Here is a 144,179-nt window from a genome sequence, read left to right on the forward strand (position 1 = left end):
ACCTCGAACCAGTGGGCCTCTCAAACGAAAACGCTATACTCCCCGATGGCATATCTCTCATTCCCTGGACCAATGGTCTCCCACTAGTTTGGGGCTATACCTGTGTCGATTTTGCCGTCAAGTCCAACCTTTCATTTTCTACCATCGAAAAAACCGAAATCCTAAAAAAAACAAATATGCTTGCCTCACTAACACCGTGTTTATCTTAATCGTTTCCAATACCCTAGTCATGTTCGGAAGTGATGCTCTCAATTTCATCAAAACTATAGGAAAAAAAATGAGGCAGATCTCAGGGGACCCCAATGAAGGATTTTACCTTCGTCAGCCGATTTCCTGGAAATCTGCTGATCCAATTTTTTAAGCATTCACTCTTCCCTAGGGTGGTTATTATTTAAAAAATTTTATAATAATTAAAACTTTGGGTGATCCTTTCTATTTTAATAAAAAATACTTTTAAAATACTATAAATCTATTTCAAAAAAAGAATAAAATTTAGAGGGTGTTGTGCATTTGCATTGTTTAAAAAAAAATTATATAGAAAATATTATAATAATGTAAAATAAATATACATAACATAAAATAACAAAAAAAAAGTAAAGATCGGATCGGTTTATTCAGGCATCGGCTCGATCCGATATTTTTGGAAAACGCTAAATATCTGTATTGATCCGATATTTAATATCGATACAGCCCTACTTATATTTTAATTCCATGATTAAGCTTTTCAAAATATTATGAAAGAATATTATTCTTTTATTAAGGTAATGTTTAAAATAATATTAATTTATCTTTTTACCTTAAAATGCTTTTTTAAGTTTGAACTGCTGGACATTGGTTGAAATATTTTTGTTGGGATATAATTTAAATTTACAAAGTGTAGACTTGGTACCATTAATTTTCTTTATTGATTTAAAATATTTCAAATTAAGGCCAGGGAAGGGTTAAATCATCTTCATCTGAAGAAGTAAATACTATGGACATAATATTCTTTAAAAATTTTTTAAGAATAATAATATCATTAACATTTACTTTGAATTTTGATTGAATATTAATTTCGACAGAAAATTTAACAACGAGAATTTAAAATAAAAATGAAGGAAGTGGTTGATATGAATTAAAACTCGGCTTAAATTATTTATATTAAGAATTAAAAAAATAAAAGAAATTTTATAATACAATAAAATATGTTTTTCTTTTTTTTGATATTTTTTAAGAAAAAAGTAAAGAGTAACGTTTTGCGTTACCGTTACTCAAAAAAAAAGAAACGCGTTACCTAGCGTTCCTTTTCTTCAAAAAAAGTAACGTCGTTATTTGACCCACCACTATTTAATTAAAAAATTAAACATAAAAATGAATTTCGATTTTATTTATAAAAATAAATGGTTTTTTAGATATAACTTTAAAAAAATTTTTTTTTTTGTTAAAAACGCCATTTTTATCGGATTGGATCAGCAAATATTATATTTGCCGATAACCGATATTTTAAAATGGGCGAAATATCGGCCCGATCCGATAAAAATATCGGTACATCCCTAATTTTCAAATAATTTGTTTTTATTAATTCTTCAAATCATGAGTTCATGAACTTATACAAAATAAGAATGATATATAATTCATTTTTGTATATAAATTATGAATAGAAATAAAAAATTTATTTATGTAATAAAATAAGATGTTACCTTTATTTGTTTATTTGGCACTATATGTTTTATTTGCATAGTGTTGGATAATGTCTTCTTGGGATTTTTGAATATTGTGAATAGTTCCTATGGTATTATATCTTTCAACACATTCTCTTAGAGTATGACAATATATAAATTTAATAGTCTAAAATCTTATAATTAGTGATATTTGTTTTCTATATTAATTTGTCATTTATGAAAAGTTTTAAAAAGATGACAAAATTTTATAAATGAATGAATGCAACAAAAAAAAATAAATGTCAACAGATGTCTAACACAAGTGGACAAATAAATTATAAATCTGTTAAATTTATCAAGACATTTTCTAATAGTAGTTAATAGAAAAATTTGATAGACTCAAAAATTTGGTCAAAAAATGAGTTGCCCAAGTTAGACAGGTTTTACTGTATATTCTATAAATTTAATTTAATAAACACATTAATTTTTATTTATAAATGTATTCGCAAAACATCATAATTAATAAAAGAAAATTCTAAAAATTTAAATTGAATTTTATAAAATATTGAGTCTTTATAAAATATTAATGATTCGGAACCGGTTATTCGATCCAGTCATTAGTACGTGCCAGGCCATTTTGTGATTTTGCTAAATTGAATTATCTCCTTCTATACTTAATCAATATGCTTTCCCCTGTAGTTTGTATGGAAAATAAATATAGCTAGATATTTTATAAGTCAATGAGAAATTCATCTAACCTTGAGCCTAATTATAGACAGTAAAAAATTTTTAGAAACAAATTTATGAATATAATAATATTGAGGTAAACATGTTTATAATTGCTAAGTTCAACCCATATTTTCTCTATTTTAATGGAAGGTCAAACAAATCAATTTCAGAAATGCTTATGAAACCAAACTCGAAAGGTAAAAAAATTAGGATCCATATATAATGAGTAACTATAATTATTTATGGACTGTCTATCAAAGATATGCAAAAACTTTATGGTAATATGTTCTATTTTGTAGTACTTTTTTGTCTTCACTATATATAATGAGTAACTATAATTATTTATGGACTGTCTATCAAAGATATGCAAAAACTTTATGGTAATATGTTCTATTTTGTAGTACTTTTTTGTCTTCACTATATATAATGAGTAACTATAATTATTTATGGACTGTCTATCAAAGATATGCAAAAACTTTATGGTAATATGTTCTATTTTGTAGTACTTTTTTGTCTTCACTAGATTCAAGCAGATGTAGGCACGGTTTAAGATATGGTAAAATGTCTGTAGGTTTTATATATTATATTTTAATATGATGAAAGAGAATAATAAAAATATGTGATTTACCATCAGTAATCATAATAATATTGGGTATTTTCGGATCGGGTTGGCCCATGGAACTATTGTAAAAACTTTATGCCCAGGCCCGCCCCCTCAATTTTATTACAAATGGAATTGAAAAATATACAAAGTGGGAAGGGAGGCCTAGAGAAATTCATGCCCCCCAAAATAAAATACATACAATATTTTAATTAAAATTTTAAAAAAAATTTTATGAATATTTTACTTGTCTCATTTGAAGTTAATATGATAGTTTAGTAAAGTTTTGTTTTGAGCCCTATATTTTCCTTTATTCTGTGAACAACCAACGTCCTCGAGCAGATAGCCCAAGGTTACGGGTAGTTTAGGCATAGGGTTAGAAAAGACACAGATATAAAATTGGGAAAAAACTATGAAATTATTTTAAAAACTGCAATCAATTAATTTAAAAAATGTGATTCTTTCTAACTATTAATTAAAAATATTACCATATCATTGCTCGAGCGTTTACTTTTTTAAACCAGATATTCAGAAAATTAAATGTTAAATTTTTAAAACGTACAGTTTCAGGTTAATAAAAACATTAAGGTCAAGTAGGATTCAGATATATCATGTGATTGTAATATCTTTACCTTAGTTTTGAAATCGAATTCAACCTTATACATCAAAACGTTCTCATTGCTTCTTTCATCCTTTATTGATTAAAATGGTAAAAATTCTACAAGTTTTCGAAGCACACATTGTTGGACATGATAAAGAAAACACTATTTATTTATTTAATATCTTCAACAAAATTTTACAATAAATTTTTTTATTCCTAAAAGGAAAAAAATATTAAAATAATATAACAACGTGCATTTTTCGAATAAAATTTTATATTTAAAAAGAGACGAAATTAACAATTAGTCCTGGTATTCATGCATCAAAATATATTGTATATAAGATCGCAATAAGTGAGTTATGTATGTATTATACTAAAATATAAATGAATGAATGCTAAAAATATATTAAATAATTTTTTAACGCGATTTTTACATAATAAATTGGGTTCAAATTAGTATAATAAGTAGCAAAAAAAACATAGAATAAAATGTGATAAAAGAGATTCAATTTAATCGAAAGGGGGAAAGAGAATTTTTTTTATTGTAAACATTTTAAGAAAAAATGATTAGACTTTAAATTTTGAAGAATAATAACTGATTTTTTTAAAAATATGCTAAAATATGTATTATATCAAAATTAAATAATTTTCTATATAAATTTTAAACTGATAACAACCACAATTAAACATATACAATAATTAGAATATTTTGCTTAAAAACCTAGTTAATTTAAATGTTATTTATTTTTTAAGCTCAATACAAGATATAGAAATTGAGAAATGAAGAAAAACCTATGATAAAAAAAATTGAATCAATAGTTGAATAGGTAAAAAGTTTTGATTATCCATAAAATTATAAATAAAATAAATTTTATAAAAATAAAGACCCTATTTTAAATAAGGGGGGGGGGGGGTTGAGTTTGATTGAAATATGAATATTCATTTTAAAAAAAATAGAACAAATTTTATGTATAATAAAAAAGTAAATATAAAGGTCCCCGATACAATATAATTTATAACTTAATTTTTTAAAAAAATTTTTGAAGCATTACACGAAAATGATAAATAGTTAATTATTGCTGGACTTAACTTCAAACTTTATTTAAATTTATAAGTTACCGTTAATAAGTTATAAATGAAATCGCTCAACAAATAATTGCACAAAATTTATTAAACCATGTGATAAAATATTTTTATATAATCATAATTATAAAGGATATTTTTATAATGCTTGTTTTTTTCAAAAATATTTGCAATTAATTTTTGAAATATACATGATGAGTGGATTATTTTTTTAAAAAAATATCAACTTTCGATTTGCTTAGAGACGATATAAAATTGGTGCTTCTTACCTATAAGACCCCATATCACCGCTATGACCTCAATAACGACATTAAAAGGTATGACCGCGATGGATCCGATCACACAAAATGCAAAAAAAGCAAATTGGTAGATCGAATGCCTTATCGAATGTGAACCGCTTGAATCGCCTGAAATGTTCACTGTTGGATTATATAATTTAAGTATAAGGTTTTATATCACTTTTCTTATTTTTTTGGCGTTAATCCTTATTCGTATAATTTCTGTTATTTACGTTTTTTATGTAATAATTAAATCTTTGTTTTATATCATACATTAAAATTTCATAATTTAAATCTTGGTTCCCAAAAATAATTCTTTTAAATACTATATTAAAATTAGAAAATGAAATTTTATATAAATACTATTCGTTATGAAAAAATAACTGTTAAGTCCACGAAAAGATCTGTAATATATTACATCGCGTTCTGGTATGATATATTTTTGATGCTTATCTGTTTAGCCTAGTCTAAACCTGGGGAATCACTAGCCTTTAAAATAGCAGGGGGTTCAAAAAATTATTAAATTTTTTTTAAGATATCCAAAATTACCTTCTTTTGCTTAGACTAACATTATCAAAATATAAAAAAAAATTCGAAATTTTGAGGGGGCTCTTCCAATTTTTCCGACTCCCCCCCCCCCCCCTTAGTGATGCTACTGATCTAAATAGCCTTTGATCTAGGACACCCTATTTTAGTTTGTTTTAAGTGTTTGGTAGCATTGTTATTTTTCGTATTTTGCCCCTCTCATTTTTTTACGTTGTTAAGTCGAAAATTTTGTGAGCTTGGGTTTTCGGGAGAATCTCAATAGAAGGATGGAATGATTAGATAATATTTGCTGTTGAATATTAAGAGGTACTGTGAAATAAAATTGATTATAGGAATCCACCAAATGAATGTTTTATTCATAAACGGAGATATATTAATTGTAACTCTTTGTCGAAGGTTAAAAAAAGTCTTCGTTTAGATTTTCAGTCTTAATAATACGATGCCCTAGACCCTTGAAAAAGGTTAGGGCGTGAGTGACAAAGGAAATTAGCTTTTAGTATGATTATTAATAATATATGGTTGGAAGGCAACGCAGAAAGATTTGGAAGATTTGCCCCGTTCTGCGTCGGCTATAGTTTCATGGTTTATATTGGGATGCAAGTAAATCTACACAGGAAAAGTTCTATGTTAGAAACTCACTAGTCTTACATGGGATCTTAGATGAGTGATTAGGACGCTTACAATCTGTGTTGCAAAGTCTAGTCGGCTAAAAGTTAGAAGGAATTCTAACAGATTTCAAGGCTAGAGGTATAGTGTCAATGTATCTGGCATTTTCTCGAAATCTACCTCAGCATCGATTGTAATGCAGGGATGCGATCTTTTGAGCCAACAGGAACATATTGGACATGTATAATTACCATATTGCAATTAAGTCTGAATCCGATAGCGTGATAAAGCTCATCATTTGTGTAAGTAATAAATCACGTGTTTCTATTCCTCATATGTTTAGGATTTTATCGTAACTATAGAAATTCTCGATGAAAGGCAAAATAGTATATAAAATAAAAATGTACAGTAAATCAAATATTTAGTTTTTTTGATTGAACAATAATTGGGAGCTAGATTAAAGTTAACCTTACCTTACCGAGTATATTGATTTAGTTAACCCAAATTCAAACTAAATGAATAAGCAGCTCCAGAACCCTTGGTAAATTATATTCAACGTCTCCAAATAATAGCCAAAGACAGTGACATTTTTCATTTAAAGCTAATAAATTCTTGTCTCAATGTGGACCACATCTTTTTGTCGAAGTAAAATCTAACTCCAAACCTGGAGGAAAATGTTTTCAGTTAAATTTCAGTAGCTGTACTTTCAATGACTGAACCTACAACACAAGTCAACTTCCGACCAAGATAAAGGTATCAATGCCAAGGAGAAAACGTTCGTGGAGATTGCACAACTAAGCGACTTAGGAGAAAGTTTTGATATTGCTATTTCCACACATTATATTGCGGGAATAATTTTCCCAGTCTAAGGGGAAAATTAATGATCTCAGAGCCCCTGTATTTCGATTATATCAAATTAGCAGTAGCAACAGAAATGGCAAATATCCTCACAAAGTTATATCAATATCTTCAAATAGAAAAATACCTATTAATCAAAATGTCAATAATTCACAACAATGCCTAAATAAAAAATCTATCAAAATTTTGGTGAAAACCAAACCACCTTAACAACAATAACTATCAAAATCTCGACAGTATGTATTAATCTTTTTATCAAAACCAGACTTCGATAGTTCTAGACCCAAACAAGCACAAGGATATGGGTGAAAATAAATGCGCAGCTCCCCAGTTATATAATGCCACAATATTACCAACAAAATTTAACACAAGGTGTTATTAATTTAGTATTTTAGACCATATTTATGCCGCTATCTCAACAATAATAATTATCAATATTTCTGGCCACATGGGGATTATGTATCTAATAATAAACATCCAATAGAATTTTCTCTACCAAATTCTATATAAATACTCACTATTAAACCCTCGATACCCAATATAGAAAAAAGGAGGTAATAAATAATACTACACATACTGCTAGAGTAGCAGTAATCAGCAAAACAATTTATGATAAAAAATTGTACAACTCACTGATTCTCCCGAACAGAAATCACCATAAAATCCCTATCTGAATACGAATAAAAACCTATAGGAATTTTTGAAATATAGGCATCGTTTAATAATATAAATTTTACTATATTAAATTACTTATAAGGGACAAAGATTTTTCAATATTAAGTCGTGAAATGTTTCCAGACTTTTTGCACACAATATTCAGAGATCCACGAATGAATTTTTATTCGTTCCCTGTGAATCTACGTAAGGAAAAAGAGCCAATAAATTATATTTCTTTTACTAACTTCTTTCCCCTATGTAATTTAAGGATAAAGGGTGTTATAGTTTTCAGAGACTTTCATGAGTCGGACCGGCCTTCTGGCCAAGTATGGGCCTATTATTATATTTCATAGCGGGCCTCGGTTTTTAAAATTTTTTCAATGTGATAGGGCTTAAATTTTTAAATTTAAATTTATCTTATTTGAAAACGAAATGATTGCCAAGATAAACTATTTGTTTATTTTCATTAAATACAATAATTCAAATTTTTGAGTATGGGCTTGGCAAAAATTTCAAAGCTTGGGCTTTTTTTAAAATATTAAATATGGGAGCTGGGTATAAAAATATTTTCTACTGTGGGCCTAGGCCGGGCTTGACCAAAAAATTAAGGCCCATGAAGGTCTCTAATAATCACTTTTCTCATTTTTAGCCATTATTCTAATTTTTTATTTATTTATATATTTTCCCTCATTCATACAATATTGGTTATTTACATTTTTTTAATCAACTATTTAGGTTTTCTTATTTTTTATAATCAATTTATTTTTACATAATTCTTAAATATTACATTCAAATTGGAAGAAAAAATTTTGTATAAATACTCTTGGTTATTTTATATGAAAAGATTATTGTATTATTAATTTTAAAATCTTATATATAAACGTTTATTTTAAATTTAACTATATAATTGGTATTGATTGATTGAATAAAATGACTTGCTATAAAAATAAATATTTAAGTACTGTTTTACATTAACCATTAACGCAAGATGACGAAAAAAAGTAAATGACACAGGTAAAAGGTATTTTGAATCTGATTCTCTACATTAAAAACGCAAACCTTGAATGGTGTTTCTAGCCAACTAACTCAATCACAATTTAAATCTATAAAATAGTATAAGAAAAGGAAACTAAAAAGTAGGCTCCTACGTTTAAACGCGCGTTTAGGGATCGTCTGGCCCCTTATGCAGCGAAGAAAGATGTTTAGTATAGTTGAGCGGCGCCGAAACAATGTGATAAAACGTCTAACTAAATTATTCGAGCGGCTCTCTTTGAGTTCAGTTTGGACCAAATTGGGGCGTGATTCAAGGTCATGCAAATTAGGGCGGTAATCAGAGTCGTAATTCGAATGATTGGGTGCATACTTCATAAAATTTAAATTATTCGAAATGACAGAATCCGTTTTCGAACCGGATGGGCAAAAGACAGAGGCGTCAAACTGACCGTTAGGTATCGACTTCGTATAATTAGGGAGAACGATTTCTAGATGAAATTTTTCGAATTTACTGATATTTATTGAAAATGTGCTATAACATAATTAAAATAATAAATGTTTTTCATATAACTGAGTGCACTTGGCCCGGAATCCGAGGCAATGATACCCGGAGCCATTATACATAAATGTAGCGAAAATATCGAATTTTTTTACGAACGTTAATCTCCTCTCACTATACATTTAAATTTAACCAAAGTGAAAAAATAGTAACGAAAATATATATTAAAAAAAGACTACTCAATTCAAAGTAGAGGTGGGCTCGGGCCTAATCTTTTATTCACAGCCCGCCAGCTCCCGGTGGCAATAAAAAATTAACGCCCTTTCACGCTTAATACTAATTGAGCCCCGCCAGCTCAAAAAAGACAATATTTTGATCACGTTCGAAAATTCTTCAAAACTTTATTGCTATACTTGTACGCTTTTTTGAATTTATTTATCATAGTTTTTATTTCCCTAATTCCATATTAATAATACAAAATAATTACAATTTATAAATAGTAAATAAAATAAGATATTAGTAATTTATGTAATACTAAATATAAAAATAAAATCATAAATTCAATATTAATTAATGAATAAAATTTAGATATAAATTGTAAGTAATTAGGGGGTATCAGTCATTGAGAATATGAAGCTGAGGTAATTGGATTTTATTATATTGAGGGCTAATCTTTGGCGTAGGTAGTAACCCTCGTTGGGATCTTCGGTCCTAGTAGAGATCCGTTTCCCCAGCTCTTTAAAGAAGGCAAGGGCATGATAGCCGAACGATGTTAGAGTCGTGGCGATTAGTGGTAGGAATGTGTAATTGGCCGGAAGCGATGGCGAATATTTAGCGAGTTTATTCATCTCGGTGTCTACTAGAGCATCTTTATTTATATTGGAAGGGGCAAGGGGATCGATGCATGAGAAATCCCAGGTTAGAAATTCCCCCTCTTCCAAGGGATCATGGTAGAGCCATCGGGACGCTTACCATCAGAATTGTAGAGTCCAGTGGGTTCTAGGGTTGATGGTATACCGGCAGATTTTAGGGCCCTGGCAATAGTATCATTGCATTTTGAATGTCTAATGAATCTGCCTCTACAGCGCTTGCAGTGTAAAGAGTGACGGCCTTTGGAGTTGACCGGCGTTTGACAAAGGATGCAGTGATAGGGTATTACCATATCACAATTAAGTCTTAAACCGATGGCGTGACGTAGCTCATCATTGCTTAGGAGCTGGTCAAGGTTTCGCGATGGAAAAGCTTCGAGAAATTTTTATTTATAAAATGAAGAATGTCCATGTTATTTTATTTCAATTGTGTTAACTTATCTAATAAGAAACTGATTATAGAAAATAACCTTTCTCTTGAAGCCGAACTTGCCGGAACTGACAGGATTTTACTAGCTAATTTTCTCAAAACTGCTTCCAAAACTTGTTGTTTTATACATATCTTCTTTTTTTTCGTCTATTAAAAACTTAAGACTTTTGAGATTTAGAATTAAGCTTATGTGGTGGCTGCACGATAAATCTTTACTTTAAAAAAATGTTGTCAGGGCATTGATATCATTGTATCACCTTTAGAAATTGACAAAATTTTACTAATTTTTGCTTTCATAGATAAGCTTCATTTATTGTGGGAAAGAAGCTCGGATTATCAGAGCATTCTTTGAATATAGATAAAAATTTTATTAATGATAAATGAAAATAAATTTATTTATTACCAAATTTCCATTGCTGAACGAGAGTTGAGAGATTTATTATTTTTCATTCAATTGAAATTTAATAAGACGAGGAAAAAAATGTATTAAAAATACAGAATTTCAAAAATTATTCTTTTTTCAAGAACTAAATTAAATTAGAAATATATATTATAATTATAAAATTGCAAATTTTTAGGAAGGCTCATCATGCTTAATAATTTAAAATTTATTCTCACTCACGCCGTGGCCCATCGTGTCATGAGTAATTTCACGGCCCGACCCATCTCTTATTAAAAGTATATTATACTCTATATACTAAGTAATAAAAAATTGTGTAGTATAGCTTCAAAATGAGTAGTCTAATGTTCGAAATCCGGCTTCACTAAAAGTAATTTTTAAGTGTATTTGTGAAATATTTTCTTGTACTCGAGCTGGCTATATTAATTTTTGTGATCTAGGCTAGCCATAGTTCACAATCTTTTATAGTCTATACCTAGTTTAGGTTTAAGTTATCAAATATTAGGTCTAGAAAATAAAAACGAATCAAATGTGCTTATTCGTATCTAATCGGAATAGAAAATTTACAATCGTATTTGATTAGAATAATTCGTTTTTTTTAAAATATTATAAAATAATTCATAAATATATTGACAGAGATTTTATTCCATTATATTATATAATTTAGTTTAAAATTCTCATTAGAATGGGCTAACAAGTTGACAGGTTAGGGTGTATTTAAATTATTGATTTCTTTTTTTAAAAAAGTCAAAAAATGATTTTTTCAAATTTAAAACGGATTTTTTAAAAGAAGTTGGATTTTATAACTTGGAATTTTATGAATAAAATTTTTATACGATCTTCATGTAATATTTTTATTTAAATAAAATCAAACTTTAAACATTTTATAAATAAATAAAAAAATAGAACTGGCTGCAAGATAGGTCTAAATATCAATAACAATTTTTTTTAATTGCTGGTTACAAACATAATTATAGATAATTCATAAAATATTTTACTATAATGATTTAGAGCTAAAAGGTGTAAAGGAAGAATATTTAGCAATAAACATTTTGCTACTGATCTCACATAGACTGCTCAACGCCCTATTTAATAATATTATAAAAACATCATTCATTTGGCAGCCATTTGCAATGATACAACATTCATTTTAATAAACCTATAATAATTTTAACGTTAAATATTTTATTGTATTTATGAAATTGTTTTATATTTTATTCAAATCGCATATAAATTGCAAGATAACATTTTCAAAAAGATATAATATAAAAATAATTAATTATTTTTTAATAATTCATATTTTAATGGATGTAGAAAATAAATATATATATATTAAACAATTTTTATAATAATATATAATAAATAAGAAAATAAAGTAACAAAAAATTTTACCAAGATAATGCATTCTTAAAAATTTGGTTTGTATATCTTTTTACATAACAAAAATAGCGGCTTAATTTAACAGAATATGAATATACATTTTATAATATAAAATAACATAAATTTAAAATTCATGTAAAAGTTTTTTTGATCAGGAAAAATGTATCTTTTCCATATGTATAAGCATTAATTATATATATTTTTTTACTATTTTTTAACTTACAGATATAATGTTAATATATCCGACTTTTTTTTTCTATTATTTTTATTCCTGATCACTTTATCAGCATATAAAAATAGGTAGCTTTGAATTATATATTTTTTAAATTACCTATGTTATTAATTAATAAAAAAAAAAGTAAGTGGACCCATACAGTAAAAAGATAATTTTTTAAATAGCATATGCTCTTAGTGATTTACAAATATTAATTAAACTATAGTTCCTAGATAGAAAAACATTTTATTTTACCATTTTGAGAGAAAAGAAAGCTTAAATTTAAAAATAAATATGATAATAAGTTGATATATAATAGTTTTAGGCCATAATTTTTTTTCATTATATAAAACATAATTTCTTATTTTTATATAAACTTTTATGTATTCATGAATTATAGGGGTTATTTTTATTTTTTTTAAATTTTGTAATTTATCAATTCTTTCAAAAATATTAAAAAACTTTTATAAAAATTTTAAATTGATATCATTTTATGAATCCCGGAAAAAAACCCCGAAATTTTTTCGAATTTACTTAAGATCTAATAATATCGGTAATTTGGATTTAATAAGGTATAGACAAATTAGTATTTTAGAAAAAAATATTATAAAATAATGATTTATCAATAAAATAAACAGATCTTATTGCAAATTTTGTCTACTTAAGGATGGATATTGTATTTATTACTATAGCAAAAATTTTTACGAAAATAAGTAATACATGGGTTATTTTATTTCCCAGTACCAATTTGAACATCAGCATTTTTTCTTGTTTAAGCACTGCGATTTTGTTTTCAGTGTCCAACTACCTACACGCCATCGTTCAAGTTTGGTTTCATCGGCAGCCACCTCGCATTTAATTTTTTTAATCAATACCCAGATTGATGGGTGTTTATTCCCAACCAGATTAGAAAAACGATGATTCAAACCTTCGCATTGATTATTTATGAGTTATTATTTGGATAGAGTGCTCTGATTCAAGTTTTCGGAGGAAATCGAGGCCTCGACCTGTCTGGGATTGTGAATTGCTTCTTGTGACCTCCCTTGATACTCCATTGATGTAATTTTTATCGAAATATTCAAGAATATTCTTACCATTGCTTGGAGTAACCGATCTAAGGAATGACATTGCATTGCCCATATCACATAAAGGAACAAATGCTAAGCCGTCCATCATGCCACAAAAGAAGCTTAGGGCTTCATCGGTTCTGTATTGGCTTTCCAGACCTAGCTTTTGAATTTTTCTGCGGGTACTTTGACACAAATGGTAAAAGCATCCTCTGATTATGATGTGATCCCCTAATTGAAAAAATAAATATAAATAATTATACATATTAATAATCATACCAATGACAGTTTTAACCGCGCTCATAGCAGACTTTTCGAAATCCATGTATATATATAATGGATCCGGAAATAAATCCCGTTCTTGACATTTAGACATTATTACTTCGAATATTTTTTCGTAATTAGTTTGTGTTTTTTTGGAGTTTAATAGCTGTTAATGATTGTGGCATTCGCTTATAAAATTATTTATCAATATGAATTATTGCTAGGTTATACTAAAAAAATTAAGTGAAAATTGAGAAGAAAAAATTGAGAAAAGGTCAGAAAAATAAAGATTAACAATGACTTAAAGCAAAAATAGGAAGAAAATAATAAATTGAGAAAAAATTTAAGAAAAATTGACAAGAAAAAATTTTTAAAATAACGATTTTCTTTTTTTTAAATTTTTTTTCCTATTACCTCATTTTATATTATAAAATATTATACTCATATTCTGTTATAAATTAAACCGCTATTTTTGTTGTATAAAAATATACAAATAAAATATTTAAAAATGTTCCATCCATCTTATTACTTTATTTTCTTATTATATGTTATTATTATAAAAATTGTTTAATAAATATAATTTATTTTTTATATTCATTTATATATGGATTTTTAAACAATAGTAAATTATTTGTATATTATATCTTTTTGAAAAATTTTATACCTTGCAATTTATAGTTAAATACAATGAAATTGAATGATTTTTGCAAATGGCGATTGTTTTAATGACGTTTTTTGTAATATAAGTCTATGACTGATCTATTTAAATTTTTTTATTAGTAGACAGAACACACTACCAGCTAAGTCAATAGCCATAAATTTTGTTAAGAAACCTAAAAAAATTAACAAAACTTATAAATATCAGCTTCAAAACATCTTATAAAAATATAATTTAAATCACAAGATCCTTGAATGTATGGCAAAAAAATTCATGGAATATATTAATTTCGATAATGACTGACAGTATTCTCATAATGTAAATAATTTCTCTTAACAGATGTATTAACTTTAGTGTTGTTAATTTGCTTGGTAGTAAAATTTACGACCCAATTTGGTGCTCAGGCTTGTTCTGAGCACGAACCCGGAGCACAGACCCGTAGTTTAGACCCAGAGTTCCAACCCGTGGTTTAGACTCGGGGTTCTGGTTAATAATGTTATTCCATATAGTTCAAATAAAAATTATTTACCAAAAGTATAGAAACAGCAAAATGCAATGGCATTTTCTGGGGTTAGATAGTAAAGCCCTACAAGCAACTCAGCTTAGGGTTAAAAAAATTTTAAACGAGGACACCTAGGGCTTTGAAATACTTAGTGTGTTAAACGGCTCGTATTGAGCCAATTTTTAAAAATAAATAACTCAATATTTTATCCAGAAAAATATTACCTAAGTCTGAAGATTCAGCTCATAGAAAGAACAAAGGTCTAGACATATATTATCGAAATCTCGAGACTTAGGCAATATTTTTTCTGGCTAAAATATTGAGTTAGCCGTTTTTAAAAATCGTCTCAAAACGAGCCGTTTAAGAACACTAGAAATACCAAAAAATAGGATTAAAATGAGTTATTATGTTGGTTAGCTGAGCGATTATTTCCAGCTATACCATCCTAGTTCAGAATTAGATATGATTTTCTGTTTTTTAAACATGTATTGATTTTTTTTCTAACTTTAGAAATGTATCTTAGACACGTGCATTTGATAACATTATTTCCTAAATTCGGCAAGATTGAGCTTGAATGGGATATTTAGAATACTTTTGAATTTTTATTTATTAGGAAGGGTGGTTATACAAGCGTCTTTTTGTTTTGCCTATTCTGAAGTCAAAATATACAATATCTTAAATTTACACTTTTTATATAGTTTGAGTAATTATTATAATTGGGTATGGCTAAATACATACTAACTCGGCTAAATCTAGGCGCTTACCAAAGAAAATCCGTTAACATTAAGGCATTTTAATTTATATTAATTTCTTCCAAATTTGAGCCTCTAACTTTTTAAGATTAATCCCGAAAAGTCAGAGTGATAGTTTTCGGCTAAAAAACATAGTCAAGCCGATTTTTTAGCTTGCTAAAAATATATTTGGTTTGAAGAAGTTTAAAATTAAAATTGTTGTAAAATTAAAAAATAATTATTATAAGTTTTAATTTAAGCTAAAAATTTTTTTTCTCAACATTTTCTTTAAAGATTTTAAAAGTAAATTTGTTAATATTTTTATCTGATGGAGTTTTATTTTTAATTTAATCGCCAACATGTTTCATTAAATCATCACAACAACTGAAAAATAATAATTAATAAACTTAACTTCTAAAATATAAAAAAAACGGAAATTTTATTTTTAATAATTCATTTTTAAATTATAGTGAAAGTTAAATTTAATAATAAAAATTTCTATATAAATAACTAAAAAAAATAATAATTAATTATAAAAAAACGCATGCTGATTGTTGAGGATAATTATGGCAAAGTTTTAAAAATAACGAGTTCAAGAGATTTGTCGATATCTTAAACAAAGTGATAGAAAAATAGACATTGAAAGACAAATTATGGACCTGCTAATGGCTAACAATACCTTCACGGTTAAGGAAATAATTGCTGGTTCACCAAAAAATATTGGAACCATAAGGAATCAAAAATCTTCGATGGTCCAAAAAAAGAGCTGGCAAAGAATCGGATAGCAGATTGAAAAACATCTCCAGAGAAAGACTTTATTGACGAAACAGGCATCAATTTACATGTTGTAACTGTCTATTGTCTATGCCTGGGCACCACTCAATGTGAGACAATCAATAAAGGTTCCACCCTCAAAAGGGCGTGGAGTTATACATTATAAAATCATCGAAGGATCATATAATGGTATATTATTCCGTGAGTCCTTAATGGAGATTATTAGCATGTTACCACCTGATGCCATTATAGTTATGGATAATGATTCAATACATTAAAGTAATCTAATTGATGCCCATGGGGTCTTCAAAACCAAATAAAGGTTATTAATTCCCAGACCAAGCAGAAGGGAGCATGTAATAATAATCAATATAAATCAATTTATTCCATATGATTTTATAAATTTTTATAATCATATGCAACAGTATTTGGAGCTGGGCTATCGTGGACAACCAATTGACTAAAGTAATCTAATTATATAATAAATTAAGATTAACTTTTAATTTTTTAATTAAATAGGTACTACATAGCAAGCAATTTCGTATGACTATAAACTACCATTTAAATATTTTATATAATCAATATTCATGTATTAGTGTAATTATAAATATATTTCTTATTATATTATGTTTATATGTTATATATGAATTGAATAAAATATTAAATTAAATTTATATCTCAAATATGATAAAATAAATTGGGAGAAAAAAAAATTAAATTTTTAAGAAACAATAATAAAAGTTCAACCAACCATTAACAACACTAATTAACTTCGAAAGAGGTATTTTGATCATTATTACATTGAAAAAGAAATTGTAAAAATCTGGAGAATTCACATTACAATGAAATGTTGTTTATTCTTTATATTCGACTTAAGAAAGTATTAATGATTAAATATCAAACCAACTAATATTTAGCTTTCCATACAAATCTTGAGTAGTGGAGATCCTAATATCGCATTTACTTTTTTTAGTGATAATTCATATCCTAATCTTCAATTAACTTGTTGATGTAATCAGTTACTATCGAATGAACGTTTTCCTTTTTTTGGCAGTTCAATTCAAAATTAGAAATAAGTTTGGACTAAAAAACAAAATAAATATTTTAATGATAAAATTTTAAATTTAATTTTTTATTGTTGAAATTTATATTTAAAAAAAAACTAGTTATATATTTGAGTATTGTTTGTTAGTGTTACAAATATAAAATATAAGTTGATGAAAAAAATTTATAATTAAATTATAAAGTTTAGGAAAGATATTAAATTTTACTTATAAAATTGCTAGAATAACTTTAAATAATATTCAAAAGGTATAAATCCCTAGTAGAATGTCAATGAGCATTCTCAAAAAAAAAATTTCATAAATCTCAAGATTTTTTATTTTTAAATGTATCAAACTCTGAACGACACTTTATTGTATTCGTTTCTATTCAATTTAAATAAGCCTAGTTCATTTGCTAAGACAAAATTAAACGTGAAATTATTATAAGAGTGACATAGGTCTTCATAGTATATTCAGATAAAAATATCGTAATATAAAATACTCTCAGGGCAATCAATGTTGCTGAAAACGCGATCACGATCACTTAACGTCATAGCAGAAGCATTAGTAGGGACAGTTGGCCCCGCACAGCAAAAAGATGTGATGGCCCCAAAGGCATACATATACACAGTGGTGCCAGATATAAAGGCAGTGAGGACGCGGAGCAGACGTGGAACTTTTAGAGGCCATAGCTGATTGATGAGCACTTCATTAAGCAGGATAACAGGCATGAGTATCCAAGCGTACACAAAAAGGGCAAGGCATAACTTGCTGCTCCAGATCGGGATCTCGGGGCACTTATGAACAACGAGGTAGATACCCTGAAGCCAACGCTTGCGTTGCTTCAGAAAGTCGCCTACGGTAAAGGGCGATTTCTCCCACATCTCCCCATCTACAAAATCGAACCAGAAATTAAGGGTTCTGTCTGTACGATCTGCGCTCACTCCCGTTTTCGATATCAGGTGGCGGCGATGTTCAGCAGAGGTAGACTGGAGACGGATGGCAGTCATTGCGAAATAGCAATCCTCTGCGATGCTACCATGCGGTCCTACGTCAAAGGTAACACATCTTTCGGCGGCAGCTCTAGTGACTACAAAGCTCCCTTTCCAGTTAAAAAGCGGCTTAGAGAAGAATTTTAGTTGGAAACGGTTCTTACCCATATCGTCAGCTACGCGAAACGTGTCGGCCAGCGTGGTGAGCCAATTCACGACGCCATCGCGAGAATAAGTTATGAGGCCTTTGTCGAGTGGTAATTTTTTTTTAAAAAAAGGATAAATAAAATGCATCTGGGCTCAAATTAATCTAAATTAAGCATACATACCAATAATAAACTGAAAATTGTTTGAGGTTGAAAATAAGACTGAATTAATAAATACATTCAGACATTACGATGGAAATATGTCGAATTTAAGCAACAATATTTGTTTAGAAAAGTTGAACTTATAATATTTTATCGCTAAAGCTGAAAATGAAAAGATGTATTAAAATAAAATAAACATTTTTTTTTCATATTCGGCAAAAATTGAGGAACTAATTTGTTTTTTAACAATGCCAAAACTAAAAGTCAAAAAGTGAAATAACTTCCATAAAGTTGAGAATAATAAATTGAATCAAATATAGAGCGCGATAGAAACCATAAACAACTTCCGCCAACAACATTTTGTAAATTCCGATAAATATAATGTCTCCAGGTCAAAATAATTTGGTAAAATAAATTTAGTGTAATAATAAAATAATCAATGATGTCGTTTATAGTAGGTGGTTATGCAAAATAGCTCCATTTAAGCCGATTTTTAAAATAACTCAATATTTAAACCAGAAAAGTATTGTCTAATCCTCGAAGGGAATAGATGTCCAAACCTTTGGAGTATGTGAGAGGAGTACAGTTTTTTTTAAAAAAAAATGCTCTAAGAGGCGTTCAAAACAAAAGCTTATATAATAACATAGGGAACGTTCTCTTAAACTAAAAACGAGGAACGCGAATACTTTTTGAAGACTTTAAAGGCGCAGTTATTTTTAATTAACAATTTTTTCTAATATATTTTTTTTTGAAAAAATAAACGATTAAATATTAAAAATAAACAAATTAAATTTACCGATGATAAAAATTAAATAAGCCAAGGTGAACCATGCCACCATCTTATTATAAATATAAAAAAAAATTTTGAACGTAAATTATTCGTCTTAACTTATAATTTTTTTTTTTTAATTTATTTATAAATTTAGCCTCCTAACATTTATATTTTTGGAGATATAGGGTTTAAAGTTGATAAAATGACGAATTAAACCATACTATTCTTAAAAACGAAATAATTATAAATAACAAAAAAAAATTTGATTTCAGTGACCATTTTATTTAATATATATGAATTAAAAACGATTTTTGAAAATAATCATTGGGGGTATCAATCTTGCTGGATATATTTAAATAGGTAAAAAAAATGAGAAATCCGATTATTTTAGCTCGCTAAGACACATCTCAAGATACAGAGCCTCAAAAGTGCGAAAAATAATTATTTTCATTTCGCGCCTGTTAAAAATAAATTGACAATCTATCAAAAATTATTTAAGGCAAAAATAATAAATACAACATTTTCAGGTAAAAAAAATCTTTAAAGGTCAATCGAAAGAGAGAAAAAATTTGGGTCATTTTGAGTCTTTAATCTTCAGTTTACGTTTATGTCTTGACGCATGTTTTTAAGCATTTCTTTTCATACGAAGTTAAAACCCTACCGACGCATCAGCTTTTCTAGAAGATGCATTTTTATCAAAAAATCAAATTATTTGCATAAAATAGATGACGCTATATGAAATTATAGATTGTGGTTAAAATTTTGTTGCTAACATACCAATAACAGAATATTTTCATTTTATTACTAAAATATTTCAAATTTCTATTAAAATGTACCAATTAAATAGAGGGGCAGTGTGCCCCTTGACCATCTTAATAATGTATTGAAAATAATAAATTTCTTTCGTATAATTTTTTTATTAATCATTTTTATCAATAATATGGTAATATAGATAATCGAATTCATTTCACTATTTAAAATATATTTGAAGCAAAATAGAGTTAGAAATATAAATAATTATATATTTAAGCAAATAAATTTAAACGATGAATAGTTTTAATTGTCTCACCTTTATGTAAAGTATATGTTCGTTCGGTAGCAGTTGTGCTTTATGTATCCACAATTTGTCAACTAATACCGTTTTTCGGAATTTTTTCTAAAAAGGCCCATCTAACATTGATTGTCATAGATAAATGTCATATATCTATTTATTCTTTCATATATTAGATTAGTATTAATATTCAAATGAAGTGTTTTGTTTAATATTTGCGATTCTTATGAATTTGAATAAAATTTAGCTCCAATTTTATCTCGAGAAATTGAATAAATTAAATAGAGGATTAAATATTTTTGGAATAAGTGAAGGGCAATTGCATTATGCGTGAGGGATTGCGATATTATTACGTAACATAAATGATTTAAATTATTAAGTATCTTCGAAATCACAAAATGAATGGTAACTTACGCTTTTCAAAAATCGTCATTTTTCACACTTTTGAGACTCTGTATCTTGGAAAGCAGGTGTGCTAGCGAGCTAAAATAACGAATTCCTTATTTTTTTACTGATTTTGATAATTCCAGCAATTATTAAAATATCTCCAAAAATATCAATGCTAGGAGGTTAAATTTTTGCCTATTTTTTATTACGTTAACCTTTTTGCTTACCAAATTTTAAAAAAATCGAAGGGGGTTGGGCCGAATCGTAATTGATTTGTCATGGAATGACCCAACAATATAATCAATGTACCCTTGAAATTTTTAGCCCCCCCTCAGCTGATAAAAAAATGTCTAAGCTGCCCGGCCCGTAATTATTATTTCTTTGTGAAGGGAAAAAATCATAAATTTGCATTATTTTAAGAGTTAATTTTTTTGCTAGATTCCGAGCCCGTCGCATAAGTTGATCGGCCTGAAAAATTATTTTAAAGTTTTTCGGGCCGGTCTTTTTTGCGGGATCTCTAATACAATATAATCCTGTAGTAAATTTCTCCTTAAGAATTTTGAGATAATAATAACTTAATTGGCAAATTGTAAATGGGAATCTCGTATAAACGGTCTGTCCAAACAACAATTTTATATTGATGAATAATATATTACTTTTGCCCTCCAAAATTTAATTTTATTCCAACATATTTAAAAAAATTATACTATATCATTCATTCACTTAGGTCATTACAATTTCATTTATTAACAGAATATTAAAGTCGGACGCGGCCCGCAGAAACTTTTGAAAGGGTGTTCGGTCAAGCCCGTGAAATAATTTTGAACAAGTTGCCCGGCTCAGCGGGTAATAATTTTCTATGAAGGAAAAAGACATAAATTTGCTTGATTCTAAGCTTAAAAAATTAGCGAACTTCCTGCTCATAAAAGTATTTAGCACAAGTTGTTCTGCCCGGGATTAGTTTTACAGCTGGTGGAGGTTTAATAAATTTCATCCCATTCTATTCTTGCATATAAAAAAATCCAAAATCTTTGCGATATTTTCCCTTGAAACTTTAGACAATATTATTCAAATAAATTTTCAGGAATAATTGAAATGATTGTTTTTACAGGTTTGCGTGGTCATGAATATTCTGTTATTCAAAATGAACTTGCAACTTTGAATTAGATTTCTTAATTAATCCTTAAAACAATGGAAAATGACAAGCATCTTTCGTTTTAAAAAGAATGCAGCGTATAAAAACAACGTTATTATTTTGTTAGGCAGCGCTGCGGTTATTTTTTTGAGTAAGTCTACAGCACTATTTTTCTTAAACTGAAGTTTCTAAGATATCGTATATTTGGAATATACTTTAGTGCATACAAATGTGAAACACATTATATTTATTAAAACCATTTATGATGTACTTTATTTAAATATTTTTTGACCATTTTTTTACATTATTTATGATGTGCTTATTTTTAGCCTAAAGCAAACTAAAGAGTCAGTTACAAAAAATCATTAATTATTTCTGATAAAATTTAGTTTACTGACAAATATTACTTAAAATTTTTAAATACAAATTATACTGAAAAATAATTTAAATCCTAGCTATTTAACTAGAAATTGACAAAATTATGCTAAGAAATACTGATCACTTTTAATAAAATATTGATAAATAGCAGGGATGTGAACCCGACCCTCGTATTTTGCTGAACCCGAACCCTTTTTAAAAGTGGAGGGTCCAAGGGTTCTAGGCGTCATAAAAAATTTAAAAATAAAATATTTTTTGAAAAATAATTTAAATTTTTTAAAATTTTATTAACTTTTTTTTGTGGAATCATTGAATTTATCTTCGCGTTTTTCTTTCAATTTTCTTCCTGGACTTCCATTTTATTTAGAAATTGATATCATTAGTGTAAGTAATAATATTTTATTATGTAAATTTTTTAATAGGCCATGTTATAGTTGATTATTTTTATAGTGAATTGTGTAATAATATTTTAATTTAAATGATAAAGCACAACACTTTGGTCCTCAATTTGTATGATGCTAAAACGATTATTAAGTTTGAAAGATTTGTAATGATTTTATTATAGGAGCATATGCAGTTATTTTGTCAGAAGATGATCGAATAAAGGACCTTACTAGTGTATTAGTTCCTTTAAAAATAACAATATTAAGATTACAATCAAAACAATTATATTTATTTGATTTTTATGGCATATGGATTAGATGCTGATTAGATTTAGAAAAATTTACATTCCTTTTTATACGAAATATTAGAAAACATGAAAATTCGAGGCAACAAAATTTGCAAAATAGTGTTGTATACCCTTCTATATATTTAGTAACTTGATATCAAGTTTTATTGTGTATTGAGCAAAAACAAATGGCTAAAGACCATCTTAAGGATTTATGGCATACGCAACTATTATTTACAATATATTAGAGGCTACGACAATACTTACTGGTTGTAGTGATAATAATAATAATGATAGCAACATTGATGATCTTGAAATTTTACTTTTGAGAAAAATATCAAATTATCATCAGATAGAAAGGAGGATCAAAAAATGCCTATTGCATCTTTAATAGTAAAGTCCTCAGAAGTTAAGAGATAAGGATATAAATATTTTAAAATTCTGGGAAGAAAATTCTTCAATATATCCAGAATTATATATCTTATCTAGAATTTTCATGACTGTACCGGCAACATAAGTACAATAATTTTATAAAGATAACTATCTATTTTAAGTAAGGGTAGAACGTGAATTTTCATCTATAAAATATATATTGTCTACTTTAAGTGAAAATCTCAAGGATGATATTTTAGAAGATATTATGATTGTGCGATTGAATAAAACATTTAAAATATAAATTATTTCATTTTTAAATTTTCATTTGTAAATTATGAATATATATATTGAAGTATAATAATAATGAAAAAAAAATCTTATTTTAAGTTATTATTTTTATGTTCCCTGAACCCGGACCCGGGTCCTTTTCAAATTTATTCCTGTACCCGAACCCGGACACTTTTTTTGCCTAAGGGTTCACATCCCTGATAGTCGCCATTATTTTTCGAATAGAAATAATCTTCGTAATAAACACTATTAGATCATATTTCCACCACGAACAAAAAAAATTTTTTATTACATCAAAATAGGCTTATTGATATTTACCTTGTCCAAAATCGTTTTTACCGTCGCAGATGAAATTTAAGATACCAATGAGCGAATCAGTAGTGAGGAGTGTCTCTTCATCCAGATGTACTATCCAATCATCGTCATTCAAAAAATGATTGACATCCTCAAGTGCAAATTGTAAGGCACGGGCTTTGAACAGGCTCCCCCGAGGGGTGCGGTAAGAATCTGGTACCACTAACTCAAATATTCGGTCTCCGACCTTCCTTTCATTCTAAATAAACAATTACATATATTCGTTTTTTCGTAAAGATCCTTGTACAAACCAAAAGTTGGACTTCGACTAAAATTAATTACTTTGCTTCCCTCCCTAATTTCTTTATTGAAATTATTTTTTCAAAAATTACAGCAAAATTTTTTTCCATTGAAGGCGAAAATTTTAAAAAAAGCATCTGTTTGGTCATTTATGTAGCCTCCTCTAAGCATCTTAAAAAAGAAGAGACTATTATGATTTATCACCTCTTTGTTTTATTTGTTCCGAAAAATATATAAATAACAAGTAATAATTTACTTAATGTACAACTAAAACAAACCAGAATAGAGTGTCATAGCTCAAAGACTGAATAGCCTAAGCTAAACAGAAATAAGTTTCAAAAATAATCTGAGCGTTGACAAAGCCTTAGTAAACATTTTTTTTATCTTTCGTTGAAATATTTTTCTAACTGCCCTAATAAAAAAAATGAACTTATTTCAAAAATAAAATTTTGGATCAACTTGAATCTTTGAACAAAATAACTAGGATAGGTCAGGCATTCTCTGATTGTTAAATTCAGGTCTCTAGCTATTAAGTTTAAATTTTAAGCGAAATTGGCAAAATTTTCAAGAAAGTTTCAAGGCGAGGAAACGACAAAAATAATAAATTGTTTCACAATAAAGAAGACTAAATTATTTTCAAACATTTTGAAATGAGATTGTGCAATGTGCAGCAATAGCGATTCGCGTTTACTATACCATCATGATAAATTTATAGATCTATGACTGGTAAGCTGCTAAGAGTGTTTAACAAATGAATATCTTCATACATTGTCGCTCGATTGATCATATAATTATGCTAGTCCTATGCAGATCAATTCGACAGAACTCGGGATTCGGTTAGATTGGGCCTCGAAAAATAAAATAATTCTCGGATCGGTTGGACATAAATTTTTTTTAACCGTATTTGACCATGTCAAATACTCCTTCGGTCAATTGACTCAAATTTGACCGATTTACCAACTGTGATTTTTATACCAAGTATATTGTGTTCAACTTCAAAGAGCAAAAATGTTGGAAATTGAAATATAAATATATTTTATTCCACGCTATATCAAAATTAATATAAATATGGACAGGAATTTATAAAATTCTATATAATTTGCATATAACAGTAAAGTTGGTATGCCAAAATATGTAATAATGAATATTACTTTAAAATTTAAAGATAGAAAATGAATTATTGTTAAAAGTCAATTTGAATTTTTTAAACAAAAATATAAAAAGCAACTTGTATCTGTTGTCAAGAAAATGAAATAAGTATTTTTACAAATATAAGAATCTTATTAAAATGTCCAAAAGATATAGAATACCTTGTATCTCAGATAGAGGTTCGCAAAGTGATTTTTTCTCAACACGAGCCCAAATTAAAAATTTTGCCAGAGCCCGACCCGAGCCTGAATTCTAAAAATTTTTTTCAACCCGACCTGAACTAGACTATTTTTTTAAAAAATTTGAGTGGGAATATTATAATATCCTAAAACAATTAAAAATTATGTGTATTACCTTAAATAAAAGTTTATTTGACCACCATAATATAATCAATATTTATTAAGTTGAATTTTATAAATCGAAAACATACCTTTTATTCAGTTTAAATATTAAAAAAAGTTGAAATACATACAATCGAATTTAAAAATTATTAAGATTATATAAAAATAATGTGCATGATATAATGAACGTATTATAAAGATATATCAATATCATAATCAATAGTATCATATAGTGAATAATTGCGATATATAAATAATGAGGAGTCAAATTTGTTAGGCTTTAAAAACAAGTTCTCCCATCTACAAAGGCCCTACCAGCCGCTGAAAGCGCTCTTTCACTGCTAGCCAGGAATTTAAGAACCAAAACACTTAAATTGGAAAGGTTGTTTTGATAGGTCTTCCACCAATTAAAGATTTGGTAAACGATTTTGAATATCAAAAATTTACTGCCATTTATTTAAATTGATATTAGATAAAAATAAGCATGATCGTTTTCGTTGTATTTAAAATTTAAGGAGGCTATATAGTGTAATGTTATTTTTTTGCTCTCTACGAGAGTCGAACATAAACCTCCCGTTTCAAAGTCGTATGTTTTAAGCATGCACCAACTTGAATATAATTAAATTTAAAATATTAATTATATATATACTAGTTCATAACCCGTCAAGAATGACGGGAATGATAAAATCTTGAACTATTATATGAATTTTTTTTTAAATAAATGACAAATTTTATAATTTATTTTATTAAATTTAGCCTAAAATATATGAAATTGTAATAAAAAATGTAGGGTAGATATAGATAAATTGGTATTGTATGTCATTTCCAGAGTTCAAATATTGTTGAGATTAAATTTTTATATTGGCATATTTTGGGGTGTTAATATGAGATAAATGTTTATTTTTCAATTTGGCTAAATATAATTTAATTTATTTGTTAAATCATGTTTCTAAATTGTAATATTAGGATCACTGAGAGAAGTTAATTTTCTGGCATGGAAGATATTGATAAATAGGTATTTTATACTATTTGCAGAGATCCCATATTGTGGTTGAGATAAATAATTTAAATTTATTTGTTATATCTAAATTGTAATATAAAAATAATTTTATAAAAATTAATAAATTTAACTTTGATGGAATATAAATATTATGCTAAAATTAATATGAGATAAATGTTTATTTTTCAATTGGCTAAATAAAATTTAATCTGCTATTTTAAATTTAATAATATTCATTCTTACCATAATTTGAGGTGAGATTCGTATTCCTTTTAATATAAAACAATAAGATCTAAATTATATAAATTAATTGAAAAATAAATGTTAATAGCAAAATAATAACATATATAAGAAAGATTATATTACAAAATTATAGAAGGTGGTTGAGTGGGAAGAACGTTTGCCTCTAAAACGTTAAGTCGTGATGTACAAAAAATTTCCTTAAAATTTAATATTAGAGATATATAGTCTCCATCGATTTATTTAACATTAAGAAGATAGGAAAGTTGATAGAAAAAATAAAAGATGATAGGAAAAATAAAAATTAACATTAAGATTATACGAAAACGTTCATTTCTTGATTACGGTGATTATATATATACTAGTTGATAACCCATCAAGAATGACGGGAATAAAAAAATCATGAACTATTACAGGAAATTTTTTTATATTAAATAAAGGAGAACATTCAGTGAATTTTCTAAAATTTGGAGGTAAATTCCATTAAATAAGGAGATTGAAAGTGTTTCTTTTTTCCATTAAATAAGGAGATTGAAAGTATTTCTTTTTAACATTATCTATATAGAAATAGCTGGTAGTAATTGAGGTATCGTTAATAGCCTGGATAACCTGATCAAACGCATGTCGCTGTAAAACATTTAAATTGGCTAACATTACCATTGCGATATCTGCTTCTATTATTAGGTCATATAAATTAGATTGAGTGATAGAGTCAGGAGATGGAAGATTAAAATCGTTGCAATTGAACCCAGGACAATCTACACAGGTTAGAAGTATGGAGGATATTCCTGTGGTAACAAAGGGTAAGACATTTTTTGTTGTCCTCTAAGATAGTGTAGTAGAGTATTATAAAGATATGTCGTCTTACCTGATCCACCAGGAGCATCTATATAGAAAAATCTGGTAGTAATTGAGATATCGGCAATAGCCTGGATAACCTGATCAAATGCATGTCGCTGTAAAACATTAACAGGATTCCTTACATAAAGATTTTATGAAAAATATACGTTTACGACCACAAAATATGGTAGTAAATTTATTTTTTATCTCAACCACAATATGGGAACTTTGCAAATAGTTTAAAATACCTATTTATCAATATCTTCCCATGCCAGAAAATTAACCTCCGTCACTAATCCTAAGTACTTATTATAAATTAGATTTAACAAACAAATATAAATTATATTTAGCCACATTTATCTCATATTACCACCCCAAAATATGCCAGTATAAAAATTTTATCTCAACAACAATATTTGAACTCTGGAAATGACATACAATACCAATTTATCAATATCTAGGAAAATTCTATTAAATAAATTTGACTTAAATGATAAAATAATATTAAATTTTAAAAATATTTCACTCATCCTACTGTTTTTTTACATTAATTGATTTTTAATTTAATAATACTCATTCTTACCATATTATTAGATTTTTAACTTGTTCAAATTCAAATATTTGATTCATCCTACTGTTTCTTCCTGAAATATGGAGGAAAATTCTATTAAATAAATTATAATTTGATTAAAAATTGGTAAATTTAAAAAGGTTGTGATCTTCTAAAAATCATTAATTAAAAATGGTTGATTAATTAATTAATAAAACAAAGATAATAAATTTAGACCAATGAAATAGAAAGAAAATAAATTTAAACCAATGAAATAAGACCTTAATAAGCCAATAAAAATAAAGATTAATAAGCCAATAAAAATAAAAAATAAAGCAAAATAATAACGTATATAAGAAAGATTATATTATAAAATTTAATATACGTTAAGCCATGGGTTCGAATCCCGTTATGTATAAAAAATTTTCTTAAAATTTAACATTAAAGAGATATAGTCTCCATCGATTTATTTAACATTAAGAAGAGAGGAAAGTTGATAGGATAAATAAAAATTAACATTAAGAAGATAGGAAAGTTGATGAGAAAAATAAAAATTAACATTAAGGATATACGAAAACGTTCATTTCTTGATTACGGTGATTATATTATATAGATATATTAATTAACAGCTGTTATTAGCTGACGCGGTTGAAGGGTAATTATTTAGTTTGCGTGTATGGTACTAAATATACTTTATTAATAAATTTTAATTAAAATTTAGGAGAAAAATAGGTAAAATTGTTGCAATGTATACCGCGAGCATGTATTAGAAATATCAAAATTTAAATTTGTGATGGAAATCATATTGGATAAAATTTAAAATAGACATGCTTTAAGATTTTTAATTTTAAATATGGGTTATACATTGGCCTGAAAATTTTTTTTTGCAGACATAGCTAGGTCTGATCAAAAAACCAAGTCCCATGCAACTTTCATAAAATTTTGCCATTTATTTTTATTGTAATTTAATAAAAATGTCTTAAATTTAATTTTATATTTAGAATAAAATTTAGATTTGTGATAGAAATCATATTGTGAAAAATATTAAATAGAAATGCTTGAAAATTTTTTAATTTTAAATATGGGCTAGACATTGACCTGAAATTTTTTTTTGCAGAAATCGCCAGTCCTGATTAAAAAACCAAGCCCATGCAACTTTCATATTCTGATTTTATTTTTAAATGAATTATGACTTTTATATATTTTATTTCAGTTCTCAACTAACAAAATTATTATGGACTTTGGCGAGCTTGAGAAAATCTTCCCAACAATATAGTTTTCAGAGATTTACCTATCTCCAGGCTTGGGAAAAAATTACAAAATTATAATGGTTGGGTGAGAAAAAAAATTCAGACCAATGTCTGGTCCATATTTAAAATTAAAAAATTTTCAAGCATATCTATTTTAAATACCCAATATGATTTCTATCACAAATTTAAATTTTATTCTAAATGTAAAATTAAATTTAAGATATTGTTATTAAATTACAATAGAAATAAATGGAATATAAAATTAAATTTAAGATGTTGTTATTAAATTACAATAGAAATAAATGGCAAAATTTTATAAAAGTTGCATGGGATTTGGTTTTTTGATCGGGCCTGGCTATGTCTCCCAAAGCCAATGTCTACCCCATATTTAAAATTAAAAAATTTCCAAGCATCTCTATTTTAAATTTTATTCAATATGATTTCTATCACAAATTTAAATTTTATTCTAAATATAAAATTAAATTTAAGAATGGCAAAATTTTGGGAAAGCATAAGACGTGGTTTTTGATCAGGCCTAGCTGTGTCTGCAAAACAAAATTTTGAGGCCAATGTCTAGCCCATATTTAAAATTCAAAAATTTTGAAGAAACTCTATTTTTAATTTTACCTAATATAATTCCTATAACAAATTTAAATTTTGATATTTCTAATACCCTTAATGCTCACGGGTTACATTGAAACAATTTTACCTCTTTTTCTCCTAAATTTTAATATAAAGCATATTTAGTACCATATACTTAAACTAACTAATTACCCCTCAACCCCGTCATTCTTGCCGGGCTATTAGCTAGTAAAAATATAATAATAAATAGTTTAATAAACGGATGTTACCTAAAATAATAATTGAAAATGACATGATATTCTATTGATATTTTAATGTTGAGTGTTAGATAAAAAAAAATGACATGCTATGTTATGTATTAAAATTGTTATTTTTGTAAAATGATTATTTTCGTTATTATTTTTATTATATTAATTTGAATAGAAAAAGAAATGCGATTCAAGAATTACTTCTGATAATACATTACAAGAATGGCGCAGTCAATAAAAAGTCTAAAGGATTCAAACTGTGTTACAAAGATTGGTACAATTTATTTAAAGAATTTAAAAACACACAACCAAGTTTAACATCACAAGAAAAATCACTGTTATTAACAACAATAGGATGTGATACTTACAAAATACTGGTAAATTTATGTGTACATGATAGTCAAAGAGGTATTGGAAATAAATAATATTTTAATCAATTTTTTTCATCCCAAACCTAATATAATTGAGATATAATTTTTATCAATATAATGAAAAAATGAGGAAAAATTAATAATATATATAAAATCTTAGAAAATTAGCAAAGACTTGTGAATTTGGTGAATATTTAAATACTGCATTAAGAAATAAATTCATATTCGGGATAAAAAATCCTAAAATTTTACAAAGATTATTATCCGAGAATGATTAGACATAAATAAAGCTATTCAAATAGCTATTGCAGTAGAAACAGCTATAAAGAATACAAAATAATGAAACTAAATTTGATCAGTTAGAAGAGGAACATGATAATATAAATATAATTAAAAAAGTTAATAATGATGATGGACAACCAAAATTATATAATAATTATAATATGGGCTACAAAAAACCAAATCGCTGCCACTCCTCTAGCGGAAGCCATAGAAGGGAAAATTGTCTTTTCAAGAAGCCACTTGTTATAAATGTACAAAATTGGGCCTATTGCTCGAGTCTGTAGAAAATAAATATGAATTTTATTAATAATACAACAAATGAATATAATCCTGAATTTTGAGTGGATATCAAAATAAACAACAGCAATATCAATGAAATTAGATACTGGAGCTGGGGTAAGCATAATAAACGAAATGGATACAATCCAGAATTTTGAGTGGATATTAAAATAAACAACAGCAATATCAGAATGAAATTAGATACTGGAGCTGGGGTAAGTATAATAAACGAAATAGATTGGAAAAATAAACTTAATCGTCCGGATAAACAAATTGCATGCTAAAACTTAAAAGCTATGCAGAAACTAATATTCCATTATTAGGTCAGACTGTAGTATAAGTACAATATAAAGGACGAACATTAGAATTACACTCATAATTACAAAAGGATATAAATCTTATTGGAAGAAACAGGGTAATTAATTTCCCAAAATGACTGAAAGGAGCATACAAATCAATAACATTAATATACAAAATATTTCCTCAATTATTTACCAAAGAATTGGGCTGCTTGAAAGATTTTAAGGCATAAATATATATGAAAAACGAGAAATCACTTATGCATCGTCCCTAGTAATTGTTTAAAAGAAAGATGAAACATTACGAATTTGAGGGATTTTAAAAGAACTATAAATCAAAATATTAACATTGATTCGTACCCAATACCAAGAATCCAAGAGTGATTAGCCAGTTTTAGAAAAGGAGAGGAATCTTCAATATTTATCTTTAAGATGTCTATTTTCAAATTAAAGTGGGGGAAGAATCTCAAAAATATCTTGTAATCAATACGCAGATGGATCATTTTAATATACAACTCCAGAAATATTTCAACGAGCCATAGAGAATTTATTAAGGTTTGGAAGGAATAGCTTGTTATTTATATGATATTATAATAACTGGGAAAAATAGAAACACGAAGCAAATTTAAAAAAGGTACTAAAATGTCTAGACAAAAATGGAATCAAGCTAAAGATAGAAAAATGTAAATTTTTCAAAGAAAATGTCGAGTACCTAGGACACAATATTTCAAAAAAAGGGATTACAACTCTAGAAATAGTGAGGCAGTAAAATAAGCACCAGAACCAACAAACTTAAAACAATTACAGTCATTTCTAGGGTCAGCAACATACTATTCAAAATTTATTCAAAGCCAAACCATTATACAAATTATTAGAAAAGGCATTAGTTTGGAGATGAACAAATGAATGCAAAGACGGGTATAAAAAATAAAGCAAGAAATAAGTAGTACTCCAATATTACAACATTATGATCCGAAATTACCCATTATATTAGCAACAGATGCGTCAGCCATAGGAATTTGGGCAGTTATCACATATAGAAGAGGATAAGGAGAGAACAATTACATTCGCCTAAAGAACGCTAAATGCAGCAGAGAAAAATTATAGCCAAATAGAAAGAGAAGCTCACGCCATCATATTTGGTGTTACAAAATTCAAAAAATTTATATAAGGAATAACCTCACACAACAAACAAAAAGCCATTAATGGGTTTATTTCATCTAAGAAAAGATTTACCAACAACATCTACTGCCAGAATACAAAGATGGGCTTTATTATTAGCATGTTGCCAATATGAAATTTCAAAAGTAATCGACAACTAGCCAATGCTGTCATGCTATCTTGATACAGGGAACCACAATATCAAAAGAAGAAACACTAAATCAAATAATAGGAGAAGAAACACCTTTAGATGCAAGCGAAATTGAAAGAAAAACAATGAAACAATGTACACTCTAAAATATATAGGTACAAATGACGGATGACCAATTATCTATGATACATGTTTAAAGGAGTATAACCAACGGAGTATAGCCAAAGAAGAGAGGAAATCACAAAAAAGAGAAGTTTTTTACTTTGGAGAACTAAAATGATAATACCACAATACCGAAACAACGTGTTAGACGATACATCAAGGACAAATTGGAATGGTAAAAATGAAGATGAGATCAAGACAATACGTGTGGTGGCCTAATATAAACCTATAGAAACATGGGTCGAAAAATGTAGAGAATGCCAGGAACACGATATGCTCTGAAAGGCATCAATTCAAAATTGGCCAAAACCATCAAAAGCATGGCATACATGCTGGACCATTCCAAAATTATCACTGTTGGTAGTGATAGATGCTAGCAGTTGCTGGTTAGAAATAGTTACCTTGACTAGTACTACAACCGAAAGCCTATAAAAATGTTAAGAAATATCTTTGCCAGATTCGGATTTCCCAGGGTGCATTCACAGTAGAGAGCGAGAGCGACACGACAAAATACAAATATATGTAATTACCAATGACAATTCATAGTGGGTCATTCCATGCCAAATGAGCAAAAAAATGAGATTTTCGGCAGACCCCCTTCGATTTTTTTAAAATTTAGTAAGCAAAGAAAGGTTAGTGTAGTTAAGAAATAGCCAAAATTTTAGCCTCTTAACATTTATATTTTTGGAGATATTAGAGTTCAAAGTGGCAAAAATGACGTATTTTTAGCATTATCTGCCTTCATTCAATTAAGCATATCTTAAAAACTATCTAATTGTAAATAACAAATTTAATATCAAAATTACGTACAAAGATTCTACTTTTAGATAAAAAAAAATTTTTTTTTTCAATTTCCGGCCATTTTATTAAATATATAAGGACTAAAAACGATTTTTTAGAAATAATACGACCTTCAATTTTTTAAAAAATTTTAGTAGACAACACTGAACTCTTCCTTTATATTTATAAAAAAAAATTGGTCTGGGACGAGTCTCTTCATTCTCAAAATCGATAAAAATGTTTAGAAAAGTGTATATATATTTTCTGGAAAGGGGGCGTCTTTGCATAAATTTATATTTAAATCAGTTTTTAATGATTTTTCTTGAACAATTTGATATAATTTAAAGGATTATTCATCTTGTAAATATAAATTATAATATTTTCTTCACTTATGGGGCTTTCATTCAAGTATAGAAATTATCTATCGATAAAAGAAACTCAATTTATTACATTATTATTTATAATTATTATATATTTGCCCATATAACATATATTTAACGAATATTAATAAAATATGATCGACCAAATATCGATCAATTTTTTAAAATAATGTAATTGTCGCAAAAAAAATAAATTTTTTCAAAGTCAAGATATATTATATTCTTTTTGTGTCTCCATATTATGTATATTGTATTTATTGTTTTGTTTTTACCAAAAAAAAATAATATATGAAGAATTATAATTCTTCCATTGACGTGGAAAAGATAGTAAAATATTACAAATATTAATTTATTATTATTATAAAATTATATACAAAATAAAAGTATTATCATCAATAACCAAAACAAAATAAATATTGGATCGGATTTTCTAAAATCGGCATAGCTTTACTTGTAAATAAGAATAAATGAGTGTTTCAATCAATAAAATAAAGAAAAATTTAAAATTGATTAATCATTCAATAACACATGCTCACTATATTAATTCATTTTTTAATTAATTTCTTGGTATTTTAAAAAACTATAATAAATTCTAATTATTCTTATAATAAATTCTAATTATTCTTATAATAAATTCTAATTATTCTTATAAGAAATTCTAATTATTCTTATAAAAGGTAAAAAAATTATTAGTAAGAATTTACCGATATTTGAATCGGATAGGGTCAATTTTTTTTATTTTTTTCGATATATTTTTTTTGATTTTTTGATATTTAAGAAAATAGATATTGTAAAAAATATTCTTATATAATTGAAGTGATAAATTTTATAAAAAACTAAATGAATAATAATTAATAATGTCTTATAAGGATATTTTTGGTTTTAAAACTAAAAATAATTTTTTCAAAAATTAACCAGTTACATTGATCATAATAGTAGATGGGATACTACTTTCTACATTAAAATAGGGTTTTTGGAACAAAAAATGATTATACCATATTTTTACTAAATTTTATATAGAATTTTACATGAATAAATAGTCCTGAAATACTAGGTTAATTTAAATTTATAATTATTTGTTTAAAGTTATGATAAAATATATAATATGTAGAGCGAGCAAAATCAGATTAGTGATATCGGTTATTTGGCCGATATCAATATAATACCTGCAATATCGTATCGGATTAACCCCCTAATCGGTACACCTGTAATTATTAGATATTCGGTGATATTTTTATAAATTAATTTGTTTTATCATATAGAATTTCAATAAAATGAACAAAAATCAAATTCGAAGAACTAGATGCTGTAACCCTTTTAAAATATACTAAAACATAATAATGTAACTACAAATCTTAGAAATGCACAATCTTGGATGTCACTTCACTCAGATGATAAGATATGTGATAAATGTCGAAGAAAACACGGAACAGCTAGTAAGTCAAATGACGCATTTAAAGACCCTGATATTCATCATATCGAAGAGAACCTGGCTATTGAATCAATTAATACATCATTGATAGAAATTGGAGAATCTCCAATAAAAAAGAAAAGGTTGAGAGAAAAAAGATATCCAATTAAAAAAATTACCAAAATAAAAAAGGCTATAGAATCTCATTTAGATATAAATGCGATTGAGCCAGCTACTATCGATAAAGATGATGGTATTCTAAGCAATATTAAAAAAAAAATTCCACTCTTATCTAAAACTGATAAATATAAAATTTTGACGATATTACCAAAGAATTGGACAGTGTCCAAAATAATGAATGAATTTAATACAACAAAATACATGGCAAGACAAGCTAAATTATTGATAGCGGAAAAGGGATTTTTATCAACCCCTAACCCCAAGCCTAGAAATACTATAGACGAATGTACAGTTAAAATTGTACAAGAATTTTATTGTACGGACGAAATAAGCAGAATCATGCCAGGCAAGAAAGATTGCCTTTCAATTTTGACCGAAGACGGAAAAAAGAATACAATACAAAAGAGATTAATTTTAGATAATTTGAAAGAAATTTATATATTTTTTAAAGAAATGAGGCCTGATGTTAAAATCGGTTTTTCGAAATTTGCAAGCATTCGCCCAAAAAATTGTATACTCGTAGGAGGTAGTGGTACACAATCAAATTTACCCAAAGATGATATGTTGCCCATTAAAACATACAAACATATTTTACCCTTAATAATTTGTAATCCGCCTCAACCATCCTGTTATTTGGGCAAATGTGATAATTGTCCAGGGTCAACAAATTTACGCGACCAAATAGAAATATTGTTTCGTTCTAAGGACATCGAATTTATAACATACAAACAATGGCTATCCGCAGATAGAACCACTCTTGAAACAATAACCAAGCCAGTAGATGAATTTATCAATGCCTTTTTTGAAAAAATGGAATCTTTACCCCATTCTTTAATTTCAACGCAACAATCATTGTATCAAAACAATCTAAAATTGAACTTAGACAAAGGCCAATATATAATTTTATGTGATTTTTCAGAAAATAGCTTTATACTTCAGGATGAAGTACAAAGTTATCATTGGAATAGAGCTCAATTCACTGTTCACCCTTTTGTTATATATTATAAAGATAATTTAGCCAATATTTGTTGCCTAAATTATGTAATGAAATCCGAATCTTTGCAACACAATACAATAGCAGTACATTATTTCCAAAAAACATTGGTAAATTTTTTAATTAATAAAATTTGTATGCCAAATAAAAATTTTTATTTTTCCGATGGATCTGCTGCACAGTATAAAAATCGTAAAAATTTTATTAATATTTGCCATCATGAGATGGATTTCGGGATACAGACGGAATGGCATTTTTCTGCTACAGCACATGGGAAAAGTGTTTGTGATGGGATTGGTGGCACTGTTAAAAGATTAGCCGCTAGAGTTAGTTTACAAAGACCTTACTCAAAGCAAATAACCACATCATATGAATTGTACGAGTTCGCTAAAGAAAATATTAATGGCATATATTTTGAATATATGACCCAAGAAAATTATGATCACGAAGAAATATTACTCAGGGAAAGGTTTTCAAAAACGAAACCTATACCTGGAACACAGAAAATTCACACGGTGATTCCGACAGGTCTAAATCAATTTAAAAGTAAAATATATTCCAATTCAATAGAAAGTAATATAGAATATTTATCATATAATGATGAAAGTATCATTTTTGGAGAAATATCAGGGTATATAACATGTGTTTATGATTCTAATTGGTGGTTAGCCTTAGTTTTAGGGAAAAATCAAAAGGAGGAAGAAATATATATAAAGTTTTTACACCCATCCGGACCTTCTAATTCCTTTACATTTACAAGTATAGACGACACTCTTTACTTGCCAAAATGTCATATCTTAACATTAGTTTCACCGTTAACTGCTACTGGCCGTAGTTACACATTGTCGTCACAAGAAAGTAAATGCGCTACCGAAAAATTAGAATCTTTTAAAAGTGAGTTATATATTAGATTTTTAAATTTATATTATATCAATTATTTTTAATATTTAGGGCGCCATATATGAAATGCACAAGATTCTGATTCATATATTCAAGAAGTATAAATTTGGTTGAATATATTTTATAATATTAATATATGTTATATTAGCAAAAAATTTTATAATAAATTATAAAGTAATAAATTGATTTTCTTTTATCGATAGGCAATTTCTATAATTGAATGAAAGCCCCATTTATTGTTATTTTCACTTACAAGATGAATACTTCTTTAAATTATATCAAATAGTCCAAGAAAAACCATTAAAAACTGATTAATATATAATTTTATACAAAGACCCCCCCTTTCGGGACAATATTTATACACTTTTCTAAACATTTTTATCGATTTTGAGAATGAAGATGGCCTCGTCCCAAACCAATTTTTTTTTATAAATATAAAGGAAGAGTTCAGTGTTGTCTACTAAATTTTTTAAAAAAATTGAAGGTCGTATTATTTTTAAAAAATCGTTTTTAGTCCTTATATATTTAATAAAATGGCCAGGAAATTGAAAAAAAAATTTTTTTTTTTTATCTAAAAGTAGAATCTTTGTACGTAATTTTGATATTAAATTTGTTATTTACAATTAGATAGTTTTTAAGATATGCTTAATTAAATGAAGGCAGATAATGGTAAAAATACGTCCTTTTTGCCACTTTGAACCCTAATATCTCCAAAAATATAAATGTTAAGAGGCTAAAATTTTGGCTATTTCTTAACTACACTAACCTTTCTTTGCTTACTAAATTTTAAAAAAATCGAAGGGGGTCGGCCGAATCATGGTTGATTTGTCATGGAATGACCCAGTAGCTTTTGTGACGCGACACGACATTCCCGCCACATTTGTCGCATTAAACATAGAAATCAAATTACAAAACATTTTGTTATTTTCAAAGCGACATAACTACAGTATGGCCGAAATAGAAAATTTGCAAACGAGTTTTTGAAATGGTATTAAAATAATGTTATATATATATATTTTTTAGAATATAAATAAATATTGTTTTATATGAAAATCAATATCAGCTGAAAACAATATTGAAATAGGTAATTAAAGAGTATATTAATTTGAAATATTTTACATTGCAGTAGAGATGGCCAAATCGGCATGGAAAAATATAAGATATTGCTTTATGAGGGAGCATAAAAAATTAAGATCTTTAAAGAATGGGTCAGGGGCTAATCACACTCCCACTTGGCAATTGTACCATAACTTAGCTTTTCTAATTCCAACCATATAACCAGGGAAAGAATATATAAACTTGAAAAAAATAAATCCTGTTATATTTAATATTGATGAAGCAAATATTGCTAAAGCAATGTTTGAGCAGATGAGTGGAAATGAAAATTATTAATATGAAGATGGTAATAATTTTTGTTAAGATTTTATTATTACATAGCTGTTGAAATCCCATGCATAGAGACTAATCAAAGTGAATCCACAATTTTAAGTAATGATTGTAATTATATTTTATATAAACAATATATATATTTAGCATCAACATCAACTAGTATAGGATTATATGTATCTTGCAAAAAATAAAATGATCAAGATAATTTGCATTTGTAAATATATTTATTATTTTAAACTAGATTTATTTGAGTAAATTCTTAAAATAGGAAAAATAAAAGAAAGAATATTATCAACAAACTCTTGGATCAATGTTATGCTTGAGCAAATCCTTGCAAAAAGATCAGAGGGAAAGAAGAAACTAATTAAAATCATTTTTGATATATTTAATTATGAAAGTGTTATAAAAAATATTATATTGCATTGTTATTATTTCATTGAAAGGCCTTTATATTATTTTAATCAAAATATAAATATATCTTGTTTAGGATCTTGAGTATCCTTGGGGTGGAGATTTATGTTTTCTTTATCAATCACCAAGTTGTGTAACAGTGCACAAGTTTTTATAATTCATTCATTATTGGTAACATTAACTTACCTTTATAAGGTTTCATAATATAATACTTGAGTACACACCTCCATCTGATTCACTGCCATAACTGCCTACAGCAAATACTATAAATCTACCTTTACCATCAACTAATGCTTGTAATATCATGGAGAAATATTTATAATTGTAACATATGCTCCCAGATTTAGAAGGATTTTTAATCTCAATGTGCTTGTCATCAATGACTCCAAAACAATTTGGAAAGTTTTCTCTCAAATTGATCAGTAATTATTTTGAAGTCATTTAAATTAGGTGGTTTCAAATGGATATTTTCATATTAACATTTTTTTAAATAAAAATATGCTTGTCGCAATTACTATGAATGCTATGTCGCTTACGACACATCAGCTGCTCTGTCGTTTAATGTCATGTTTAGTGAAGGTCAACGGTCCAGTCCTATCGATCTTAGACCGGGACCGGTTGTCGGACCGATCTTTTTATTGAGGACCGTGGTCCGGACCGGTCTCTATTAATATTTAAGTTTACTTCACTATTCAATTAATATAATTTTTTTGTATATTTTATTTTATGATATTTTTCTAGAGGAGTTATTTTAGATTTTGTTAATTTTTTTTTTTACAATATGAAAACCATAAGTTTGTCCAAGAAACATTTTACTTATAGTCCTAATAAAAAACATAGAATATGTGTTCACTGTAATACCAAATTTAACATATCGTCAGCAACAAGTAACAAAATAATTGTTTATAATTTTTTAAGCAATAAATTAATCAAAATAAGCAGTATTATTATTAAAATATTCTGGTTATTATTTATATATCTATTTTTTCTTAAGAAACTGTCTGAATAATTCATTGTCAAAATAACTTAACCTTATTCTTAATAAAATAATTAGGTACCTTAAGCAGACATCTGATAAAACATAAAATATATACTTCCAATGATGAAAATGAAAATATCTCAAAAACACAATCTACTCTTAATTTTAATATGCCCTCCACAAGCACAAAATCACTTTCTTCAATACCATTGGATAAATTCCAAACAGATCATATGAACCATCTCATTATAAAATGGGTAATAATGGACTCTCTGCCAATGAAGACTTTTGAAAGTTCAGGTCTTCATAATTTAATCAAATATTTAAACTCAACTGCTACAATTTGGTCAAAAAACAAAGTTAAAAATTTTTATACAGCTAATTTTGAGAAACTAAGAAATTCTCTAAAAGATATTTTAAATAAAAATAATTCTTTAATAAGCTTTACCACAGATATGTGGAGCAATATAAATAAAATTTCATTTATAGCCATTACTGCACACTATATTGATTCTTCTTTTACATTAAAAAATATTTTACTTGATATAAATCATATCCCATTTCCTCATACTTCTGAAGAAATATCCCTAGCTATAAAAGAAGTAATTGATGTATATCAATTGGAGGAGAATATACTGGCCTGTACTACAGATAATGCCAATAACATCCTAAAAAGCATAGATATTTTACAGAATATTTATAAGGAACAAAAATTTAAAGGCTTTAGATGCTGTGCCCATATTCTAAACCTAATATCTCAGGAAGGTTTATCACATATTACAACTATCCTAGAAAAGTGTAGAGACATAGCCTTTTCTATAAATAAATCACCCAAAATAAATCAAACATATGTACAAATATGTGAAAATAAGGATATTACAAAATTTAAAATCCCTTCTGATATCCCTATTAGATGGAATAGCTCCTATTTAATGATGAATACAATTTATGAGGTATTTACATTTTTATCCATATTTTTAAAAAATATTTAATTTTTAGAACATGGATGCTATAGAAGAAGTACTTTTTTTGAATTACAAACAATTTAAAGGGGTTTTCTTTACTGGTGTGAAAAAGAAGACCTTAAAGAGGCTGTAGATTTTCTAAGGCCCTTCTATAAAACCACACTTGATTTATCAGGATCCAAATATCCTACAGTTGGGATTTCCATATTATATATGGAGAATATAAATAATAAAATTTTAAATAATATAAAAAAGATAATAACAATACAAGAAAAGAAATTCTTAATAACATGCTGGTTAAAATGCAGAAATATCTCAAAGAATTATTTTGCTATGAATCATATGTCTCAACATTATTGGATCTGAGATTAAAACAAGTTTACATGCCTAATACTCTTAATAGAATTGAGTATATGACCAAATTTTCAAAATATTTAAGGAAAATAGAAAATAAAAAAAATACAGGAATAACGGATTCTCAGGTATATTTTAAATATTTATTTATTAAATCCTAATTTTCAAACATTTGTGCCAGGAGGAAATCAATGAATTTAGTTTTTTAGAAAGAATTTTATCCCAAAAAAAGAAATTCAGAAGGGGATTATATATCGGCAGAAATCATTGAAGAAAATATATCAGAACTTCATACCTATTTGAATGAACCTCTTGTTCCATTAAAGGATGACATATTAGTATGGTGGAAAGCCAATAGTGAAAGGTCTTTTATATTTTTTAAATAGTCAATATAGTTTATTATATAGATTTCCAGTCCTCTCATTAGCAGCTAGAAATTTTTTAGCAATTCAAGCAACATCTGTCCCCTGTGAACAAATATTTTCGAAAGCAGGAGATCTTGTCACTAAAAAAAGGAATAGACTTTCAAACAAAACAATACAAGCTTTGATGTGTATGGGCTCTTGGTTAATGAATGGAATAGATCTACCGCCTCCATTAAGTCCCTCTTCTAATTCCTTCCAAGGAAGTTCTACAAACAAAGACCTTATTAAATTAAATATTTGTATTAATTATTATATTATTCATAATTAATTTTATATTGTTTATATAATACTCTTATATTTAATAAAATGATAAAACAAATTAAATTAGGTTAAAAAAATATGTTTTTTAAACAAATAAAAAGACCGGTACCACGGTCTGGATTGATCTTTTTTTAAGGACCGTGGTCCGGTCCGAGGGTATCGGTCCAGTCCGGACCAAAGACCGGACCGTGATCTTCAGGTCGTGTGGCTGTCGCTCTCTACTGTGAATGCACCCTAAGATAATCGTTTCTGATAACGGGTCACAATTCAGCAGTATTAAATGATTTTTGCGAAAAAAACGAAATTTAATTAGTGCAGGGAAGTCCATACCATCCTTAGATTAAGAGCATGGCCGCACGTTTAAACAGAGCATGAATAAAAGAAAAGATGGGGTTTTAGAAAACCAGTTTAGCTATTTTTCTCTACAATTATCGAAGTGTACCAGGGGCAGAAAATGAACAAAATCCAGCCGAAATACTACTAAAAATTAAACCTAGAAGATTGTTAGACGAAATATTCGAACTAGGGAACAAAAAGGAGAAGTTAAAATACTATACTCAAAAATTCGAGATAAATAAAAAAAGTGTGGTGCATTTACAATAATAATGAAAAAAAATGGGAAAAGGTCATTATTAAAAGCATACTCGGATCACCTCGATATGAAGTATCGAGCGTAAAACGATTATACGTCATACTGATCGAACCGAAAATATATTAACTGAAGAGTACTAAGTAGAAGAGAGAACCGAAGAGATAGTAAACAAAGAGGACGTATTAAACAATAACGATGAAATAAACCGAAAGGAGAGGGAGGAAAACAAATCAAGAATCTAAAGGAAATATTACACAAAGTTAGAAACTACAAGTCAAGATCAATATCGGAAAAGAATATGAACGAAATCAATTAGATTGGGGATATGTATTAAAATTGTTTATTTTGTAATTTTTTGTAAAATGTTTATTTTCATTATTTTTATTATATGAATTTGAATAGAAAAAGAGATTTGATAATGAATAAAAAAAAATATTTCAAGAATTACTTTTAATTACACTATTTACATTATGGATTATAATGATAATTTAGGATATTTATTTATCGGGTCGGGTCAGACACCTCTAACAACCTGACCCAAAAATTAGGTATTTTATGTCTGAACCCGACCCAAGCTTGGGTCAGGCTACAGACAACCCGTGCAGACCTCTAATCTCAGATACAAATGGATATTGCATCTAAGATGCAAGTATTCGCGGTACTGTTCAATTCTGTAAATATGTTTCAATAATTTACCAATTTTAACATCAATATTACTCAGAACCGTATTTAAAAAAATTATTATTCATCTTTATATTTTTTTAATTTGGCATAATTGAATATATAAAATTTTTCAAAATTTACCCTTCTAATTCACAGTTAGTGCGAACGCGAAAACTAGGCCAAAAAAACACAGCAGATAACATATCGCATTCAAAGTTACTCAGTTGATATTATAGTATAATATATAACATAAGCTGATTACAGCGAATTTTGACGCGAATTGGAATATTTTATAGATAAAACGAAAGCAAAATATTAAAAAAAAATTTCAAAGAAATCAAAATAGTTATCACATATAATAACATAATTTACAGCAAAAAAATGGGTAACAGCAAAAAAATGGGAAAATTACCCTAGTGCTTTGCATCGGGCCAAATTTTTCAAGTCCGGCCCGGCCCGAAATTTTTTTAAAAAAGTTTTGCCGGCACGGCACGAACCCGATTTTTTTTTAAAAAATTTAACGGCCCGGCCCGATTTTATTTAAATGTAGAAATTAATTTTATAATTACTCAAAATAAAAGACATATGTTGTATAGCGTCTAGTTGTATAAATAAAATCAAATATTTGTATTTTACATAAAAAATTCAATATAAAATTGATAAATCTAAATATATTTTAAAAAATTTCCAAAGCCCGACCCGAATTTTATTTTAAAATATTAGGCCCGACACGGCCCGAACCCAATTTATTTTAAAAAATTAGGCCCGAGCCCGGTTTGAAGACCTTTTGGGTCGGACAGGGGCCTACTTTTGCAGATCTCTAAATTACCCTACTATAAATCTGCTAGTTTTGGAAACATTAGAACCTTGACTTCAAACATTTTCTAGAAGGATTTGCAGGAACATCATAACCTAATTCTTTATTGCCAGTATTCTCGATAAAATGACAATCTTCAACTTTAAACTATCTCCAATATTTTTTTGCAAAACACGAAAGCCAGTCCTTGGCCGGCTTGAAATGACCTTTCAGTCAATTATACAGTTGTAATATGATTTATAATTCCCTCAGAGCAAAGTAATATTTAGGCAAAGCAAAAGCATTTACAGTTCGTTGGAATGATTAGGTGGTGGCGGTAGCATTGACCTGGCAAACCATTTCCCTCACAAATGTTTTAAGGTATTCCAATAAAATATCTTCTAATATAAAAATCCACAACCTAATATTATCACTGCTCATAACATACGCATGGGTGGCGATCGGTGAAAAATAAGAGGGAAGAAAATGGTGGTGGCCAATATTCACCAATTTTATCGATGTTTAGGGTCTTCATATCAAATCAATCATTTTACAGCCGACCATCTCAGATTTTGTTAAAATTGGTATATAAGTTAATTAAGTGTTGTAATTGATGAATCCAAAATGTTAGCCCCATTAACTTTGTTAGAACTGTAGTATAGGATCTCAAAATGGCTCTACTTGGTCATTTTTCGAAAAAAAGACTTTTTAAAATTGGTATAACTTTAATATTAGATGGACTATGTAACTATTATGGTTCGTTTTATAGCCCTAAGTAAACTCTTGCACGCATTCTATATAAAATTAATTTTTATTTAATATTTTTTTTATTGTGGTTAAACATTTATATTTAAATTTTTAAAATACAAGTATTTTCCCAAATCTCATATATTTTGTAAAGAATACCAAGAACTGTTTATATAAATAATTTCAGAGATAAAAAAGAAGTGAAGCAGAAAAAACGCTTAAAATAAAAATACCGCTATATAGTGCTAATAATTTTAATCGCTTAAAACTTAATTTTTATAAATATAATTCAATTTACATTATTTTATATTCCATAATATAATATTTATCAAATAAATTGCCACAATAGCTAAATATTATGATTTAGATTATAAGTTATGTCGCCATATCCGAGTCGCTGGAACAATGCGTGCTTATTTTATTTCCAAAAAAAATTAATAAATTTTCTTAAAATTTACTTTTTATCGAAGCCTAAATACATTTATTATTATTCCGTTGGGCCAGCGGCCCAATATAAAAACAAGAGAAAGACTTCGCTATTCCAACAGAATGACATTTCTTTGCTACTGCGTCTGGGAAAGGTGCCTGCGATAGAATAGGGGGACTTTAACATTCGGCTGCGCGGGCCAGTTTAAAAAATCTCCTTGCGATTTTCAAATTCGCCGAAGAAAATATAAAAAATATTCATTCTTCCTCTACATCCCATGAAAAATACGAGCAAGAACTTTAAAAGACCGTTTCTAAAGCTCTTTCCATTCCTGGAACTCAAAAAATTCATGCAGTTATTAGCTTATCATAAATAATTACAAAAAAATATTCTAGTACTGCTCAAATCACACCACAAATTATTCAAAATCGAATAGACTAAATATCAACCAATGATATTAAAGGGTATGTAACATGATTTATGATAATGAATGATGGGTGGCATATATTCTATCGATATGCTCATGAAGTAAAGGTAATATTTTTACTCCTAATGGATCTTCTAAGTTCTTTTATTATCCCCCAATACCTGATATGCTTATACTTCCGAAAAATGATATTCTAACAGTCGTCAACCTTTTAACCACTAAAGTAAGAACTTATAATTTACCTGATGAAGAATCCGAAATTTCCATAAACAAATATTTAACTAAACATCTATCCTATAAAAGTAATTTTACTATGAATTAATTCAATAAATATTAACCAATAAATAAAAACTTCGACTGACATATTTTACAAAAATTAAGTTTTTGGTATCTAACGAATATTTAATTTTTGTGCCAAAATGATATTTAATTCAATAAATATTATATTATGGAATGCAAAAAAATGTGGCTTTCGATCCACAGATCCGATATTGCTTCAAAACCGATGCGTTACCGATATTTATACTGACTTTTAATCACCCCCATTTGAACCAAATGTAATTAAGAAATCAATATTTTTTATGCAAAAAATAGAATTATGAATTTAATTTAATATTTTTATTTCTACAATTAAGACTATAATTAAAAAAGTATATATTTAATAATATATACTTTTTATGTTGGTATGAATTATAAAATTGTAATATTTAATATATAAAATTATATTAGATTTTTTTAATAAATATGAGAGCCTCTAGATTTTCTGGGAATAAGCTTCTACGATATGAACTATCTATATCTACTGCCGTACTGAAGGCAGACTCAGATGATTCCGCAGATAACGCATTTTGCAAAATTATCTTTGTCTTTTGTAAAATATATCCATAACTCAGATACCATATTTAAAAAAATTCTTTTATTTAAAGTATAAATAAAATAATTGGCGTTAATTAAAAAGATTTAAAATAAATAAAACTTTGGATGTTCCTTTCTATTTTTATAAAAAAAACTTTTAAAATACTATAAATCTATTTTGAAAAAGAAATAAAATTTAAAAAAATTATTTAGAAAATGTTATAATAATGTAAAATAAATATACATAAAATAAAATAACAAAAAAAGAAAAGTAAAAAGATCGGATAGAATCGGTTTTTTACAGGTATCGATCCGATATTTTCGGAAAATGCTAAATATCGGTACCGATCTTATATTTAATATCGGCACAGCCCTATATATTTTTAAAAATTGTTTTAAGCCATAAAATATTACCGCCATCTAGCGGTAATTTTATTTTAACTTTTTACCACTCTGAAAACTTTTATAGAACAGTTCTTAGTAGTATTCCTTATAAAATATCTAAAATTTGGAAAAAAAACTTTATATTAACATTTAAAAAAATCAAATACAAATTAACGGGCAATTTAAAAAATATATATAAATTAAAAATTAAACTTATTCAAAATTCGTTCAAGAGTTTACTTAGGTTAGGACTATAGAATGAATCATAATAGATATATATAGTGCATCTAATATTAAAGTTATTCCTTGTTCGGAAAAGGACCAATCAGAGTCGTTTTGAGACCCTATCTATATCTCCGGTTCTAATAGGGTTAAGAGGCTAATATTACTTATATACCAAATTTTAACAAAATCTAAGATGGTCGGGTGTATAAAGTGATTTTACATGGAACCCCTTGGTAAATTCGTAATCTGGAATTCAATGAGCCGAAATGATAAGAAGAGCTTGCTTGCTTTTAGGATAGAAATTAACTACCTCCATCGAACACCAGTAAAAATTGGAAAAAAAATTAAGTAAAGGGAACGCAAGCTAGTTTGTATTACAGAATGAAAAACGTGTTAATTAATCTGGATATAATTTATCCAAAATTAGATGGGAAAATATGTAGATGCAGATATTGTCCGCCTAGCGACATTTTAACAAGCGACACTTTATTACGACGACACTTTATCACTCAGTCATTTGATAACGCGACACTTTATTATGCAACATTTGAACACGCGATACTTTATCATGCGAGACTTTATCATGATAACTTAAAACTTTTAATATATTTAAAAAGTTAAATTTTGTTAATATCTCATTTTTTGACTTTTCTGTTTAAATCCGATATTTTAAAAAATTAAATTATTTTTTTTTATAGAGAAAAACTCTTATTTTAATTTTCATAAGTATAATTTTTTTAACTTAATTATCAAATCGAGTCGTTTAACAACACTAAGTTCCATCATTTTTTTTCATAAAAGTTTGAATTTTTGAAATTCAACTATTTGGACAAAAAAAATGAAAAACCTTTTATAATCTATTATTTTACGAAGATTTATTTTATAATTTTATATAAAAAAGCACCATTCCCTTTATTTTATATTTAAAATCCAATTTTCTATTTTTCTTCCCAAAATTTTTATCAAAATTTTATGTCCTTTAAAAATAATGAAACAGGAGACATGAGCAATAAGATTGATTTCAATTTATATTTATTTAATAAGTATATATCAATATATCACGAGTAAAAAATATAAATTATCTATAAAAATTTAATTGAATAAAATATGGGCAACAGCTTTTAAAAATGTTAATGAATCAGATAGTCCATAATTCGAAACACATATATGAAATCGTTTTTTTTATATCTTTATATTTATTTGAGAGGTACAGTGTTGTTCCCATTATGGCTTGAAGATATAGGGCCTTATGTTTTAGCATATTTGAATCCCATCTAAAAATTCCCAAAGCGTTGAGTGAGAACATTGGTATAGGGTTTAAATTCCATAATCCACCCTTCAAACAATTTGTTGTTAGGGCGAATTTTCTATCGTTGAATTGTGTTTGTTCCATAACTTTACATTATAGAGAGGTGTTGCAAAATTATTTCGTTATCCTATAAATATATAAATTCACAACAAAAAACATTTTTTTTTAATTTTTAAGTGGTCCGTGATAAAGTGTCGCAAGATAAAATGATGCGTGATAACGTGCCGCCGTGATAAAGTGTCACATGATAGTGACGCGTGATAAAGTGACTCCAAATCGATATTGTCATAAGCACAAAAGATATTAATGCCAAACATGTCGATCAAATCGCAATTCATATAAATGTTTCAAAGATTTTCACAATATATAAATATTTTTACATTTTTATTATGAATAACAAAAATATAATAAAGATTTCTATTGTTTTTTGATCTTACAGTATAAACATAATTTTTATGTTATTTTATATCTTAATGGCTAACGGTGCAGATACACCTAGATAAGCTATAAAACATTTTCTAGCTGATTTTTTTTAGAATATCATTTTTGGGCCTTAATCAATATAATTTGAGCAATTTTATACAACGAAAAAATCATAACCATAATGCAAAATGAAAATACAACAAAATCCTTAGAAAAATATGGCTGCTAAATGAAACCACTAAAGTCCGTTTAAATTCAATATGGTTTGATAATGATGTATAAGTATCGACAATTTTATCAAGTTGAGTGTAATCGATATTATTTGAAATCAATATTTATTTGGGTACAATTTTTCAGCATGCAAGAGCTCCTTTTTAGTAAATGGTCCCACTTCAATAACTGATACTGTAGATGAAAATATAATCTACTTTTTGGGAGTTTTTATTGCAATTACACCTGCCAAAAAGATAAAATATTAAAAAAGTTTATAAAATCAATATTAAAAAATGTCCAATACAAACATCACCTCAAAATCAAATCTTATCTATTATGGCAGAAATGGTGTTTAAATCTCTCACAAATTACAATAAAAGTGAAATGCCATCCTTTTTGTCGGTGATAAGACAAAAGATGCAGCACATTGTAAAAATCTGAATTTAATTATTCAGCATATTTTTATAAGAATAATGGATTTAGAAAATCTTTCTGCTGAAAGCATTACAAATTGTATTTAAAACAACTTAATGATTTATAGATTAATTCATAATATAATAAGTAGGCCTATTCAAAAACGAATTCGAATCGAATAGTGCATTATTCATATTCGATTCTATTTGAATTCGTACGAATAATAAAATCTACTATTTGTATTCGATTCGAATTATTCGAATAATTCGAATTAATTTTTTTAATAAAATAAATCATACTCAAATATATTGACAAATTTTTTCATTACAAATTTGATTTTAAACAGAAAAAATTATAATAATATGTAAATAATCTGATAATATATAATCAAGTTATAAACAAAATTAAAATGTATATTATTATTAATTTATTTTATAATTTAAGCCAATTTTTAAGGCAAAGAGTTTTTCTTTTATTTTCTTCCTTATATATGACATGCGGTTTTTTGACAATAAATTAGTTCCAACTGAGAAAAGCCTTTCACAAGCAGTTGATGTTCCTTGTATAGATAGATAATCCCTTGCCATTTTCGAGGGCATGGGGATCCGATATGCATTTGCCTTCCACCACATACGAATCATTCTAATAATGTTTCTTAGTTTTAGAATTGAAGGATCTAAAATTTTTAAAATTACTTTGGATATTAAATTAATTACATGGGCAAAGTATCGGATGTGCCCTATTTTTATTAATGGATATTTTAAAGAAAATCTATCAATAAATGTTTTATTATTAGTTGCATTATCTAAAAGTTATATAAAAAATTTTATTCTCTAAATTATAAATTTTAATTATTTTAACAAAGGCTTTAAATATATTTTCACCTGAATGTGTTTCATTAATTGGACTGACATCCAAAATTATGTTATTTATTTTAAAATTATCATCAATAAAATGGGCTGTTAGCCTTAAAAAGGAACTTGTGTTGCTAGTCCAAATGTCAGATGAAAAATTAAACTGACTTTTATTTTTATATATTTTTCCTTTACCAGTTCTTTATCTGCAAATATATTATACATGTGCAATTTAAAAGTATTGGAGCATAATAATTTTACAGAACAATCAAGATCACTTATAGAATTTTTAAAATCATTTGAATTAATAATTTTAAAAGGTATATTATTATTTATCAATAATTTTAATAAATTATCCTTAAAATTAATTTTATTTTGAAGAATTTGGTGTAGACTTTAAAAAAATGTCAATTTCATTATATTTTTTACTAAGGTGTGAATGAAACCTATTATAATGATTAATAAGAGGAGAGGTTGTTTTGCCTTTACATTTTATAATACTCCTGCAGATTGCAAGAAGCCTTTTCACCTTCTTTAAGGATTTGATATTGATCCCATATGATTGCTCTCTTTTGTGAGGAAATTTTCTCATCTTCAACATCAAGCATAATTTCATCAGAAGCATTCTCCTCTAACATAATTAGGTTAGTTAACAATAATTATTGTTAGAGATGTAATATATTTTTATATACCTCTGGTTTGTTAAATTTTTAATATAATTTATTATGAGATTCAAAAAATAAACTTTTCGTGAGATTCAAAAAATGTGGCAAATAAAAATTTAAATTTTCACTTCAGAAATTTTTAAATTTGTGCTAGAATCTTTATAAACACAAACACATCACCTGTCAGATTGGCAGATCAACAAATAGAAATGACAAATGTTAGATTTATTAAACAATTTATTAAATTTTACGAATAATTCGTTTTATTCGAATCGAATAAATGATTATTCGTATTCAGATAAAACAAGTAATTTATTATTCGTATTCGTAATTATTCGATTAGATTCGAATCGAATAATTTTTAAATAGACCTAATAATAAGTAAGGTGTGCGATCGGCAAATTGTCGAAATGGAGGAGTACAAACTTTGATCCAAAAAAATTAATAAAAAGATGCCTTATATATAGTGTTGTAAAGGAAAGCGTTCATCTTTTTTGGAAAAAATGATGAGAATTATCATTACTATGGCCAAATATGATAAATGTTTTACAGTAATATCCTATAGTGAAGGAACAAATTCAATGCTTACCAAGTGTAAAATGTGGCCAAAAAGTATTATATTGTCAAAATTTTCAGGTTCCAACTTAAAACGACATTTGATTGTAATATTAATTATTTTATATAATATAATATAATATAACTAAGTAAAATCATTAAATTTGAAGAAATAATGCATTTGGGATATTTGACCCCAACAATAACGATAGTAATTTTAAAATTAAAAAAAATTAGTTGCCTTAAATATTATCAACAATTGATATACGCCGTATTGAATGGGATTAATAAAAGGTATTAAACCTATCACTCTCAATTAATTACATGTATTTTATTTTTTTAAAGATTTGAATATGTATATAAAGATCAATATGTTCTTTCTGCAATTATACATACAGCATTCAAACTTCAATGGCCATGGATAAAACTTCCACAGAACGAACCTATTAAAAATAAACTTATAGCGTTATTGAAAAAAATGCTTTGAAAACCCTAGAGAACTGTTAATTTCGAGATATCCTTTTTTTGTCGAGGAAGTAGAGAATGAGTTGGAGGATAACTTATCTCAATTTTTTGAAGCAAAGGACAGAACAATAAATGTTTTCAATAAATTCCCAATGTTAAAAGAGTTGTTTATTAAGTATAATTAGCAATCCCCTCATCTACCCCTGTACCCGTTTTTAGTATGGCTAATCCCGTATTAACTGCCAAGTGTTCCTGTCTATCAGAATATTTTGAAAAATATTGTTATTAAAATTTAATAAGAAAAATTTTTTATAAATAAAATAATCTTTTTATTCGCTATATTATATTTTATTTATAATTATATTATCAAAATAAAACTATATTATTTTTTAACATGGCTAATATATTGTATTAAAAAATATTAGTTTATTTATATTAAATTAAATTTTAAAAAAAATTTATCATAAAATTTTGAACGGTTCATGAACGCGTTCGTGAACGTGAACGCGTTCCTTTTTTTAAAAGTGAACTTGAACGTGAACGCGTTCGATTTTTGTCAATGAACGTTGAACGGTTCGATTTTTTTTAGAAATGTTTACAGCACACATACAATATTTCAATTATAAATGAATCTTATTAATAATTTGTATAACAATATACCTCTAGTGTTGTTAAAGGCAGTTTTGTTAAAATAGCGCGCTACTTTTTTCAGTAGCGGTAGCTATAGCGCGCTACTTTTTTAAAAAAATAGCGATAGCGGTAGCTCGCTACTAATTTAGAAAAAGTAATTTTACATAATAAATACATCTAAATATTATTAAAATATATTTTTTATAAAATCTAAAATTATAATCCTTTTATACATTATTGTTATATATTAGATATAAACAGTTGTTAAATAGCAATCTGTATTTAATTTATATTTCGCGTATTCATTAAATTATATATTTTTGAAATTCCGTTATTGGTATGTTCTTGCTTTTATCTTATTTTATATTTCATTTTACATTTTAAATTAAGCATTATAAATCTTGTTATGTGTGAGATTGTTGAAGATATTGTAATTTCTTTGGAAAATGAGCAAAATATAGATGATCCAAAATTCAAGAAATACTTTAACCTTGAAGAAAAAATTAATACTGGATATCGGTTTCGGTGCAAGATGTGCCGCAAAATTATCTCTTCAAATCATACGAGCAGCTTTAATTTGGAAAAACATTTAAAGTTAATATATTAAACAAATTTAATATCAATGTGTAGGCTAATCTTTAATTTTTAAAATAAATTAAAATCAAAAACCAATCATTTTTTTTTATATATTCATAAATTTTATCTAAATTATTTAAAACATTTTAAAATAGTTATTTCAATCATTTTTATGTACTTATCTCCTACATAATTTTTATTCCAAGTATTTTATAATTTTAGACTATGCACACTTCAAATTATAAAGAGATTGAAAAATATCTCAAAAGTTTTGGGGTAATGGAAGAAGATAAACCCACTTCCAAATCAAATTTAATACAAACAAAATTAACCAATTTGGATTCATCAACACCTGGTGTATCCCAAAAATTGGCTGACAAAGTCATTATGAACTTTATAATAAATACAGTTCAACCATTATCCTTGGTGGATAATGATTCTTTTATAAAGATGATAAACACTTTTTCTCCACGGACCAAGATATTTTGCCGGCAGACATTGATGGCAAGAATTTTGGAGAGCTTTAAGGAAATGAAAGAATATTTGATATTAAATCTATCAGATGTCTCCTACGTCTGTACAACGGCAGATTGCTGGACTCACAATAGAAGGTAAAAATGTTTATTTTCTTATTTATAATATGTCATATTTTTAGAGCTTATTTAGGAGTAACTGCACATTAGATTGATCCTAAAAATCTAAAACAAAAATCTGTAGCGTTAGCTCTAAAGAGAATAATTGGCTGTCAGACTTATGACATTCTAGCCAATATTATTGCAGAAATCTATAGGTCTTACAAAATTCAAAACAAGGTTTGTAAGATGATAACGGATAATGATAAATAATATTATATTATATTTAACCATTTTAATTTTTTAGGTTATGCAATATGTTGCTGCCTCACTTAAAATCTTAGAAGGGCAAGATAATATGAGCATGGGATATTATGTGCCCACACTGAGTATATTAATTACCAAGCTCAAAAGAATCAATAATCTAACATTTTGCCAACCACTGGTAGAGTCTGTGCTAAAAGGCATTGAGAAAAGGTCAAAACTTTATTTTTATTTACTATTATTCAATTATATAAAATGAATGATTTATTGCTTGATTAGCCATAATTTAAATTGGCTTAATTTAAAACACAATCTATAATATTAATATATAGTAATTATTAATTAATATAAAATTCAAAATTAATATATTATTAATTACCTTGTGTATAATAATTATATTTTTAAAATTTTTATTTACCATAATTATTGCTATTTTAATATTTTATTTATAAATGAATCTAAATCTCAGATAAATTTAAATTTTAAAAATTAAAATGGTATTCTTCTTTTTTTTATAATAAATACAGTCACTTTATATAAATTAGATTTCCAGATCTGTATGATGATGATAATGTAATAGCTGCTATCGTTCATCCTAGTTTCAAGTTAAATTGGCCATACATTAATTTGACTGAATCTAAATGGCAACTTGATAGGCTGATGGTAACGTTAAAAAATGGCATGCCTAACCACGATACTATAGCACGATCGAAACCGCAGCCTTCCATAGACGATTTTTTTGAAATAAATAATAATAATATTGAACCTCTAGATGCTTTTTTTAAATCTAAAAATACTAATTTAAATATTTTTGATGTTTTTTTTTATATAAAAAGTTTGTTTATTAAATTTAATACTGCGTTGCCCTCAAGTGCTAGTGCTGAACGATTATTTAGTATGGCAAAGCTTATACTTTCTGATCGTCGCTCTAGACTTGGGGATGACAGTACCGAAATGTTATTATTATTAAAGTGCAATAATAAATAAAGTATATATATATATGTAACAAATTATTGTCATGTTTTTATATCAATATTTTATTTGTGGAAATAAAGTTACGTAAAAAAAAATATTTAAAAAAAAATCAAAGTAGCGTAAAAAGTAGCTAATAGCGCGCTACTCATTTGAAAGCGGTAGCGATAGCGCGCTACTTTTAAAAGTAGCGTTTAACAACACTGTTAATAACATTATACTTTATGAATTATTACTTCTATGAAATATTAGATATATATTTTTAAAAAAATTTGCCTAGTCTGGACTGTTTATTTTCGATATGGCCAGACCCATTTTTTTCAGACGTTACCCTGCCAAGGCTGAGTATTGCAGACCACTGGTTCAAAATTTTCTGCCATCTCTGAGCAAGATCTTCAGGCATAATATTTTTCGGCTAAAATATTGGTTAGCCCTTTTTAAAAATCGAGCCCTTTAACCAGTGTTGTTAAACGCTACTTTTAAAAGTAGCGCTTTATAAAAAAAGTAGCGCGCTATCGCTACCGCTATCGTTTTTAAATGAGTAGCGCGCTATTAGCTACTTTAATTTTTTTTTTAAATATTTTTTTTTACGTAACTTTATTTCCACAAATAAAATATTGATATAAAAACATGACAATAATTTGTTACATATATATATATACTTTATTTATTATTGCACTTTAATAATATTAACATTTCGGTACTGTCATCCCCAAGTCTAGAGCGACGATCAGAAAGTATAAGCTTTGCCATACTAAATAATCGTTCAGCACTAGCACTTGAGGGCAACGCAGTATTAAATTTAATAAACAAACTTTTTATATGAAAAAAATCATCAAAAGTATTTAAATTAGTATTTTTAGATTTAAAAAATGCATCTAGAGGTTAATTAAAAATACTTCAGTATATTCTTTAATAAAAGTATGCTCCTCCACATTAAAATACTGTATTCCCATTTGATCCAATATATAATTCATTTACATTTTTTTCTCATCTAGAAACAATGCTAAAAGTTTCATAGCATTGTAAACACTATTCCATCTTGTAGTGTTTGGTGTCAATACATAACGTCCTAATTTTTTTTTGAAAATATCAGACGTTTTTGATGACTTATTTTGTTTATTACAAAGAGCTTGGCATTTAGAAAATAATCCTCATTTAATAATGCTTCTTCAGCATCCACTGTCGCAACTAAATTTAGGTTGTGGCAGGAACAACGATGATGGTAGGTAACATAGAAGACTTTATTGAAGATCCTAAATATTATAAATTTATTTTATATTGGTGAAAAATTAAATATAAAATAATTTAAAACCGAGGATGTCATGAACATCAATTATCTCAAACTCCATTTCATCATCCTCTACTTGTTCTCCATCTTCAATATTTTTGTCAGGAATATTACTAGTATTGTTATTATTATTATCTTCCCCAAATACTCTATATTATTTATATCATATTATAAAAAAATTATAATAAATTTAAAACCTGAAGGCCTTCAGGAAATTAGACCCATTATCCGTAATCATCTTACAAACCTTGTTTTGAATTTTGTAAGACCTATGGATTTCTGCAATAATATTGGCTAGAATGTCATAAGTTTGACAGTCAATTATATTCTTTAGCTAACGCTACAGATTTTCGTTTAAGATTTTTAGGATCAATCCAAATGTGCAGTTACTCCTAAATAAGCTCTAAAAATATGACATATTATAAATCAAAAAATAAACATTTTTACCTTCTATTGTGAGTCCATCAATCTGCCGTTGTACAGAAGTAGGAGACATCTGATAGATTTAATATCAAAGATTCTTTCATTTCCTTAAAGCTTTCCAAAATTCTTGCCATCAATGTCTGCCGGCAAAATATCTTGGTCCGTGGAAAAAAAGTGTTTATCATCTTTATAAAAGAATCATCCACCAAGGATAATGGTTGAACTATATTTATTATAAAGTTCATAATGACTTTGTCAGCCAATTTTTGGGATACACCAGGTGTTGATGAATCCAAATTGGTTAATTTTGTTTGTATTAAATTTGATTTAGAAGTGGGTTTATCTTCTTCCATTACCCCAAAACTTTTGAGATATTTTTCAATCTCTTTATAATTTGAAGTGTGCACAGTCTAAAATTATAAAATACTTGGAATAAAAATTATGTAGAAGATAAGTACATAAAAATGATGGAAATAACTATTTTATGTTTTAAATAATTTAGATAAAATTTATGAATATATAAAAAAAATGATTGGTTTTTGATTTTAATTATTTTAAAAATTAAAGATTAGCCTACACATTGATATTAAATTTGTTTAATATACTATCTTAAAATGTTTTTTCAAATTAAAGCTGCTCGTATGATTTGAAGAGATAATTTTGCGGCACATCTTGCACCGAAACCGATATCCAGTATTAATTTTTTCTTCAAGGTTAAAGTATTTCTTGAATTTTGGGAAAGGATCATCTATATTTTGCTCATTTTCCAAAGAAATTACTATATCTTCAACAATCTCACACATAACAAGATTTATAATGCTTAATATAAAATGTAAAATGAAATATAAAATAAGATAAAAGCAAGAACATACCAATAACGGAATTTCAAAAATATATAATTTAATGAATGCGCGAAATATAATATAAATACAGATTGCTATTTAACAACTGTTTATATCTAATATATAACAATAATGTATATTTTTAAATATAAATTTCAATATTAAATTAAAGGATTATAATTTTAGATTTTATAAAAAATATATTTTAATAATTTTTAGATGTATTTATTATGTAAAATTGAAAGTAGCGAGTAGCGCGCTACTTTCTAAATTAGTAGCGAGCTACCGCTATCGCTATTTTCTAAATTAGTAGCGAGCTATCGCTGATTTTTTAAAAAAGTAGCGCACTATAGCTACCGCTACTGAAAAAAGTAGAGCGCTATTTTAACAACACTGGTTATTAATTAGATTATAAATAGTTATTTATTTTAATGTTGAACAACATATATTTTGATGTAGGCCTTGTTAAGAAAAAATTAAAAACTGGGCAGATCCAAGCAACCTGAATGAAAAATTCAAATGGGGTTGTTTGGGAAAAAACTAAATTCCCACCAGGCCAGGCCTGAGAATTTTCCCATTTGCAGGCCAATAGTTTGGGTATTTATTAACAAAATCTCGAGGCTGCCATAATATTAATTTAAAATCGGCTAAACCGAGCCACCTAATAACACAAATTCCTAATTTTAAATTTTTTCAATTTATCAAACACATTATACAATTTTTTTAGACGTTTTAATGTGTCCTGTAATTATAGAGGCCATACTATTAAGAGGCTTTTATAGCCGCTAGGTAACTTGTCATTTAGAAGTATTTAGTATTATTTATGAGAATTTTGAGACTATTGATGAAGTATTGTTTTACTTTTCTAATAGAATTCAACTAAGTTTCTACTCATGATCAGTTGAAGCCAAGGGTCTTTTGTCTCAATACATAAATATAGATTATATTATTTTGATTGTTGTAATTTATATAATATTAATAAAAATTGACATTAAATAAGTAACTTCAGTCACTAGATACTAATATAGTGGATGCAAAAAATTGTGTTGACTCCTTAAATAATATATTAAAAAATAAAAGAGGCAAAAATTCATTTGATATGATAAGGATTTAAGGCTGAAAATTTTATATTAAAATTTAATCTGACCCCCAAAAAATTCTAATGGTTCATAAAACCTCTAAAAATCTTCATAATTTTTTGATTGATAACAAATTAAACTTTGATTTTGAAAAGGGTTATAATTGGAATTCTTTAAAAGGAAATTACAATAAATTATTGATTATTTTGAAACATGGCACCCAGAAAATATAGGATCAGACCCCTTTATTTGCAAAAATGTATGCATATTATAAACTGATATGTTTAAAACAGATACTTGAAAAAGCATATATACTAGTATTGCATAATCAGCTAATTTTAGCCAACCCCAAAATGGCTTAGTCAAGTTTTTAGGGTAAAAAATTGGCTGTTAATTAGGCTAGCTAAGAGTCTTAGGCAAGATTTTAAGGCGATTACAGAACACTAATATTAACAACCCATAAAATTATATAATATACATGATAAAATATGATGAAATAAAATAAAAATTATAAGTTTGAGCCTTTCCTTTCCTATTTTCTTTTCAGATTATAAATAGTATCTTTTTTCGAAGTCAAATTTAAAATATTTAAAATAATTTTTATATTTAGAAGAGAACTAAATGTAATAAAATTATTTTAAAAAAATATAAGTTTGAAAAAATAGGGAAGCATGAAAGGGGTAACTTTTTAATTTTTAATATATAAAAATATTTAATATTATTTTACAAAGCAATATATTTTTAGTGCAAAATTTTATTAAAAAATTATTAAACTAATTTTTAAAGAGTTAAATAAGTTAATATTAGCAAAAAATAAAAGGTAATGCCTATATTAATATTGATTACTCTCTAATTCTAATAAAATTAAGTTCTTATAATCCAAATTATCATAAATAATATAATTGGTAAATAAAATCTCAAAATATAGCATTAATTTAATTGTTTAACAGTATATAATTTATCATTTTTGATTATAATAATAAAAAACTTGATTAAGAAGTCCAATTGATTGATCTGTTACAACTTGTATTATATAATGACCGATTCCAAGATTCTGACATGTCTCTAAATTTCTTTTAACATTTTTTCTGACAAGGGAAGGGAAATTACCACGAGTAACAACTCTAAAACATATAAAAGGATGAGAAATATTAGAGGTTGCTCCATAATTCCCTATAGAATTGATTATTTCATTAGACTTTGATACATGTGTGCTAAATTGTTGTTTTAAATGAAGGTGGGGAGGGTCTGGAAAAGCAGGATAAAATACAAGTCCACAAAAATGAAAAATCATCAAAGGTAAGGCAATTAGATTTAAACAACGAAAGCCAAAAAGCAAGCATGTCCAGAAAAAGCCATATTTTACAAAGTAGGCATTCATATTTATATCATTAGGTAAATTGTCATTTTTATTAAAGGAATTTATGTAAAATTTTTCTAGACGTGGATTTTGAGGTAACTCAAGTTTATGTCTCCCATTGATTAGTAATGATTCATTAAGTTGATTATTTGGTACTTTATAGTTTGCTATGTCTCTTTCAAACAATACCGAGCGACGAGTCCTAACAGGCTCCATAAATTTTTTCCAAAAATCAAAATCCAGACCTCCACCCACTAGTTGAAAACATAAAAGTATTGAAAAATAGAGTGACAAATGTAAAATGTGTTTTAAAATCGCAGTGTTACTGGTTTTAGAAGTATTCAAACCTGGTTTAGCCATACTAGTAGATAAAACAATGTAAAACTCGTCTTGAACTGCAACTAAAGTGGTGTAAAAACAGAAATTTCATCTAAATTTAAAATATGGATGATTAAAATCAAATCATTTGCATTATAACATTCATATAAAAACTTTACATATAAAAATAATTGCGACATTTAACTAATCAACCACATATTCTATATAAATTCCAATAATTGATATAAATAAATATGATTATGCTTAATAACATAAATATATTAAATATAAATTAATTAATAATAATATGCATTTTTAATTATTAAAATAAATTTATTAAATAATTATGAAATATAATAAAAATATAATATATAAGAGTTTTGATATTAACAATAATTTTATAAGAAAACTATAGACCATATATTTATTTTATAAATTGCTAATATTTTAATTTGTAATTTCAATATCTTTTAAAAATTTATGGTTGAATATAACAATACTACATTAAAAAGCATTTTACACAGCTTCTATATTGGGTTAGTTATATATTAGGTATACTGTCATTAAATAGCTAAATATGTGTCCTTTTTTTAAAAGGTCCAATTAAGGTTTTAGCCAAAATAATATTATGAAAGCCTGAATATTTTAGGTGGCAAAAATTTTTGGTACTTTATTTTCTAAATCTCGAGACTTATATAATATATTTTAAATATATCCGTATTTGTGTCATTTTAAAGTCAAGCCAAATAATGCCGTTTAACATCACTAATTAGGTATATCTAAATTTTTATAAATATAGATTATATTAATGAAAATATATCTTTTAATTTAATTAAAGCAATTTTTAACTTTTTAACTTCAGCTATTATAAAGATTTCTGAGATAAATTAATAAATACACCACAATTCATGACGATATTCGTATAATTTTTATTCTATATCCTCTAATATTTAAATAGTTTTAAATATTCGGATATATTTATTTTTTTTGAATGCCTATTTATGCAAATACCCATAACCTTTGAGATTTGGGATTAAGGAATTGTAGTCTGCTGTCAATATTATTCTCGTAAAGATGAAGAGAGGTAGTCTCTCTTCTTTTTTTTAAGTTAGTATTTTAGTTATAGTTTTTTATATTAAATTAGTATACGGCGTTTTTGAACTCTACAATAAAATATAGTATAAAATGTTTTTACCCTTAAATGACATATAGTAGTTGGACATACAATATCTAAACCTAGTTAAGGGATTATTGTTTGTTAAAGTGGCTGATAGATATAATGCTATTTTATTAAACCATGATATTTGATAATTATTTATTTATATTTTTGTTATATCAAATATTTTCTGTTATATCAAATATTTTCTGTTATATCAAATATTTTCTATATTATATTGGATAAATATATATAAATGTTTTCTTTATAAAATTTATGCTATACCTATTTATATAAAAATAAAATAAGATTATTTGAATATAAAAATCAGAGTTGTTAAAAGATACTTTTTAGATAGATCTGGATACAGATACATTGACTAAAAAGTTATCTTGTTATAGATCCAATTTTTAAAATGTATCTAGATACATATACAATTTTTATTCTACTTTTATAAGCTCTGCACAAACCTAAATTAGGATTCTATTATGAAAATGCATGATATGAGCTAAAAAAATATATTGACGCGATATCCCATTTATCTAAATATAACTAAAATAATTATTTTTGGATTTTAATATAATCATATAATATATGAAAATATAAGATTAAATGATTATAAATAATTATTAGATTTCAGTAATAAAATATTTTCAAAATTTTGGTCATTAAGGCATCCTCGTTTTTCTGTAAAGACATAACAATCATATCTACTACTATGGGATACTGAAAAAATCGGATATTTTTTTTTTCACAGGTTATATGTTTTCAATCAGTTGTAAACATTGATAATTCATCAACTAATCTTTGTATGATGTTATTTTAAAATATACTCTATAAATTGGCCATGGAAAAACAATGTCTGAACTTGTTGATGCTTCATTGATTATTATTTCTTCCTCTTTCTTTTCGTCATTATTAATACTACTGTAATATAAATTTTTTAGTATAATAAAATTAAATTAATTAATTCCATTCAAAATAAAAATGGCAGATTCCTTGAGTTGCATTGTAACAAAATTTGTGTGGGTTATTGATAAAATCGGACATAATATTATATATTTTTTATATACTAGTTTTATTATTTTATTTATTATATATAATTTATATTTTTTTATTTATTTTTTTTATTTATATTAATCTTTATTCGGTAAAAAAATTAAAAATTAAAACATGAACATGAACATTTATATACACTATTGAATTAAAAATATATATTAAAAACAAAAAAATCAATATAAAAACATATAATTAAAAGAAGGGAAATTAAGAGAAAAAAAAATTAAAAAATTATTTAAAAAAAAAAAGAGGGATATCTAATTAGGTGTGGTCCACGGGGCTTAATGACCCATGAATGAATATACAGTTTGAACGGCTGATTTCGATTGAAATCCTTTGGCGGAGGTAGAAACCTTTTTTTGGATCACCTGTGATTGATCGTAACCTTTGCCCTATTGTTTTGAATAATTTTAAGGCTTGGGGTCCGAATGATCCACAGGTGTCTGAGACTACCGGAGCGAATAAAATATTATTAAGGTGGCAATATTTATTTGTTTTTGTATTCTCCGCTTTTGAGATGGAGTGGCGGAAAAAGATCTGTCAAAACGATCAACGCAGGTATAGTCCCAAGCGAGAGGTAAACCTTGGTTTCAAGGGACTAACGTCAAACCATCCGGTCTGGTTTGATTATCGGAGCTAAGACCCGTAGGTTCCATTGTGGAGGGAGTATTTGTAAATATCAGCGTTCTATTGATTATTGAGTTATTGGCATAATGTCTAGGAAGTCTGCCTTTTGAGAAACGACAGTGTAGGGGGTGGTGTCCTAGACTATCAATGTGAGATTCACATAGGACACAAGTCGTAGGGGTTACGATATCGCAGCCTAAGCGAAGGCCTATAGCTATTCTGAGTTCTTCGTTGGTAAGTAGTAGGCCTAGATTAGAGCTAGGGATAGTTTCTAACCATTCATATCCAAGATGGCATATGGGTGGAGCTGGATTTATTTGATCTGATAAAAGGGTCGTATTATGGACATCGAGTATGCATGGGGTTGAGCTTGGGTGGAGAAAAAGAGATGGAGATTTTCTTTGACCAGCTTTGAAGTGTAAGTAATCGAAGCAATGCTGTATCAATGGCAAATTCCGTCTCTTTGTCTTATAGAATTGGGATGTGAGCCGTTTGGGGCGTTTTTTTCCATAGATCTAATGCTATCGTGTGATGTGGGTCGATTAATTTTAATATTTTTTAATTATATATTTAATTTATATACTCATATGAAATAAAATAAATTTGGCATTCAACTATTTTTATTTATTATATAAAAAAGCGTTAAAATCTAAAAACAGATACAGTTCCTTTAAATAATATCTAGATACAGATACTTTTATAAAAATTATTTTATATTTTATTTAAATTTAGAGGGATAATGTAGAAAATAATTTTATTCGACATATTAGTTTATTAATCTACGCTTACTATTAATGGAATATTATTTGTAAGCACAGATAAAAAATATTCAGGTATTTACTTCCGTATAATCATCAACATTCTCCTTCTTCTAAAAGAAGCCTTCTCATAATTTTAATTAAACTGTCATAATTAGTTTGTTGTCCAAGTGGTTTATCGTTTTGACCATCAAGTTGTTTCATAAGTCATCTTAATCGTTGGCTTGTCCCAATCGTTGGTTTGTTTAAATCGATTTATCACGTTGGTTTGTTTAAATCGTAAGCTTGATATCCTTATCGTAAGTTATCCTTATAAATCGTGAATTTGATGTAGCTTGCGTAATGCTCAGTCATTATTATTATCAATTTTCAAAATTGTTATTATCATCAGTAAATTACGAATAATGAGAAATAATAGTTCATCAAGTTGGATATAAGAATAAATGAAGAATTATAAATCAATAAGATAGTTATATAATATTTTTAGCGTTTTCATTTTTTGCGTTTTCATTTTTTGCGTTTTCATTTTTTGCGTTTTCATTTTTTGCGTTTTAGTGTAAGCGTTTTAATATTTAATTTACTTTACTTTATTTTTATATTTAATGTAGTCTTTTAAATAAACAGGTTTTTGTTAAATTCGCTCTGGTCTTCGGTGTTATATCATTTTTATCAGTAGTCCACACTTCCCTCCTTAAAAGAATCCTTAGAGTCATAATTAATAAGTGTGTTAAAACAGTTTCTTAATCATAATTGATTTAAGTGTCTCCTCAAAATACCTTTATCTGACTCAAGGAACATCATGTCACTTTCTTTGTGTGTGACCATGTCTTTACACCATTTGTCAACACTTTGTACTTTGTACCAAACAAAATCTCCTACATTAAAGATTCTATTTCATGGTAAATTAACGTTTATTTTGTTCTCTTTCTCCTCCAACGGTTTTAATAAGTCCCATTTTACTCTAATATCTCGATTGAACATTCTCTTAGAAGGTGTAACTCCTGTAATATTATTACGCGTATTTCTGTAATTAAATAAAAATTTGTCAAGTGCGAAGTCTAAGTCAATTTTGATATTCCTTTTCATGTGTGTTTTGAACGCTCTCACCATGCATTCTACCTGGCCATTGGATTGCTGGTGATAAGCAGATGTGAGCACATGTTTGATACCATAATCATTGCAAAATTTTTCCAAATTATTACATGTGAAATTAGTGCCGTTATCAGTAACTATAGTATAAGGTATTCCATATAGCGAAATAGTTTTAAAAATTTCATTTAAAGTAAGATCGGTCGTAATATTTTTAACAGGAACAATAATTGGAAATTTGCTATAGGGTAGGCATCGACTATTATCAACCAATTTCTTGTGAAGAACGGACCCGCATAATCTATGTGTATTCTTTCAAACGGTTTGGTTGCCGAAACCCATGGTTTTTTTATCTTTTTAGGATTGTCATGATATATGTACAATCGTCACAAATTTTCACTTCTATATCTATGTCATTATTTATACCAGAACACCACATGTAATATTTGGCTAAGGATTTGATTTTTCCTGCTCCCAAGTGACCTTCATGTAATGACTGTAGTACATTTTTTCTCACAGAAGACGGAATCATGATTTTGTTGCTTTTGTAAAAACAATCCTTAATTATACTTAATTCCAATTCAATGTTTTTAATTGTTCTTTATAGGCCTGTTGTTCTTAATATCATTTATGACTTGTTTCAATATCTTTCAAAGTTTCATCATGAATTTGATTAAAATTGATAGGTAATCCCTATAGTCATTTATTGTGGCAATCTCGAGAGACAATCAGGAACAACATTATATTTACCGGCTTTATTCTTTATGTTAAAATCATATCCTCCTAATGTTATATTTCACTTCTGGAGTCTTAAGGACATGGTTCTATTATCCCTAGGTAAAGATGTGAATAAGAGGTTTATGGTCAGTAATAATTATAAATTTTGTGCCGATTAGTATTCCTGGAACCTCTTTATAGCGAACATAATTATGAGAGCCTCACGCTCAATATTGGTATAATTCAATTCGGATTTTAATAAAGTTCTCGACGCAAAAGCTATAGGTTTTTCTTTACCGTCTTTTTCAGTGAAATAATACGGCTCCTAAACCTTAGATGCGTCAGTGGCTATCCCAATAGGTAATTCAGGGTTAAATATGTCAAAGCAGGAGGAAGACTAATAAACTCCTTAAGATCATTAAAACTTTTAGAGTGTTCTAAGTTCCAAGCCCATTTTTCTTTGTAGACAATTTTATATAGAGGATCGGCTATTTCTGCAAAATTGTCCAAAAATTTTCTATAGTAGCCAGCCATTTCCAGAAATATTGATAATTCAGCAGCTGATTTTGGTTCTGACATATTAATTATTGCTTCAATCTTGTCCTGATTAGCATGAATCCCCTTGGCGTTAATATCATGACCCAGGAACCCAGCGTCTACATGAGCGGGAGGGGTAGGAACAGTTTGCATCCTATTTTTTTGAGAGGGTAGGGGATAAGCTGCTTTAATGGGGGTAGGATAAATTTTTTTTTTTGGGGGGGGGGGGTTATTTATTAAATTTTGAGATGAAATATGACAAAATTTATTGCTGTAAAAATTATACTTTTATTATAGTATTAATATAATACAATTCATCAACCAAATCTATATATTGCAAACAATCATACACATTGTTTTCCAAATAAACTATCCTTTTAAATGTAATTTAAAAGGTTTAGATATTTTAGCAAGCTTATAATGCCATAATAATTAATTGATTGTAAATAATGGAGGTTTTAATTGAATTTATTATCTAAAAAATAAATTATTTATATTCACAAAATATAGATAGTTGTTAGTAGAGATAGATTAATTTAAGTTATCCTTTATAAATTCTTTGAAAAGAGTATCAATAAATAAATTGGTGAAAATAATAGGAAAGAGACACCGCCCCCGAAGGAGGTGATTTTTTAGGGGGGTGGGCAAAGATTTTTGAAGGGGGTTTGCATCCAATAAAAATCCTGTCATGTAGACGCTGCAGGAACCTCACTTTATTTTTAAAGAACACACTTTAGTTGAAGTTAGGTACTAGCCCAAACGATGATATTCTATCAAACACTTTTTTTATGTTATTAAGGTGGGCTTCATCGTTTTTCCCAGTATAAGTAAATCATCAATATAAAATATGACGTCTTCCATGTCACCGATGGGTCCATGATCTGTTGGAAGCAGTGCCCCCTACAAGGGGGGAGTCCGAAGCAACTGCTTCAGTAAATTTGAGTGGGGGTACTTTTTTTTTTTAAATAAAAAATTTTTTTTTAACTTTTTTTTTAAAACTTTTTTTTAAACTTAAAAAAAAAAATTTTTTTTAATTTTTTTAAAATTTTCTTTATTATTTAATTCTTTTATTGTTTTGTTACATTACATCCATCATGATCAAGTGATTTCTGGTTTATAAATGTAATAATAAGACCCCCCCCCCCCACTTAATATTTAATTTAATATATCTTGACCGAAATTTTTCTACTTATTTTTTAAGCATAATATGAATAGATAGTAGATATTTTAATTTAAATATCTTATCTTCCCTCCCTCCCTTTTCTTAGGAATCAAATGATCCCATCAATATTGTTGGAAAAAGAATTGACAAATTTATAATTGATAAATATCTAGAATTAGGAGCTCTTCAACCTACACATTATTTATTTTCCAAAGATATAATAATAGAAACAGAAACGAAAGCTTTTATGAAAAAACTAATATTGACAATAGCAAAATAGCTAGAAATTGGATTACTTATAGTATTAAAATGAATAAAGTTTTTTGCTTAACATGTCTCTTATTTGGAGGTCCACACACAAATTCAAAATGTACATGTGAAGGTCTAGATAAATGGCAGAATATTAATCGTGATAATATTCTGCATGAATCTTCACAGGCACATATGATGACCGATTATGAGGCTTTCTCACAATAAAAATTCGATATTAAAATTTATAACACCCCAGAATAAATGTGTAGATAATAACCGTTCTGTCATAAGAATTATAATAAGATGTTTAGATTATTTAGTATCTCATAACCCAGCCTTCTGGGGGAACAGGCAACAAGAAGACAATATGATGGCCCTTATTAAACTTATTGCAGATTCTGAACCTGTACTAAAAATGTATATACAACAAAATGAAGGAAGAAAAGGGGATAAAAAAAATAAGGGATTAAAAACGAAATTATATTCAAATCTATTATCATATAATAACATAAATATTCTCATTGAAACCATAATATGGTTATAAAAAAAATTCAAAATGAGATTACATTTAACAGGTGCTTTTCAATCATAGTTGATGACACATATGATGTTTCGAAATCAGAAGCAATAACTTTGATAGTAAGATATGTTGAAAATAGTGAGACGCCGAAGCCTGTTGAAAGACTGATTGACATATATTGTACGGGAAATACCACAGGTCTCGATATTAAGCATAATATAATATCCAAACTCGGCTCGATGAATTATCCCCTTGAATTTCTAGTTGGGCAAAGTTATGATGGCGCCTCAAACATGAGTGGAAGAATCAATGGTGTGCAGGCCTTGATTAGAGCAGAGGCGCCAAAACAGCTTTTATTTGGTGTTATTGTCATCAATTAAATTTAATCCTTGTTCAATTATGCCAATCAATTAAAGAACTTCGAAATGTTCTAGGAATACTAGATGAGATTTATATCTATTTTAATGGTGTAAAAAGATATGAGGTACTCAAAAAATGTCAGTGTAATGATCTGAAAAAATCGCAACGATTTCTGCATCAAGAATACCACTCGGTAATAGTACCTTATTTATTTAGAATTAAAATAATTTTCCATTTAGAAGCTGGCTATCGTCATATAAAGCTATTGTAAATTTTTTTTTACTTTATGATGCCTTGAGGACAGCTTTAACAAATTTAAAGAATTCTGAAGATCCTGCCACTTCCACTATGGCAGGTGCTATAGTCTTTAGAAAAGAAAAATTTGATTTTATCTTATCACTTTGTGTTTTGGATATGTAGAAAATTGCAAACCATTTCGAAGGATATAGGGTTTGCAATAAATCAAATTCAATTGGCAAAAGATTGCTTGATTAATTTGAGAAGTATATTATAAATTATCGTCTTAATTATTTTTTAATCTAATAAATAATTAGGGTTGGGCAAATTTTCAGAAAATTGTATTAGGATACAGATACTTTATAAAATTTTGTATTTAAGATACAAGATACTAGATACTTTAGAAAAATTTCAATAAGATATAAGATACAAGATACTTGTATTTTTTTTAAAAAAAAGTATCTAAGATACAAGATACTTTTTTTAAAAACTTTAAATAGTCAAAATCAAAATGTATAAAGCTTTATTTTCTTATCTATAATATAAATTTATAAAAAAATATTTAAAATAAATTGTAGAAAATAACAAATTTATTATAAAAGATAATGCGATATTCCATTCAATAATTATATAATTAGTAAATAATAATAAATCAGCATCATAAATCAGCATTATTTTTTAATATTATTAATTTTTCAAATGATTTATCGTTCAATCTTTGACGATTTGGTGTATTAACCATATTAGCAAAGCTAAATAATCTTTCAACGGGGGCTGAGGAGAGTAATATTGTGTTATATTTAATAAATATCTTTTATATATTTATAACTATTTAACATATTTTTACTCCGCCTGTCATCTTTCATATAATTTAGGACCTCTATTTCAATATCATTTATTGAATTATTAGAATTGGATGTGTTACTTTTAAGGCAAAAGTAATTATCACCTTCATCAATTGAAGATTTTGTTGAAGTATTAATTTCAATATTATTTTTAAAAACAATTAAAACTTCATGTAAATCCTGAAGGTATTTTTTTTCTTTTTCACCATTTATCCAACGATTTTTAAAATAGGGATGAGAAATAGTTGCCAAAAATGCACTTTTAAAATTGTTATCAAAATCATATATATTTTTAAATCTTTTATTTAAATAATTTTCTATGGCAATAGCTAATAGTTTGCAAAATTGTAGAATGGTTTGAATTAAATTTGTAATTTTTTTTAACGACATTCAAAATTGGAGCTGATTCTCCATAATAGCAGTTGATTTCACTTTGTATTTCAATCGCTATAGCCAATGGGGCCATTATATTGCAATATTCTTCTAAATGTTGAATTTCAATATCTCTTAATTTAGGAAATTTTAATTTTGACATAATTTAGGAAGTTCGCCTTTATTTTAATAAACTATGAAGACTATCATACAAACTATTTTATCTAGTGAAACAAGGTGTAACTAATTGTTTTCCTAAAACTGCTTTGATAAGTTCTGCAGTTTTAGGCCTATTATTTGCATTCCATAGCTTAGTACATTTAGCTATTGCAGGATGATGAATTTTAAAATGTTAGGAGAATCCTTAATAGCTCTCTCGACATCTGTTGTGGCAATTAGACTTATCGTATGGCACAAACAACGAATGTGTTAAGGCAGTGTTATTGAGGCTTCTTTAGACCCTTAAATAAACAAATAAATAATTTTATTTGAATAAAATTTTTTACTAAATTTACAATATCATAATAAATTTTAAAGAAGTATTAAATAATACTTTCAATGATTTGGAATTCTATACATTCATCATCATTGATGTCAAAGTCATTCTCTACAGCTTCCATAGAATATCCAAACTTCTTGAAAGCTTTCTTAAAGTTAGAGCCGTTATCTGTAACAGTTGCTATAACTTTTTCGTCAATACCAAAGTCACGATGAATTTCTTTATTATGATCATCTTGAAGTACTTCAAAAAATTTGCCATTAAGTATGCTTAGTTTAAATTTATTGTTATAATTTTCGGTTGAAGAATCATCTGAAGACGAAGATAAACATATTATTCTATTTTCTTCTTCCATAATTTTAAAATAGACAGATATAAAACGATTCAAATATGGTAGTTCTAATTGTTAGCAAATTGCCATATGACGACCAACGTCATATATCAAAAATTATCTTAAAATATCTATATTTTAATTAAATTTTTCATTTAAATCTTAAAACAATATCATTTTAAATTTTAATACTATTTAAATTAACCCATTAATGGTCAAGATTTTTCTAGTGGATAAAAATGCTCAATTTTTTCAAATTATATTGATTAATGCTCAAATATGATATTCTAAAAAAATCAGCCAAAAAAAATAATCATAAATAGAAAATCTAGCCTGGTGCATATATGCACCGTTAACCATTAAGAGGTTAAAAAAGATAAAAATTATATAAAATACTATAAGATCAAAAAAACAACAAATATCTTTATTCTTTTTTTGTAATTTATAATAAAAACGAGAAAATGTTTATATATTATGAAAATCCTTGAAACATTTAATATGGAGTGCGATTTGACATGTTTGGCACATATATCTTGAGTGCGTATGGCAATATCTGCATCTTCGTCTTTTTCCATCTATAATTTTGGATAAATAATGTCCAGATGAATCAATAAGGTTTTCACACTGTAATGCAAACTGGCTGGCGTGACCTGTACTTGAATTTTTTTCAATTTTTACTGGCGTTCGAAGGAGGTAGTTAGTAACTTCTCGTCTAAATGCAAGCAAACTCTTCTTGTCATCCCGATTCACGAATTTCCAGATTTTCCATGAATTTACCAAAGCTACATCAATAAAATTGGTGAATATTGGCCACCACCATTTTTTTCCTCTTATTTTTATTCTATATGTAGATATTAGATTATCACATAGATCAACTCCACCCATGTGTTTGTTATAAGCAGTTACCATATTTGGCTGAGGAATTTTTATTTTAGAAGATATTTTCTTAGAATACCTTGAAACATTAGAAAGCAAAGAGATAGTGTGGCATGTCGATGCAACGGTCACCACCGAATTATCATTCCAACGAACTACAAATGTTTCGCTTAATTTTTCAAACCTATAATCATAATATCCTCTTTCTTTTTTTGCTACAACCTTTATAGATTCAACTGGGCAATGCTCTATTCTATTATCCCTCACAGTTCCAGTTGCAAAATATCCCATTTGTTTTAAGTATGACAAGAGTTTAAATGATGTAAAGAAATTTTCAAAATATATTTTATGATAATTTGGTTTTTGCAATGCCTTTAATAATTTTATGATTACATTTCCACCTAATCCATATTCATATTTATTTTCGCTTTTTCCTTGATATATATCAAATGAGAATACGTAACCGTCGAGGCCAATATCCAAGACTTGTATCCGAATCTAATTGGTTTTCCTTTTATGAACATTTTGCAAGAATGTCTTCCTCGATATGGTATCATCTGTTCATCTATTGATAAATGATGTTTAAAAATTCCGAATTGCTGAAATTTATTATTCAATATATTAATGTAAGGCCTAACTTTATAAAATCTATCATGTATATCTATTTTAGTATTGTCTGCCAAATGGATATTATATTTCAAATTTCGAAATTGTAATTGGGTCATTGTATCCCGGATTATTGGAATAGAAATATCGCTGTCATTAGACCAGTACATTCTTTCTTGTGGGAGAGAATGACCAGTAAATAATAGAATTCCAATAAATCTCTGAATATCTTGGATGGTTATGCATATGTTAGGTCTATTCATTTGTTTAGCATAAATATTACTTTGTTCTACAATTAGGGAATATAAGTCTTCGTCGAAAATTAAACAAAATATATCTGATGGACTTTTACCATGTAAATCATTTTCAAGTTTTATTACATCTTCCTTTTCTCCATTGAAAGGGCTTGAAGAATATATTGCATCCGTTTTTCTCCATTTTAAATTATGAGAAATTCGAGAATAGCTTCTTGTAGAATATGGTTCTGGAAGGTCGTCATCAACTGAATTATGAATCTCCAATTCTCCAGCTGTATCTGAAGGCAAAACTCCGACATTTGTTAAGTCATTTTCATCGAAATCTTCTTCATCACTAACTGCAGAGGGGTTTGGCGGAATTATAACCATATCTCTTTCTTCAATTGGTTCCTCTTCAAAAAGTTGAGCAAGCGCTTGTTCAATTGTTAGAAAACGTTTCATTAAAAAAATTTATTAAAAATTAAATATCTAGACAAATTATTTTCGTAGAATCTTGATTTTTTTATTAGTCATCTATTATTTTGATAATTTTGATTGAATTGACAAAACAGGTGCATAATATTTTATATAAATAAAATAAAATCTTCAGAAAGGAAGAGGCTAAAAATAATTTTAAACTTTTGAATATTTATGAACCTAATAATTTCATATAATTTGATCGGGATAAAAAATTATAATAGGAACAATATATTATTCGATTTAATCTCAGGGGGAAAAAATTTTTTTAAATTATTTTCAAAAGGTCTTTTTTGGGTATAAAATTTTTTTTAAAAATTCTTAAGGGGCTCGAGCCACCCACCCCTCCCCTTCCCACCCTTAGTGACGGTAGTGGTTTTAAGTATAATATAAAAAATTATAATTCATTATGTTAAATTTCATTTGTTTGAATTTTTTTAAATAATATATACTGCTAGATGGTTAACGGTGCATATATGCACCAGTCAACTTTATGTGGTTACCTACTAAAATATTAATTATTTAAAAATTCAAAAATGATTGATAAATATTGATATATCTATAAAGAATATATACACACTAGTTTTCATCGAAATAATTTTATAATATGCTCGTGAGATCACTTAGAAAATTTTGCATTTTAGACCTCATAAATTCGCAAAGTTTGAGGGTTTCTTAGGGGCATAAAAAAATATTTTTTTCATATTTTTCTTTTCCAGTTTTGAAGTACAATGTCTGAACTATATAAAAATCTTTTTTATTATTTTTTAAAAAAAACTACTATGTTAAAATAAGGTATATAGGAGGTGGTGCATATATGCACCGTTAACCAGTAACGGGTTAACCAATATAAATTTTTTTAAAGTATCTGTATCTTTTTGAATACAAAGTTAGTTAAGATACAAATACTTTTAAATAATATGTATCTTAGATATTGGATACAAGATACTTTCCAAAATTTTAAAAAAGATACAAGTATCCGCGATACTGCCCAACCCTGTAAATAATAACACTGAATTTTTGGATGTTTTTTCAAAGGTACAAGATTTTATGAAGGATAGAAATCTACCTATTTGATTTTGAAAGTTCTAGACTTCAAACATTACATTCCAAAAATGAGAGGTATACTTTCATCATTAAATATAGAAATTTTTTTTAGCTTTAAAATAGGAGTGTTTTATGCTGCACTTCCTACAACCTCATGTACTGCCGAAAGAGTCATGAGTAAAATTAAATTAATTAAAACAAGACTTCGTAATACCGTGAAAGATTCATTTCTTAATAATTTAACCATATTATCAATGGGAAAAAATTTATTTAAACAATTAAATATTGATGAAATTATAAATTCGCTTACTCTTCCCCTAATTTATCTAAATTATTAATTTAAAAATAATATTTACAAAGTAATTTTTTTTGCATTTTATTTATATTATATATTAAAAATTGATGCAATAAAAATTATTTTTGAAATTTATGGGTGTCATAAAATAATTATCCTTTTTTTGAGGGGGGGGGGTACTTTTCAAGGGGGTACCTTTCAGGGGTGTATTCTGCTTCATTCGCTCAGAAAGTGTAGGGGCCACTGGTTGGAAGATTGCAGATGAAGTCTTAAGCCCAAAAGGAAGTCTAGTAAATCGGTAATATCCCTTGTGCGTAGATATAGTTAAAATATTTCTGCAACTTTTATCAATCCTAACCTGTAAAAAAGCATTTTTAAAGTCAATCTTCGTAAATTTCTTTCCTTCTGAAAGTTTAGCTATTAGATCATTGATTCGTGGTAGAGGGTATCTGAAATCTTCTAGAGCTGGGTTTACAGTGTCCTTAAAATCAGCACAAAGCCTAATGCTCTCATCATCCTTGTAGACGGCGGTAATAGGACTTGCCCATCGGACATCATTCACCGGCTCAATCATTTTATCATGTATCCATTTTTTAAGTTCATTGCTCACAAGATCAATTTTTGAATAAGGAATACGTCTAGGCGGGATAATTTTAGGTTGGGCATCTCTTTTTAAATGTAACTTTACACTTGCTTTGTTGATTGGCCCGTTAGTCAATTTGGATTCGCACTTTTTAATCAATCTTTTTACTTCATCTTCGTAATTAGTGTCAATATTTGCTATAAATTTATTTAAAATATTTTTGAAAGCGTTGATCCATGTACGTCCCAACAAGGCATTTTTCCTTGATTCAACTACTACCGCTTGTAAATATTTTGAGATATCTTCATAAGTCACTTTAACTTGTGTAATGACGATGATCTTAATTAAATTTCAGTCATAAGTGGTAAGTTGTAACTCAGATTTCTTAACATCTCTAATACCAAGATTTTAAGCCAGACCATGAGGTATGATAGTATGTTTGGAACCTGTGTCGACTTGCAAAGTTGTAACAATATCATTCACTTTTAAAGTAGTCATAAATGCATTATCTTTATTATTAAGCATGTCCTCAGATAAGTTGTTAATATTAAAATCGTTATCATCTTTGTTCTTTGTACAGTCGATTTTCTCTTCAATAATTTCTTCAATATTCATATTATAATCATTGTTATTGTATTGTATTTGCTTTCTCTGACTGTTGTCGCTACCTCTATAATTATTTGAATTGTTGCTATAGGATTGGTTATTGTTACGATTTCCGTCACCATATTGGATCTGTTTTCTTTGATTATTATCATGCCATGTATTATTTCTACCATAATTGGATTGATTATTATTGTTATAGCGATAGTTGTTGTAGTTATAGTTATTATAATTATCTTGGTATCTAGAATTATAATTACCGTAATTCCTTTCATAGTAACTAAAATTATTATTGTCGTAATTCCTATTTCTATTCTTATTATAATTATTATCTCTATTATCATAATTATTATCTCTATTATCATAATTATTATCTCTATTATCATAATTATTTCTAAAATTATTTCTAAAATTATTATCAGGTTTAAAATAATTGTCATTTCTATTTCTATTGTTAAAGTTTTTATCTTTATCAGACTTTTTGTCGTGATTCATATAACTTATATTATCAATATCTGGTTTATCATTAATACTATCTAATTTACTTCCTATCTCCACCATTTCGTTTAAGGTTAAATTAGTAATTTTACAAAATTTATATTTTATTTTATCATTTAAGGTGGACGTTCTTAATTTTTCTTTTTTCGATGATCATCTAAAAAATCACATTTTTTATGCAACTTTGATACTCTAATGTACCATTACATGAAGTTCTCACTCGAATTCTGATATGATAAGTTGAATTTATTGATTAAAATATTTTTATCTTGTATTGGTAATAGGTATCCTAATTTCTTAATCACTATCTTAAGATCTAAAATCTCGGTATTTGAACAAATTGATTTAATATTATCAAACACATCATCAGATAAATTATTAAGTAAAGTATTTATTTTAACGGAGTCCGGTAATGTGCTGGTCGAAAAGTAACTTAACACTCTATCTAAGTAAATCTCAGTGAGTGGTCCAATAAGTTTTGGAAACTTATAAGGTGTGAAATCAGGTAATTTTATGTCCATTTATTGATAATTTTTATAACATATCACATAAGCATTTAAAAATAAAAATGACACGTTTATATTTTTGTAAATATACATTGGAGTTGTATAAACTCTAAATCTTTATAAGCAAAATATTTTCCGTCCAATTGTTCAAAATAACGTAGCATCTCTTTTAAACTAAAAAATTCAAAAGAGACATCTCCACTGGTAGGTTCTCTTGTATATTGGACGTCACAATCATAAGTAAATTCCCAAAGTATGTCATAAACCGAGACTTCGTGTGGTATATTTATTAATTTGAAAGAAAACATCGAAAATTATATTTACCTTAAATTGTCTTCCTTATATAGGATTTTGTTTTTTATTTTCTTTAATGTTTTTGCATGTTAAATCTCACTATAAAAAAATATGGAAGAGAAAAATTTTTTTAAAAATAATGTATTGCATAGTGGCGAGTTTTTTTTGCCATCCTCAACCGAGGCATCATGAAGAAAAGTAAAACTATTATTTTTTATCTGCTTTATTTCTCTTTTTCATATCATATATATAACATTTTTACAAAAATAAAATTAGAATATATAAAATGTTAACTTAAAGTAAAACTAAAATGAAAATATAATTTGAAAGTAAAACTAAAATAAAGATATAATATGAATAATACACGTTACGATTTATAAAAATAAATAAAGATATAATATGAATAATACACGTTACAATTTATATTATTCAACATATATAAAATTAAGTATATTAGATTTTTTTAAATAAATACGAGAGCCTCTAGATTTTTTGGCAATAAGCTTCTACGATATGGAGTATCTATATCCCCTGCCGTACTGAAGGTAAACTCAGATCCACAGATAACGCATTTTGCAAAATTATCTTTGTCTTTTGTAAAATATTTCCATAATTCAGATATCATATTTAAAAACATTCTTTTATTTAAAGTATAATTAATAAAATTGGCGTTATTATTTAAAAAGATTTAAAATAATAAAACTTTGAGTGTTCCTTTCTATTTTAAAAAAAAACTTTTAAAATACTATAAATCTATTTTAAAAAAGAATAAAATTTAAAGGATGTTGTGCATTTGCTGTTTAAAAAAAAATTATTTAGAAAATATTATAATAATGTAAAATAAATATACATAACATTAAATAAAATAAAATAAAATAACAAAAAAAAGAAAAGTAAAGATCGGATCTGTTTTTTCAGGTATCGGCCCGATCCGATATTTTTGAAAAATTCAAATATCGGTGCCGATCCGATCTGATATTTAATATCGACACAACCTTACTTATATTTTAATTCCATGATTAAGCTTTTCAAAATATTATGAAAAAATATTATTCTTTTAAGTAATATTTAAAATAATGATATATTAATTTATCTTTTTACCTTCAAATACATTTTTAAGTTTGAACTGCTGGACTTTGAGGTTGAAATATTGTGTTGGGATATAATTTACATTTTCAAAGTGTAGACTTAGTACCATTAATTTTCTTTATTTGTTTAAATTATATTTCAAATTGGGGCCAGGGAAGGGTTAAATCCAGAGTTGTTAAAGTATCTAGATATAAAAATGTGATCTGTATCGGTATCTAGATAGATTTTTGATTAAAGTATCTGTATCTAGATAATATTTTAAAAATATCTATATCTGTTTTAGATACTTTTTAAGATACATTTTGATATACTTTTATTTAACGCTTTTTTATATTATAAATAAAAATACTTGAGTGTAAAATTTATTTTATTTCATATGAGCATATAAATTTATTAATATATATATTAAAAAATTATATATATATGTAAAATATTAAAACTGATATATAAAAAAGAATATATAAATATTAATTAAATATTATGTCCGAGTTATCAATAACATGCAAATTCTGATATTACAATCCATCTCAAGGAATTTGCCATTTTTAATTGCAATGGAATTGGTACTTTATTTTATTTTATTTTATTCTATTATATTAATTATTATATTAATTATTATATTAATTATTATATTAATTATTATATTAATTATTATATTAATTATTATATTAATTATTATATTAATTTTTAAGATTAATATTGATGACGAAAATGACGACATTCCATGGCCAATTTATAGACCATATTTTAAAATAATATCTCAAAATAAAGAAAACAAATCTCTGTTAGTAAAATGTTTGCCATATCTACCAAAAAATATGAAAATTTCAGTTAGCATTACCTCAACTTGCAACATTGTAAAACATTTAAGGGTATAGATACTAAATAAATGTTTACAATTATAATTTTAAATTTTAAGAGAAAACATCAAACACTCTTAATCCAAATAAATTGGGGAAGGAGAAAATCTATTAAAGAAAATATTGGACTAGGCTCATCGTCCATTGATTTTTTTTCTAAGATACCTCAAACTTTAACCCAAACCATTTTAGATGATTTAATAACTGATTTTATTATAGATAGCATTCAGCCAAATTGTTGAAAATCCATCATTTATAAAAATGATCAAAACATTAACTCCAATAATTTTCAGACAGACAGTGGTTGCTAGAATTTCCTAAAGATGGGAGAATGAAAAGAAAGAAATCATTAAAAGTCTAATAGAACCATCGTTAATATGCACAACAGCAGATTGTTGGAGTGCCTATATCCGGCAAACATTTAAATTTGTATAATAATTTAATTACAAACAAATTATTTGAGCAGTTTTAAGAAATGTTAATTTTTAGTTCATACATAGGAGTCACTGCACACTATATAGATCCAACAAGTTTGGAAAGAAAAAATGTAGCGTTGGCTTGTAAAAGAATGACTGGTAGTCATACAAATGATAAAATAGCAAAAATTTACAAGATATAGCAAAGGATTATTGCATACAAAATAAAAGTTGTAATTGTTAAACCAAATTACAAAGCCGAAGGATATTCAAATCTACTCAAGAAAAAAGAATTAAATTTCGAATGCAAATGATTTAAAGAAAGATGAATAAAAAAGAATGATTATTCAAATTAAAGAAAGTTCAAGATTTTTTTCAGTTTGTATGTAAAACATTATGTAAATGAATTATAGAAAAGTATATATATATTCGAGGATATTTGTATAGGAATAGATCATGATTTTACGAACTTAATTATAATTTTTAATTTTAATTTTTTATTATTTTAATTTTTTTTAATTAATTTAGTTTGATTATATTTTTAACTTATTATCTAATAAAGATTTAGTATCATTTTAGTTCTAACTTTTCTGATTTGACGAATAGTATAGAAAAATATATATAATCGAGGATATTAGTCTGATTTAGTATCAGTTTAGTTCAAACGAGGATATTAGTCTGATTTAGTATCATGTATTTTAACCTTTCTTATTTGACAACGATTTTAATCTCTCAATCCTTTCAAAACTATAAAATGTTACAATGATGTTGGAGAGTGGAGGCGACAGGGCAATTTCAACAATTCAGTCTAATTAACTCTCCCACTAGCCTCAGCAATATAAATATCAATACTATATTGGTACAGAGGTGCCTTACAGCCATTGATCCAGGCTTTAGAAGATCAAAAGTCAGTCTAATTAACTCTGAAAAGAGATTCTAAATAAAGGGGGAAGGGGATGTATGAGATGACTATCGACACTAAGACAAAGAATAAGAGCAATAAAACAATGGTATCAATATTAATGGTCGTATTTCGGAGAATTAGTCGTTTAGCTAAAAAGAATGCGTCACAAGAGATCGTTATACGTACAAGTGATCGATGTAGCTAAAAGAAATTCGTTATAAATTTTTATTAAAGATATATGGTTAACTGTTATTTAAGTTGATAATATTTAGCAAAATATCAGGTTGTTGATTAACCAAAAAATCTTCATAAAGAGAAACGGCTTTTCGTCATTAGAAAATTTATGCCGCAATCGAGCCCAATTAGAGATCGGATTTTTATTTTGGATCAAAAGATACAAGAAATCATTATCGTATAAGAGATCTCAAGGCAAAGTGGATATATTTACAAGAAGACCAGGATGCTATCGTTAATCGTTGACAAATTATAGCCAATTGCTTATCAAAAATTTAGTATAGGATAAAAAATCGAACAAGAAGTCGTGGAAACCATCGTTACTCGCAGACAAATTATCGTCAGTGGTTTACCGTTATTAGTTACTAGAAACCGTTAGAAACAAGCAAAGACTAGGATAATGTGGGAGTAAAACGAGATATAATTAAAAGAGCTAGAAGAATGTATCGGGAACCATGCCTATACTCGCAGAATGGTGGGACTAATCTAAGTAAGGGTGTTGTAATTGTTAAACCAAATTACAAAGCCGAAGGATATTCAAATCTACTCAAGAAAAAAGAATTAAATTTCGAATGCAAATGATTTAAAGAAAGATGAATAAAAAACAATGATTATTCAAATTAAAGAAAGTTCAAGATTTTTTTCAGTTTGTTTGTAAAACATTATGTAAATGAATTATAGAAAAGTATATATATATTCGAGGATTTGTATAGGAATAGATCATGATTTTACGAACTTAATTATAATTTTTAATTTTAATTTTTTATTATTTTAATTTTTTTTAATTAATTTAGTTTGATTATATTTTTAACTTATTATCTAATAAAGATTTAGTATCATTTTAGTTCTAACTTTTCTGATTTGACGAATAGTATAGAAAAATATATATAATCGAGGATATTAGTCTGATTTAGTATCAGTTTAGTTCAAACGAGGATATTAGTCTGATTTAGTATCATGTATTTTAACCTTTCTTATTTGACAACGATTTTAATCTCTCAATCCTTTCAAAACTATAAAATGTTACACAAGATATAGCAAAGGATTATTGCATACAAAATAAAATTTCAAAGACCATTACTGATAATGCCAAAAACTTTATTAAGTCTTTTAGGTTTATTTTATTATAAATATAAACGTAATATTACTTATTTATGATAGAGTTTTCAAGCCAATTGAAAATATTTGTGAATCCATTGATGATCTGGAAGATGAAGAAACAGTTGCACCAATCAATATCAGGTCTTTATACTACTTCTCAGGATTTTGAAATATCAGAATCATATATTTTAATCATCAATGTTGTGCCAGTCACACATTGAATCTTGTTGCTGCAGATGCAAATAAAGCCTTGCAGTGTAAACAATATCAGAGGGTAAATCTATAATTTTAATTATAATATTTAATATTTTATTCCTTAGATATATAAACATTGTCTAAATGCCAAAATATATGGAATAGACAAAATAAATCTCAAAATTCAACTGAGATTATAAAAAACAATATTGGCTGGTATTTTATATGTCCCAATATAACTAGATGGAACTCCACTTATAATGCTTTACAATTAATGTCAGAAATTATTAAGACTAAATTTGAAAAATTGGACAAGATTTGCAATGGAATAAAACTACCTAGATTTTTATCTAATGAATGTGATTTTATTCATGAATATTGTTTAGTAAGTTATAAATAAAATTTATATATACATTATTATGCTAATGAAGCCGGTAGCAAGTTCACTTGATATCCTGCAGGGAGATATATATATATTCACAGCTTATTACTGTGCAACTATTTCCCAGCTCATTATTAAGAAAAATTTTAAACAAATGAACCTGAAATTTTGTTTACCACTCTTAAATGCCTTACTTAAAGGAATTGAAGATAGGTAAATTAATAATAAATTAATCAGTATTTAATAATTCTAGGTTTATTGGGACAATTTTTGAAGATGAAAATATTTTGGCAACTATGCTTCATCCTTTTTTTAAACTAGATTGGACATGGTTGCAAATGGATGAAAATTTTAATAAAAAAAAACAATTAATACAAAGATTAGTTGAGGAATTATCAAAGTTTTCAAATGAGTGCAAATTAACCTGTGATAAAAAAACCCAATAATTTAATATCCGATTTTTTTCAATATCCAACAGCGTTAATGATTTAAATTCTGATAATCAACAAATTTTATATAGTTTTTTCAAAAATGAATGCCGAGATTTTAGTATTTTTAAACAGTATCCTGATATAAAAATGTTATTAAATATAACACCACAATCCCTTCCAGCGCCTCTGTTGAAAGACTTTTTAGTATAGCTAAAAATGTCTTTACAGATAAACGAGGATGTCTTAAACCAACATTTTGAAAATATTTTATTACTGAAATCTAATAATTATTTATAATCATTTAATCATATATTATATTATTTTATTAATGATATATAATAATTATTTATATTAATCATATATTATATTAATATCTAAAAATCATAATTTTAGTTATATTTTGATAAATGTGATATCGAGTCAATAAATTTTTCAGATCATTTCATGAATTTTCACAATAGAATCCTAATTTAGGTTTATTCAAACCTTATCTAAGAGTATAATAAAAAATGTATCTATACCTAGATACATTTTAAATTGTATTTGTATCAAAATAACTTTTTAGAAGCTGTAACTGTATCTAGATAAATTTTTAGACTATGTATCTGTATCTAAAAGTATTTTTTAACAACTCTGGTTAAATCATCATCATCTGAAGAAGTAAATACTATGGAAATAATAATCTTAAAATAAATTATAAGAATAAAATATCATTATTAACATTTACTTTGAATTTTGATTGAATATTAATTTCGACAGAAAATTTAACAACGAGAATTTAAAATAAAAATGAAGGCAGTGATTGATATGAATTAAAACTCGGATTAAATTATTTATATTAATAATTAAAAAATAAATAAAAGTAATTTTATAATACAATAAAATATGTTTTTCTTTTTGTTGATTTTTTTAAATAAAAATATAAAGTAACGAGTAACGTTTTGTGTTACCGTTACTCAAAAAAAGAAACGCTTTACCGTTACCTCTAGAAGAAGGTAACGAATGGCGTTCCTTTTCTTCAAAAAAAGTAACGTCGTATAATGACCTTACTTTTGACGTTACTTCACAGCACTACTAAAAATATATAGATACCTCTAACATAGTATCTAGATACATATCTATATATAGTATCTATATATTTAACAACTCTGATTTAGAGGATTCAGTGTTGGCATAATTGGGTTTTTTTAAAAAAGACCTACACCTATATAAACTAGAAAGGCATTTTGAAAATATATATTTCCACTGAATCATTGGATGAATATTCAAGATATTATAACGGTATGGGCAGCACTTTGATCCGGAACCTAGTTTGCACGTGTTTGGAATTTTAACGGTTCCCGGTTTAAAATATTTGATCATTTTGACAATTCATCTTCTATGGAAACCTATGAAGAACGGATGCCATACCTGGGTTTTTCAAAGCAATTAATTGAGCTACAAATAAAATTTAATGGAGTGTACATTTTTAGAATACTATTGCCAAAGTTAATTGCGAACTTGAGGAAATAAATATTTGAAGAATTTCTAGAATGGATCTAATCGGTCCGGATCGATAGCCGGTCTTTCAGAAAATCATTGTCCGGATCATTCCTTTGATTTTATCCGGTCAGGACCATGGGTACTAGTCTTTTATTAATATATAAGTTTGCCTTACTTTTCAATTCATAAAATATTCTACTTTATTTTTGTTTATATTTTATATATTGCTTTTCTAAAAGAGTTACTCTAGTTTTTGTGATTACTTTTCTTTTTCAGTTCATTTTTATTTTTCAATATACCATGAAAACAAAGTTTGCAAATGTGAATTAAATATTTATATTATTTATTCTATCATTCATATTTGATTTGATATAGTTAACATAAAATACTTTTTAATTTAATAAAAGGATAAAACAAGAATTAAATTAATTAAAAATGAAAAATAATTTTAAAATAACGGAAAAAATTAAAGGATCGGTCTTACCATGGTTTTCTGAGAACCATGGTCCAGTTCATAGTGAAAGTATCCGGGTTGAATCAAAGACCGAACCGTGACCATCACTAGCTTGACCATTTCATGACTAATAATATTTGTTGTGAAAAATAGAAGGGTTAATTAAATTAAAAGAAGAAGCTTAGCGATGGAATTCTTCAAGAATCTTCTGATCATGCTAATTTGATCTTCTTGATCAATTTATTTTGAAATGATGTAGTACTTGTGAGCTAAATTATTTGTTCGCTTGCTATTTGCGATATTTTTTTGAGCACAATTTTAGTGATATGTTCATAAGTAGATTTCTTTAATAGTAGTACATATTAAAAATTTGTGCTGAAATGTAGGTAGATCTTCCCACGATCTAAGGCAGTTAAGGCTTTCATTTACATTTGTGATAGGTTTCATGGAAACATTAGATATTAAATTTTTAGATTTGATTAGCAAATTTATAAAGGTGGTACTCCCAATCAAACTATATTTGTAATTATTATTTGGAGTTAGGTTAAGTATAATTTTAATTTTTGATGGCTAAATTAAATATTAAGATTTATTAGAAGGCGACTTCTGAGAGGTAGGACAAAGGTAATCATTTGCTGCCGTATTTATAAATGGCTTTTAAATATTATTCTTCTATATGAACAGGGAGGGTAATTTTGTTTCCAATTTTTTAGGGGGCGGGCGGGTAGGGGTAGTCATCTAAGAAGGGTAAGGGAGTAGAGTAAATTTATTGGGGGGTTATCAATTAAAAATTCGAATTAAATACGACAAAACATAGTTCTGCATAAATTTATCTAATAATACATATTGCTAATAATCGACCAAATCTATATATTGCATACACAATCATAGTCATTATTTTTCATATAAAAAATATTTTTGGATAATTTTCTGCTATATTTTTAAATGTAATTTAAAAGGGTTAGATATCCTATCAGCAATAAAAAATAAGTCTGTCTCACTCACAATTTTTTTGATAGTTTGTAATAGAGTATTTGGTAAAATTCTTTGTATAATATTTATTTTATTTTCAACAAATATTCATATAGATGTAAAAAAAATTATATCAAATTTATATTACCAGAGCTACGTCCTAGCCTAGCCTTCAGCTGGGGGGGGGGGGGGGGTAGTCTGAGAATCATAAATGGCACGGAATCAGAAATTTCTATGAATCTCAAATAGTGGTATGTAACAAATGGCGATGGAATCAAATTTTAAATAAAAATATAATATAGGTATGGAGCTGATCAGAAGGAATGAAGGGGAATAATGTTAGGAACGATAAAATGATCAGCTTAAAAAAGGTAGTATTCAGAATATATATAATTTTATTTAAATTATAAAAATATAATACTATGTAATGTTATCTCAATCTGATTTTAATAAAATAACGAAGCATAGAAAGTTTTTTAGTAAATTATACAAAATTATCAGCATAGATAAAAAAAAATATTGTTTGAGGAGACGAATTGGAAAACTTCAAAAAAAGCTAGGATCCTTGCGAATAGATATATAATTTTATTTAAATAATAAAAATAAAGTACTATGTATTTTGGTAAAGGAAAGTGAATGAAAAGAAAAATAAAACGGAAGAAAAAGGTAAAAGAAAAGGAAACTAGAAAGGAAACTAGAAAGGAAAAGTGAAAGGGAAATAAAATTTAAAAGAGAAGGAATAAGGGGAAAATAAGAAAGTAAAGAAAAGGTAAGGGAAAGGGAAAAGAGAAAGTAAAGAGAAAAGAAGAGAAAGTAAAGAGAAAAGAAGAGAAAGGAAAGAGAAAAGAAGAGAAAGAGAAAGAAAAGGTGAAAGGGAAAGAAAAGATGTAAGAGAAAGAAAAAGGGCAAGGAAAAAAATAATGAATGAAAAAAGGGCAGGAATAGGGATTCCGTTCTAAATCGCTAAAATAAAATTAGCTAAATAATTGAGAATCTTGCTTATATATACTAGAAAATTATTTAAAGTAAAATTTGAAATTAATATTAATAGATGCTAAGGAAGTATATTGTAGAGTTTTTTTTAATCGCTAAAAATGAGGGAAATAAGTACTCATTTTGTATATGAGTGTTTACTTCCTAACATCTATTAATATTATTTTCAATATTGTCTTTAAATTTTTTAGAAGATATAAGCGCGATTTACAATTTTTAAACAAAACAAAAGGGAAAGAAAAAGTAAAGGGGAACTGAAAAGAAAAAAAGGCAAAGGGAAAGGGAAAGAAAAAGGAAAAATGAATCAGAAAGGAGTAGGGAAAGGAAAAGTGATGAAAGGAGAAGGTAATAAAAGGAATTAAAAGGGAAGGTAATTATAATTTATCTCCAAATTTTATTGAAAAACATTTTACTTCTTTTACAAAAATACTTTTTTATTCCCTAATTCAAAAATTATTTCGGAAATTATCGCAAGGTCTATAAGTAGAAAGGCTGCATGATACGAAAGGCTAAATAATAATGAAAATAAAAAATAACAAAGAAAAATGATTATGTAATGCAGGCGCGTACGCAGCGGGGGGGGGGGCAGGGGAAAAATCCTTCCCCAAAGCCAAAAAGCAGATGTAGGATATATTTTTCAAAAATAATATTGTTTATTAATTTATATTTGTTAATATGTATTCCTATCTCATATTAAATATATATTTAATTCAGCGGTGTAGAGAAAAAGGGGGGGGGGCCCATAATCCCTGAAAAAAAAATTTTTTTAATTTCTTTTTTATTCCGATTAATTTTATTTAAAAAACGGTTTCAATTTATAAATAAAATAATATATACGATATGAAAATAAAATATATTTAAAAAAACAAGAATTTTTAATTTTAAATGATAACATGGTTTAAAAATACATAGTAAAAATTATATGTAAAATATTAAATAACAATAAAAATATATTGTAAATTTTTTCTGGCAGAGTTAAATTAGATATTTACAAATTTAATAATAAAATTTATATTGTTAAACTAATTAGATAGTTTTAAAAATTTTAATTAATTTTTAAATAAAAGAAAAATCATTTAATTTGGTAAATATAACGAGAAAGTAAAGATAATCGATAATATGATTGGGAATAAAAATTTCAAACCTAGAGTAGTTTCTAGATAGTCCAATCGCTTAAATATTAACGCATCTACAATTGAGGATTTTTATAAAATAAATATTTTTATTCCCCTTATTGATACAATTTTATTTCAATTAAAGGAAAGATTTATTAGTCACAATTTTATTTTAAAGAGTTTTTATTTTCTTTTGCCAGTTGGTCTATATACACTTGAAACGCGAGAAGATATTAAGAAAATCTCAGAGTTTTATTCTGATGAATTATCAGGATCGTATGATACTTATTTTGTGATGTCGAATTTTGGTATAAAAATCTTGACAGAATGGAGTACTCTTTGAGATCAAAAAATGCTTTGCAGGCTTTTTCTATGTTAATTACACTTTAGATTCCCTGCCTAATATCAAAACATTGCTTTTTATTTTAGCTACCTTGCTAATTAGCACTTGCACTAATGAAAGGTTTTTCAACTTTGAAAAGGTTAAAACCCTATTTAAGAAATAGAACCGGTGAAAGCCATTTAAATGGATTCGCAAAATTAAAATATATAAGGAGACTATTCTAGATAAAAATTTGATTCTAGATGAATTGACCAAGTCCCAGAAAAAAGTAGACTCTCTTTATAAATTCAAATCATATTGCTATATGATTATAATATGTTCTTAGTCATGAAATTTTTATATTCAAAACGTAATTATAATGAATTCTTAGTCATAATATTTATCTTTTATACTATTTTAAATAAAATATTCCATTTTCTATAAGATTAGTGATCTACATCGGGCCTAATTTTTCAAGCCCGGCCCGGTTCGAAATCATTTTATAAAAGTTTTGCAGGCCCGGCCCGAACCCGAATTTTTTTTAAAAAAGTTTTATCGGCCTGGCCCGAATTTATTTAAATATAGAAATTCATTTTCATAATTACTCAAAATAAAAGATATAGTTATATGGCGTCTAGTATTTATAAATAAAATCAAATATTTTTATTTTACATAAAAAAAAATTAACATAAAATTAATATATTTAGATATATTTAAAAAAATTTCCAAGGCCCGACCTAAACCGGCCGGAATTATTTAAAAAAATATTAGGCACGACCCAGCCCGAACCCGATTTTTTCACTTTTGCAGATCTCTAATAAGAATTATTTATGTTTTGTAAATATGAGTAATTCTTGTATGGTATTTATCGTAAATTGTAATATTTTTTTTATATATTTGAAATGTCAATCATTTCAAATTAGATTTTTTTATCGTTTTTGATGAAAAAAGATTTTTATATCATTAATATTTTTTTATGAAAATATAATCAATTGTTTTTTTTACAAAAATTGCTAATAAAGAAAAACTTACATCTTTGAGTTTTCTAGTTTGTCATTTCTATTTTTTTTAAATTTCGTCATCGTCTTTTTTGATAGTTGTTGACCGTGACTACAGGATAGTATTGATTAAGATAAAAACAATATTTTTATTTTATATTTTGTATCTCTCCTCAGGACACAACGCAATCACATTTTTGTTTAATTTTTTTAGAAATTTAATTAATTTAAAAAAAAAGAGAACGTATTTTTAAATATTCTAAAATTATTTATTTTCCACGGCCGATTTAAAGTAATATAAATTTCCATATAATGAGATGGGTTTTATGTTTAATTTTGATATTGAGCCTAGCCTATTTAATAAAATTTCGGAGAATCCGAGTATTACTTATCAAAATTTGTATCAAATGGTTGATAAATTTGATGTAAATAATGCATTAGTGACAATTTTATTATTGATCATAATATGTGGGTTATCTATTATAATAAAATTTTTGTTTGGAAAATGTACTCTGGTCGCGACCAAAGTATATGGTAATTGGAAAAGAGACACTTCGGTGTCGGCTGTTTGTTGGAAAAAAATTTCGGCCTTGGAAAGTAATTTAAATGTGGTTTTAAATGAAATCAAGAACGGCAGACCAGAAATGGTAGAAACTTTGGAATGTAATAACGATGATCGTTTGGATATTGTGGAGAGATCTGTAGTTATCATCCAAGAATTGAAAGAAATAAAAGAAGTGATTAAGATTATATATCATGATATAAATTAATTGGTTATTGCGAATAGTAAAGGAAATAAAGGCCAAATATGTGGTCCGACATGGTCAAATGGAAAAAATATCTCCATTGAAAAAAATGGTTTTTCTAGTCATAAGAAAATCTTAGAAGATTTGAAATGTACCCGCTGTGGGTATATGGGCCACAAGGTAGAGACCTGTATGGTCAAAGAACAAATTTTCGTGAGGGTTTTCCGTTAAAGAAATTGACATTAGAAAATTCTAATGTTAGAAAAATTTCTGGTACCAACACGAATAAATGTGAGGTTCTACGATCGAATTGTGGTAAATCCCGTTTGTGTTTTAAATGTAACAAACCGAGACATGTAGCCATAAATTGTATCGAAAATTGAGTATATGATTGCAAGTGTAATCATATAGTAAGTAGGAGATCGAGAGGTAGAAATAATAATAAAGTAAATAACCATGCTGAAATGAGATATGATTCTCGTAAAAGCCGTGGTTTTAACAGAAATTTTTTTTATCCTGATGAGAAAAATGAAAATAATGAAGATTCTAACAATTTTAAATGGGAGAAATATCCTAAGGGTATTGTTAAATATTCCGATAAAAGGGATGTTAATACTTTCAGATGGGAAAAATATCCCAGTGATATTGCAAAAAAATATATGATGTTAATGAACCATTAAATTCCGAGTTGAATTTATGTTCAAATGAATTCTCATGAAACTGATGTTTCAAATGAGATAAATATTGATCAGTCAATTAAAACATATGAGATTTTAATGACTGAGAGATTAGTCGAACCTTGTCCTTGTCCAAAAGTTACTGTAAGAGTTGACGCGAGGGATATAGACATGTTGTTCGACACAGGGGCTAGCATTTCCATAATGTCTTGAAGAATTTATTATAAGTATTGGCCTGGGGGTAAACTTGAAAAAGAATCTATGTGTGTCAGACAATTTGATGGGTTTGAAATTGTAGTTTTGGGAAAAACTAAGTTGGGATTAAGTCTCCATGATACCATATTTTTCCTGGATTTATGGGTAGTGAAGAAAGATGTGGAGACCATCATGGGGTGGGATTGGATTGTTCAGTTAGGTCCTTTCAATAATTATTGGAATATTTTTGCCATACATAATGGTTCGGCCCTAAATGAGACTAAAAACAAAAATTTTGCTAATAATGCTCGAAAAAAAATGCATGAAATAGAAGGGACGGATTTAACCGTAAAACAAGATAATTCAACCCTTAATTCTGATAGGTATGTAAATTCCACGGAATTAATGGTTGAAAACAATATTAACATAGATGAAAACCCAATGGTTGCTATTGATAGTAATGAATTACATAAAATGCTTGAAGATATATCGCTTTTAATGAAGAAATATGAAATAATATTCGAAGACAAGTTAGGATGTCTTAATGATTACCAAATGGATGCAAAATAAGATGGGGTAAATATTATGAGAAGATATACTCGATTTTATTTTTACGAATGAATCTTTAAAGTACTAATTAAACGGTTTATATCGTGTCAGGGTTCAGTATATTGGATAATTATTTTTTATATTGTTCAATGTATACAAGTTTTTATGGTCAGTTTTGATCCAATTTATAGTTCAATTCAGACGGGTTTATTAAAAAGTTTTTCACCATTTTAATGATATTGGAAAGGTTTTTCTTTTTGTTCGTTAAGGAATGTTCTTTGTCTGCCAGATGATAGGGACAATAAGTCATTTTTTTAAATGAATAGAAAAGTTTTGTTTTTATCTTTTCTTGAATAAATATAAAGGTTTTTCAGGGTATTAAAAAAGTTTTTGTTCTCAGTGTTAGTCGAAAAGTTTTTTTTTTGGTCGTGTTATGTTTGATTATTCACATTGATAAAAATTTATTTTTTCAATCGGCAGTGTCTGCCAGTTGTTATTTTTTTATCTGGATGTTGTAGCCAGACATAAAAGTATATATTTGTTGGAAAGAAAATACAATATCTATTTAGTAAATGACTTTTTATCATGATACTTCATAATGTATATTGAAAAGAGAATCTTAAACATTTGGTAAAAAAAATTTATGTTATATATTTTTTTTCTTCCAGCCCTTCTGTTGTATATTTTTTTTTCCCTAACTTATTTTTATTGGAAGTTGTCTCTAATTTTGTAATTAATGTTAAGGAATGAATAATACTGACCTGGGGATTCGCATGACTGGGTTAGTTGTGGATAAAATATTTTTTTTGTGGCATAAATATCATTGTTATATTTGAATGTTTATATATATTTTAAATGGTTACGCTATTTGAATTATATATTTCTTACATTTTATATTATCTAATGGAGGTCAATGTAATTGAATATTAGTAGTAGTTAAATGACATAATTATAAAAGACTATACAGTATTAATATGATTTGTTGTAACACATTTTCATAATGTGAAAAAACATTCTTGTATAGTTAACTAACTTTCCATAATTATTGTAAAAACATTTTGATAAAATTTTTGATATAATTTTTTTTTAATTTTTTTAAAATTTTTTTAATAATAAGAGTTTTTAAACTTTAATGAAGATTTACGTCAAAGTTATATATCGAATATAATTTTTTTATGTTTGGGACCCAAGTTTAAGTGGGAAAATGAGAATAAAAATTTTCTAAGATTTTTGGAATAATAATTTTTTTTAAATGCATTATAAATTTTTTTAAATTTAAAGTATTATTTACAATATATTAATGTTACTTTTAGTTATCTAAAGAATGGAAATCAGGATAAGAAATTTGATAATTTCTTAATAAACATAAGTGAAAGAAAATTCGAATTTAGGGTTTTCAGATAATTCTTATTTTTTTTGGTTTTAAAATTAAATAAAATTTAAAATTTCCTACGCATACCAAAAATCATCGAGATATACCACCAACCATTCTACCCATAACGGAAGCCCCGACACTTTAATTTAACTTTATATCAGTCCTATGCACAATAGGAATAAGTGGATTGAAAAAATTCACAATAATAGATGGGGCTTTTACTGCGATAAAATTCAAGGCATACCTGGATGAATTATTCTCACTTTTACCATCAAATTCATTACTTATAATGGATAATGCTCCTACATCGAGCTAGGATAATTAGTGAGAATTATCCAAATATCATATTTTTGCCACCCTATTCACCGCAATTAAATCCGATAGAAAATTTTTTCGGAGTAATTTAAAATCAATATAGATCAAATTCTCCTAAACCCAATAACCGAAATGAAGTTATTTCAATTGTTACTAGTATTTTAGGCAATTATTTTACATATAATTTTTCAAATTTTTATTCGCACACCATAAAGTTTATTGAAGAGGGAATTCGATGCATTCCTTTAAATGATTGAATTTGTAATTGATTTATATTGTGTAATATTATATTTACAAAGAATAAATAAATAATAAATGGTTTTTTTATTTTGGTGTTTCGAATTGATCATAAAAATTATAAACAAATAAGAATTATCTGAAAACCCTAAGTTTTCACTCATGTTTATTTAAGAAATTATTCAAATTTCTTATCCTGATTTCCATTCTTTGGATAACTAAAAGCAAAATTATAATATTGGAATAATGTTTTAAATTTAAAAAAGATATTGTAAAAAAATTTCTAAAAATCTTAGAAAATTTTTATTCTCATTTTCCCACTTAAACTTGGTCCCAAACATAAAAAAATTATATTCGATATATAACTTTGACGTAAATCTTCATTAAAGTTTAAAAACTCTTATTATTAAAAAAATTTTAAAAAAATTAAAAAAAAATTATATCAAAAATTTTATCAAAATGTTTTTACAATAATTATGGAAAGTTATTTAACTATACAAGAATGTTTTTTCACATTATGAAAATGTGTTACAACAAATCATATTAATACTGTATGTAGGAAACAATTTTATAATAAAGAATCTATTGTTTTGATTATAAAAAATGGCGACGAAATAAAAAAAAAATCTAAGTCGCGCGGTTTTCGGTCTTCGGTCAAGTTTAATAATATATAGAATTATAAATTTTTTTTCTGTTTATAAAAAAAAAATTATATTTAGAAATTATGGATAAAATTATTCTCCAGGACTTTAAAAAGGAGGATTGTTCTATCGAGGACTACGTTGATTATATCATATATATACTAAATGTGAAAAATATTCCTCAAACTGACGCCACTTTAAAAAAATTATTTATAGCATATGGAGGAATAAACATTATAACTGATATCAAAAAATTACTCTATCCTAGGAATATAGAGGAGGTAGGATGGATTGACATATATAAAATAGCAAAACAACTATATAAAGATGAAAGAACTATTTTGGCATCAAGAATTGATTTCATTTAAGTCGCGGGGCTACTGAATCCGTAATGAGCTATTTAAAAAATATAAAGGAGCTAGCCCGAAGATGCGAATTTGAAGACAATGTAGAACTGAGAATTCGAGATCAATTAATCGCCGGACTAAAGATGTCACAACTGGATAAAGAACTACGATTAAGATATCCAGATACTACAGACGAAGACCAACCGTTAAGCTTAAACAAAGTGGTAGAATTGGCTTTAGCGATGGAACGAGCCGACTTAGAAATAAATAATACTGCTAAAATGGTATATAAAATCAAAGCCGAATAAACATGATAATGATAATCAGATAAATCAACATGATAAAAATAATCGGCAGTATAAGTATAATAATAATGATAAACGGCACTATCAAAATGATAATAAAGTATATGTAAAAAGACAACTAGTGCCCGGGTATAATAACTACCATACAAATAATAATAGTAATTGGAGAAAACCATGCTATTTCTGTAATCGATTTCATGCTATTAGAAATTGTCCCGCCTACGGAAAATTGTGCAGCAAATATAGGAACCAAACCACTTCGCCGTATGTTGTAAAGCTAAAGAAAAGATTTACGGAACAAATTACAATAATAAAGAAGACGATTCGGTGTCTCAATAAGAAAAATATATAAATATGGGCAACATCCAACAATTGAAGTATTAATAAACAACCAAAAAATTAAAATGGAATATGATACTGGCTCGACAGTAACCATTATTAATGAAATAATATGGAATTAAATCGGAAAGCCAAAACTTAGAAGGGCTAAAGCACCAACTACATATGGAAATAATAGAATAAAAATTATGGGTGAAGCTGATGTAAAAGTACAATTGAATAATAACATAAAATGGCTTCCATTATTAGTCACACAAACAAATGATGCAGCTCTATTTGGATTTCCATGGATTATCGAATTTGACTTAGCATTACCAAAAAATGTAAAAATCAATATGATCAACAATAGATATAAATACAATGATAATGGTAACGTAAATATTGACAAACTATATAAAGAATTTGCTACGGTGTTTGATAATAAATTAGGATTAATAAAAAATGACGAACTAGTAAAACTACAATTGGAAGAAAATACAAAACCAATTGCACTGCCAGCTAGAAGAGTACCGTACCTGGAGTACTCCAATGGTAGTGGTAAGTAAAACTTCAGGCGAACTACGATTATGTGGAGATTTTAAAGTAACGTTAAATAAATTTCTACTAAAAGACTATCACATTCTACCAACGTTTGAAGAATTAATAGAAAAATAGCGAATGGAAATAAATATACAACATTAGATCTCAAAGATGCATACCTACAAATGAGCATTGACGATGAATCGCAAGAATTATTAACAATGGTAACACTAAATGGATACTACCGCTATTTACGATTACCTTTTTGTATATCTACAGCACCAATAATATTTCAACGATATATGGACGATTTACTGGCTGATTGTAAAGATACAGCAGTTTATTTAGATGATGTTATAATCACAGGAAAAAATGATACTAAACATATCGAGAATATAAAACAAGTCCTTAAAAAATTACAAAATGCGGGATTAAAAGTCAAAACAAGCAAAATAAATTTTATGAAAGAAAAATTATCATATTTAGGATACATAATAGATCAAAATGGAATACACCCGGATAAAAATAAAATAATAGCAATACAAAAATATCCAACGCCAAAAGATAGACATGACATAAAATCATTTTTAGGTATATTAAACTATTATACACGGTTCATACCAAACTTACATGGAATCAAAGCCGACTTACATAATAAAACTAGTAAAAATGTTAAATGGAATTGGACTAAAAAGATGATGCATTATTTGAAATTGCAAAAGGAATAGTAACAGAACACAATACTATAATTTTATAAACCGGATCTTGAGTTAATACTAGAAACAGATGCATCAAACCAAGGATTTGGAGCTGTACTCTTGCAAAAATATGATAATGGTAACGAATACCCAATAGCTCACACCTCGAGAACTTTACAAGATGCTGAAAAGAATTATTCAACAATCGACAAATAAGCCAAAGCCATAGTAAACGGCGTAGAAAAATTTCATAACTATTTGTATGGACGAAAATTTAAAATACGAACGGACCATAAACCTTTAAAAAAATATATGGGGATAACAGAGATTTAAACGCTTTAACAAACCAAAGATTGTTACGTTGGGCTTATAAATTATCAGCATATGATTATGAAATAATGTATAAGAATGGCGCAAGTAATATAATTGCAGATGCTTTATCGCGAAACCCAATAGAGAAAAATGATAATAAAATAACAAGTGAAAATAAACCAGTGAAATATATACGAAATCTTATTTATGACACATTAACTCTATCAAGAAAAGAACTTAGAGATGAAACTGCTAAAGATCCAATTTTAAGAAGAGTAAAAATATTATTAAATGGTACAAATATACAAAATCAAGCATCAGAATTACAAGCTTTTAGAACAAGAATAGATGAAATAGAAAATGATGACGGTATCCTATTTTAAAATGGTCGCTTAATAATTCCATATTCACTACAAAAACGAGTTTTACAGATATTACATACAGATCATCCCGGTATTACATCGATGAAATCCATTACGAGACATTATATATGGTGGGAAAAATTAGATAAAGATGTCGAAAAATTAGTCAACCGCTGTATCGGGTGTCAAAAACATCGCAGAGATATACCAGAAGTTGCCGTATACCCATGGAATCCGCCAGCAAAACCCTGGGAAAGGGTACATTTAGATTTTGCCGGACCACTAGACGGATTTTATTGGCTGGTAGGAATCGATGCATATTCAAAATGGATAGAGATCGATAGAATCAAAGATACCACAAGTAAAAATTTAATAAAGATTGGAAAAATGGCTTACACGATATTGTGTTCCACGTCAAATTGTCACAGACAATGGTCCACAATTCATTTCAAATGAATTTTACAAATGGTGCAAAAATAAGAATATACATCACATACCATCCGAGAAGTAACGGATTAGTTGAAAGATGCATACAAACTATAAAAAATCGGTATTTTGCTAATAGAGAACAATCAAATGATGGGGAAAAATGCCTTAATGAAGTATTAGTTACATATAGAAATTCCGAACATTCCTCAACGGGCTGAATACCTGCCAAACTATTTATGGGGAGAAGACTAAATACTTTATTAGACTGGGTGAAACCATCAATTACTGAAAAATTCGAAACCTCTGTAGTAAAACACGATCAGTTAAACAAAGGCATACATAGAGATTTTGGAGAAAACGAATTAGTTTGGATAAAAAATCCACTTGAAAAGGATGGCATGAAGGAAAAATAATAAATCAACAAGCAAAATTCTCGTATAACGTAGAAGAAAAAGATAAAATAGTACGAAAACACGCAAATCAACTACGAATAAGGGAAGAACCAGACGAAACCAAATCAATAATACCAATTGAACCAAGTCAAAAAGGAAGGCAATCGCGTTATCCAACAAGGGAACGAAAACCAACAAAAAGATTAATAGATGAACTTGAACTTGGTAATAAAAAGATTGATAGACGATCTTAACTTGGTGGGAAAGAAGATATGTTATATTTGAATGTTTAAATATATTTTAAAAGGTTACGCTATTTGAATTATATATTTCTTACATTTTATATTATCTTATGGAGGTCAATGTAATTGCATATTAGTAGTAGTTAAATGACATAATTATAAAAAACTATATATAGGAAACAATTTTATAATAAAGAATCTATTGTTTTGACTATAAAAATCATTAGTATTTTTTTTCGGTCACTTATGATAATTTATTTTCTTTTATTTTTTTTGTGTTTGTATTTCACTTGTATTTTAATGATTTTTTTTTAAAAAAAAATTAATTATTATAAAATAATAATAATATAAATAAATTGCCAAAATCACACGTGAAACGTATTCCCCATTATCAGACTCGTGTCAAGTTAATTTATCAAGCCAATGCTCATGAATTATCGTTTACTCAACCTTTCGGAGCAATGACAACTACCCGATTACGATGTATGACGTCAATGTAGACAAATAGAGATCAAATCCTTTTACGCTATGGCCATTTTATTCAGTGGGGCTACATTTCTCTACGTTGCCGCTTTTTACATTTTGCCAGAAACAGGCTTTTTGAAACATTCGCCTCATAATAATAACGTCAATCATTATTCCAAAACTCCACGAAGGAATACCACAGTACCATCAATGATGAATTTAGGCAATGAACATTCTTTATTACGAATGGATATCGCAGACGAAAAAAAATCGAAGTGGAAAACGAAGCAGATGATTTGACAAAGATTTTATTATTACCGACAAAACAACTTAATGTTAAAACAATATTAATGACGATTGTGAAATTGGATATTTTAGGAAATATCTATTGTTCCTTTCGGATTTGGTGTTTCCCATAGTTATATCCACTGTCACAATGGATCATTCACATTGAAATTAGCTATTTTATGATAATCATTTCAAATTAGATTTTTTTATCGTTTTTGATGAAAAAAGATTTTTATATCATTAATGTTTTTTTATGAAAATATAATCAATTGTTTTTTTTTACAAAAATTGCTAATAAAGAAAAACTTACATCTTTGCCAGTATGGATTGTCTGCTCAATTTTGATAGTTCTTTTTATTTAGTTTTCTAATTTGACATTTCTAAATTTTTTTAATTTCGTCATCGTCTTTTTTGACAGTATTTAAAAAAAATCTATTCTTAAAATGTTTTTTTTTTATATGTATATAAATATATATACAAATATTAATTATTATATATTTTTTTAAATTAATACTATCAGTAAATTCTTATATTTGTTAACTATAATTTTTATCCTTTATATCATAGCTTTATAGTAAATATTCTTTTTATAGTTACAATATTTTTATATTTGTATTTTATAAATTTATTTAAACAAATTATAAATATTTTCATATTTTTTATAAATTTATATTATAGTTTTTTGTTATTTACAATAAATATTTAATGTAATTTGTGTATATACTACATTTTGAAATTTATTTTATTATATATTATCATTAAAATAAATACATAGTTAAATAAAGGGTTATGTATGTTAAAGTATTTTAATAATAAATAAAATCTATAATAAAATTCTCTGCAAAATTTTGCTATATGCAAAAATTTAATTAAAATAATTATTTTTAACATAGAATAAGATATATTGAGTTATCATAAAAAATGGGAGGTTTGGGGAGGGGCGATTTTTTTCTTCTTTCTACACCGAATGGATTGAATTAACTTAGAATTGACTAAACATTGATAAAATTTTCAGAATAATGCTTCCAGTCGCGTATTAATTATAAATTTGGCCATAATTTTGTTACTAATATTTTTTTCATTTAAGCTGGCTTCTATAGTGGTTAAACACTAATAAAGCACAAAATATTGGCAAATTTTTAAAATGGAGTTTGGGGGCGAAGTTTCCAAAAAATTTTTTAACCCCCCCCCCCCCCCTCCCCATGGATTAATCCTGGCTACGCTACTTATTTAATTACATTTATTATCACAGTCATAAGTTATTTTATCAATTAATTTCGTTATAGTTTTCCGGCATAAAATTTACTTATTATTTTCAAATTTTTATGAGCGTAATATTTATCTACCATTTTCAAATTTCTAGTCAAATAATAATTATTTCAGAAACTTCTGGTCCAACAGGGAGAAAGAAATTGCAACCTTGTCCAACGAAATAGAGTCTCCGCCATCAAGCAGTAACAGCTTTTATGGAGTTAGAAGAGCCAATTATTTGCTATTACTGAAATATCACAATGGCCTGAAGGAAATAATTCCTCAGAAGCAAGAAAATTATTGGAATCGATGCTTATTTCAAATTTTTTTTTTCATTAGAATGTATTATTTAATTATACAACTATTTTATGTATTACTTTTCAAAAACATGACATTGACTTGATTAAGAAGATGAGAATAGCGGAGAGAATTTTACTAGAACTCAAGGAAATTAGGGCTAATGTTGATGAAGAATTTTATATTTTATATGTTATTGCTGAATCAAAAGCAGAGCTATACGTGTTTAATATTTGTCCCTCGACTTGTAGCAAGGAAAGCTCATCGTTAGAACATTAATATGGGATCAGTAGACGAGTATACAGATACAGATACATTTATAACCCAAATAAATGAATGGTTTTTAATTCATCATGCAGCACTTACTAATCTGCAAATATTACTTCCACAAAAACTTTCCCAACCTTTTTCAGATGGTGATAGAAAAAAAAATATTTGTTAGATTTTTATCATGAAAATGTTAAAGTATCTTATGATGCCTTATTAGCTGAATAACTATGTTTATAACATTAACTATGATTGATATAGTCCCGAAAAATGCTATGGATGCTCATTATTTCAAACACATTTTTGATTATATTCCCAATGTATTTAAAGGGTTTATATATATTAGCAACTCTTCCCATTAGTAAACTAATGAGAGAACATTCTCTTTTTTAAGAAGAATAACAGAGCCCTGCAGAAGTACCATTTGCAGGGCACAACCCAGATTTCTTTTAAAGATTTTTACGGCCCGGCCCGGGTTTGATTATTATAGCTAATAATAACGATTTCAAATATAGGCTGTTAAAATATACAGCCCGGCCTGGATGTTTTTAAAAAAAATTAAAATACCGTCCGGCCTGGGGCCGCCTGCAGGTCTCTGAAAAACATACCAATAAGTACAACTTCTCAAAGTAGATTGAAAGGTTTGGATCTTTTGAATATTCATAGGCATTTGACGACAAGCAAGGATGAGATAATTGAAAAATTAGCTCAATCCCATATAAGATTGAATTTTACATTGTAAATATATAATATACAAAATACAATTATTCCTAAGAAACTTTTTGCGTATTAATTTATATTGCCAACATTTAATTTTTTATACTTTATAAAAAATTCAAATTTCTCTTTTGGGTCATTTAAGTGATTCTTATAGTGGTTGGTTATATTCACTTTATATTTTATAATTCACATTTATTTTATAGTTTTTCATATACCGCCAGTTATATCCGTTTATTATTTTTTAATTCACATTATTTTATAGTTTTTTATATGCCAGTTTATACATCTAATTTTTTTATAATTCACATTAATTTAAAATTGTGTATTAGAAATAGTTATTAGTCATATTAAATTTAATGCTTGATATTTAAAAAAAACTTTCTTAAAAAATTTTATTATCCCCCCCCCCCCCAGACCAAATTCCTGCGTACGGGCCTTATGTAATTAGCAATTTGATTGAATTATTGCTTTCTTTACGAGAAAATATTATAATAACATTACATTATAATATATTTAAAATATGGAAGCGAATTTAATATAATTTTATTATTTTAATTTTAAAATAGATTTTTGATTAATTTATATTTTGGTTATGATTTTATATGAATAAAATTTTTTAAAAAATGTAATTTTTAAGTTTTTTTTTCAAAACTAATTATGATAGTAAGTATAAAGATATTGTAAGAACTGGATTACGAAGTAATTGGCAAATATAAATTAAATGATATATTTTTATTTTAATTTCAGTTGGAAATATTTTTTTTTGACTCGAAAATATTCAGAGGGAAAAGGCTAACATTTTAAATGTAATTTCAAATATTTTTATATAATTGTACTCAGAATTAAATTTCCTATCTAAAAATGCTTAGTTTATTTTTTTACGTTTCCGGTTCGAAAAATTATTTTTTGTCACGAAAAGGGGAAAAGGCTAACATTTTAAAAGTAATTTCATTTTTATATGATTGTACTCAGAATTAAATTTCCTATCTAAAAATGCTTAGATGTGTTTTTTTACATTTTCGGTTCGAAAAACCTTTTTTTGTCGCAAAAATATTCAGAGAAAAAAGGCTACCATTTTAAAAGTAATTACAAATATTTTTATATCATTAGAATTAAATTTCCCATCTAAAAATCCTTAGATGTATTTAATACGTTTTCTGTTCGAAAATAATATTTTTTGTCGCGAAAACATTCAGAGGGAAAAGGCTAACATTTAAAAGTAAATTCAAATATACTAAACTAAATATATTTCCTTAATTTAAAAAATTGCATCTTTAACACAGTATTAAAAGAGAAAGAAAAAGAAATATAGAAAGAAATTAAAAGAGAAGAGGGGTAAAGGGAAGGGAAAAGTGAAGAAAGGGGAAGGTAATAAGAGGAATGAAAGGGAAAGGAAGAAAAAGAGAAAGAAAAAGAAAAAGGAATTAAAAGAGAAAAGGGAAAAGGTAAAGATAAGTGGATGGGAAAAAAGGGAAAAGAAAAGGGTAATGAAAGGAAAAGAGAAGAAAGAGTAATGTAATAAGAGAAATTAAAAGAAAAAGGAAGAAAAAGAGAAGGGAAAGGAAAAGAGAAGAAAGGGGAAGGTAATAAGAGAAATTAAAAGGGAAAAGAAGAAAAAAGGAATGTGGAAAAAAATTAAAAAGGGAAGAAGGAAAAGAGAAAGAAAGGAAAAGGGTAAGGAAAAGAAAAAGGGTAATGAAAGGAAAAATGAAAGAGAAAGAAAAAGAGAAGAAAGATGAAGGTAATAAGTGAAGTTAAAAGGGAAAGGAAGGAAGAGAGAAAGAAAAAGGGAAAGGAAAATAAAAAGGTAAGGAAATGAAATGAAATGAAAAAGAAAAGGGAGAAAAGAAAAAGGGAAAGAAATCTGTAAAGGAAAAGAGAAAAGTAAAAGGGGAATTGAAAAGAAAAAGGTAAGCAAGGAAAAGGATAGAAGAAAGGGGAAGATAATAAGAGAGAAAATAATGGGAGGGGAAGGAAAATAGAAAGAAAAAGGAGTATGGGAAAACAATTAAAAAGGAAAGAGGGGAAAGGGTAAGAAAAAGGTAATGGAAAAGAAAAAGAGAGAGGAAAGAAAGAGGAAAGTAAGAGGAAAGAAAGGTGTAAAGGGAAAAAAAAGGGAAAGCGAAAGTAGAAGGAGAAGAAAAAGAAAAGGGGAAAGAACAGGTAGAAGAAAGAGAAGTGGGAGATAAAAAAAGGGCAAGGAAAAGGAGAATGAAAAGAATAAGGGAAAGAAAGTGGGAAAGGAAAAGAGAAGAGAAAATAAAATAAAATAAAATAAAGAAAAAGGGAAATGGAAATGGAAGGAAAAAGGAGAAGGGTAAGAAAAATGGAAAGGGTATAGAAAAGATAAAGGGAAATATAAAGCGAAACGGAAAAGAAAAAGGGAAAGAAGACAGAAATAAAAATGAGAAGGAAAAAAAAGGTGATGTGACTAGAATGGTTGGCAGAATTTATTGGATTTTGTGATCTTTGGAACGTTTATTTGGTTGATTAATCTCTTTCTTTGTTTGGCAACGACAGATTAATAAAAATTTAAACAATCATTATGAGGGTTAACAGGGCCTGTTTTCTAAACTAAAAAACAAAATAAAAAATTTATAAAATAATAATGCATTGAACCTGCAGAGGAGCCTATATTAGATTTAACTCTCTAGAAATAGTGCGAATATCATCAGTAGATGTAATCTAAAATAAAAGAAATATTATAAGGGCATTTATTCATTTTTAGCTTATATATAGATGACTAACGTTATTCTGTATGGTTGGTAGATTTTGTTGGGCTTCATGATCTCTGGAACGTTTATTTTGTTGATTAACCAGGCATCTCTTTCTTTGTTTGGTAACAACAGATTAATCAAAATTTGTACAATCATTAAGAGAGGTTAAAACAGTGTTTTCTAAAATAAGAACAAAATAAAAATTTATAAAATATGTACTGTCAGAGGAGTCAATATTAGGTTCAACTCTCTAGGAATAGTGCGAATATCATCAGTAGCTTAAATAGATATAATCTAAAATGTAAGAAAATATAAGAAGTGCATTTATGCAATTTAAGTCTATATATAGATGACTAACTTTATTCTGTATGGTTGGTAGATTTTGTTGAGTTAAGGAAATTAATTTTCATCAAAATATAATTATAACTGTTTCCAACGAGAATGTTGACGGAAATTTTATTAAATATTTCTAAATTTATCAATTTTATGTTGAATTTTTTATGTAAAATAAAAATATTTGATTATATTTATAGAAACAAGCCACGCGTTAATAACACATCTATATTTTAGATTTTAAAATCATGCACAAATATATAATTTAATTTTTTTATCACATAAAAAAATAGGATTTTATTAAAAAAATTAACTACAGACACTTAATTTTATTGTTAAAAAAACCGAAAATAAAAATTATATTTTATTTGTATAATATGAAATATTCGTCCTCTAGTTGATGAAATTAAACAAATTCGGCCAGAAAGTTTGTATCTAATTCTGAACTAGAATCAGGATGGCATAGCTGGAAATAATCTCTCAGCTAACCTAAATAATAATTCATTTTAATCCTATTTGGTATTTCTAAACCCTAAGTAAGTGGTCCCGATTAAAAAAAATTTAAGCGTAAGCTGAGTGGCTTGTAGGATTTTACTATCTAAGTTCGATATCATCGATAAATATTTTTAATTTAAAATATTTGAAACAGCATTATTCATCTGGACCCCAGGTCTGAACCTAGGGTCTGAACTGAACCCCGGATCGGTGCTTGGGGTTCGTGTTAACGCTGGCTTATTTCTTATCATCAAATATCATGTAAATCTTTGTAATAACATTCACGACAAAATGTATGCATATGATCTTTTTACAAATGAATTTTGAACAATTTAAACAAATAAATGTTGTTACTACATCCTTAACTCTTGGACAATCATAACATTTGCCTTATTATTTGATGGAATATTTTTTTCATCAGTTATTTTGAAAACGGAGTGATTTTATTTGACTCAAACCCCGGGTCTGGGTTTTACACAACCAACCAATTAACACTACCCATATCGATATTTTGTGTAAAAATATTCCTGACCCCCCAAGACCTAGACCCGCCCTCTATGAGTGATTATTATTATTACAAAAAATATTTTATTACCTTTTATTTGATACCCATATCAAAAAAAATTATTTTTTACACCCCCCCCCACCCCCCCCCCCTTATCCATCCCCCACACCATGTCATACCCATCAAGACAAAAAATGAATATTTTCAATCTAATATTTAAATTCGATTTTATTTGATACCCATATCGATATTTGTGTTGATAAAATATTCCCGACCCCCCAAGACCTAGACCCGCCCCGCCCTGTATCAGTGATTATTATTATTACAATAAAAAAATATTTTAATTAACAACATGTTTATTAAATCGTCACAACACAACAACACGACCAGGGCCACTCCTGGTCTGGACCCCGGGGCTCAGGGTTCGTGCTCAGAGCTGGTTTGGTGGATTTTTTAGACCTAAGCCCCGGGTCTGGGTTTTATATAACCAACCAATTAACAACACTACTCTAGATTTTGTTGATTAACCTGCTATTTTTTCATTTATTAATGACATATAAATCAATAACTGTACTATCTATAAGAGAGGTTAGGATAAGGTCTTTTATCTAAAATAAAAACAAAAGAAAAATTTAAAAAATAATAATGCGCTTAATCCTCAGAAGAAGAGTCACCATTAGATGTGTCTTTCTAATTTATATCTAAAATACATATATATAATTTACTTCAATATAATATAATTTAATTCAAATCTGCACAACATTCTAATTAAAATTTCATGTGTGACTCATTAGTTCTAATTTTACTTCAAATCTGCACAATATTGTAATTTATGATAAAATATTTATTTTTATTATTATTTTTTTTGATATTTTTAAATAACGTATTTATTTTTTGATATTTTTAAATAAAAATGAATAAATACATACCGATGACAATAAATAGAGATGACGACGTACCGATGACATGACGCCACGAATGACGTAGTGATGAGATGACATCAGGGGCGTCGCTAGCCTTTACAATCTCAGGGGCTCAACTAAAAAATTTTATGAGGGCGAAGCCCCCCATATCTCCCCAATTTGCGGGCCTTCGGCCCGCTTTTGCCCGGCCGATGGCCCGGTTTTATATTAATATATTATAATTTTTTTTAAATTTACTAACTCTAAATAATTCTGAATGTCATTTATTATATTTTCCATCAAAATAAACTAGCATATAAATCATTAAAATAATACAAGACATTTCTAAAAATAATATTTTTTAATACAAAATCTATTTATTACAATATAAAATTTTTTCAATTGTTGATATAAAAAAATTTTGCGCCTAAAGAATTATAAATGATAAAAAAGGTTAATTAATTCATATATATATATGCCTCAATTGATAATGGTTTTTGAAAACTCATAATATAATATAATATTATCAACTTACATTGACAAAAGGTCATGAAACTAATATAACTCTCTATTACCATTTTAGACAATGTTTTATAGAATAGACTAATAAGAAAAAATTTATAGACCTTACCAAATCAACAATTATTGAAGAAGAGAATATAAATGACTAATCCAAATCATAAAACTATATGGTGGTTAGAGCTTCCTCTTAGATGACATGATGGAAGCTAGATAGGTAATCGAGAAAATTATTGTATGATATTAAATTTATATAAGATTATCTTCCATTTTTAATGATATATAAACGACTATACAGTTGACCATTATTGCTTATCTAAAATATGCGATCATATGCTCTCAGCAGCTGTAGTAATAATCTTAAATTACATAGCCACACAAATAATAGATGCTGGTTAATTTGCAGTCCTAGGCATGACACTCATGGTAACCCATATCAGAATTTATTATGTTAGATAAATTGATAAAACAAAAACGTTAAAAACCTTTAGAAGAAATTATGCAAATATATTGAAGCCTTGAGTTATTTACACGGCAAAAATGCCATATTAGAAATGAAACATTTTGTAACTACATGCAAAATAACATGATAAAGTGCATAAATATAAAAAACGTGTTTATTTATATTTAACTTTATTATTACTATCTATTCCATTTCATACATCGTTTATATACATTTTTATAAATCTAAATTAGAATACAAACGAAAAACAAAAAAGTAAAAATATTATAAAATATAAAAAGTAAGGTTACGCTGAAAGTTATAATAAGGTTACGCCGTACATATAATAAAGTTATTACAAAAAATAATAAAAAATTAGATTACAAAAAAAAATATAATTAGAATAACTCAACATTCTCCCTCTTCTGATAATTTCATCGGAGAAGTAATAGAGAGTTTGTTGTCCAAGTGGTTTATCGTTTTGGTAATCACGTTGTATCACAAATCATCATAACGTTGGCTTGTCCCAATCGTTGGTTTGTTTATATCGATTTTGCACGTTGGCTTGTTTAAATCGCAAGCTTGATATCCTTATCGTAATTTGTCTCCATTAATCATAGCTTGTTTGATAGTACTCAGTTGTTATTATTATCATAAATAAGTTGCGAATAATGAGAAATAATAGTTCATCATATTGGATATAAGAATAAATGAAGAATGATAAATCAATAAGATTGTTATATAATATTTTCAGCGTTTTCTTTGCGTTTTAATATAAGCGTTTTAATATAAGCGTTTTAATATTTAATTTACTTTATGCAATTTAATATTTATTTTATATCTTAAGTTATATAGTCTTTTAAATAAACAGGTTTTTATTTTATTCGCACAGGTCTAGAAATAGGTGTTATTTCGTTATTATCAATAATTTTTATATTTTTGTCTACACTTCCCTCCTTAAAAGAATCCTTAGAGTCATAGTTAATAATTGTGTTAAAACAGTTTCTAATTCTTATTTGATCTAAATGTCTCCTCAAAATACCTTTCTCAGTCTTAATTTGGAACATCATATCACTTTCTTTATATGTGATTATACCTTTACACCATTTATCATCACCTTGTACTATACCAAACAAAATCTGCTACGTTAAAAGTTCTATTTCGTGGTAAAGTAATGTTTATTTTATTCTCCTTCTCCTCCATCGGTTTTAATAAGTCCCATTTAATTCTAATATTTCGATTAAACATTCTCTGAGATGGTGTAACTCCCGTAGTATCATTACGCGTATTTCTGTAATTAAATAAAAATTTGCTAAGTGCAATATCTGGGTCAATTTTAATATTCCTTTTCATATGTGTTTTGAACGTTCTAACCATGCGTTCTACCTGGCCATTGGATTGCTGGTGATAAGCAGATGTAAGCACATGTTTAATACCAAAATTGTTGCAAAATTTTTCAAAATCGTTACTCGTAAAGTTAGTGCCGTTATCAGTAACTATGGTTTCAGGTATTCCATATAGCAAAATAGTTTTAAAGATTTCTTTTAAAGTAACGTCAGTCGTAATATTTTTAACAGGAATAATAATTGGAAATTTGCTGTAGGCATCGACTATTATCAACCAATTTTTTGTGAAAAACGGACCCGCATAATCTATGTGTATCCTTTCAAACGGTTTGGTTGCCGAAACCCATGGTTTTTGTATCTTTATAGGATTATCGTGATATATATTACAATCGTCACAACTTTTCACTTCCATAACTATATCATTATTTATACCAGGCACCACATGTACTCTTTGGCTAAGGATTTGATTTTTCCTGCCCCCAAGTGGCCTTCATGTAATGACTTTAGTAAATTTTTTCTCATAGAAGACGGAATTATGATTTTATTGCTTTTGTAAAGACAATCCTTAATTATACTTATTTCCAATTCAATGTTTTTATAAATATTATTCACAATAGGCCTGTTGTTATTAATATCACTTATGACTTGTTTTAATTCTATATCTTTCAAAGTTTCATCACGAATTTGATCAAAGTTAATAGGTAAATCCTCATATTCATTTATTATGGTTACATTATCAATAGTTTCATCACGACATTCTTGTGGTAATCTCGAAAGGCAATCAGGAACAACATTATATTTACCGGCTTTATACTTTATATTAAAATCATATCCTCCTAATGTAATATTCCACTTTTGGAGTCTTAACGACATGGTGCTGTTATCCTTAAGACCCTTGGTAAAGATGTGAACTAGAGGCTTAGTAATAATAGTAAATTTTGTGCCTATTAAGTATTCCTGGAATCTCTTTATAGCGAACATTATAGCGAGAGCCTCACGCTCAATATTGGTATAGTTCAATTCAGATTTTAATAAAGTTCTCGACGCGAAAGCTATAGGTTTTTTTTACCATCTTTTTCAATATGAAATAGTACAGCTCCTAAACCACATTTTGATGCGTCAGTGGCTATTCCTATAGGTAATTCAGGGTTAAAATATGTCAAAGCAGGTGGAAGACTAATTAACTTCTATGTCATTAAAACTTTTAGAGTGTTCAAGGTTCCAAGCCCATTTTTCTTTGTTGACAATCTTGTAAAGAGGATCGGCAATTTCCGCAAAATTGTTCAAAAATTTTCTATAGTAGCCAGCCATTCCTAGAAATGTTGATAATTCAGCAGCTGATTTTGGTTCTAGCATATTAATTATTGCTTCAATTTTGTCGTGATTAGGATGAATCCCCTTAGCGTCAATATCATGACCCAGGAACCTCACTTTGTTTTTAAAGAACACACTTTTATTGAAGTTAGGTATTAGCCCAAACGATGATATTCTATCAAACACTTTTTTTATGTTGTTAAGGTGGGCTTCATCGTTTTTTCCAGTTATAAGTAAATCATCAATATAAAATATGACGTCATCCATATCACCGAAGATCTGATCCATAATCTGTTGAAAAATTGCAGATGAGGTCTTAAGCCCAAAAGGAAGTCTAGTAAATTGGTAATATCCCTTGTGCGTAGATATGGTTAAAATATTTCTGCAATTTTTATCAATTGGTATCTGTAAGAAAGCATTTTTAAAGTCAATCTTCGTAAATTTCTTTCCTTCTGAAAGTTTAGCAATTAGATCATTGATTCGTGGTAGAGGGTATCTAAAATCTTCTAGAGCTGGGTTTACAGTGTCCTTAAAATCAGCACAAAGCCTAATGCTCCCATCATCTTTGTAGACAGCGGTAACAGGACTTGCCCATCGGACATCATTCACCGGCTCAATTATTTTATCATGTATCCATTTTTTGAGTTCATTACTAACAAGATCAATTTTTGAATAAGGGATACGTCTAGGCGGTATAATTTTAGGTTGGGCATCACTTCTTAAATGTAACTTGACACTTGCTTTGTTGATTGGCCCATTAGTTAATTTCGATTCACACTCTTTAATCAATTTTTTTATACAAATTAATTCAATGAAATCTCTATCGCTGTAGATATAATGTTCCCATGTAGCAACTCAAAACAATTAATCATATCTCTTAAATTCATGTATTCAAACAACACGTCCTCCGTACCATTTATTCTAGAAAAATTAACGTCACAATTGAAAGTTAGGTCGAAAAGGATGTCGTAAATTGAAATATGGTGGGGAATATTAATGATCTTGAAAGAGAACATAATGTAAAAAAATGAATTTACTTTTCAATCTTCTTCTATATATAGGGAGAGGAAAAAAAAATTTATTATTATTTTTTTTTAAAAAAAGAAAAACATTATTTTAATTAGGTGAGAATTTTTTTCCTATAATGGACCCGGAGCACCATGCAAAATAACATGATAAAGTGCATAAAAGTAAAAAACGTGTTTATTTATATTTAACTTTATTATTACTATCTATTCCATTTCATACATCGTTTATATACATTTTTATAAATCTAAATTAGAATACAAACGAAAAACAAAAAAGTAAAAATATTATAAAATATAAAAAGTAAGGTTACGCCGAAAGTTATAAAAATAAGGTTACGCCGTACATATAATAAAGTTATTACAAAAAATAATAAAAAATTAGATTACAAAAAAAATATAATTAGAATAACTCAACACTACAAAATAAGAACCAGAGTGATATCATGAAAGCAAATAAGATTTTATATATTATTGTCGCACCATCTCTAGTTGGTATATTATATCTTAAAATAATAATAGTTTGTAATAATATTAAAAATATATTCGTATTAAAAATTTAACTCAAATCTATATTACGAAGATGAAAAAAATAGCTTCCTAAAAACACGTAAAAAAGAGAAGAAAAGATATCTAATTTATTACATCCATTGTAGGATGAATAATAATACGCTTAATTTAATCTTATATTTATTATCAAAAAGTAAAATTTTAAAATATTAACTGTAATATATAACCTGTCAGATACGTCTGTAAAATTGGCATTTTACCTAATATTTTATGAAAAATTATATATAATAGAGGATTATAAACTATATGTCTACTTTTTATAAATAAATCTCTTATACTTATTTGGATTTGGACCTTGAAAATAATTTTAGGAAGAGACATGATAATTTAATTTAAAAATCAATAATATAGTTGATTAGTGATTTTAAACTCGGCTAAAATATTAAATTCTTAATTTTCAATTAATAAATAATTATATTTATTTAATTAGGGTTATATAATTAGGGTTATATAATAATTTAAATAATAAAAGTCAATTAAGCTTCAACTGTTAATGCTAAATTAATATTTAGTGAGTGATATTGTTATTTTTAATATAGAATTTGATTGCAAGCTGACATAGTATAATTTATATGTAATAATCTAATCTAATAATTAAAATAGTATTCATTTAATAAAAATTAAGATAGTCTTATTAATTTTTTAATAAAATTAAATCTATATATTACTCAATAGAATTATAAGTGAAATTATTCAGAAGGCAATTAAAAACATTTATTTTTAGCTCAAGGGGATATTAAGGAACCATTAAAAGAAAATTTGCTTCAGGGGGATATTCAAACTTTTCAGGGCTCGAGCCCCTGCGCCCCCCCCCTAGTGACGCCACTGGATGACATCGGATAATTATAATATAGATAGAAAGAAAATAAAATTAAAAAAATAAATGTATATTAAAAATTATACTAACTAGTGATAGAAATAAAATTGTATCTAAATATCACGAGAGATATTCTTTGTCTAGGATATAAATTTTCTTAAAGATCTCCAGTGATTGTTGTTAGCTTTTTACCTAAAATCTTTAAAAATAGGATCGTTTTTTGGCCGAAGTTCCCTAATTTAGTAGTAGTGAAGGGTTAAAAAAGTCGTTTCCTAATTGGGAATATTTGTTGCGTTTGGATGATTCGGCAATCGCAATGGATGCGTATTATGCGTTCAATTTTACAAACGCATTTAGACAGGTATAATCTCATACCAAAGATTGCCCTTTGAAAAAGGTGTAAGAGTTATCAAAGATATCAAACTTATACCAATATATCATATAAATCCATACCCAATTTATATATATATCAAATCCATACATTAAATCAAAAATAACTATCCACACATGTCCATCACTTTAAAAACCCAAAATGTATAATTATATAACAAATATTTTATTATAAAAATCCACTTCTATATATATTTTCATAAATCCTCAATTACACAAATTTATATCTTAATCACACTTACAATCACCAATCTAATATTTTTCTAACCCTATATTTAAATATATATCCCTGCTCATTATAATCCCCAACATTTAAATATTCGGCAATCTTTTCTGTCCTGCATTACGTGAGGTCTGTTTTCCGAATGATGGAAACCTATTCGCCATTCAATGAGTCTTAAGACCTACCAAATAATAAGACAATAACTTATTGTCAAACATTGGATGTAAAAATGTAAATTCATATTATACCACAAATATTATTGTCTTAAATGTGCCAAAATGAAACAAATGTCATTAACCCTTAACAGTAAGGCCTTTTTAAAGTAATATATAATTATTATACCTTATATATATAATAAATTCATAATTTTATTTTTATTTGCAGTAAAATTATGATTTTTATTTCTAATTGTATCTATATCTTTAGAAATATTCTTCAAACTTTCTCTAATTTCATTTATATCATTTGAAATTACACATTCATTTTCATTTCTTTTAACATTGTTAGTAACATCATGATCTTTTACAACCTGTTTATTAATCACAATTTCATATATTTTCTCTTTAATTTCACTCATAAATGAATTTAAACTATCAGATGTTACTAACAATGTTAAAAGAAATAAAAATGAATGTATAATTTCAAATGATATAAAAGAAATTAGAGAAAGTTTGAAGAATATTTCTAAAGATATAGATACAATTAGAAATAAAAATCATAATTTTAGTGAAAATTATGATATTTGTGGCCGAAGGGGTCTTATTGGGAAAAATTGTTTTTCGCATGAGTGAAAAAGTATGAAAATGTTAATGTAAAATTTAATGAAAAAAATGATATAATTTGTCATCGATGTGGTTTTACAGGTCATCTAAAGAAAAATTGCATGGTAAAAGAAGCCAATTTTAAAGATGGTTTTCCAAAGAGACCACCGGTATAATCCAGTGATACGTAATATAAAAGATCAAATTCAAGTGAAAAAGATGTGAGCAATAAAGATAGTGACCGAATGTGTTTTAAATGTGAGAAAATGGGTCATGTGGCTATGAATTGTGTTCAATCCTTGAGTGAATTACAATGACTAAATGATTTGAAAGAGAATGATATAAAAATTGAAAAATCCTATATTAATAATAAAATTTGTAATATTTGTTAAAAATAATTCCGATATATTTAATAAAAAAATATGGATATTCAGAGGCCATTAAATTCAGAGTTGAATTTATGAATATTAATGATATGAATGGTAATCCAAATATTATAAATATATATCAGTTGATTAAAATGAATAAAATTTTAATGATTGAAAGAGAAATTAATCAGTGTTCATGTCCTCGTAAATATAAAATTTGATAGACAAAATATAGAAATGTTGTTTGACACTGGGGCAAGCATTTCAATAATGTCTAGAGCAAATCATTATAAATATTGGACTGAGGATACATTTGAGAAAAAAACAAAGTGTGTTTGACAATTTGATGGGTTTGAAATTGTGGTTTTTAGTAAAACCAAATTAAGTGTGATAATATATTATAACAAAATTTTTGATAAGGGTAACATATGGGAAGAAAAGTTTTATTTATTTTAAGCAATAGAGAAGACTATTTTAGTTTAAGAATTTTGTTATCAGTTAAAGAAAACATTTATTTTACTAGATTCATGTGAATAATATCATGTGTCATGGTATTAGAAGGTTCAATGAAACACAATCTTTTGTGTAATTAATTTTAAAAAAATTTTTTTTTAATTTAAAGGGACATTGTTGTGAAACGATGTAAAATAAATTTTTTTTAAAATAATATGTGATAAAAAAAAACTTTAAATAAAAAGTTAGTGGACAATAAAAGATTTTAAACTTTGACCTTGTGGTGGAATTATGTAAAATAAAAGAGTTTAAAAAAAGGATGGAATGTGATGTGTTGATATTGTTTATAGTTTTAATAGTTATAATTATAAATTTATTATTTTTTCTATCCATCGGCACATCTTTATATTTTTTTTTGTAGCAAGAAATATGATTTTGGTGATATTATATATATAAATATGTTGTAGTTTCGTATTTTTGTTATGTGAGATATCTTTATATTTTTTTTTTGTGGTTCATATTATTTTTCTTAATTGATATAATGATATTTTATATATGTAGTTTTAATAGTGATAATTATAAATTATTATTTTTTATCCCTATTCATATTCCTTTATTTCGTTTGTGGTCAATTGTTTATTTTATAATTGAAAATTACGAAAAGGAAAAAATAATTGTAAAGGATTGTTGAATCCAAATTTATATGTATTATGAAACAAAAAAAATTATCATTATTTATAATTTGCACGTCGAAAAAAGACAATTCAAGAGTTAAAAGTTGATAATGTTAAAAGGTACGATTCGATAATTGACGAGGAAATGATAAATGTCTTAAAAGAATGATAATTATATGGTATTTGGGCTTTTGAAGGGTGGGCGTGTTGCAGATGTTTAATTAAAGAGGAAAATAAAAAATGTTTATTTATTTTCAAGAAATGTTAATCAGATTATTATTTTTTTTAGCCCAACTTGTTCCAAGGTGGGAGGAATATTATCTGATAGTAGAGTGTTTTGGATTAGGTTTAATTGCCTGGTGCCGGGAGCGTCTTCCTATAGAAAATTTGCAGTGTGAGGAGTAGTATACTTTACTGTCAACCTGAGTTTTGTAAAGGTTGCACGAGTGTGGTGTGACCATATTACAGTAAGGATGGATCACTAATGATATCCTGAGTTCTCCGAGAGAGAGGTGTGTGACTCAGTTTTGACAGATCGTTATTGATAAAATGAAATTGGTAAGTTCCTCTGATTGCGGGTTCGAAATTCGACTGGTACCAATAGTGAAAAGACTCAGTTTTGAATATTTAGGTGTGGTAAGGGCGTTAATTCAGGCGCATACGCAGGAATTTGGTCTGGGGGGGGGGGGGGGATAGTAAAATTTTTTAAGAAATATTTGTTATTTAAAAATATTAAGCATAAATTTATTAAGACTAATAACTTTTCTTATAAACAATTCTAAATAAATGTGAATTACAAAAAAAATTATAAACCGGCATTACTATAAAATAAATGTGAATTATAAAATATAAAGTGAATATAACCACGATATGAATCACCTAAATGACCTAAAATTGAAATTTGAATTTTTTGGGCCTTTAAAATTTTTATATAAAGTATAAAAAATTTAAATGTTGGAAATATAAATTAATACACAAAAGGTTTCTTAGGAATAATTGTATTTTGTATGTTTTGAGCTAATTTTTCAATTATCTATCCTTGCTAGGCGTTAATTGTCTATGAATATTCAAAAGATCCAAATCATTCATTCTACTTTCAGAATTTGTATTTCATAGGTAAATTTTCAGAGACTTACAGGCCGGGCTCCTGGGCCGGACCGTATTATAATTTTTTCAAACATACCCGGTCCGGGCCCGAAATTTTTTTAAAAAAAAACACCCAGGCTGGGCCTAAAAATTTTTTTAAAAAAAATATCAGGGCCGAGCTGTATATTTTAAAACTAAATATTTGAAATCGCCATTATTAGCTAAATTAATAATAAATATAATTTATTTTAAAATAATTCGGGCTGGGCCTGAAGATTTTATTTTCAAATAAACCGGGCGGGGCCTGAAAATTTTTATAAAAAAAAACCCAGGCCGAAAGAAATTTTTAAAAAAAATCCGGGCCGTGTCCTGAAAATGGTACCTCTGCAGGGCTCTGTTATTCTTCTTAAAAAAGAGAATGTTTATGGGAAGATTTGCTAATACAGTATTAATATGATTTGTTGTAACACATTTTCATAATGTGAAAAAACATTCTTATATAGTGAAATAACTTTCCATAATTATTGTAAAAACATTTTGATAAAATTTTTGATATAAATTTTTTTAATTTTTTTTAATAATAAGAGTTTTTAAACTTTAATGAAGATTTACGTCAAAGTTATATATCGAATATAATTTTTTTATGTTTTGGACCCAAGTTTAAGTGGGAAAATGAGAATAAAAATATTCTAAGATTTTTAAAATAATTTTTTTTTTAAATGCACATTATAAATTTATTTAAATTAAAGTATTATTACAATATATTAATGTTACTTTTAGTTATCTAAAGAATGGAAATCGGGATAAGAAATTTGATAATTTCTTAATAAACATAAGTGAAAGAAAATTCGAATTTAGGGTTTTCAGATAATTCTTATTTTTTTTTGGTTTTAAAATTAAATAAAATTTAAAATTTCCGAAAATGACGCATACCAAAAATCATCGAGATGTGCCACCAACCATTCCATAACGGAAACCCCGACACTTCAGTTTAACTTTCCGTAATTATTGTAAAAACTTGTTGAGAATTACATCCTTTTTTAAAAAAACTTTAAAAACGAAAGAAAATTTTGAGAATTTTTAAAAACTTCCGGTAATTAACTTAAATTAAAACCTATAATAATTCTTTCTTAAATTTGCGACAATTTTAATTTTAAACTTCTATATTTTATAATTTATAATTATTTTTTTTTAAACTATATTTCCATTTTTTTAAATGTCAAATTTTACTATCGCTTGTATTTTGAATCTATCTCCAGTTTCAGGTTTGTTAATATAATATTCTATTATTTACTAACCTTATATATATCTTTTAAAATTCTTATTTTTCCACTTAAACTTATCTCCAAAACATAAAAAACTATATTCGATTCATAACTTTGACGTTAGTCTTCATTAAAGTTTAAGAACTTTATTATTAAAAATTTTTTATGAATTCTCATTTTTCCACTTAAACTTGTGTCCAAAAAAAACTATTTGATTCATAACTTTGATGTTAGTCTTCATTAAAGTTTAAAAACTTTTAAAAATTTTATCAAAATTTTTTAAAAAAATTTAATTTATATCAAAATGTTTTTTACAATAATTGTGGAAAGTTATTTAACTATATAAGATTGTTTTTTCACATTATGAAAATGTGTGTATATATAACCATTTTAATATATGAATATAATCTAAAATGTGTTTGAAGTAATGCAAAGCACCCATAGCATTTTTGGGACTGTATCAACCATAGTTAATTTTTTAATCATAGTTACTCAGCTAATAAGGCATCATAAGATACTTTAACATCTTCATGATAAAAATCTAACGAATATATTTTTTTTTGTATCACCATCTGAAAAAGGTTGGAAAGACTTTTGTGGAAGTAATATCTGCAGATTTGTAAGTGCTGTTGATTAAAAACCATTAATTTATTTGGGTTATAAATGTATCTAAGAGAGGGGACATTTGTTTTATAATACTCTTCTACTGATCCTATATTAATGTTGTGACGATGAGTTTGCTTGCTGCAAGTCGAGGGGGACAAATTTTAAACACGTAATAGCTCTGCTTTTAACTCAACAATAACATATAAAATATGTTCTTCATCAACATTAGCTCTAATTTTCTAGAGCTTTCTATTTTCATCTTCTTAATCAAGTCATTGTCATGTTTTTGTTACATAAAATAGTTGTATAATTAAACAACACATTCTAATGAGAAAAAAAGATTTGAAATAAGTATTGAATCCAATAATTTTCTTGCTTCTGAGGAAATATTTCTTTCAAGCCATTGTGATATTTCAGTAATAGCATCAATAATCGGCTCTTCTAACTCCATAAAAGCTGTTATGCTTGATGTCGGAGACTCGATCTCGTTGGACAAGCTTGCAATATCTTTCTTCCTGTTGGACAAGGAGTTTCAGAGATAATTTTTATTTGACTATAAATTTCGATAAATAATACGCCACTAAAATTTGAAAATAGTAGGTAAATTACGCCAAGGAAAACTTGAAATAAAAATTAATTGATAAAATAACTTAATAGATGAATGTGATAAATAAATGTAATTAAATATATATATGAGATAGGAATAAATATTAACAAATATAAATTAATATTAACAATAATATTTTTGAAAAATATAATCCGGCATCTGCATTTTTTGGCTTTGCGGAAGTGGGAAGGGGTGGGGATTTGTTCCCCTGCCCCCCCGCTGCATACGCGCCTGTATTAATTAGTTTATTAACTTATCAGAAGAGAGGCGAGATAAAATAAAAGCTGCTAGTGATCTAAATATATATATTTAAATTTCTATATTTTCTTTAAAATTTTATAAAAACATTTTTAATTAATCAAAAATATATTTTTTTAAGCTAAATATTATCTATCGACATATATATTAGTGATCTACATTGGACTTATTTGTCAAGTCTGTTCCGAAATTTTTTTGAAAAATTTGTCCTGCACGCCCCCCCCCCTATCCATATAGAAGTTTTTTATTTGTCTTAAAAAACCGACCCGAAATAAAATTAAAGTTTATCCCCCCCCCTCTCTCGCACCCGAATTTATTTTAATATAGAAAATTTTAATTTTTTTTTTATTGTAAAAATACAAATAATAATATTAGCGCCTTGTTTCTTGCTAGAATATTGAAATATATCAATTTTATTCACAAAATTTAATGATATCTTATAAAAATTTAAGCCCGATCCAACCGGTCCAAATAGGCCCGTCCCAGCCTTAACAGATATTATTTTTAATAAATATGCCAGGGCAGAAACCTGCTGAGGCTAGGCTCGTGCCGGATACGAACCTCGCCTAGATTTGCAGATCTCTAATATACATCTTTAAATTGCAAGTTTGATGGTGATTACGAATATATGTAAATTTTTATATTTTTAAAAAATTTATCAAAAATATTTTTAATTCATTTGAAAATTATTTTTTTTTACAGTAAATATTATATATCGATAATTTATGAGGATTCTAAATATGTAAATATATTTATTAAATAATTAAATATACTTAATTATCTATCTACTATCTTTGCTCAGAAACTGGAAGTTTTTATCAACATTATTCTTTTTTTTTACATTTTGTATATTTTTTTATTTCCGTGATTTTGGTCACCTTCAATATCTATTCTAGCAATAATTTATAATTAAATTATTATCATTCTATATTTTTTTATAATTAAATTTTAGCAAATTTTTTTATTATGAATTAATTATAAAATAAATAAACTCCTTCTCGGTATTCTTAATTTTACCCAGGTTTTCTCTCAGCGGTTCTATAAGAGTCAAATATTAATTTTTTTACTAGGAAAATTCTACACATCACCATAACTATATATTTTTAAATCTTATTTTCTACAAAAAATCTTTAGCCATTATTTTTGTTTTTGGTCTGTTAAGTTAAAAGTGTTTTTTTATTTTTTTAGACCTGCCTTATGTTGTATAAAATGTAATCATAAGAATAATAGGCTAATCTATATCTGAAAATTAAAAATCAATCATATTTCTGCTGCTATTACGTCATCTTAGGGATGGAATATAAATCTTTATATTTTAAATTATTTTTTAAAAATTTAATTAAAATATTTCATAATATATTTAAATTAATGTAAGTTAATAAATAATTGATATATAGCATTTACCATCTTTGCTTATTAGCCATTCGCATACCTAAAAATCATATTTTAAGTGTTATTAGTTTTAAAAAATTTGAATCAAATATGAAAGATAATTATTCTTTGAATAATGACTTTTTTATATTCGAAATTATTAGCCATTCGCATACCTAAAAATCATATTTTAAGTGTTATTAGTTTTAAAAAATTTGAATCAAATATGAAAGATAATTATTCTTTGAATAATGACTTTTTTATATTCGAAATTATTCTTATATTTGAAAATAATCGAAATTAGTTAACATGTTCCTTGTTAAATATACTTTTTATTAAATAAAAACTTATTCGTACTTAAAACAAACCAAAATAGGATGTCCTAGTTCAAAAACTTTTCAGCCTATACTAAAAAGCAATTTATTTAAAATTAGCCGAGCTAGGAACAACTTTAAAGCTTATTTAATATATCATTATTTCCTTTTTTGTTATTCTTAATTCGAATTTTAAAATAATTAATAAGAAATTTACTAAAACTGAAGAATGAAGAATAATTAAAATACTCGTGCTTATCTTTCATCCTATATTAAATACTTTACTAACTTTTTTCTTTTCATTTCTTTTTATATTTTTCAACTTTATTCTTTTTATATACTATCTTTTTTTCTTTTCATGACTTACTATTTTTTTGATCGCAAAAGATAATTTCAATCCTTTATAAAATCAATTCTTATTAAATTATATTACATTATAAAATTGTAATTAAAATATTTTAGTAATCATTCGTCTTTTTTTTTTAGAAAAATAATAAAAATAGTTTTTTAAATTGCTAAAAATATCTCTTTAAAATCGATTAGAAAAAATATATTAATATTTATTTTATTTTAATATATAAAAAATATTTTTTATTAGATGCAAAAAAATGTGATTTAAATAAGATTTTAAAATTATAAACTAAAAATATTATTACAAAAATATGAAATAAAATTTTGTTTTAAAAAAATCAAAATTAATTTTTTAAATTAAACAAATATTCTAATAATGATAATTTTTTCAAAATTTAACTTTTAAAAACCTGCAAAAATATTTTTAAAATAAATATTAAATTTGAAAAAAAAATGACAGATTTTCCCATATTTATAAAAAAATTACAGAAATCAATTTTTTAAATATAAAAAACAATGATGTCCTCTCACTTTAAACCATTTTGAGTTATATATTGTACATTAATGCATATTATCCCTAAAAAAACATCATAAACAGGCTAAGTTTAATTCTAAATAAAGAATGATATTTTCTTTGAATCAAAAACATGTAACTTGACTTTAACTAATTTAAAAAATAATAAAAGGACAAAATCTTTTAAATCTTTTTTAAAAATAGGCCAATCCTAAATATGTCTCGCGGAAGTAGCAACTACTATACGCCGAATGTAAAGCCCGTAGAACCTGCCCGGGTATCTTTACTTTCTTTTTTCACTTCAGCAAATAAAGAAGGGCAATCGGGAGGGAAAGTGTCCCTGAAACTGACAACCGCTACGCTAGCCCCCTCTATAATTTCCACAAAAATCTGTTTGAGAAATCAACACGAGAATGCTACACCCTTATGGCAACATTACTCTCCCCCTGCAACTTTATATTACAACGAGAAGAAGAATTCTATTCAGCCTTTTCACAAGCAAAGCCTTCATGATTCGGCAAGCTTTACCCAAGCCTATCCCAATGTATCATCTAAGAAGGAAAGCGTTACCGGTGACCACTTAACTAAAATGAACAAATATCTCGGTGATCATCACATTCCTAACGAACAAACAGAAGTAACAAAGAAAATATCAATCAACGAGAACAAAAAGTATTTCATGTCGAGAGTGGACGAGCGATTTAAATTTCCCTCACTCTTATTTCGGAACGAGCCTTATATTAACTCGATCCACCCAAAGAATTCTGCTAACCCCGGTCAACTTCCTAGTTACACTGGTGAGTATAATAGTTATGAAAATCGACCGAACTCTCCGTCTTTAGCAATGGGTTTAGGGAAGCTTGGTGATAACGTAATGCAACCGATTCTCGGAGAGGCCGAGTGTGCTGAAATGAATAATAAAGAAGGTTCTGGTTCCTGGTCTGGGTGGAGACCATCTTACAGGGTGAAGGATCACATCAAGCTCGAAAGCAGGAAGCAATACGAAAAGGGGTTCGGAACCGGGATTCTGGTAGGTTTAAAGATGGATGCTGAGGACAAGTACAAAATGTCAAATTCACTGAGAAACCAGCTGATATCTGGAGGGGGTGGAATCTACGGCCTGGAAAGTTTGGGATATTCCATAATCACCAACACCCAACGAAAAATTGAAAGAGAAAGATGCAAAACATTTATTCGTTCCTTCATCAAATATTCATTTTCTCATGTCGGTATTTGCATTCTGGTCGTAGTATATATATTAATGGGTAATTTTTTTTAAAGTATAACTTTTTTAAAGAATTCCTGGTATTTCAATTCAGTATCACCCATTTTTTGAAGGCTATGTATCTTTTCTTAGGAAATTACTGTTGAGGTAAAATTTTCTAATCCGTCTATTATATTTTATGAATTAAATGCAATTATTAGAGACCTCTAAGAGAAATCATTTACAAGCCTGGAAAGAATTTTTATAATTTTATCTTGTAAAATTTACTCTTTTTATGCCCCCCCCCCATTGTTCTTATTATATAAGCCCAGCTGTGTATTACTCCCTCCCCATGGAGCCCACCCCCTATCCACCTCTAAATATATAGTACGATAAATGACGTTAACCCCGTCCCCTCCGATAATCTAGACAATAAAAATACACATATCCTTAATCTTGATTTCCAGAATGCCTTCAACTTCATCTATCGCGACATTTTTATTCCTGATTTCTTAAAAATTTATGCTGAATACGCGAATTTCATATAGTAGCTAATCACATACTACTCTTTTAAAATTTAATCAAGACCTCAATAACTCTGAACAAGGTCTGGCCTGTAGGTCTTCAATTATATTTACATTTTGCTACAAATAAAAAATATCCTACTATTAAAATTATTTTAATGACAAATTTAATTTATCCATCTTAGTCAAACAACAACCTTATTCCTCTACCCTATACAATAATTTTTCTCGAAAGGTGATCTTAATTAATATAAAGATTTTGTTTTAGCCCTAAAAATTAAAAAAGAACAAATTTAATAAGAAGGAAGTAATTAAATTAGGTTAAATTATAAAGGGATTAATGATTTAATCGATTTAAAATTTTCATGTTCCATATTGCAATTTAAATATTTTACACAATTTCAATAGAGTTAATAATTAATACAACATATTTGATTAATGCAAAGCAAATGTAATTTTTTTAAATAACTAATTAATCGGTTATTTTTAACAGAATTTTTTTTTCTAAAATCATAATTTCAAATTTGTATAAAAAAAAATAAAATAAAACTTTAGTAGAGTTAAAGTGTTATGATAAAACTAAAATGTAAAGTTACGATTTTTTTTTATATCAATGCTTTCTTTTCCTTTAAGAAATTTTTTCGCTTACCATAAATATAATATATTAAAATATCACTTTATTTAAGTTACTCGTTAGCGTGCGAGTTTGATAATTTAAAAATTAAAATGTATTAGGAAAGGTGGGGGTCACTTCTTTATAAAAGCAAAATTTAGAAAATCATAATAACCATTGTATTGATAGATTGAAAATCAATTCCTAACAATTAAGGACAATAAAACTTCCACTGGTCAAAAAAAATATTTATAATTGATTAAATCTTTTCCATTGAAAAAAAATATGAAAATAGTTGGAGTATGAATATATTTTTTTAACGATTGAGTGAGTCATCAAATTTTAATATTTTCCAATAAACATTTTTTTTAAACAAACGAATTATTATTTCAATGATTTGCGCTGTATGTGGCGTAGCCAGGATTTATACATGGGGGGGGGGGGGTTAAAAATTTTTTGAGCGCTTAGCCCCCAAACTCCCTTTTCTCCGACCTTCGACCGTCCCTAAAAATTATTATATAATATTAATTTTTCAGTAGTTATCTCTATATAATCTTTGTTAAAGTTGGCTGAATAATTGGAAATACCCATTCTAAAATTTACCAAATTTTGTGCTTTATTAGTGTCTAACATAACCACTTAAGTAGCTAGCATAAATGGAAAAATATTAATAACAAAATTTTGGCCAAATTTATGATTAATAGGTGACTGAAAGCATTATTCTGAAAATTTTATCAATGTTTAGTGTTCAATTGTAAATTAATTCAATCCATTCGGTGTAGAAAGAAAAAAAAATCACCCCCCCCCCCACCCCCCACAAACCTCCTATTTTTTATGATCACTCAATATATCTTATTCTATGATAAAAATAATTATTTTAATTAAATTTTTGCATATAACAAAACTTTACAGAAAATTTCATTATAGATTTTATTTTTTAATGATAATTACAATAAAAAAAATTCCAAAATGTATAAATTTTATACATCTTATTATATTAAAAATTAATTGTAAGTAACTGTATTATAAAAAAAATATAATTACAATAAAATATAAGTAATTCTTGTTGCACATAACGATATTTAATTGATTATAATTAATGCAAATGATCATATTATCAAAATATAAATAACACTTATTGCAAATGCAATACGTTTATTAAAAATAGTTAGTATAAAAAATATATAAATATTATGACTAAGAATTTATTATAATTAAGTTTTGCATATAAAAATCTTATGACTAGGAACATATTATAATCATATTGCAATTTTATGATTTGAATTTATAAATAAATATCTATTTCTCTGAGATTTGGCTAATTAGAATCAAATTTTTATCTAAAATAATCTCCTTATAAATATTTAAAAGGGCTAACCCATTAAACGGTTTTCATCGGTGCTATTTCTTTAATAGGTTTTTAACCTTTTCATAGTTGAAAAACACCTTTTATTAGTGCAGGTACTAATCGGTAGGTAGCTAAAATAAAAAAAACAATGTTATCTAAAGTGAAATTACACATGGAAAAGGCCTGCAAAGCATTTTTTGGTCTCAAAAAGTACTCTATGATGTCAAGATTTTTATACCAAAATTCGTTACAAAGTAACTTAGCATACGATCCTGATAAATCATATAGTAAAACTCTGTGATTTTCTTAATATCCTCATCAACAATTTAAACTCAATCGGCAAAAAAAAATAAAAGCTTGTTGTTTATCTTTACCAAATTAAATGATTTTTCTTTTAATTAAAAATTATACCCTAATTTCAAAAAATTCTTGCCCGAGGCCGACCCGAACCTAAGCACATATTTATTGTTCTAGCCCAACCACCCGAGCCCGACTAAATAAAATTTGAAATTTTTCACCCTGTTTATAAATGTAAGTAGGAATTTCTTCCATACTTAAGATTTTCCATTTGTATTTTCTTTGGTTTCAAATTCTTAAGTTCTAATCTTTTCAGAAATTATTTTTAAATTTGAATCCACTATAAATAATTTTATAAAATAAAAATCTGAGGCTATTTAGTTGAATAGATCTTAGATAAAACAAAAATTATCAAATGAAAATAATTTAAGTGTTATAATAGATCAATATTCTAGATTTTATATTGGCTAAATGTAGAATATTGATCTATTATATTTAAGCTGATAGAAATGATGTATGTAAGTAGGGATCCAAACCGAACCTGAACCGAACCGTTAAACAGGTAAACCGATATTTTTTATTGAACTGAACCTAAATTGTTAGAAGATTTTCTAGCCGAATCTAAATCGAACCGCTAAAATACTAGTGAACCGGTTCGAACCTCATGATTTTGTGTTTATAAAATAGTGTGAAAGATTTGACTTATATTGCTAAAATTCTAATTTATATTCTAATTGTTTTAAAGTTTATTATCTGTCAATTTTGATTGATAGTGTTAGTCAAAATTTATATAGTATTAGTATATAAGCTTATAATGCCTAGAGATAAATGGAATCCAATATATAAATTATTTGCATTATATATGACATATCAAAATATAATATTACTGATTGTGACACAACTATGAAGGGGCACAACGAAGCAAATCTTGAGCTTCACTAGAAAGAAACAACCCTCTAGAACTCAATAAAATCGAAATTTCACAAAATAAAACATAGTTTGAATGTATGTTTGTATACAAATGTGTTCAAAACGGTTTTTACAGGTTAGTACAGAACCGATATTTTTATTTTTAACGAGCCGAACCTGAGCCTTTATTTTTATCCGAGTCTGAACCTTAACCGAACAGATATTCGTTTCAGTTTGGAATCCCTGTATGTAAATAATAGAATTGTAGCTAGTCATACAAATTATAATCACAGGAAATTGTTAATTTGGGAAATGGAAATTACTTAAATGAATAAATGAAATGTGTTAGATGAAAAATGGCATATGATTCTGATTGATATTTCGATGAAACAAAATGATTATTGAGAATAATTAGAATATTTAATTTTTGGGTCTCAAGTCGAAAAAATAAAATCTTCAATGTCCAGATCGGGTTTTGGACAGAGTAGAGCTCTATGCAAATAGGAGTATAGGAGTAAGTCTATACAAATAGGCCGTTAGTCAATATCCATTTTTTAATTGAATAATTTTATAATTTAATCATTAGGGTGGTTTCAGGGTCATTGGCTGGGGAGGGGGAGAAGGAGGAAGGGGATTGTTCTATACTTTATCCTTTCCGAATAGAGTCCCAAGCGCAATATCTTGAGCGAGTTGCCAGATCTTTTGTTTCTACTCAAAATAATGTTACTTAACTTTTAGCATCTATTAATTTTGCCCCAATCCAATTATATAAAAGATACAGGGGAAAAGCGTACATTGGCTTTTCATTTATGCGACTAGAAAAAAAGTAATATAGACATCATAAAAAACCCCATGCAAAGACTCAACTTTTCCGGTGCATGAGCCATATTTCCCCGACAAATATTTTAAGAGAAAAATAATAATTTGTGAAAAAAAGTATAAATTTATTATTTTCTTGAAAATTAATCCTCGCAAGTATGAGGAACAAAATGATACATCTCTTATTAAAGATGATTAATTATTTTTTTATTAATTTTTACCCTCTCGGGGAACGCCATAATCCCATCTCATCTAATACGCTTTTATCTTTTATCAAAAATGTATCTTATGTATTTTTTTAAAGTATAAAATATGATAATTCCAATATCATATAAATCTCAGTTAGATTATGAAAGCCGGATCTAAGTTTTAATAAATATAAAGTCTTAACAAAAATAACTCCAATTATTATGCATTTTTGTATTTTAATTTGATTTTTTTTGTCGAGGTTTGTAAATCCTTATTTTTCTAATCAGTTATTGTAGATTTAAAGATAATAAAATTACATGCAATAAAAAAATTATTGTTCTTGTTTTAAGAGATTTCAAATATATTATAAAAAATAAATTGTATTTAAATTATTAATTATATTAGAAATGAGATTTTCTTTTTCTCTTTAGCTTTCACCTTTTCTGGTGGTAAGCTCCTTCAACATCTCTCTCCACTTTATGTTATTCATACAATCTCTTTTATCTAATTTATATTTCTTTATATTGGCTCTAACTTTATGGCCCCATTGAAGTTTTGGCCTTCCTCTTTTACGTTTGCCCATCACTTCCAAACTCTCAACCTTATTTCCTATGTAGTTCATAGGCCTTCTCATTGTGTTCCCATACAACAAAGTCTGTTTACCATTAACTTAGTCTTAATGGGCATTACCTTAAAACTACTTAGTATTCTTGTACTGCGCACTTTATCCTTTCTTGTTACCCCATCAGCATTCTCTTCTCCATAGTTTGTAGACTTCTCTCGTCTGATTCCTTGGTTGGCCATGTTTCCGAACTATATAGAATAGTTGGTTGTACTATGGAACTGTAAATTTTTACTAGGATTCTTTTGTCAAATAGCACTCCAGATAAAGATCTCCACTTTAACCACCTTGATTAATTTTACTCTTTATCTCTTTTCCTATTGTGCCGTTTGTTTATATAGTGAAGCCCAAATATTTGCAGCTTTCAATTGCCGATATCTGCCATTCATTTATATCAATACTCTCTGTTTCATCTCCTCCTATCACCATATACTCCGTCTTTTCTCTATTTACTTTTAGTTTTATTGCGTGATTATCAAAATAAAATTGAAGACAAAAGAAAAATTACAGATCAAAAGTAAGGTTTTTTTAAAAAAATTAAAATATGTTATCCATTATAAAATATACATGTTGGATAATTTATTAAATATATCTAAATTTCTAAAAAATATATATACATATATTATTTCGAAAAAATTCTAATTTTCTAAATCCATATGTATCATATCATTATCGCACCGTGACTGCATTCTCGCGAATGCCTACTATCGTAATAAGTTATTTCCGAAAAATTATTATAGCGAGTGCATTACGGTCAAAACATTTCCGCAAATACATTAACGGGAATACATTATCCATAAATAATCCCACAAATTCAGGTTTGCATTCTAAATTAGGGATAGGCTATAAAAGCCTGATATGTGTTAGTTAGTATTTTATAAGTTAGAGGCATTATTGGAAATCATATAATAAATACGAATCAAACGTATAACCAAACATTAATCTATAAAATTAAATTAGAATCAAAGCTCCATCCCTATTAGTTTTTTTGTGCCAGATCATTTTAGGTGAAAGTAAATTTTTTTTGTTGACTCGCCATACTATTTACTTAAAAATTTAACACTATTATGAATTAAAATATAGAATGTATGTATAGAATTCGAACCAACCTTTATTTCTTATATCTGAACCCGACATGGAACCGGCTTTCGTTTCGATTTGGATCCCTAGTTTAAATTAATCATATTTTCAATATAAATATAAAAAAATATTATTATTACTTATTATATATTATAAGAGAAATTAATCAATTAAATATTAACTCAATCAGATTTTTTTTAATATATGATTATGATATCTACAACATCCAGCCAGTCATTGCTTTCCTATCTATTATTATCAAATGTCTATATAGATATAGATTACTTAACGCATCTTGGTTACGATTTTTTTGTGAATATAGCTTAAAGTTTAAGGATTCCTTCTGTCAATTAATAATATTAATAATTTGAATGCTTTAATTCATTGCTAAACAAAAAATAAAATGAACGAGATTTTCCTTGCTCAAAGATACTAAGAACATTTTTAGAGATTATTTTAGATTAATCATTCTAATAAATGAAATGGATAGCAGGGACTTCTACATTCTCATTCAATGACAATATTATCCTCCTCTAAAATTTTGCCACCAACTTTCCCTTTAACTTAACCCCCTCCCCCTATACCAATCAAAATTGGCAAAAAAATCAAAACTATCCCCCTACAATTATATTCAAATGATATAGCGTCTTCATAACTACATATCTACCACCAATTTAAATAGCGCTCTAGCATCATAATCCTCCCTCATAGTAGAAGTCTTTTAGATATGGTGCAGATATATAGGCGCATACGCAGGAATTCGCTTTGGGAGGGATAATTGAAAAAAAAATTAAATTATTCCAGTAGTCATTTAAGAATATCTTAATTTTCAGAAATTTATTAAGACACATGACTATAAATATGAACAATTTCTAATACACAAATTCAAATATAAATTAATGATAAAATAAATGTATATAATCGGCCTATGAATATAAAATAAATGTTTCAAAAAAGAACTTTTTAAAAAATATATAAATTTTTTAAACATTTATTGATATATAAAAATAAATTAAATGATATTTGTATAATGTTGTGTATTTTACTACACATACCTAGTGTTGTTAAACGGCTAAATTTGAGCTGATTTTTAAAAACAGCTGACTCAAATATTTTAGCTAGAAAAATATTTCACAAGCCGAAATATTGATTATTCTCATAGATGGTGCAAAGGTTTGGACGTCTATTAGCGAAATCTCGAGGCCTAGACAATATTTTTCTGGCTAAAATATTAAGTTAACCGTTTTTAAATCGGCTCAAATCGAGACATTTAACAACACTACTTCTCAGAAATGTTTTTATAAAAAAAATATTCTTTCATTTGTAGAAGTGTTCAAAATATATAATAATTTTAATTTGTTAGGAAAATAGTCTAAAATGTGCTTGAAATTGTGCGAAGCAAGCATTTATTGGAACATTATCAACTATAATCTTTTATACCATAATTTGTATTCAGCTAAAATTGCATCATGGGATACGTTAACATCCTCACAATAAAAATCTGCCAAATATTTATTTTTTCTCTATCAAGATTTGAAATAGATTTGGAAGGATTTTACGGTAATAATATTTGCAGATTTGTGAATGCTGCTTGATTAATCAAGAATCTTTGATTCATTTGAGTTATAAAAGAATCCAAGAGGATATAAAGATATTTATTTTATATTATTCTTCGGCTGATATTAATATTAGAGTGATGGGTTTGTACGCTTATGAAAAATATGTATAAAATCGTCGCTTATTCGTAGTTTACTTATATATATTAATGCATCTCCTTTTCCCATATTTCTAAAAATTTTAAAAAGTCAAAAATTTCTGCAAACCGAAGGATATCCGATTCTGATGTATTGTTCGTTAGATTAAAAAAAATCATTGTTTTTGGATAAACACAACACATATCTAGAAAAATATATGGTTTGGTCAATTTACTGCATTTTTTTTATCTGGTCTAATATAGTCTATTACAAATTTTCCTTTTATTCATAAACAGGTCGTCAGGTCTACAACATTGACTAGTAGACTACCTCAATTTTTTTAAAGTTGAAATCTACTACACTCACTTAACTACCTCAGTTCTGCCAGATTTTTTAAATTTGCAAAATCTGCCACACAATATCCCTTCCAAAATTGAAATTATAAAAAATTTATATTTTTATTATTTTTTGAATTAATATAAAAAAATATATAATTTGCCGGCCATTAATTAATTACAAGCAAATTATGTTAAAGATATTATTTTTTGAAGAACTTAGAAATATTTTATTTGTTTGGGGGAAACTGGGAGAAAGTGATTGACGGAGTAAACTGTTAACACGAGTAGCCTTTTAACTCTTGAGCATAAAGATCTTAAATTTGGTACTAAGATGTATTTTGTATATAATTTCTTACCTATAATTATCTTTTGGAAAATGTTCTTGTTTATATATTTTTCTAAAAAAACAGTTTATAGCCCATAAATTATAAACCTAGTATTTTTTCCTTTTAGCAAAATATATTTTTCCCAGTAAGTTTTAAATTTCCCTCATCTATTTCTTAACTATAGAATAAAAGTTATTAGAAGGTTTTGGCTTAACTAGAAGTCATGCAATAACATAATAAATATTATCTTTGTGTGAAACGATTATGGGTAAAACGGTCAAAAAGCTACTGATAGTTGTAAAAAATTAATATTGAAATATTGATGTCTATACCATATAAAAAATATTAATGAGCAAAATGTAACAAATAAAAGTTTGTGTGTTACTATGTGCAATAAAAAATTAAATTGGCCCAAAAGTGAAGAATAATTAAAATACGATGTGCCAAAAATGGGCATATATTATAAATGTGCTAATTTTTAATTTCTTTCCATGCCCTTATTATAGATTAGTATATAATTAAAAGTAATAAATAAATGTCTATTTCTAATGTCTTATTCAATAAAAAAAAAGGTTGTGCTTAAATTAATTATAATCACTTTATCCTGGTACTTAGCATTGTACCCAAGGTGCAGGCAAAATGACGATTAAGATGTTGAAAATGTCACATTTCAAATGATTAATTTTCGCTCCTTAAATATTATAGTAAGATAGCTACACTTTCTTATAAGTAAAGGAGGTTAGGCATTGATTTTAAATTCGTTCTATTTGCATTTGTTTAAAAATTTTATTTTACCCAAGTCTCCCTAAAACAATTCAGTATAAAAAAATTGATATAATTAGATTTCGTGGCTTAAGGTATTTATTTATCTTTAAACCCTGCCAAAGGCCGGAAAAGAGGAATTTTGGGGCTTCGCCCTCAACTTGATTATTGCAAAAATTTGCCACAAATCTAATAATTTTGACTGGGCAGCCCTGTCTTAAAGTGAAAATTCTTGGCTACTGGTGAACGTATCAGGTCAATTCAGCGAAACTTTTATCGCGAAACACTTTTTCGCGAAACTTTTATCGCGAATGTCGTTTATCGCGAAGGAATTTTATAGCGAAGGTAATATAGCGAAACCAATTCCGCGAATTTTTTCCGCGAAACATTTATAGCGAAGACAATATCGCGAACTTATTATCGCGAATTTATTTCCGCGAAACCTTAACCGCGAATACTTTATAGCGAATACATTTTAGCTAAACTTTGATCGCGAACTCGTTATAGCGAATTTATTTCCGCGAAGCCTTAACCGCGAATACTTTATAGCGAATACATTTTAGCGAAACTTTTATCGCGAACTCTTTATAGCGAATTTATTTTCGCGAAACTTTAACAGCGAATTATAGCGAATACATTTTGGCGAAACTTTGATCGCCAACTCATTATCGCGAATTTATTTCCGCGAAACCAAAACCGCGAATACTTTAGAGCTAATACATTTTAGTGAAACTTTGATCGCGAACTCGTTTTAGCGAAACTTTAATCGCGAATGTCGTTTATCGCGAAGGAATTTTATAGCGAAGGTAATATAGCGAAACCAATTCCGCGAATTTTTTTCCGCGAAACATTTATAGCGAAGACAATATCGCGAACTTATTATCGCGAATTTATTTCCGCGAAACTTTAACCGCGAATACTTTATAGCGAATACATTTTAGCGAAACTTTGATCGCGAACTCGTTATAGCGAATTTATTTCCGCGAAACCTTAACCGCGAATACTTTATAGCGAATACATTTTAGCAAAACTTTTATCGCGAACTCTTTATAGCGAATTTATTTTCGCGAAACTTTAACAGCGAATACTTTATAGCGAATACATTTTGGCGAAACTTTGATCGCCAACTCATTATCGCGAATTTATTTCCGCGAAACCAAAACCGCGAATACTTTAGAGCGAATACATTTTAGCGAAACTTTGATCGCGAACTCGTTTTAGCGAAACTTTAATCGCGAACCATTTATAGCGAATTTTCTACCGCGAATGTATTTGCGCGAAATTATTATAGCGAGCGCATGACCGCGAAAATTGGGAATTCATTTTAAGTGAAATTGATATATTCAATATCAATTTACCAACCGAAGTTTCTTAAATCATAAACGCGAATGTTTTAAATATATTATTACGTATTGTTTATTTAATAAGCATATAACCTCTATCTGATGTGATAGAAAATATATTAGTCTTCCTGGTCTCACTCACTCATGGTTGTAAGTATGGAGCGGACATTTTGGGTTAAGTTTTTAGCAGAATAAGTTAACCCTCCCCCCCCCCCAACATAAAATTTAAAAGTGTGCTTTATGTCATTTAAAGTAATACTTAATTTCTAATCTAGATAAAAAAAATATACTGAAAGCTAAGAATTTTTTATTGATTTTCTTAGATTATTTTAATTATAGAAAATTTTACTGATAATTAATGCCTCCTAATTACAATTTTGAGATAATGCACATCGATATAACTTTGATATAATAGTAACTAATTCATTTGAATATTATGACCTTTCCTTTTTCTTCTATTCGCATTTTAATAAATAGAAATAACTGCAAAGTTATGATTAATCAAAAAAAAAATTCAAAATATTCTAGATTACATAAATTTGTAATATTTATGAAGAATAAATTATGGAAATAAATCACTAGATCTTCAATTATTTTAGTTTTTTATTTTTGCTGATTTCACAAGCCAAACTAAACAATATAAAAAAAAAATTAAAAAACTTAAAATAGTTTTCATCATTTTTTAAAATAATACCAGTTCAATTTAAATCATAGCGTATTTGTGAAAACATCGCTAAACGCTTCTACTCAATTTGTAAGCACTTTAACTCATTTTTCCTAATAAAATGGAATTAAAAAAATCAGGATTTTTTGAAAATAAATAGAAAATGTTCCAAATCAAGAGAATAAAGATATTCCAATATCGGGAAATCAGGGCAAAATGGGTTAAGTGTTTATTTATTTACTTTTACATATTTTACCACGACAAGGGTGGGGGGAGGGGGGGGGGGGGGGTTGTTAAAAACATTTTCTAAATTTTGAGAGGAGTATATAAATGAAGGATAATAAAAAATAATTATAAAAAGTGGCTATATTTTAATTATATTAAATAATTTTCTCATTTTGTAAATTGCAAAAATTTTTAGGTCCGGCCATACCTCCCATATTCTAAGAGTGAGGTGGGATTTTTAATGACTAAAGGATAAAAAGCGGGAAAGCGCCACAACTGCAATCCCTTTATATATAAATATTGGTGAATAATTTTTTTCAAATTATAATTTACAAATTTAAATTTGAATTTGAATATAAAGTCAAAATATATAAAAATTAGATCCAAATCTACATATTTATCGGAAGGAATTTATTTTATTTAAAAGTTTATCATATATGAAATAAATTTTAACTCTTCGCAATTCATGTCAAAATTCTGCTTTACCATTAATTCGGCCTCTAATAAATCAAATGAGACCGAAGAAAAAATTTTTCGCCTAATCTTATTCATTAAATTCATTTCTGAGCCAGCATTTGAATGTAGAATTAAAAATAAATTTTTAGATATTTTTTAGGCTTATATTTACATTATTATTTAATTCTTTCTAAATATTCTAACTTGATCGTATCATTCAAAATCAAAGGTTTAAGCTATTTATATCTATAATTACCATAATAGTTTGATAATTCTGAGTAACTTCTTTATATGCTTCAACTTGTGTATCACAGAGGAATAGACAAGATTTATATATTTTAATATCAGCGCCGTTAAATTTGGCGGCTGAATAGTTCTACGAACTAATTGTAAATTATATCATTATTTCTTGCTTTATTTGTACCAATTGAGTATTTAAACGAGTATAGTAGCTCGTAAAAGGAAAAAACTATTAGTAACAAAATTTTGGCAAATCTATGATTTAAGCGACGGAAATAATTTATTCAGAAAATTTTATCGATGTTCCGTATTAATTAAAATTTAATTCGTTTAATAGACAGTATAAAGAAAAAGTTTATTAGCAAAATAAGAAAAATTGCCTAATTTGGCATTATTGATAGAATGGGAAATAGCTGGTTTGCGCTAATATTTATTAATTCTTCAGTCATTTTTTTCACACACAAAAAGGTAATCGTACTATAAGAGAAATAAAATCTATATTTCCCATTAAAGCGTAAAACCAACCAAATTTCTGGAAGCATTTAATCTGGAACTTAAATCAATAATTGAAATTTATTACATTGATTCTTCAATTCATTTGGTAGATAGTTTTTCGACAAAATAAGATAAAATTGCCACGATTGGCAACATGCGAAAAAAACAAATATTTTTGGGTGAGCTCATACCATAGAAATGCCAGATTAGTACTTACTATTCTATCAATCAGTTTTTCTAGTCAATAAACAAAAACTAGTTTTAATAAGAGAAATAGACAATAGCAACCTTTAAGTATGAACAGGGTTGATAGTTTTATTGAAATGACCTTAATTTTGTTGAAATAGCGGAAGATCAAAAGAAATCCCTTATTATATGCATCTGTTAGAATTGCATATGTATGCCCATCTTTCAAATCGGCAAAAATTGACCTCCTGGATTTAGGTCTTTAAACATTAATGATAGCCTTGCTCATTTGTTCTGCAAGTATAATTTTCATTTATATTAGAGTCGTTAAATATTATGGAAAAAAAGATTCTACCAACATTGTGATGATAAGTATCTCTGTGAATGTTGTACTACAAGATAATTACAATTGCCGCAACTGTAGTTGCATCTGTATTATATCTTATTTTGGAGTACCTTATTATGTATTTAAACGTGAAACTTGATAATTAAGCGCCTATCCCTATAATGTTATACACACACACGGTAGATTTCCAATTGCGGTCGTTTTGAGGGACATTCGCTTAAAATATATTTTTAATTGTAAAATTAAAATCGTTTTTTATATTTAAAAAAGATCGTTGGTTTTTTTATAAATTAATATAATTTAATAAATCAAGATTTTATTGTATTTTGAAAAATAGTTACCGACTTTGTATTTATATAACTAATTATAAAAAATAAAAGGCGGATAATTAAATCAATTCAAAATCCCGGCCGAAGGCCGCCCGCAAAAAAATTTTTTTAGCAATTTTTATATTTCTACCGCAATTTTCATGTTTCTCCCACATCTCCCTCAATTTGAAAATTTTGACCTGGCAACCCTGAGTATGAACCAAAAGTTATTAGAATTTCAAAAATTATCAAATTTAGATTGAACAAAGAATCTAAAGAAAGCAATTATAATAAAAAAAATTTAATGAAATTATCATTATTTATAAAATCAACTTTTTTCCTTATTTCAAAATATGAGGATAAAGATAAAAGGCTAACTCGATATTTTATACGAAAGAAAATTAAGCTTGGAAACTTTTCCGACAGATGACATAATTTGCGGCAACTCTGGAAAATGTTATATCAAAATAAGATGGATTGGTTATGGTAAAATTTAAAACAATTAGGATAGCTAATTATTTTCATCAAGCCGCGAATAGGTTGAGCTATTGTTTAATAAAAAAAATTTATAAAATAATTTTTAAAAAAATATAACCAAAAAAAATGATGTTTTTTAATTTTATTATTCATGACATGACATGAAGCCACCCAAGCTCATTTACATTGTTATCAAATCAAATGAGAATATAGTATATTAAAAAAAGTTAACCAAATTCTAATATTTAAATAATTAATAACCTTAAGGAATTTTAAAGCTATATAACAAAATTAATACAACCAATTTTTTTCCAAATTTTTATAGCAAGGTCAATATCGTAACTTGAACTGCGAACTCATTAGAGGAGCATCATTGAAATTAGAGGGGGGATAGTTAGTTATGAAATAATTATCATTATTTGAAAAATTGGAAAGGGATGAAAGGTATTTTTTTTTAAAATTATTTATATTTGGCAGGAGGTTAAAAGTTTTGAGAGGGTTGATATCATTTATAGATATGTATACAAGCCCCTGATTATATTCTCCGCAGTCCTTTTCTTAAGTTAAAATAGGAAATGGTTTAGCAAGTATTATCTTATTTTAATAGATCCCTTTAGGTCATATTTTTTTATATCTAATTTACATATAGAATAAATATCCTTAAAAAATAAATTTCATTATAAAAAGTTTTTTAAAAAATGATTTTTTTTTTATTGAATATGTGAAGGAAAAAGTAGAGCATTGCCATAACATATCGTCTAAACCAATAGGTTTGTTTGTTAAATATATAACTGAAGTGTAAATTTTTAAAGAATCACTGATTTGAACAAAGACTGGTTAAAAATAACCATGGGAAAAAAATCTGACAAAAACACCCCGATATAAATTTATATGCTTTAATAAATAAAAGGAAAATGTAATCCTCGTTTTAAACTTTGCCCTTTAGTGTAATACTTGAGTATTATTTTATAATAGTACTTTTCTAATAATGTTGCTCATCAGAAATGATCATATTTGTAAGAAGAAACAACTATATGACTCAAGGGCTAGGAATATGAATTTTAAAATAATTTTATAATGCATGACGAAAGGTAGTTATTTTTGAAATATTAATCGTGGGATTGATGTGGTAGAGAAAGACTGTGTCACACACATATAAAAGAATTTGTAAATACCCTCATAAAATCTGTCTTGATGAATGAGTCTTATGTAACCAGCTAAGTTTTATACCAAAGTATCCTATATTATTGTCACAAAAAAATAATAAAAATATAAAAATTTTGAGACTATTATATAAAAACAAACAAAATTTTTATTATTGTAGATAAGAATTTAAAAAATTAAACATTCAATGTTATATTAATAGCGATTCCTTTAAGATAATCTAATCTTGATCGATTTTCGAAGTCAGAAACTATTGTTACTATTCTCGCATGTAGATTTCGATATTTTTTTCTCGGGGTAGAGGGTGTTTCACCAGAATTATATTGAGCAATTTTTAACTCTGTCAACCCTTGTTGTTTTTTTAAGCCTAGAAAAAATTATATAGTTTATTAGTAAATCTTTATACTTTTTAAATCATTTTAAAATAATAGATATATAGATAACTTGATATAAATTTCCACATGTTTGGATGGTAACTTGTTAGGAGGGAACTGAAGCATCTATGCCACCCTTCAACCGCGTTGTTGGTTTTCGCTTCCCCGTTCAGTGTTGATTGGTAACAATTCCAGAGTTCAATATTAAACAAAGCAGGTAGTCTGCCTCTTCCAAACGTTTTACCAATATAAGCTTTTTCAAAAGTTTCAATTAGAGGCTGAAGTAACAATTGATTATTAGAATAAAATTCGGAGTTTATTAGTAATTCAAATGTTTCAACTACATTTAAGGGTGGCACAAACGCCAAACAAACCATCATTCTAAGTTGTATATTAAATTCTACATCTGTTTTATATTTCTGGATATTTTTGAATGTTTCGCCAAAAGGATTTACCAAAATGAAAATAGCAACATTTGTGTTGCGAATTGGGAAACACTTCATTGAAAGCTTTTACACTGGCCATTTCAAAATCCGTCATAATTTTTTTTTGGAGTTGATATTAAGTTGTCACCTATAATAGTAAATATTCTTTTATAAGTTTCATAATCCTTTCTATTGGTCAATATATATATGAGAGGTAAAACATTATTATTTCTAATCCCATGAATTGTATAAATTTGCATAAATAAAGGTGGCGACGATTTAAATGTACCATCAGAAAACCAATGTTCGCATGAAGCTAAGAAGTCCAAAGTTTCAAATATGATAACACGGTCGGGAACCTGACACACATGATAAATAAATAAGCAATTATAATAAAGTGTTTCTTATCGGACAGCTTATCGCAATAAAAATGAAGGATTTAGTTATATTTGTTCAAAAAATTTATAGAAAATCTTACCGGACCATCATCATGAAGTATGAAATCCTCATATTTATCTGTAATTGAATATTCATGCGGAATTACCAGCTCAATAAGGCTGCTAGGATTCGGAGGTGCAAAACTTGAACTCCACGATCGGTGAATTATACGTTTCATAAGATTCGGTGATGGTAGTGCCATTGATATAGAATCACTTAATTGAGATACGTGTTTCGCCACAATAAAGTTTGGAGTTTCCATCGTATTATTCAAAGCTTCATTCTTAATTGAATTGATTATTTTCTTGGTTTCCATTTCAATTGGATTTTCTGGATGATTGTGTATTTCTTTATTATCTTTTATCTTACCATTTTTTTTTGTAAGTCGTACAGGACATTTAAAAATATCCTGATTGATACATCTATAATAATTAGTATCTGAGACTACTTTATCCAGGCGGAACAAATAATTTTTAAAGGTTAAGATCTCCTTATTTTTGCTTGATAACATATTTTATAAGACTCCGAAATAAAGAGGAAAGAATGGCGAAAATATTTATAATTTATAACCAAAGGAATGGCACCAGCCAGACGAGAAAATTTTTTTTTTTAAATTTCGGCAATACTTTTTTTTAAAAATAGTTATATAATTTATCAAATCATTAATTATTTGTTAATTTTTAGTGTAGCTATTTTTTTTATTATATTTTAAAATTATTTAAGATTCAATAAGAACCCATATCAAAATATTATATTTAAATTAATTGAAATTAATGCCGAGTTATTATACTAAAAATTATATCACGCCCCCTCCCCCCCCCCCCTTCAAATAAACAGAAAAAAAAAGATATCTATAAAGATCGTAAAATAATAAAATTAATAAATATTTTAAATTGGGGAAATCCCTTATTTCACTTAGATGTAATTTATTTTTGAATTGCCATTCAAAATTGATATTCTAAACAGTAATGTTGTAGACTTTATTCATCTACACTGTTTAAGAATAGTGACTGCCAAAACCACGGTTGTGCATTTGACCGGTCAAATATAGTTAAAATCAAATAAATATTATTTTATATTGAATATCATCATTTTCTTTAATATTTTTTAATCAAAAATCTTCAATCGATTTCTGTTTTAGTAAGATTATTGACACAAATCGACCAATTTCTTTCTGAAGAAGAAGTAGATCTAGAAATTGTTAGTAATGTCACTTCTCTTAATGGCCATGGTGGTCAAAGCTAATTCCACTGCTTGAGTTTGAAATCTGATTGTTTCTTATGGAAGTTACTGCTATCCCCATGATTTTCTATTAAACAAGCCGCTTTTATTTCTGAAATTTATGATATAACTTGAAATATTTTGATCACCACCTTGTATGCCTAATTCTTTTATTATATTACATACTTCATTAAATTCACTATGATTAAAATGCTCTCCTTAATATTAGGAACTCAATAAGCATTGTCATCACATTTCACATGTATTTATATCGTTTTTTCTTTTTCAAACATATTTTTATATTCAGATCTTATAGAATATATGACCACTTGACCAGGTCAAATATTCTCCCGTTCAATTGACCCGTCAAAATCTAGTCATTTGACTGACTTGCTAACCCTGGCCAAAATTGATTGATAAATTTATAAATATTAAGTCATCAGACAATAAATAGGAATGCTACCCAGATATCAATTTCGCCAATAAATATCAAGATTTAACTAATAAACTCAATGATTAATATATTGATAAAGCTGAGTTCCTTGTGCGCGATTATTATAAAATAAGAACTTCGAAGGAAAGGATAGGATAGCGAAAAAAGTGTATTTTTCAATAACAAATTTCATAAACCAGATCTAAGTTAATTAATCATTGTAAAAAATTTTTAAGGTTATAAGAAAATTACAAACTATGTGAATTAAAAAAATATTATTCAAATAATATAATTATAAAAAAATGATTCAAAATAAATTAGTCATTATTAGCAATTATCGCGATATTAAATTCTCTATAATATCTTCGCGATATATGTTTCGCGAAATAATTGTCGCTACATTGTCTTCGCGATTTGGGTTTCGCGATAATAACTTAGCTATAAAATTTTCGCGATTATTGATTCGCGATTAAAGTTTCGCGGTAATGTATTCGCTTTAAAGGTTTCGCGATAAAGGTTTCGCTATAAAATTTTCGCGATTATTGATTCGCGATAAAAGTTTCGCGGTAATGTATTCGCATTAAAGGTTTCGCTATAAAAAATTCGCGATATTTATTTCGCTATATTGTATTCGCGGTAATGTATTCGCTATAAAGGTTTCGCGATAAAGGTTTCGCTATAAAAAATTCGCTATATTTGTTTCGCGATATTGCATTCTACGGAATAGTATTCGCTATTATGGATTCGCGATAAAAGTTTCGCTATATAATCCATTCGCGATAAACGACATTCGCGATAAAAGTTTCGCGAAAAAGTGTTTCGCGATAAAAGTTTCGCTGAATTGACATGGAACCACTGGTGAACATACAAATAATATAATATATTAATTATAAAAAAAAACACTAATAAAATAATATTTAACACTATTATATTATCTATACTGTAAAACAATTTTTAATATCAATTAAGAATTAATATTATATATTTATATTTATTTATATTGAAAACATCTGTAATTATAAATAGGCGAATATTTCGGTTTAATTCATTCTATAATATTTTAAAATAATAGCCTTATCTTCGGAGTTTATTACATTCCTAATAAAAAAAATTGATTTTTTTTTGTGATAATAACAAAAGAGAAGTCGAATATAAAAATAAAATAGATGACAAAATAAAATAAAACTATTCTTAACCAGAGTTCGAAACTGAAACCCTCAGACAAATCTAGGAACCATTAAATATTCTTTTTATATCCCTTATGTGATTAATGTGTTTTATAACCAGTGGATTTAAAACTTATACTATCTTTCCCTGGTTAGATTTACTCTAGATTTCTTACCAGTAGGAGGAGGGGGTGGGGCTTCTCAAAAGGATGGGTTCTTCGTATGAGGATACTCTTGGCTTCTACGTTATGTTTATGTAGGAATTGTTACTCCACAGCTTGCTTTCTAGTTGAATAAATAAACTTCAAGAATTTAACCCATACCAAAATAATTCTTTTTTTTTACAAAATGAAACTTAAAACTTTTAAAAATTCCTATAGTTCCTTAAGATTTCTATTTGATTTTATTATTTAATTTAAATTATAGTTCCTTTTTTAAATATATATATTATTCATTTGCGCATGCTTAACAATTAAATGAATAATATATTTTAAATTTAATGCTTTTAATCAACCCCCCCCCCCCCCACATAGGTGCTTTTGCATTCAGAGCACTAGAATACCCGAATGAGAGCATGCTCTTCGTCGATGTCTATCAACTTAGACTTGACTCGGCAGAAAAAATCTGGAAGATTTCTAAAAAACTAAATCCGTCTAATCGACACGTTTACACGAGTGCCGTTAGCAAGGAACTGCTCAGCTATCAGATGCAAATTATAAAATTGGTGCAGCGAAATTTCAACGGTACCCATATAAGATCAGACGATTTTCGTCCTCGATGGTCCCTCAACGATGCCTTCTTGTACTCTCTTACCGTGATAACGACTATAGGTAATATTGATAACTTGTAGATTAATAATATATTACCATAGGTATCATGATTGATGTGCCTTTATTTAGAATAAAGGCGAATATTCTTTAAAAATAGGAATGTATTCGAAATTTTTTTAAAGAAGAATATTCGAATAATTTAAATGGAAAATTGAATATGAATACATTATTATTCGAATCACATACGAAATATAAATAGGATAAATTGAATATTCATTTTGAGGTATATCATTAATGCTCTTATCATTTCGATGAAATCCAAAAGTCGTAAAAAATTTTGAGTGTAAAGATTTGAATCCCGGCTTTTATAATACTAAACAGATATATATCTATATCTTGTATTCTTGTCCTCGTTTAAATTAAATTCATGTTTAATTCAATCTTTAATATCTTTATTTACCTATGAAAATAATATAAGGTTATGGAAACATGACGCCAAAAACTATATGGGGAAAAATTGTAACTGTAATATACGCCATATTCGGTATACCTATCCTATTGTTGTATTTGACGAATATCGGCGGATTTTTGGCTCATCTATTCAAGTTTCTCTACTTTCGAACCTTAATAATGTGTTCGGGAACAAATAGAGCAAGAAAACGGAAAGCAAACATTCGAGTAAGAGAGATATCAGAAATGATTAGCGAAAGTGAATCCATCCCTTTAAGGACTGAGAAAAATAAAAAAAGTTTTTCCAAATTTAACAACTCTTTAGATTTTTACTCTCAACCATTACTAATTTCTCCTAATACTCTGCTGAAATGCCAATCGTCAAGCGAGGATACCAACCAAATATCAGATAAACGTAAGAAAAAAGGCAAAAACAAAGGTAAAGGTTTAACGGGTGATAGTGAAGCCACTTCATCTTACCTTAAATCATCACGAAGATCGCATACACCATCCAGGGAATCGTATAATCCTATGATTCTGG

The 144,179-nt window shown here is 27.0% G+C and overlaps 4 protein-coding genes across 11 annotated transcripts in view; 2 read left to right on the forward strand and 2 right to left on the reverse strand.

Annotated features, from left to right (window-relative positions):
- Window positions 1-3,764: 3,764 nt before the first annotated feature.
- LOC135922538 (beta-1,4-mannosyltransferase egh-like) lies at window positions 3,765-61,241 on the reverse strand. Of its 8 annotated transcripts, XM_065456918.1 has the most exons (6): window positions 61,078-61,236; window positions 60,359-60,984; window positions 24,098-24,332; window positions 17,926-18,660; window positions 8,730-9,080; window positions 3,765-5,073 (listed from the first exon to the last, which is right to left on the reverse strand). In XM_065456918.1, exons 1-6 carry the CDS (start codon window positions 61,088-61,090, stop codon window positions 4,877-4,879), a joined length of 2,157 nt encoding a protein of 718 aa, XP_065312990.1. In that variant the 5' UTR covers window positions 61,091-61,236; the 3' UTR covers window positions 3,765-4,876. The 8 variants fall into 8 exon arrangements, 7 of the variants coding, with proteins under 7 accessions (XP_065312990.1, XP_065312989.1, XP_065312988.1 ...); XM_065456917.1 differs by having other exon boundaries at window positions 8,748-9,080; window positions 60,359-61,236; XM_065456916.1 differs by having other exon boundaries at window positions 60,359-61,236.
- Window positions 61,242-72,034: 10,793 nt separating this feature from the next.
- On the reverse strand, window positions 72,035-72,736 carry LOC135924834 (piggyBac transposable element-derived protein 3-like). Its single transcript, XM_065459960.1, has one exon. It carries the CDS (start codon window positions 72,734-72,736, stop codon window positions 72,035-72,037), a length of 702 nt encoding a protein of 233 aa, XP_065316032.1.
- Window positions 72,737-96,569: 23,833 nt separating this feature from the next.
- Window positions 96,570-98,230, forward strand: LOC135924854 (uncharacterized). Its single transcript, XM_065459980.1, has 3 exons — window positions 96,570-96,620; window positions 97,225-97,516; window positions 97,977-98,230. Exons 1-3 carry the CDS (start codon window positions 96,570-96,572, stop codon window positions 98,228-98,230), a joined length of 597 nt encoding a protein of 198 aa, XP_065316052.1.
- A 23,583-nt stretch (window positions 98,231-121,813) lies between these two features.
- Window positions 121,814-144,179, forward strand: part of LOC135922745 (uncharacterized) — a 23,380-nt gene continuing 1,014 nt past the window's right edge. Inside the window, exons 1-3 of the mRNA XM_065457194.1 lie at window positions 121,814-122,997; window positions 142,952-143,248; window positions 143,667-144,179. The exon at window positions 143,667-144,179 is cut by the window's right edge and continues 1,014 nt beyond it. Of these exons, the coding sequence (XP_065313266.1) occupies window positions 121,950-122,997; window positions 142,952-143,248; window positions 143,667-144,179 (1,858 nt within the window). The 5' untranslated portion in view covers window positions 121,814-121,949. The remainder of the gene's footprint in view (window positions 122,998-142,951; window positions 143,249-143,666) is intronic.

The sequence above is a fragment of the Gordionus sp. m RMFG-2023 genome, chromosome 1, assembly GCF_954871325.1.
Source record: "Gordionus sp. m RMFG-2023 chromosome 1, tfGorSpeb1-WG-v2, whole genome shotgun sequence".
Lineage (NCBI taxonomy): Eukaryota > Metazoa > Nematomorpha > Gordioida > Chordodea > Parachordodidae > Gordionus > Gordionus sp. m RMFG-2023.

What these genes read in the sequence shown, in the direction of transcription:
- LOC135922538 (XM_065456916.1), bottom strand. Translation starts at nt 61,090, where the DNA reads ATGGCTAAACCAGGTTTGAATACTTCTAAAACCAGTAACACTGCGATT. An exon ending in CAATTGGACTTCTTAATCAA is followed by an intron (nt 24,333 to 60,358) that starts GTTTTTTATTAT and finishes TTGTTTATTTAG; the next exon opens with AATGAAAGGAAGGTCGGAGA. An exon ending in TAAAAACGATTTTGGACAAG is followed by an intron (nt 18,661 to 24,097) that starts GTAAATATCAAT and finishes CACTCGACAAAG; the next exon opens with GCCTCATAACTTATTCTCGC.
- LOC135924834 (XM_065459960.1), bottom strand. Translation starts at nt 72,736, where the DNA reads ATGGGATATTTTGCAACTGGAACTGTGAGGGATAATAGAATAGAGCAT.
- LOC135924854 (XM_065459980.1), top strand. Translation starts at nt 96,570, where the DNA reads ATGCATCAAACCAAGGATTTGGAGCTGTACTCTTGCAAAAATATGATA. An exon ending in CTTGCAAAAATATGATAATG is followed by an intron (nt 96,621 to 97,224) that starts GTAACGAATACC and finishes CGAGTTTTACAG; the next exon opens with ATATTACATACAGATCATCC. An exon ending in TAGAATCAAAGATACCACAA is followed by an intron (nt 97,517 to 97,976) that starts GTAAAAATTTAA and finishes CCACTTGAAAAG; the next exon opens with GATGGCATGAAGGAAAAATA.